Source organism: Phaenicophaeus curvirostris, unplaced genomic scaffold (assembly GCF_032191515.1).
Source record: "Phaenicophaeus curvirostris isolate KB17595 unplaced genomic scaffold, BPBGC_Pcur_1.0 scaffold_44, whole genome shotgun sequence".
NCBI classification, from domain to species: Eukaryota; Metazoa; Chordata; class Aves; order Cuculiformes; family Cuculidae; genus Phaenicophaeus; species Phaenicophaeus curvirostris.
In genome coordinates, this window is record NW_027206667.1 from 1 (window position 1) to 134,795 (window position 134,795).

At 59.5% G+C, this 134,795-nt stretch overlaps 9 protein-coding genes across 12 annotated transcripts in view; 8 read left to right on the forward strand and 1 right to left on the reverse strand.

Annotated features, from left to right (window-relative positions):
* Positions 1-521: 521 nt before the first annotated feature.
* On the forward strand, positions 522-32,745 carry LOC138733875 (collagen alpha-2(XI) chain-like; the record flags this gene model as incomplete). The annotated part of the gene is made up of 43 exons (XM_069881384.1): positions 522-575; positions 1,201-1,246; positions 1,363-1,416; positions 1,544-1,588; positions 2,438-2,491; positions 3,263-3,370; positions 4,263-4,316; positions 4,632-4,685; positions 6,271-6,315; positions 6,917-6,970; positions 7,736-7,780; positions 8,464-8,517; positions 8,620-8,673; positions 9,855-9,908; positions 13,158-13,265; positions 13,991-14,080; positions 15,141-15,194; positions 16,390-16,497; positions 17,451-17,558; positions 17,637-17,690; positions 17,813-17,866; positions 18,859-18,966; positions 19,996-20,049; positions 20,137-20,190; positions 20,301-20,354; positions 23,432-23,485; positions 23,556-23,663; positions 24,386-24,439; positions 24,549-24,602; positions 24,854-24,907; positions 24,998-25,051; positions 25,161-25,268; positions 25,445-25,498; positions 25,579-25,632; positions 25,725-25,832; positions 26,640-26,693; positions 26,836-26,871; positions 26,956-27,009; positions 27,965-28,226; positions 28,311-28,423; positions 29,897-29,965; positions 30,604-30,837; positions 32,361-32,745. Coding segments are annotated over 43 exons (3,292 nt in total), but the record flags the coding sequence as incomplete, so codon positions are not given.
* Positions 32,746-59,310: 26,565 nt separating this feature from the next.
* On the reverse strand, positions 59,311-61,487 carry LOC138733871 (H-2 class II histocompatibility antigen, A-Q alpha chain-like). The gene is made up of 4 exons (XM_069881381.1): positions 61,292-61,487; positions 60,538-60,795; positions 59,918-60,199; positions 59,311-59,820 (listed from the first exon to the last, which is right to left on the reverse strand). The coding sequence occupies exons 1-4, from the start codon at positions 61,362-61,364 to the stop codon at positions 59,666-59,668; spliced, it is 768 nt and encodes a 255-aa protein (XP_069737482.1). The 5' UTR covers positions 61,365-61,487; the 3' UTR covers positions 59,311-59,665.
* Positions 61,488-61,527: 40 nt separating this feature from the next.
* Positions 61,528-67,986, forward strand: LOC138733870 (class II histocompatibility antigen, B-L beta chain-like). 2 transcript variants are annotated; one of them, XM_069881380.1, is made up of 5 exons: positions 61,528-61,782; positions 65,169-65,438; positions 66,637-66,918; positions 66,995-67,101; positions 67,843-67,986. In XM_069881380.1, exons 1-5 carry the CDS (start codon positions 61,566-61,568, stop codon positions 67,849-67,851), a joined length of 885 nt encoding a protein of 294 aa, XP_069737481.1. In that variant the 5' UTR covers positions 61,528-61,565; the 3' UTR covers positions 67,852-67,986. The 2 variants fall into 2 exon arrangements, with proteins under 2 accessions (XP_069737481.1, XP_069737480.1); XM_069881379.1 differs by lacking the exon at positions 61,528-61,782 and adding an exon at positions 63,794-63,983.
* A 6,634-nt stretch (positions 67,987-74,620) lies between these two features.
* Positions 74,621-79,293, forward strand: LOC138733903 (class II histocompatibility antigen, B-L beta chain-like). Its single transcript, XM_069881421.1, has 5 exons — positions 74,621-74,851; positions 76,326-76,595; positions 77,794-78,075; positions 78,153-78,259; positions 79,162-79,293. Exons 1-5 carry the CDS (start codon positions 74,635-74,637, stop codon positions 79,168-79,170), a joined length of 885 nt encoding a protein of 294 aa, XP_069737522.1. The 5' UTR covers positions 74,621-74,634; the 3' UTR covers positions 79,171-79,293.
* Positions 79,294-85,855: 6,562 nt separating this feature from the next.
* LOC138733906 (class II histocompatibility antigen, B-L beta chain-like) lies at positions 85,856-89,517 on the forward strand. The gene is made up of 5 exons (XM_069881424.1): positions 85,856-86,124; positions 86,584-86,853; positions 87,639-87,920; positions 87,997-88,103; positions 89,489-89,517. Exons 1-5 carry the CDS (start codon positions 85,908-85,910, stop codon positions 89,495-89,497), a joined length of 885 nt encoding a protein of 294 aa, XP_069737525.1. The 5' UTR covers positions 85,856-85,907; the 3' UTR covers positions 89,498-89,517.
* A 6,017-nt stretch (positions 89,518-95,534) lies between these two features.
* LOC138733905 (class II histocompatibility antigen, B-L beta chain-like) lies at positions 95,535-100,655 on the forward strand. The gene is made up of 5 exons (XM_069881423.1): positions 95,535-95,796; positions 97,649-97,918; positions 98,750-99,031; positions 99,108-99,214; positions 100,628-100,655. The coding sequence occupies exons 1-5, from the start codon at positions 95,580-95,582 to the stop codon at positions 100,634-100,636; spliced, it is 885 nt and encodes a 294-aa protein (XP_069737524.1). The 5' UTR covers positions 95,535-95,579; the 3' UTR covers positions 100,637-100,655.
* A 7,009-nt stretch (positions 100,656-107,664) lies between these two features.
* Positions 107,665-112,953, forward strand: LOC138733904 (class II histocompatibility antigen, B-L beta chain-like). The gene is made up of 5 exons (XM_069881422.1): positions 107,665-107,933; positions 110,036-110,305; positions 111,504-111,785; positions 111,862-111,968; positions 112,872-112,953. The coding sequence occupies exons 1-5, from the start codon at positions 107,717-107,719 to the stop codon at positions 112,878-112,880; spliced, it is 885 nt and encodes a 294-aa protein (XP_069737523.1). The 5' UTR covers positions 107,665-107,716; the 3' UTR covers positions 112,881-112,953.
* Positions 112,954-117,368: 4,415 nt separating this feature from the next.
* LOC138733892 (class II histocompatibility antigen, B-L beta chain-like) lies at positions 117,369-126,275 on the forward strand. Of its 3 annotated transcripts, none has more exons than XM_069881407.1 (5): positions 117,369-117,637; positions 122,834-123,103; positions 124,302-124,583; positions 124,660-124,766; positions 126,144-126,275. In XM_069881407.1, exons 1-5 carry the CDS (start codon positions 117,421-117,423, stop codon positions 126,150-126,152), a joined length of 885 nt encoding a protein of 294 aa, XP_069737508.1. In that variant the 5' UTR covers positions 117,369-117,420; the 3' UTR covers positions 126,153-126,275. The 3 variants fall into 3 exon arrangements, with proteins under 3 accessions (XP_069737508.1, XP_069737507.1, XP_069737509.1); XM_069881406.1 differs by lacking the exon at positions 117,369-117,637 and adding an exon at positions 121,663-121,891; XM_069881408.1 differs by lacking the exons at positions 117,369-117,637; positions 124,660-124,766; positions 126,144-126,275 and adding an exon at positions 121,663-121,891 and having other exon boundaries at positions 123,295-124,394.
* Positions 126,276-133,308: 7,033 nt separating this feature from the next.
* LOC138733884 (class II histocompatibility antigen, B-L beta chain-like) overlaps positions 133,309-134,795 on the forward strand; it is a 5,121-nt gene continuing 3,634 nt past the window's right edge. The window contains exon 1 of the mRNA XM_069881394.1: positions 133,309-133,577. Coding sequence (XP_069737495.1) covers positions 133,361-133,577 — 217 coding nt within the window. The 5' untranslated portion in view covers positions 133,309-133,360. The remainder of the gene's footprint in view (positions 133,578-134,795) is intronic.

The following is a 134,795-nucleotide window of genomic DNA, read 5'->3' on the forward strand; positions in this document are numbered from 1 at the left end:
AATTTTGGGGGGCTGGGGGGGTTAGGACCCCAGTTTTGAGGAGTGAGGGGGCTGAGGGGGCTGGGACCCCAGTTTTGGGGAGTGGGGTGTGGGGGACTGGGGTGGTTGGGACTCCAGTTTTGGGGTGTGGGTGGTACTGGGGGGGCTGGGACCCCAGTTTTGGGGTGCAGGGAGGGTCTGTGACCCCAGTTTTGGGGGGTGGGGGGGCTGGGGGGGCTAGAACCCCAGTTTTGAGGATTGAGGGGGCTGGGGTGTCTGGGACCCCAATTTTGGGGTGTGGGGGGGCTGGGACTCCAGTTTTGGGATGCGGGGAGACTGGGGGGGCACAGGGGGGCTGGGACCCCAGTTTTTGAGGTGGGGGGGCTGGGACCCCAGTTTTGGGGTGTGGGAGGTTGGGGAGTCATAGGGGGGCTGGGACCCCAGTTTTGGGGTGTGGGTGTGCTGGGACCCCAGTTTTGGGGTGCGGAGGGGGGTGATGGGGGGGTCTCACCCTGACCCTCCCCCCCCCACCCCTTTTCCAGGGACCCCAAGGGAAACCGGGGCTGCCTGGAGTGCCCGGAGCTGACGGCCCCCCCGTGAGTCACCCCTGTACCCCAATGTCCCCTCCATGTCCCCCTGTCCCCCCATGTCCCCATGTGCCCCCGTCCCATGTCCCCCTGTCCCCAATGTCCCCCTTGTTCCCCTTCTCCATGTCCCCATGTCTCCATGTCCACCTGTCCCCATGTCCCCTTGTCCCCCCGTCCCCCTGCTCCTCTGTCCCCCCGTCCCCCTGTCCCCCCAAGTCCCCTTGTCCCCCTTGTCCCCCTTGTCCCCCTTGTCCCCCTGTCCCCATGTCCCCCTGTCCCCAATGTCCCCATGTCCCAATGTCCCCCTTGTCCCCCTTGTCCCCCCGTCCCCATGTCCCCCATGTCCCCCATGTCCCCCTGTCCCCCCTGTCCCCCTGTCCCTATGTCCCATGTCCCCTTGTCCCCCCTGTCCCCTCGTCCCCCTGTCCCCATATCCACATGTCCCCCCATGTCCCCCTGTCCCCAATGTCCCCCTGTCCCCCTGTCCCCTGCCCTGTCCCCCTTGTCCCCTTGTCCCCTGTCCCCTTGTCCCCATATCCCCATATCTCCATGTCCCCCCTGTCCCCCATATCCCCATGTCCCCGTGTCCCCATATCCACATGTCCCCCTGTCCCCAATGTCCCTCTGTCCCCAGGGCCCACCCCGGCAAGGAGGGTCCCCCTGGCACCAAAGGCCACCAGGTAATCACCACCCCCCCCCAAATCCGGACTCACCCCACTTTTTGGGGTCCCCCCCACCCTCCACTTTTGGGGGGGTCCCTTGGGGTCCCCTCACTGTCCCCCCCCTCTCTCCACAGGGTCCCGCTGGTCCCCAAGGTCCCCTCGGGTACCCGGGTCCCCGCGGTGAAAAGGTGAGTTTTGGGGTGCGGGGGGGGGGGGAAGGGGGGGGGTCATTGGATGCCCCCTTTCCTATTTTGGGGTGAAATCCAGTGGATTTGGGGCTGTGACATCACGGGGACCCCAATTTTTGCTCTGCAGGGCGTGGACGGCATCCGGGGGCTCAAGGGACACAAGGGAGAGAAGGTGGGGGGGGCCCCAAAAATAGAGGGGGGGGGGCGCTGGAGGGGGTCCCTAATATTCCCCCCCCCCCCAAGATCTGGGACCCCCTAGACATGGGGGGGGGACATGGGGGGGCTGGGGGTGTCCCCAGTGTCCCCCCACTCCAAGATATGGGACCCCTGGGCCTGGGGGGTCACATGGGGGGGGTCATGGGGGGTCCCCAATGTCCCCCCAGCACAAGATCTGGGACCCCCCCATGGGTCTAGGGGGGGGACATGGGGGGCTGGGGTGGGGGGTCCCGTGGGGTGGGGGGGGGGGGTCCCCAATGTCCCCCCACCCCAAAAACCTGGACCCCAGTCCTGGGGGGGGACACATGGGGACATTGGGAGGGGACATTGGGGGGACATGGGGGGCTGGGGGGGGGTCCCATGTCGTCCCCCCCCCCCAATATCTGAGACCCCCTGGGTCTGGGGGGGGACATGGGGGGGGTCCCATGGGGCTGGGGGGGGGTCCCATGTCGTCCCCCCCCCCCAATATCTGAGACCCCCTGGGTCTGGGGGGGGACATGGGGGGGGCTGGGGGTGTCCCCAGTGTCGCCCCCACCCCAATATCTGGGACCCCCTGGGTTTTGGGGGGCAACATGCATGGCTGAGGGGTCCCATGGGGCTGGGGGGGGGTCCCCAATGTCCCCCCCCACCCCCCCGAAGATCTGAGACCCCCCTAGGTCTGGGGGGGGGGGGCACATGGGGACATTGTGGGGGGGACACCGAGGGGTGTGGTGGGCTGGGGGTGTTTGGGGGGACATGTGGGGCTGGGGGGGGGGGTGTCCCTGTGCCCCCCCCCCTCATCATCCACCCCCCCACCCCCCCCCAGGGCGAGGAAGGGTTCCCCGGCCTCAAGGGCGACGCTGGCCTCAAGGGAGAGAGGGTATGGGGGGGGCCCATGATGTGACCCCCCCCCAGGGATGGGGGGACAGGGGGGCTGGGGGGGAAAGGGGGTACATGGGGGGCTGGGGGGGGGGGGGCATGGGAGGTTGGGGGGAAAAGGGGGGACATGGGGGGCTGAGGGGGGGGGCATGGGAGTTTGGGGGGACACGGGGGGGTCATGGGGGGCTGGGGAGGGGGGTACATGGGGGGAAAATGGGGGGCTGAGGGGGGGCACGGGGGGGCTGGGGGGGCAGGGGGGACACATTGGGGGGACATGGGAGGGACTCTGGGGGCTGGGGGGCAGGGGGACACATTGGGGGGACATGGGGGGGACTCTGGGGTCTGGGGGGGCAGGGGGACACACTGAGGGGACACTGGGGGGCAGGGGGGGCTGTAGAGGGGCCAGGAGGACATTGGGGGGGACATGGGGGTCTGGGGGGACATTAGGGAGGCATGAGGGGACATGGGGGGACATGGGGGTCTGGGGGGGGACATGGGGGGGCCTGGGGGTCTGGGGGGGGACTCTGGGGGGACATGGGGGGACATGGAGGTCTGGGGGGACATTGGGGGGACACGAGGGGAGATGGGGATCTAGGGGGACACTGAGGGGATATGGGGGGGACCTGGGGTTCTGGGGGGACACTGGGGGGATATGGGGGGACAGGGAGGTCTGGGGGGGATCCTGGGGGGACATGGGGGGACCTGGGGGTGTGTGGGGGGGGGGCACAGGGGGGTCCCAGGTCGGGGACTCAGGGTGTCCCCGTGTCCCCAGGGCGAGGTTGGGGTCCCCGGTGCCCGCGGCGAGGACGGCCCCGAAGGCCCCAAGGGACGGACGGGACCCATGGGGGACCCCGGGCCCCTGGGGGCGGCGGGAGAGAAGGTGAGGGGGGGTGTCCCCACGTCCCCCTGTCCCCATGTCCCCCTGTCCCCATGTCCCTCCATATCCCCATGTCCCCCACGTCCCCATGTCCCATGTCCCCCACGTCCCCATATCCCCATGTCCATGTCCCCGTATCCCCATGTCCCCGTATCCCCATGTCCCCCTGTCCCCATGTCCCATGTCCCCATGTCCCTCCATGTCCCCATGTCCCCATATCCCCATGTCCCCATATCCCTCCATGTCCCCATGTCCCATGTCCCCATATCCCCATGTCCCCCTGTCCCCATGTCCCATGTGTCCATGTCCCCATGTCCCTCTGTCCCATGTCCCATGTCCCCATATCCCCATGTCCCTCCATGTCCCCATGTCCCCATGTCCCCATGTCCCCCTGTCCCCATGTCCCATGTGTCCATGTCCCCATGTCCCATGTCCCCATATCCCCATGTCCCCATGTCCCTCCATGTCCCCATGTCCCCATGTCCCCCTGTCCCCCTGTCCCCTGTCCCCATGTCCCATGTCCCCATATCCCCCTGTCCCCATGTCCCCCTGTCCCCATGTCCCATGTGTCCATGTCCCCATGTCCCTCTGTCCCCATGTCCCCCTGTCCCCATGTGTCCATGTCCCATGTGTCCATGTCCCCATGTCCCCATGTCCCCATGTCCCCATGTCCCCATGTCCTATGTGTTCATGTCCCCATGTCCCTCTGTCCCCCTGTCCCCATATCCCCCTGTCCCCATGTCCCCCTGTCCTCATATCCCCCTGTCCCCCATGTCTCCCTGTCCCCATATCCCCCTGTCCCCCTGTCCCCCCTGTCCCCCTGTCCCTCCATATCCCCCTGTCCCCACGTCCCTCTGTCCCCATGTCCCCAGTGTCCTTCTGTCTCTTTCCTCAGGGGAAACTCGGGGTTCCAGGTCTACCCGGTTACCCAGGTCGCCAGGGACCTAAGGTGAGTGGGGCCGCTGTGGGGCTGCCCCCCAAGTGTTCTATGGGGCTGCCCCCCAAGTGCTCTGTGGGGCTGCCCCCCATGTTCTCTGTGGGGCTGCCCCCCAAGTGCCTCTATGGGGCTGCCCCCCATGTTCTCTATGGGGCTGCCCCCCAAGTGCTCTGTGGGGCTGCCCCCCATGTTCTCTATGGGGCTGCCCCCCAAGTGCTCTATGGGGCTGCCCCCCAAGTGTTCTATGGGGCTGCCCCCCATGTTCTCTATGGGGCTGCCCCCCAAGTGCTCTGTGGGGCTGCCCCCCAACTCCTCTCCCCCCCCCAGGGCTCACAGGGTTTCCCTGGATTCCCCGGCACCAACGGCGAGAAGGGGGCGCGGGTGAGACCCCCAGTTCCCCCCAGTTACCTCCCAATTCCCCCCAGTTCCCCCCAGCTCCCCCATTGCTCCCCAGTTCCCCCCCAGTTCCCCCCCATTGCCTCCCAGTTCGCCCAGTTCTCCCTATTAACCCCCAGGTCCCCCATTGCCCCCCAGTTCCCCCAGTTCCCCCCAGTGCCCCCCCCCACACCAGTTCCCCCATAGCCTCCCAGTTCCCCCAGTTGCCTCTCAGTTCCCCCCTGTTCCCCCCCGTTCCCTCCAGTGCCCCCAGCTCCTCCGTTGCCTCCCAGTTCTCCCCAGTACCCCCCAGTTCCCCCTGTTCCCCCAGTTTCCCCCAGCTCCCCCATTGCCTCCCAGTTCCCCCAGTTGCCTCCCATTGCCCCCCAGTTTCCCCTCCCAGTTGCCTCCCAATTCCCACCTGCTTCCCCCCCCACCCCAGTTACCCCAGTGCCTCCCAGTGCCTCCCATTGACCCCCAGTTTCACCTCCCAGTTCCCCCCAGTGCCCCCCAGTACCTCCCAGTGCCTCCCATTGACCCCCAGTTTCCCCTCCCAGTTCCCTCCAGTGCCCCCCAGTACCTCCCAGTGCCTCCCATTGACCCCTGGTTCCCCCCCCAGTTCCCCCCAGTGCCCCCCAGTACCTCCCAGTGCCTCCCATTGCCCCCCAGTTTCCCCTCCCAGTTGCCCCCCAATCTCCACCTGGTTACCCCCCACCCCAGTTGCCCCAGTTCCCCCCAGTGCCCCCCATTACCCCCTAGTTCCCCCAGTTCTCCTCATGGCCCCCCAGTACCTCCCATTACCCCCCAGTTCCCCCAGTGCCTCCCATTGCCCCCCAGCTTCCCCTCCCAGTTGCCCCCCAGTTCCCCCCCCACTTCCCCTAGTGCCTCCCAGTTCCCCCCAGTTGCCCCCCCAATACCCCTCCCAGTGCCTCCCAGTTCCCCCCAGTTGCCCCCCCAGTTCCCCTCCCACTGACTCCCAGTTCCCCCCAGGGCCTCCTAGTTCCCCCAGTGCCCCCCCAATACCCCTCCCAGTGCCTCCCAGTTCCCCCCAGTGCCTCCCAGTTCCCCGAGTGCCCCCCCAATACCACTACCAGCTCCCCCCAGTGCCTCCCAGTTCCCCCAGTTGCCCCCCCAGTTCCCCTCCCAGTGACTCCCAGTTCCCCCCAGTGCTTCCCAGTTCCCCCAGTGCCCCCCCAATACCCCTCCCAGTGACTCCCAGTTCCCCCCAGTGCCTCCCAGTTCCCCCAGTGCCCCCCAATACCCCTCCCAGTGACTCCCAGTTCCCCCCAGTGCCCCCCCAATACCACTCCCAGTTCCCCCCAGTGCCTCCCAGTTCCCCCAGTTGCCCCCCAATACCCCTCCCAGTGACTCCCAGTTCCCCCAGTGCCTCCCAGTTCCCCCCAGTGCCCCCACAATCCCCCTCCCAGCTCCCCCCAGTGCCCCCATTACCCCCCAGTTCTCCCCAGTGCCCCCCAGTGCCTCCCATTACCCCCCAATTCCCCTCCCACTGACTCCCAGTTCCCCCCAGTTTGGGGGTGCCCCCCCCAATATCTCCCCTCCCCACTTTGACCCACCCCCCCATTTCTTTCAGGGCCCCTCGGGCACCTCAGGGCGCAGGGGGGAGCGCGGCCCCACGGTGAGACCCCCCCCCCAAACTGGGGACCCCCTCAAAAAACTGGGGACCCCCCCAAAATGGGTCGGGGGTACTGGGGGGGGGCATGGGGGGGGCACTAGGAGGGGAATTGGGGTCACTGGGGGGTGAACTGGGAGGGAAACTGGGGGGCAATGGGGTGGGGGGGCACTTGGGGGGGTCAGAAATGGGGCGGGGACAGAGGGGACTCCCCCAAACTGGGAGCCCCCCCACTCAAGGACCCCCCCCAAATGGACTAGGGGGGGCACTGGGAGAGGAATTGGGGTCACTGGGGGGTGAACTGGGAGGGAAACTGGGGGGCAATGGGGTGGGGGGGCACTTGGGGGGGTCAGAAATGGGGGGGGGACAGAGGGGACTCCCCCAAACTGGACCCCCCCCACCAAGGACCCCCCTAAAATGGGTTGGGGGGGCACTGGGAGGGGGATTGCGGGTACTGGGAGGTGAACTGGAGGGAACTGGGGAGGGGAAACTGGGAGAACTGGGGGGGTAGAATGGGGGGGCAGAATGGGGGGGTATTTTTGGGGTACAGGGGGGGCTCATGACCCCCCCCCCCATAAACCCCTCCCCCCCTTTTCTCTTCCCGCAGGGGCCCAGGGGGCAGCGAGGACCAAGAGGAGCAACTGGGAAGGGGGGGGCAAAGGTGAGTGGGGGGACTGGGAGCACTGGGAGCACTGGGAGGGGGCACTGGGGGACAATTGGGGGGGCACTGGGGGGCAGTGGGGGGGGCTGAGAGGAAACTGGAGGGTACTGGGAGGCACTGGGGGGCAGTTGGGGGGGTACTGGGAGGCACTGGGGGGGAACTGGGGTGGGCTGGGGGGGACTGAGAGGGAACTGGAGGGTACTGGGAGGCACTGGGGGGCAGTTGGGGGGGTACTGGGAGGCACTGGGGGGGAACTGGAGGGTACTGGGAGGTACTGGGGGTCATTGGGGCAATTGAGGGGGCACTGGGGGAAGTAGGGGGGGCACTGGGGGGGAACTGGAGGATACTGGAGGGTACTGGGAGGCACTGGGAGGCACTGGGGCAATTGGGGGGGGCACTGGGGAGCAGTTGGGGGGCACTGGGGGGGACTGAGAGGAAACTGGAGCATACTGAGAGGCGCTGGGGGACACTGGGGGGCACTGGGGGGACTGAGAGGAAACTGGAGGGTACTGGGAGGCACTGGGGGGCAGTTGGGGGGGTACTGGGAGGCACTGGGGGGACTGAGAGGGAACTGGAGGGCACTGGGAGGCACTGGGGGACACTGGGGGGGCACTGGGAGGTGCTGGGGGGGCACTGGGAAAATTGGGGGGGGCACTGGGAGGCACTGGGGGGGGCACTGGGAAGAAACTGGAGGGTACTGGGAGGTACTGGGAGGCACTAGGGGTCACACTTGGGGGGTCACCCCCACTTTTTCCCCCCCCCCAGGGCACCTCGGGCAGCGACGGCCCCCCCGGCCCCCCCGGCGAGAGGGTGAGGGGGGCACTGGGATTTGGGGGGGCAGAGGGGATTTTGGGGTGCAGGGGGGGGGCCTAACCCTCATTTGGGGGGTCCCAGCCTGGATTTTGGGGTGCAGGGGGTGTCCCAGCCTGGATTTTGGGGTGCAGGGAGGGGTCCCAGCCCTAATCTGGGGGTTCCCAGCTTGGGTTTTGGGGTGCAGGGGGGTCCCCATGCCTCATTTGGGGGGGTCCCAGCTTGGATTTTGGGGTGCTGGGGAGTCCCAGGTTGGATTTTGGGGTGCAGAGGGTCCCCAGCCCTCATTTGGGGTGTCCTAACCTGGATTTTGGGGTGCGGGGCGTGTCCCAGGTTGGATCTTGGGGTGTGTGTGGGGGTCCCAGCCCTCATTTAAGGGGCCACAGATTGGATTTTGGGGTGCCAGGGTGTCCCGATCCTCATTTTGGGGGTCCCAGCTTGTATTTTGGGGTGCGAGGGGTACCCATCCCTCATTAAGGGGGTCCCAGCCTGGATTTTGGGGTGCGGGGGGTACCCATCCCTCATTTAGGGGGTCCCAGCCTGGATTTTGGGGTGCGAGAGAGGTCCCAGGTTGGATTTAGGAGTGCGGGGGGGGGGTCCCAGGTTGGATTTTGGGGTGTGGGGGGCGTCCCAGGTTGGATTTTGGGGTGCAGGAGGGGGTCCCCTAACCTCCCCCACCTCAGGGCGTGCCGGGACCCCAAGGACCCAACGGCTTCCCTGGACCTAAAGGCCCCCCCGTAAGTATTGGGGTGCCCCCTCCCCAAACAGGGGTGCCCCCCCCCACCAAGGGCCCCCCCAAACACACCCCCGACCCCCCCTTTTTTTGCATCCCCCCGCAGGGCCCCCCCGGCAAAGACGGGGTCCCCGGGCACCCAGGGCAGCGTGGAGACGTCGTGAGTGACCCCCCTGAACCCCAAAACTCTGAACCCCCAAACCTTGAACCCCTAAGCCCCCTGCACCCCAAAATCCTGAACTCCCAAACCCTGAAACCCAAATCCTGAACCCCCCTGAACCCCCAAACTCTGAACCCCCAGACCCTGAACCCCTAAACCCCCTGCATCCCAAACCCTGAACCCCAAAGCCCTGGACCCCCAAAGCCCGAACCCCAAGCCCTTGAACCCCAAACCTTGAGCCTCAAACCCTGAACCCCCAAACCCTGAACCCCTAAACCCCCTACATCCCAAACCCTGAACCCCAAAGCCCCCTGCACCCCAAAACCTTGAACCCCAAACCTTGAACCTCAAACCCTGAACCCCCAAAGCCTGAACCCCAAAGCCTGAACCCCTAAACCCCCCACACCCCAAACCTTGAACCCCCAAACCCTGAACCCCCAAATCCTGAACCCCAACCCCCCCAACCCTGAACCCCAAAGCGTGAACCCCAAAACCTTGAACCCCAAACCCTGAACCCCAAAGCCTAAACCCCCAATCCTTGAACCCCAAAACCTGAACCCTCAAAGCCTGAACCCCTAAACCCCCTGCACCCCAAAACCCTGAACCCCAAACCCTGAACCCCAAAGCCTAAACCCCCAATCATTGAACCCCAATCTCTGAACCCCAAAACCCTGAACCCCAAAACCCTGAACCCCAAACTCTGAACAGCAAACCCAGAACTGCAAAGCCTGAACCCCCAAACCCTGAACCTCAAACTCTGAACCCCCAAACCCCTCAACCCTGAACCCTCAAACCCTAAAACCCCAACTCCTGAACCCCCAAATCCTGAAACCCCAAAACCTCAAACCCCTGAACCCCAACCCCTCAAACTCTAAAACCCCAAACCCTGAACCCCCAAACCCTGAACCCCAAACCCTGAACCCGCAAATCCCTAAACCTTAAACCTCGAACCCCAAACCCTAAACTCCAAACCCCTGAACCCCAAAACCCTGAACCCCCAAATCCCAAAACTCCAAACCCTGAACCCAACTCCCCTGAACCCCCCAAATTTGGGGGTGAGTCCCCCCAAAATGTGCCCCCCCCCATTCCTCCCCAGTTCTTTCCCCACCCAGTGCCCCCCCGTGACCTCCCAGTTCCCCCCAGTTCCTCCCAGTCCCCCCAGTTTCCCTTTCTCCCCCCAGGGTTTCCAAGGCAAAGCCGGCCCCCCCGGCCCCCCCGGCGTGGTGGGGGCCCAGGTAAGGGGGGGCACTGGGAGGCACTGGGGAGACTGGTTTGGGGGGGCACTGGGTGGGGGGGGCACTGGGAGGCACTGGGGAGACTGGTTTGGGGGGGCACTGGGTGGGGGGGGGCACTGGGAGGCACTGGGGAGACTGGTTTGGGGGGCACTGGGGTCACTGGTGTCCCTGGTGTGGGGGTCACTGGTGTGACTGGTGTGGGGGGTCACTGGGGTGACTGGTTTGGGGGTGACTGGTGTGACTGGGGTGACTGGTGTGACTGGTGTGGGGATCACTCGTGTGACTGGTGTGATTGGTTTGGGGGTCACTGGGGCAACTGGTGTGTCTGGTTCGGGGGTCACTGGTGTGACTGGTTTGAGGGTCACTGGTGTGACTGGTGTCCCCAGTGTGGGGGTCACTGGTGTTCCTGTTTCGGGGGTCACTGGTGTAACTGGTGTGACTGGTTTGTGGGTCACTGGTGTGACTGGTGTGATTGGTTTGGGGGTCACTGGGGCAACTGGTGTGTCTGGTTCGGGGGTCACTGGTGTGACTGGTTTGAGGGTCACTGGTGTGACTGGTGTCCCCAGTGTGGGGGTCACTGGTGTTCCTGTTTCGGGGGTCACTGGTGTAACTGGTGTGACTGGTTTGTGGGTCACTGGTGTGACTGGTTTGGGGGTCACTGGGGCAACTGGTGTGACTGGTTTGGGGGTCACTGGTGTCACTGATGTCCCTGTTTCAGGGGTCACTGGTGTGACTGGTGTTACTGGTTTGGGCTTACTGGGGTCACTGGTGTCCCTGGCGTGGGGGGTCACTGGTGTGACTGGTTTGGGTGTCACTGGGGTCACTGGTGTGCCTGTTTCAGGGGTCACTGGTGTGACTGGTTTGGGGGTCACTGGTATCCCTGGTATGGGGGTCACTGGTGTAACTGGTGTCCCTGGTTTGTGTGTAACTGGTGTGACTGGTTTGTTGGTTACTGGTGTAACTGGTTTGAGGGTCACTGGTGTGACTAGTGTCCCCAGTGTGGGGGTCACTGGCGTGACTGGTGTGGGGGTCACTGGTGTGACTGGTATGACTGGTTTGAGGGTCACTGGGGCAACTGGTGTGTCTGGTTCGGGGGTCACTGGTGTGACTGGTTTGAGGGTCACTGGGGTGACTGGTGTCCCCAGTCTGGGGCTCACTGGTGTTCCTGTTTCGGGGGTCACTGGTGTAACTGGTGTGACTGGTTTGTGGGTCACTGGTGTGACTGGTTTGGGGATCACTGGGGCAACTGGTGTGACTGGTGTGGGGGTCACTGGTGTGACTGGTTTGGGGGTCACTGGTGTCACTGATGTCCCTGTTTCAGGGGTCACTGGTGTAACTGGTGTGACTGGTTTGTGGGTCACTGGTGTTACTGGTTTGGGCTTACTGGGGTCACTGGTGTCCCTGGTGTGGGGGTCACTGGTGTGACTGGTTTGGGGGTCACTGGGGTCACTACTGTGCCCATTTTGGGAGTCACTGGTGTGACTGGTTTGTGGGTAACTGGTGTGACTGGTTTTTGGTTACTGGTGTGACTGGTTTGGGGGTCACTGGGGTCACTGGTGTGCCTGTTTCAGGGGTCACTGGTGTGACTAGTGTGACTGGTTTGGGGGTCACTGTTATCCCTGGTATGGGGGTCACTGGTGTAACTGGTGTCCCTGGTTTGTGTGTAACTGGTGTGACTGGTTTGTTGGTTACTGGTGCAACTGGTTTGGGGGTCACTGATGTCACTGATGTCCCTGTTTCAGGGGTCACTGGTGTGACTGGTGTTACTGGTTTGGGGTTACTGGGGTCACTGGTGTCCTTGGTTTGGAGGTCACTGGTGTCCCTGGTGTGGGGGTCACTGGGGTGACTGGTTTGGGTGCTACTGGTGTGACTGGTGTGTCTGTTTTGGGGGTCACTGGTGTGACTGGTTTGGGGCTCATTGGTGTTACTGGTGTGGGGGTCACTGGTGTGACTGGTGTCCCCAGTGTGGGGGTCACTGGTGTGACTGGTGTTACTGGTGTGGGGGTCACTGGGGTGACTGGTATGGGGTTCACTAGCATGACTGGTGTCCCCGGTGTGGGGTTCACTGGTGTGACTGGTGTGACTGGTTTGGGGTCACTGGTGTGACTGGTGTTCCCGGTGCAGGGTTCACTGGTGTGACTGGTTTGGGGGTCACTGGTGTCCCTGGTGTGGGGGTCACTGGTGTAACTGGAGTCCCTGGTTTGTGGGTAACTGGTGTGACTGGTTTGTTGGTTACTGGTGTGACTGGTTTGGGGGTCACTGGTGTGACTGGATTGGGGGTCACTGAGGTCACTGGTGTGACTGGTGAGACTGGTTTGGGGTTACTGGGGTCACTGGTGTCCCTGGTGTGGGGGTCACTGGTGTGACTAGTGTGACTGGTTTGAGGGTCACTGGGGCAACAGGTGTGTCTGGTTTGGGGGTCACTGGTGTGACTGGTGTGGGGGTCATTGGTGTGACTGGTGTGACTGGTGTGGGGGTCACTGGTGTAACTGGTTTGGGGATCACTGAGGTCACTGGTGTGACTGGTTTGGGGGTCACTTGTGTGACTGGTGTGGGGGTCACTGGTGTAACTGGTTTGAGGGTCACGGGTGTGTCTGGTTTGGGGGTCACTGGTGTGACTGGTGTGAGGGTCACTGGTGTGACTGGAGTGACTGGTTTGTGGGTCACTGGTGTAACTGGTTTGGGGGTCACTGGTGTAACTGGTGTGATTAGTGTGGGGGTCACTGGTGTGACTGGTTTGAGGGTCACTGGTGTGACTTGTGTCCCCAGTGTGGGGTTCACTGGTGTGACTGGTGCGACTGGTTCGGGGGTCACTGGCGTCACTGGTTCGGGGGTCACTGGGATCACTAGTTTGTGGGTTGCTGGTGTCACTGGTTTTGGGGGACACCGGGGTTACTGGTGTGGGGGTCACTGGTGTGACTGGTGTGACTGGTTTGGGGGTCACTGGTGGGACTGGTGTGACTGGTTTGGGGGTCACTGGTGGGACTGGTGTGACTGGTTTTACTGGTGTGGGGGTCACTGGGGTCCCTGGTGTCCCTGGTATGGGGGTCCCTGATGTGACTGGTGTTACTGGGGTGGGGGTGACTGGGGTGACTGGGGTGACTGGTGTGGGGATCACTGGTGTGACTGGTGTGACTGGTTTGAGGGTCACTGGTGTGACTGGTGACCGTGGTTCGGGGGTCACTGGGGTGACTGGTGTGACTGGTGTGGGGGGTCACTGGTGTGACTGGTGTCACTGGTGTGTCCCAGGGCGCTGCGGGCGAGTCGGGGCCTCGGGGCGAGCGGGGGCACCCGGGCCCCCCCGGACCCCCCGGCGAGCAGGGGCTGCCGGGCCCCAGCGGAGGGGGGGGCTCCAAGGTGGGTTTGGGGGGTCCCAGCCTGGGTTTGGGGTGCAGGGAGGGTCTCAGACCTCATTTGGGGGGGTCCCAGCCAGGATTTGGGGTGCAGGGAGGGTCTCAGACCTCATTTGAGGGGGTCCCAGCCCTGATTTTGGGGTGCAGGGGAGTCCCAGCCCTCATTTGGGGGGTCCCAGCCTGGGTTTGGGGGGGTCCCGGCACAGATTTGGAGGTGGGGGGGTGTCCCAGCCCTGATTTTGGGGTGCAAGGGGGGGCCCGAGCCTTCATTTGGGGGGATCTCACCCTGGATTTGGGGTGCAGGGGGATCCCAGCTCTCATTTAGGGGCCCCCAGAACAGATATGGGAGGTCTCAGCCCTGATTTTGGGGTGCAGGGGGGGGCCCAGCCCTCATCTGAGGGGGTGCCAGCACAGATTTGGGGGGTCCCAGCCCTGATTTTGGGGTGCAGGGTGGTCCCAGACCTCATCTTGGGTGGGTCTCACCCTGATTTTGGGGTGCAGGGGAGATCCCAGCTCTCATCTGGGGGTCCCAGCAAAGATTTGGGGGGGGTCCCAGCCCTGATTTTGGGGTCCAGGGGGGTCCCAGCTCTCATTTGGGGGGGTCCCAGCCCTGATTTTGGGGTGCAGGGGGGGGTCTAAGGCCCCATTTGGGGGTTCCCAGCCCGGATTTGGGGTGGGGGGGTTCCAGGCTGTATTTTGGGGTGCTGACCCCCCCCCCTTTGTCTCTAGGGTGACCCCGGCCCCCCCGGCCCCCCCGGCAAGGATGGACCCGCAGGACTTCGGGGGTTCCCGGGGGAGCGGGGGCTGCCGGGCACCCCGGTGAGTGACCCCCCAAAAACTGAACCCCAAAACCCTGAACCCCCAAACCCCCAACCTCAAAACCCCCCCAACCCCCCTGAACCCCCAAAACCCTCTGCCCCCCCGAACCCTGAAATCCTCCTGGACTCCCCTGACCCCCTAACCCCCCTGAACCCCCAAATCCCTCTGACCCCCCAAACCTCCCTGAACCCCAAACCCTCTGAACCCCCAAACCCATCTGACTCCCCATAACCCCCTAAACCCTTCTGACCCCCCAATCACTCTGAGCCCCCCAAACCCCACCCCCAAACCCCCTGACACCCCAAAACCCTGAACCCCCAAACCCCTTTGACCTCCCAAACCTCCCTGAACCCCAAAAACCCTCTGACCTCCCCAAACCCTGAGACCCTCCCGAACTCCCCTGACCCCCCAACCCGCCTGAACCCCCAAACCTCCTTGACCCCCCAAACCCTTCTGACCCCCCTGAACCCACAAAACCCCTCTGACCCCCCCAATCCTTCTGAGCCCCCCAAAACCCACCTCCCAAACCCCTTTGACCCCCCAAACCCCCTCGAACCCCAAAACTCCTCTGACCCCCCTGAACCCTGAAACCCTCCCAAACTCCCCTGAACCCCCAAACCTCCTTAACCCCCCCAACCACCCTGACCCCCTGAACCCCCTGACCCCCCAAACCTCCCTGAACCCCCCAAACCGCCCTGAACCCCCAAATCCCTCTGACCCCCCAAACCCCCCCAACACCCCCAATCCCTCTGAACCCCCCAAAACCCACCCCCAAACACCCTGACTCCCCCAAACCCCCTCAACCCCAAAGCCCCCGAACCCCGAAACCCTCCCAAACTCCTCTGACCTCCCAAACCCCTGAACCCCCAAACTCCTTTGACCCCCCAAACCCCCTGAACCCCAAAAAACCTCTGACACCCCTGAACCCTGAAACCCCCTGACCCCCATAATCCCTCTGAACCCCCCGACCCCCTCAAACCCCTCTGACCCCCCAAACCTCCCTGAACCCCCCAAACCCTCTGACCCCCCCGAACTCCCCCTGAACCCCAAAATCCCCCAGGGCGGCCCCGGACTGAAGGGCAACGAGGGCCCCGCGGGACCCCCCGGACCAGCGGTGAGTGACCACCCCCCCCCCCCAGTGCTCCCAGTAACCCCCAGTGCCTCCCCATCCCCCTCCCAGTAACCCCCAGTGCCCCTCCGTCCCCCTCCCAGTGCTCCCAGTAACCCCCAGTGCCCCCCATCAACCTCCCAGTAACCCCCCAATGCCCCCCCTATCCCCCTCCCAGTGCTCCCAGTAGCACCCCCATCCTGATCCCAGTTCTCCCAGTGCACCCCCATCCCTATCCCAGTGATCCCAGTGCCCCCCCCATTGCGATCCCAGTTCTCCCAGTCCTCCCAGTGCACCCCCATCCTGATCCCAGTGCTCCCAGTGCCCTCCCATCTCAATCCCAGTGCTCCCAGTATCCCCCTATCCCCATCCCAGTGCTCCCAGTGCCCCCCCATTTCCATCCCAGTGCTCCCAGTGCCCCCCCATCTCAATCCCAGTGCTCCCAGTATCCCCCTATCCCCATCCCAGTGCCCCCAGTGTCCCCCCATCCCAATCCCAGTGCTCCCATCACTCCCACCTTGTGATCCCAGTGTTCCCAGTGCCCCCCATCCTGATCCCAGTACTCCCAGTGCCCCCCCATTTCCATCCCAGTGCTCCCAGTGCCCTCCCATCTCAATCCCAGTGCTCCCAGTATCCCCCTATCCCCATCCCAGTGCTCCCAGTGCCCTCCCATCTCAATCCCAGTGCTCCCAGTATCCCCCTATCCCCATCCCAGTGCTCCCAGTGCCCTCCCATCTCAATCCCAGTGCTCCCAGTATCCCCCTATCCCCATCCCAGTGCCCCCAGTGCCCCCCCATCTCAATCCCAGTGCTCCCATCACCCCCACCTTGTGATCCCAGTGTTCCCAGTGCCCCCCATCCTGATCCCAGTGCTCCCAGTGCCCTCCCATCTCCATCCCAGTGCTCCCAGTATCCCCCTATCCCCATCCCAGTGCCCCCAGTGTCCCCCCATCCCAATCCCAGTGCTCCCATCACCCCCACCTTGTGATCCCAGTGTTCCCAGTGCCCCCCATCCTGATCCCAGTACTCCCAGTGCCCCCCCATTTCCATCCCAGTGCTCCCAGTGCCCTCCCATTTCCATCCCAGTGCTCCCAGTATCCCCCTATCCCCATCCCAGTGGCCCCCAATCTGCATCCCAGTGCTCCCAGTGCCCCCCCCATCCCATTCCCAGTGCTCCCAGTGACCCCCCCCTGTCCCCCCAGGGCTCCCCTGGCGAGCGAGGAGGCCCCGGGCTCGGTGGCCCCGTTGGGCCCCCAGGACGACCAGGACCCCAGGGGCCACCGGGCCCCGCGGGGGAGAAGGGAGTTCCCGTGAGTGGGGGGGGCACCTGGGGACCCACCTGGGACATCGTGATGGGGTCCCACCTGAGGAGATGGGGTCCCACCTGGGGACATCGTGATGGGGTCCCACCTGGGGATGTTGCATTGGGGTCCCACCTGGAGAGAGGGGAACCCACCTGGGGGCATCACGATGGGGTCCCACCTGGGGAGATGGTGATGGGGTCCCACCAGGGGACATCATGATGTGGTCCCACCTGGGGAGATGGGGTCTCACCTGGGGACATCGTGATGGGGTCCCACCTGGGGAGATTGGGTCCCACCTGGGATATCGTGATGGGATCCTACCTGGGGACATGGGGTCCCACCTGGGGATGTTGCATTGGAGTCCCACCTGGGGAGATGGGGACACACCTGGGGAGAGGGGAACACACCTGGGGACATCACGATGGGGTCCCACCTGGGGAGATGGTGATGGGGTCCCACCTGGGAAGATGGGGTCCCACCTGGAGATGTCATGATGGGGTCCCACCTGAGGAGATGGAGACACATCTGGGGCGATGGGGTCCCACCTGGGGACATTGCTATGGGGTCCCACCTGGGGAGATGGGGTCCCACCTGGGGATATCGCAATGGGGTCTCACCTGGGGAGAAGGGGACCCACCTGGGGACATCACGATGGGGACCCACCTGGGGAGATGGGGTCCCACCTGGGATATTGTGACGGGGTCCCACCTGGGGAGATGGGGACACACCTGGGGAGATGGGGTCCCACCTGGGGATGTCATTTTGGGGCCCCTCTTGGGGATGTTGTGTGGGGGTCTCACCTGGGACATCGTGATGGGGTCCTACCTGGGGACGTTGTGATGGGGTCCCACCAGGGGACGTCGTGATGGAGTCCCACCAGGGGATATCGCAATAAGTTCTCACCTGGTGATGTCATTTTGGGGTCCCACCTGCCCCCTCACCCCGTTCCCACTTTCCAGGGCGAGAAGGGTCCCGGAGGTCCCGCCGGCCGCGACGGCCTCCAGGGTCCCGTGGGGCTCCCTGGTCCGGCAGGTCCTCCTGGTGGCCCCGGTGAGGACGGTGACAAGGTGAGATGTCCCCTCCCAACCCCCCCGTGTCCCCGTGCCCCCCAACCCTGGGGCTGAGCCCCCCGATTGTCCCCCCAGGGCGAGGTGGGAGAACCTGGACAGAAGGGGACCAAGGGCAACAAGGGCGAGCACGTGAGTGTCCCCTCCCCATGTCCCCTCCCCGTGTCCCCTCCCCGTGTCCCCGCCACGAGGATCCCCACCAAGGGTCCCCAGCGTCCACCCCCTGTCCTCGCTGACCCTTTCCTCTCTCCCAGGGTCCTCCTGGACCTCCTGGACCCATCGGGTCGGTTGGACAACCTGGAGCTGCAGTGAGTGACCCGGGGTGGGACGAGGGTGGGACCGGGATGGTGGGTCCGTGGTGGGACCAGGACTTGGGACAAGAACGTGGGACCATGTTGAGGGGACGATGGTGTTGGAAACATGACTTGGGACCATGATGTTGAGATGTGATGGGACCACAAAGTTGGGACCGTGATTATGGGACCATGACAGGATGATGATGTTGAGATGTGATGGAACCATGATGATGGGACCATGATGTTGAGATATGATGGAACCATGATGATGGGACCATAATGTTGAGATGTGATGGAACCATGGTGGTGGGACCATGATTACGGGACCATGATGGGGCCAAGACATTGACATATGATGAGGCCATGAAGTTGGAACCATGGTGGGACCATGATGTTGAGATCTGATGGAACCATGATAGTGGGACCATGGTGGGACCATGACTTGGGACCATGACGCTGGGACCATGACACTGGGACCAGAACGTGGGACCACTTTGAGGGGATGAAGCTGTTGGAAACATGACTTGGGACCATCATGGTGGGACAATGACGTTGGGACTCTGACATTGGGACCATGATGGGACCATGACGTTGAGATGTGATGGAACCATCATGGAACCATGAGTTTGAGATGTGATGGAACCATGATGATGGGACCATGAGGTTGAGATATGATGGAACCATGATGATGGGACCATGATGTTGAGATATGATGGAACCATGGTGGGACCATGATGTTAAGATATGATGGAACCATGATGATGGGACCATGAGGTTGAGATATGATGGAACCATGAGGTTGAGATATGATGGAACCATGATGATGGGACCATGAGGTTGAGATATGATGGAACCATGATGATGGGACCATGAGGTTGAGATATGGTGGAACCATGATGATGGGACCATGATGTTGAGATGTGATGGAACCCTGATGATGGGACCACGATGGGACCCTGGTGGTGGGTCCCTGGTGGTGTCCCCGACGAGGTGTTTGTCCCCAGGGTGTGGACGGGGCTCCGGGGGCTCGAGGGCCCCAAGGCAGCTTTGGAGCCAAGGGGGACGAGGGGACGCGCGGCTTCAACGGGGCCCCCGGCCCCATCGGCCTGCAGGTCAGCCCTGCCCCACGGCCGCTCACGCTGCCCCACAGCTGCCCCACAGCGACCCCCGTGGCCCCTGCTGACCCACAGCTGCCCCACGGCCACCCCACCCTGCCCCACAGCTGCCCCACATCCCCCCGTGACCCACATCCCCCCTGCCCCACAACTGCCCCACATCCCCCTCCTACCCCACATCCCCTCTTCTGCCCCACATCCCCCTGACCCACAGCTGCCCCACATCCCCCTTCTGCCCCACAACTCCCCGTACCCCACAACACCCCCAGCCCCACATCCCCCTTTCTGCCCCACATCCCCCCTTCTGCCCCACATCCCCCTTTCTGCCCCACATCCCCCCCGCCCCACATCCCCCACCAGCCCCACATCCCCCCTTCTGCCCCACATCCCCCCTCCTGCCCCACATCCCCCTTTCTGCCCCACATCCCCCCCGCCCCACATCCCCCACCAGCCCCACATCCCCCCTTCTGTCCCACATCCCCCTTTCTGCCCCACATCCCCCTGCCCCACAGCTGCCCCATATCCCCCTTCTGCCCCACATCCCCCCCTTCTGCCCCACATCACCCCCTGTCCCACATCCCCCTTTCTGCCCCACAACTGCCCCACATCCCCCCTTCTGCCCCACATCCCCCCTTCTGCCCCACATCCCCCTCCTGCCCCACAACCCCCCCTGCCCCACATCCCCCCTTCTGCCCCACATCCACCCTTCTGCCCCACATCCCCCCTGCCCCACATCCCCCCTCCTGCCCCACATCCCCCCTTCTGCCCCACATCCCCCCTTCTGCCCCACATCCCCCTCCTGCCCCACAACCCCCCCTGCCCCACATCCCCCCTTCTGCCCCACATCCACCCTTCTGCCCCACATCCCCCCTGCCCCACATCCCCCCTCCTGCCCCACAACCCCCCTTCTGCCCCACATCCCCCTTTCTGCCCCACATACCCTGCCCCACATCCCCCTTTCTGCCCCACATCTCCCCTTCCGCCCCACATCCCCCTTCTGCCCCACATCCCCCTGTCCCCCCGCAGGGTTTGCCGGGCCCAGCAGGCGAGAAGGGCGAGACGGGCGACGTTGGCCCCATGGTGAGTGTCCCATCCCCCCCATCCTGCCCCACGGCTCCGGGATGGAGCCCCCCCACATCGGCCTCACCCTCCTCTTCCTCCCCACAGGGACCCCCCGGGCCTCCCGGCCCCCGCGGACCCGCAGGAGCCTCCGGAGCTGATGTGAGTGACCCCCAAACCCCACCCTGTTATATGGGATGAGGAGTGACTCCGGATTCCTCCATCCCATTTATATGGGACAAGGAGTGACTCCTGTTCCACCGATCCCACAGGGACCTCAAGGACCCCCCGGAGGTGTTGGGAATCTGGGACCTCCTGGAGAGAAGGTAAAGTCCCCCACACTGGGATTCGCTCCTAATCCATCGGGATTCACTCCCCATCCATCATCCACTGGGATTTGCTCCTCATCCATTGGGATTCACTCCCCAGACATCAGGATTCACTCCCTTTCCACTGGGATTCACTCCCCACACAGTGGGAATCACTCCCCATCTGCTGGAATTTGCTCCCCATCCATTTGGATTCATTCTCCATACACTGGAATTCGCTCCCTATCCACTGGGATTCACTCCCCCACATCCACTGGGATTTGCTCCCCACACATTTGGAGTCACTCCCCATCCATTAGGATTCACTCCCCATCCATTGGGATTCACTCCCCATCCATCGGGATTCACTCCCTTTCCATTGGGATTGACTCCCCATCCATTGGGATTTGCTTCCTTTCCATCGGGATTGACTCCCCATCCATCGGGATTCACTCCCTTTCCATTGGGATTCACTCCCCATCCATAGGGACGCTCTCCATCCATTGGGATTCAGTCTCCATCCATTGGGATTCACTCCCCAGATATCAGGATTCACTCCCTTTCCATTGGGATTGACTCCCCATCCATTGGGATTCTGTCCCTGACATTGGGATTCACTTCCCACACATTGGGATTCACTCACCCTACTTTGGGATTCACTCCCAATCCGCTGAAAATTGCTCCCCATCCATCGGGATTCACTCCCCAAACATAAGGATTCACTCCCTCTCCATCGGGATTGACTCCCCATCCATTGGGGTTCAGTCTCCATTCATCAGGATTCCCTCCCCACACACTGGGGTTCACTCCCTGTCCGTCGGGATTTGCTCCCTGACATTTGGATTCACTTCCCATCCATTGGGATTCACTCCCCAGACATAAGGATTCACTCCCTTTCCATTGGGATTGACTCCCCATCCATCGGGATTCGCTCCCTTTCCATCGGGATTGACTCCCCATCCATCGGGATTCGCTCCCTTTCCATCGGGATTGACTCCCCATCCATCGGGATTCACTCTCCATCCATTGGGATTCAGTCTCCATTCATCGGGATTCCCTCCCCACACACTGGGCTTCACTCCCTGTCCGTTGGGATTTGCTCCCTGACATTTGGATTCACTCCCCATCCCTTGGGATTTGCTCCCCATCCATCGGGATTCACTTTCCATCCATCAGGATTCGCTCCCCATCCATCGGGATTCACTCCCCAGACATAAGGATTCACTCCCTTTCCATTGGGATTGACTCCCCATCCATCGGGATTCACTCCCCATCCATTGGGATTCACTCTCCATCCATAGGGATTCAGTCTCCATTCATCAGGATTCACTCCCCACACACTGGGGTTCACTCCCTGTCTGTCGGGATTTGCTCCCTGACATTTGGATTCACTTCCCATCCATTGGGATTCACCCCCCAGACATAAGGATTCACTCCCTTTCCATTGGCATTGACTCCCCATCCATCGGGATTCGCTCCCTTTCCATTGGGATTGACTCCCCATCCATCGGGATTCGCTCCCTTTCCATTGGGATTGACTCCCCATCGGTTTGGATTCACTCTCCATCCATTGGGATTCAGTCTCCATTCATCGGGATTCACTCCCCAGACATAAGGATTCACTCCCTTTTCATTGGGATTGACTCCTCATCCATTGGGATTCACCCTCCATCCATTGGGATTCAGTCTCCATTCATCAGGATTCCCTCCCCACACACTGGGGTTCACTCCCTGTCCGTTGGGATTTGCTCCCTGACATTGGGATTCGCTCCCCATCCATTGGGATTCGCTCCCCATCCATTGGGATTTGCTCCCCATCCCTTGGGATTCGCTCCCCATCCATCGGGATTCACTTTCCATCCATCGGGATTCGCTCCCCATCCATCGGGATTCACTCCCCAGACATAAGGATTCACTCCCTTTCCGTTGGGATTGACTCCCCATCCATCGGGATTCACTCTCCATCCATCGGGATTCCCTTTCCATCCATCGGGATTCGCTCCCCATCCATCGGGATTCACTCCCCAGACATAAGGATTCACTCCCTTTCCATCGGGATTGACTCCCCATCCATCGGGATTGACTCCCCATCCATCGGGATTCACTCTCCATCCATCGGGATTCCCTTTCCATCCATCGGGATTCGCTCCCCATCCATCGGGATTCACTCCCCAGACATAAGGATTCACTCCCTTTCCATCGGGATTGACTCCCCATCCATCGGGATTCACTCCCCATCCATCGGGATTCACTCCCCAGACATAAGGATTCACTCCCTTTCCATTGGGATTGACTCCCCATCCATCGGGATTCGCTCCCTTTCCATCGGGATTGACTCCCCATCCATCGGGATTCACTCTCCATCCATTGGGATTCAGTCTCCATTCATCGGGATTCACTCCCCACACACTGGGGTTCACTCCCTGTCTGTTGGGATTTGCTCCCTGACATTTGGATTCACTCCCCATCCATTGGGATTCACTCCCCATCCATTGGGATTTGCTCCCCATCCCTTGGGATTCGCTCCCCATCCATCGGGATTCACTTTCCATCCATCGGGATTCGCTCCCCATCCATCGGGATTCACTCCCCAGACATAAGGATTCACTCCCTTTCCGTCGGGATTGACTCCCCATCCATCGGGATTCACTCCCCATCCATCGGGATTCACTCCCCAGACATAAGGATTCACTCCCTTTCCATTGGGATTGACTCCCCATCCATCGGGATTGACTCCCCATCCATCGGGATTCCCTTTCCATCCATCGGGATTCGCTCCCCATCCATCGGGATTCACTCCCCAGACATAAGGATTCACTCCCTTTCCATCGGGATTGACTCCCCATCCATCGGGATTGACTCCCCATCCATCGGGATTCACTCTCCATCCATTGGGATTCACTTTCCATCCATCGGGATTCACTTTCCATCCATTGGGATTCGCTCCCCATCCATTGGGATTCACTCCCCATTCATCGAGATTGACTCCCCACACACTGGGATTCACTCCTTGACATTGGGATTCACTCCCCGTCCATCGGGATTCGCTCCGTGTCCATTGGGATTCACTTGACCCCTTTCTGCTCCCATTTTAGGGTGATCCCGGTGAATCCGGAGTGCCGGGAATCCAAGGGGAGCCGGGAGTGAAGGTGAGTGCGGGCAGGGCCTCCCGTTTCCCACATCCCCCGGCTCCGACGCTGATCCCACCGCGCTCCGCAGGGACCACGAGGAGAGCGAGGAGAGAAGGGAGAGGCCGGAGCAGCCGGAGAAGCCGGACCTCCCGGGGGGAAAGGACCTCCCGGAGATGACGGACCCAAAGGGAACCCCGTGAGTGGAGTGAATCCCACGGGATGTGGGGGTCACGGAGAGGGAGCAGGGAGCGTTCACGCCAGGAAGGGTTGGGATGTGGGGAACACGGAGAAGGAGGATTCGCTCCAGGAAGGTTTTGGATGTGGGGGATAGGGAGAGGGAGCAGGGAGCATTTACACCAGGAAGGTCTGGAATTCAGGGAATATGGAAAGGGTTCTCACCAGGAAGGTTTGGGATGTTGGGAACTTGGAGAGGGAGCAGGGAGTGTTCACACCAGGATGGTTTGGGATTTGGGGAACATGGAAAGGGTTCTCACCAGGAAGGTTTGGGATCTCTTGGGATGCAGGGAACATGGAGAGAACTTTCTCCAGGAGGATTTAGAGTCCCTTGGGATTTGGGAACATGAGGAGGGAGCAGGGAGCATTCACACCAGGATGGTTTGGGATTCCGGAACACGGAGAGGGAAGATTTGCTCCAGGAAGGTTTGGGATGTGGGGAACATGGAGAGGAAGCAGGGAGCGTTCACACTAGGAAGGTTTGGGATTTGGGGAACACAGAGATGGTTCAGAACAGGAATGTTTGGGATCTCTTGGGATGCAGGGAACATGGAGAGGACTCAATCCAGGAGGATTTAGAGTCCCCTGGGATCTGGGAACACGAGGAGGGAGCAGGGAGTGTTCACAGCAGGATGGCTTGAGGTCCTGTTGGCATCCCCTCCGGCTACCGACTCTCTTTCCCAGGGTCCCGTTGGCTTTCCAGGCGATCCCGGCCCTCCGGGTGAAATGGGCCCCAGGGTGAGTGTCGCATCCCGGCCTTTCCAGGCTTCTCCCACCTGCTGGAGCTTGGAGAACAGGTCTGGAATTCGGGGTCCTCCTGCTGATCCAGGTTTTCCCTTCCCAACAGGGCCAGGACGGTGCCAAAGGCGAGCGGGGTGAGGACGGTGAACCCGGAGAGCCGGTGAGTGTCCCATTCCGGAACGTCCTCCCTTCTGGGTTGGGATGTCTCCACCAGATCCCACCACGACGTTTGGAACTGGGTCCACCTCACCACTTCGGGAATGTTGGTGGAGTGGGATCTGGTCCCCCTGGTCCTGGGATGTTCCCATCCCTCCTGGTGCTTCTCGTGTGGAACGGGATCCTCCTTCTCGTCTTCTCCATCCCGTTTCTGGGATGAGGCTCTCCTGACTCCATTCTCTTCTCCTCCCGAAGGGTTCTCCGGGTCCAACAGGAGAGAACGGTCCTCCTGGTCCCCTTGGGAAGAGGGTGAGTGCCGGATGAGCCCGGCTGGAGCTGGGACACATCCCCTGCTTCCCACCTGGATGTCCCTCACCTCCCTGTTCCTCTTCTCCGCAGGGTCCGGCCGGTTCTCCTGGCCCCGAGGGACGTCAAGGCGAGAAGGGTGCGAAGGTGAGCAGCTTGGTGACCCCTCCGTGCCGGAGTCTCCACTGGGAGATGGTTCCAAGCTCCGTGTGCCGACGGATAGGATGGATCTCACCACCTTCTGCTGTCTCCACAGGGAGAATCAGGCGCTGTGGGTGCTCCTGGCAAGACGGGTCCCGTGGGACCTCAAGGTCTTCCTGGGAAGCCGGGTCCCGATGGTCTCCGAGGTCTTCCCGGCTCCGTGGTGAGTGCTGGCAGCGGTGATGGGATATTGGGATCCTGATTGGGATGAAAGCATGGGAGGGGGTCCCCTGGCACGGGATGGAGGGGATTGAGGGTCTGACTGGGATCCATCCCCATCCCCGTGGTCCATACGGAGCCACCCGGCACCGATTCCGGACTCTCCGTGTCTTCTCGTAGGGAGAACAAGGCAAACCCGGCACCACGGGCCAGGCTGGGCCACCAGGACCAGTGGTGAGCTTGCCCTCCTCTCCCTCGCTCCGGGTCTCCCTCTTTCTCCTCCCTCCATCCCATGTTTCCGTGTCCTTCCGTAGGGTCCTCCAGGTCTTCCCGGCCTCAAAGGCGACACCGGTGCCAAAGGAGAGAAGGTGAGGCTCCCCCATCCCGAATCCCAGGAGGCTCATCCCTATGGATCCTCCGGGATCCCACCACGACGCTGAGATCCGGTTGTGTCTCCCAGGGCCATCCCGGACTCATCGGGCTGATCGGACCCACCGGAGAGCAGGGGGAGAAGGGAGAGCGAGGACTTCCCGGCCCCCAGGGCTCCGCGGGGCAGAAGGGAGAAACCGTGAGTGCGGAAACTTGGGAATGTGGGAGACTAAAGGGGGAAAGAATGGAATTTGGAGGGATCCTTGCAGGTGGGAACCCTAAAAACAGGGAAAAGGATGGGATTTGGGGGGATCCGTGCAGGTGGAGACCCTAAAACCAGAAGAGAGTGGGATTGGGGGGAATTCATGATGTGGGAACCCTAGAAGAAGGGAAAGGGATGGGATTTTAGGGGGTCCATGCGGGTGGGAACCCTAAAAATAGGGAAGAAGATGGGATTTGGGGGCATCCGTGCAAGTGGGGACCTTAAAACCAGGGAAGAGGATGGGATTGAGGGGAACCCTTGATGTGGGAACCCTGAAAGGAGGGAAGAGAGTGGGATTTGGGGGGATCTGTGCAGGTGGAGACCCTAAAATCAGGGAAGAGGGTGGGATTCTGGGGGATCCATGCAGGTGGAGACCCTAAAATCAGGGAAGAGGGTGGGATTTGGGAGTATTCGTGCAGGTGGAGATCATAGAAGGAGGGAAGGGGATGGGATTCAGTGGAATCCATGATGTGGGAACTCCAGCAGGAGGGAAGAGGATGGGATTCTGGGGGATCCATGCAGGCGAGGACCCTAAAAACACGGAGAGGTTGGGATTTGGTGGATCCATGGAGGTGGGAACCATAAAAGGATGGAAGAGGATGGCATTCTGGGGGATCCATGCAGGTGGAGACCCTAAAAAGAGGGAGTGAGGGAAAACTTGAGGGTCTCTAGGAGCATGGAGGTAGGAATGGGGCTGTTCCTGGATTTCCTCGCTCCAGTTTCTGCTCCCCTCCCACCCCGCAGGGAATCCCTGGTGCTACCGGACCCATCGGCCCCGCTGGTCCCCCTGGACTTCCCGTGAGTGCCCCTCGTGTCCCACCAACTCTGAGTCCTCCTGCTTTCTCCCCACCTCTCATCCTTGCTCCTGAGATCCCAGTTTCCCTCCCCGTCTTCCCTCCAATCCGGCCCCGCTCACGACATCCCTGGTTTTCCTCCGCAGGGCCCGGCAGGTCCCAAAGGAGCCAAGGGAGCCATGGTAAGCATGGAGCTGGATCCCTCACCCCACCACCACCTCTGATCCTTCCCAAAACCAACATCCATGAGTTTCTTCTCCCTCTAGGGCCAAGCGGGACCCAAAGGAGAACGAGGACCCCCGGGACCTCCAGGACACCCGGTGAGCGGCTCCAGAGTGGGGCTGGGGAGGGATGTGGGATGCAGGAACAACCCCTCTGGAGGGTGAAGAACATCCAGGAACGGATGAAGAGGGAGATCTCCCATCTCCAGGGCTGAACATGGAGCAGGGAAGGGATGTGGGATGCAGGAACAGCCCCTCTGGAGGGTGAAGAACATCCAGGAATGGATGTGGAGGGAGATCTTCCATCTCCAGGGCTGAGCCAGGAGCAGGGAAGGGATGTGGGATGCAGGAACAGCCCCTCTGTAGGATAAAGGACACCAAGGAATGGATGAAAAGGGGAGGTCTCCAATCTCCAAAGTTGAGCATGGAGCAGGGAAGGGACTTGGGATGCAGGAACAATCTCTCCGTAGGGTGAAGGACACCTGGGAATGGATGTGGAGGGGGATCTCCCACCTCCAGGGCTGAGCAAGGAGCAGGGAAGGGATGTGGGATGCAGGAACAATCCATCCATAGGATTAAGAACATCCAGGAATGGATGAAGAGGGAGATCTCCCATCTCCAGGGCTGAGCATGGAACAAGGAAGGGACTTGGGATGCAGGAACAGCCCCTCTGTAGGGTGAGGAACATCCAGGAATGGATGAAGAGGGAGGTTTGCCATCTCCAGAGCTGAGTGTGGGACCAGGGAAAGGATGTGGGATTCAGGAACAGCCCCTCCGGAGGGTGAAGGACACCTGGGAATAGATGTGGAGGGGGATCTCCTACCTCCAGGGCTGAGCAAGGAGCAGGGAAGGGATGCAGGATGCAGGAACAATCCATCCATAGGATTAAGAACATCCAGGAATGGATGAAGAGGGAGGTTTCCCATCTCCAGAGCTGAGTGTGGGACCAGGGAAGGGATGTGGGATTCAGGAACAGCCCCTCCATAGGGTGAAGAACATCCAGGAATGGATGCGAGGGGGGGTCTCCAAGGCTGACCATGCTGTTCCTTCCCAGGGTCCCCCCGGCGAGGTGATCCAGCCGCTGCCAATCCAGCTTCCCAAGAAAAGCAAACGTTCCATCGACGCCAGCCGGCTGGTGGAGGAGGAGGAGGGCGAGGAGGGCGAGCGAGCGGCTGCTGACGGTGTCGAGGAGATCTTCGGCTCCCTCAGCTCCCTCAAGCAGGAGATCGAGGGCTTGAGGAGACCCATGGGAACGAGGGATAACCCTGCCCGGACCTGCCAGGACCTGCAGCTCAGCCGCCCGGGGCTGCCGGACGGTGAGCGGTGCCGGAGCTGGGGAAGTAGGAGGAGGAGAAGGTCAAATCCTGCTCCTGGTGCTGATCCCTCTGCTCCCCGCGCAGGAGATTATTGGATCGACCCCAACCAGGGATGCGCGCGAGATGCTTTCCGGGTCTTCTGCAACTTCACGGCGGGAGGAGAGACCTGTGTGTTCCCCAACAAGGACATCCAGGAGGTGAGTTGGGTTGGGATGTGGATCTGCTGGAGGAAGAAGGATCTAGAGAGGGATCGGGACAGGCTGGATCCATGGATGGAGGGCAGGAAGGGTCTAGAGAGTGATCAAGGCAGGCTGGATCCATGGATGGAGGGCAGGAAGGATCTAGAGAGGGATCAAGGCAGGCTGGATCCATGGATGGAGGGCAGGAAGGATCTAGAGAGGGATCAAGGCAGGCTGGATCCATGGATGGAGGGCAGGAAGGATCTAGAGAGGGATCAAGGCAGGCTGGATCCATGGATGGAGGGCAGGAAGGATCTAGAGAGGGATCAAGGCAGGCTGGATCCATGGATGGAGGGCAGGAAGGATCTAGAGAGGGATCAGGACAGGCTGGATCCATGGATGGAGGGCAGGAAGGATCTAGAGAGGGATCAGGCCAGGCTGGATCCATGGCTGGAGGGCAGGAAGGATCTAGAGAGGGATCAGGACAGGCTGGATCCATGGCTGCGGCCAACGCGACGGGGTTCAAGCAGGCCAAGCGTCCTCTCCTGGGCCACCACAACCCCAGGGAACACTCCAGGCTTGAGGAAGGGTGGCTGGAAAAGGCAGGAAAGACCCTGGGCTGTTGGGATAAACATGATCCAGCAGTGGCCTGGGGTCACCATGGGGTGTCCAGCAGGCACAGGGATGGGATCGTCCCCTGGGGAGGCCGCACCTCGAACTCTGGGGTCAGTTTTGGGCTCCTCACTCCAAGAGGGACCTGGAGGGGCTGGAGCACGTCCGGAGAAGGGGATGGAGACCCTGGGAAGGGACGTGGTTTGGGAGTGACCTCGGGTCAAGAGTTGGATTGGATCTGGAAGGACTTTTCCAACCCAACCCACTCCAACATTCCCTGGTTCCAAGAGGGAGCTGGAGGGGCTGGAGAGAGTGCGGAGAAGGGACCGGAGCTGGGAGGGGTGTGGAGAGGCCGGGAAGGGTCTGAGGGATCTGAGGGGGCTTTGGTGTGAAGAAGAGGAGCTGAGGGGAGACCTCGTCGCTCTCTGCAGCTGGCGGGGAGGAGGTTGGAGCGAGGTGGGTGCTGGTCTCTTCTCCCAAGGAACAAGGGATGGGACGAGAGGGACCGTCCTCCAGTTGGGCGAGCGGAGGGTTGGGTTGGATAGGAGGAATAATTCCTTCAAGGAAAGAGTTGTCAAGCCCTGGAAGAGGCTTCCCAAAGCGGTGGTGGTGTCCCCATCCCTGGAAAGGTTTAAAACCCATGGAGATGCGATGCCTACAGACGTGGTTTAGTGGTGGCCTTGGCAGCGTTGGGTTTGAGGTTGGACTCGATGATCCTTGAGATCTTTTCCAACCTCAACGTTTCCATGGTTGAAGAGGGAACAGCTCAACATTGAGGGTCCCGGAGCCACCTCGGGAAGCAGGATGATTGGATTGGCCGTGAGAAGACAGCAGCGTGGCCCGCGCTGGCCTCGCTCACGGTGACCTCTCCTCTTCCAGGTGAAGATGTCGGCATGGGAGAAGGAGAAGCCACGGCGATGGTTCAGTCAGTTCCGGATGGGCAGCAGGGTAAGGATGCTGGGTGGTGTCTGAAGGACTTCAACCTCCTCTTCCAGCATGGATCTGGTCTGGGAACACGTCCCACATGAGCTCCCGGCAGGTTCCCCGGCTCCCTGCTCCCTCCAGGAGGTCCCAATCCTCTTCCATTTCTACTTCTGGTGCGTCTCGCGCTGTTGGCCAATGTTGACGCATCTTCTGATGAAGAAGAGTCCAGAGAAGAGCAACGAAGCTGGGGAGGGGGCTGGAGAAGGAGAGGAGCAGCTGAGAGAGCTGGGGGGGTTCAGCCTGGAGAAGAGGAGGCTGAGGGGAGACCTCGTTGCTCTCTCCAACTCCCTGAGAGGAGGTTGTGGAGAGGAGGGAGCTGGGCTCTTCTCCCAAGGGACAGGGGACAGGACGAGAGGGAATGGCCTCAAGCTCCACCAGGGGAGAGTCAGGCTGGACATCAGGAAAAAATTCTTCATGGAAAGTGTCATTGGGAGCTGGAGCAGGGAGGGGGTTGAGTCCCCTTCCCTGGAGGGGTTTAAGGGACGGGTGGACGAGGCGCTGAGGGACACGGGTCAGTGATCGATGGGGATGGTTGGACTCGATGATCCTGGGGGTCTCTTCCAACCTGGTGATTCTATGATTCTATGATCCTTCTCCTGTAGTTTTCCTACATGGACTCGGAGGGCCAAGCCCTCGGCGTGGTGCAGTTGACCTTCCTGCGGCTCCTCAGCGTCTCCGCTCGCCAGAACTTCACCTACCGCTGCCACAGCTCCGTGGGCTGGCACAGCGCCGGCTCCGGTGACCACCGGCACGCCCTGCGCCTCCTGGCAGCCAACGACGAGGAGCTCAGCTACGACTCCAGCCCCTACATCCGAGCCGTGACTGACGGCTGCGCGGTGAGTGGAGAGGGATCATCGTGAAAGGTCAAACGAACCTGGTCACCTTCCATGACAAGGTGACTCGCCTACTGGATGAGGGAAAGGCTGCGGGTGGAGTCTCTTGGACTTCAGGAAAGCCTTTGACATGGTTTCTCACAGCGTTTTGCTTCGGAAACTCTAGTCTGGACAGGTAAACGCTCTCCTGGGTGGAAAACTGGTTGGCTGGAGGGCCCAGAGAGTGGTGGGAGATGGAGTTAACTCCAGCTGGAGACCAGTGACAAGTGGTGTCCCCAGGGCTCAGTGCTGGGTCCAGCCCTGTTCAATGTCTTTATCAATGACCTGGATGAAGGCATCGAGTGCACCCTGAGCAAGTTTGAGGATGACACTAAGCTGGGTGGAAGCTGGATCTGCTGGAGGGTCGGGAGGCTCCAAAGGGATCGGAACAGGCTGGACCGCTGGGCTGAGTCCAACGGCATGAGGTTTAATGAGGCACTTGGGGCAAAACAACCCCATGAAGCTCCAGATTAGAAGTCTGTCTAGAAAGCTGCCTGGAGGAGAAGACCTGGGGGTGTTGGTTGAACATGAGCCAGCAGGGGCCCAGGTGGCCAAGAAGGCCAATGGCATCTTGGCTTGGATCAGACACGGTGTGACCAGCAGGGCCAGGGAGGTTCTTCTCCCTCTGGCCTCGGCCCTGGTGAGACCGCTCCTCGAATCCTGTGTTCAGTTCTGGGCCCCTCACCACAAGAAGGATGTTGAGGCTCTGGAGCGAGTCCAGAGAAGAGCAACGAAGCTGGTGAAGGGGCTGGAGAAGAAGAGGAGCGGCTGAGAGAGCTGGGGGTGTTTATCCTGGAGAAGAGGAGGCTGAGGGGAGACCTCATTGCTCTCTGCAACTACCTGAAAGGAGGTTGTGGAGAGGAGGGAGCTGGGCTCTTCTCCCAAGGGACAGGGGACAGGACGAGAGGGAATGGCCTCAAGCTCCACCAGGGGAGCCTCAGGATGGACATTAGGATGAAACATTTCACAGGGAGGGTCGTTGGGAGCTGGAACAGGGAGGGAGTTGAGTCTCCTTCCCTGGAGGGGTTTAAGGGACGGGTGGACGAGGTGCTGAGGGACACGGGTTAGTGATTGATGGGGATGGTTGGACTCAATGATCCGGAGGGTCCTTTCCAACCTGGTGATTCTGTGATTCTGTGATTCTGTGAAGGGAGAGGGTTGGAAGTGGAAGCAGGATCCATGGGGAGAGGGGTGGAAGTGGAAGAAGGATCCGTAGAGAAAGGGATGGAAATGGAAGCAAGATTCCCGGAGAAAGGGATGGAAGTGGACGCAGGATCCATGGGGAGAGGGATGGAAGAGGAAGCAGGATCCGTTGAGCTGGAGAAAGCAGGAGGAACAGGGATGGGTGGCAGCACAAAGTCACAAGGAGGGAAGAAGCCCTGGCAGGCTCCGGGGTTGAGGGGTGTGAGAACTGGGAGAACTGGGAGGACCCTTTCCTGCTGAAGATCCAGCGGTGGCTCCGGGTAACCGTGTCTCCCGCTCCGCAGGCGCGACACGGCTCCGGCCGGACAGTGCTGGAGGTCAACACCCCCCGGGTGGAGCAGCTCCCGCTGCTGGACGTCCTCGTCTCCGACTTCGGGGAGCCCGGCCAGCGCTTCGGCTTCGAGGTGGGCCCCGTCTGCTTCCTCGGGTAGCGTCACCTTCCATCCCCACCTCCTCGCATCCCCCTCCACGGCTTCGGTGCGGAGAAGCAGTAGGATCCAACCTCCTCCTCCTCGTGCCAAACCCATCCATGTGCTCCGGGCTCACCGAGCTTCCACGTGGACCAGGATCTGGAGAGGCATCAAGACTTTGAGCCAAGCTACAGAGAGAGGCAATGAGGAAAAGCGGTACCAGATCTACCTCCATGTCTCCTTCCCAATCCCAGCTCTGTTTTCCATGCTCCCAGCACTCCAAGGAACCCCTTGGAGCTCCAAGGATCCCTTTGGAGTTCTAAGGAAACTCTTGGTGCTCCAAGAAACGCCTTGATGCTCCAAGGAACTTCTTGTGGCTTCAAGGAACCTCTTGATGCTCCAAGAAACACTTTGTTGCTCCAAGGAACCTCTTGATGCTCCAAGGAACTTCTTGTTGCTCCAAGGAATCTCTTGTTGCTCCAAGAAACCTCTTGATGCTCCAAGGAATCTCTTGTTGCTCCAAGAAACCTCTTGATGCTCCAAGAAACACTTTCTTGCTCCAAGGAACCTCTTGGTGCTCCAAGGAACCTCTTGATGCTCCAAGGAATCTCTTGTTGCTCCAAGAAACCTCTTGATGCTCCAAGAAACACTTTCTTGCTCCAAGGAACCTCTTGTTCCAAGGAACCTCTTGTTGCTTCAAGGAACCTTTTTGCTCCAAGAAACCCTTTGTTGTTCCAAGGAAACCTTCGTTGCTCCAACAAACCTATTGAAGTTCCAAGAAACACTTTGTTGCTCCAAGGAACCTCTTGTATCCCTCTTCCCACACGGATTTGCTCCCTTACTCTGCTAATTAGGGCTAATTAACTCAAAACGAAGCTTCTCCATCCCATCAAGGTGCTCTTCCCCATCCCATCAAGATGCTCTTCTCCATCCCATCAAGGTGCTCTTCCCCATCCCATCAAGATGCTCTTCCAAGGGATTCCAGTCCCTTCCTGCCTGGATCCAAGAGCTGGAGCAGCCCTGTGACTCCGTTACTCTGCTAATTAAGGCTAATTAACTCATAACGAAGCTTCCCCATCCCATCAAGGTGCTCTTCCCGGGAGATCCTGATCCCTGGATCTGGCCTATGGATCCATCCCCGCAAAAGATGCCTCCAAAAAGCCATGAGGAAGCGAGGAGGAAGCAAGGAGGAAGCCAGGAGGAAGCCAGGAGGAAACAAGGAGGAAGCCAGGAGGAAGGACGTTGTTTTTATTGTGTTTGTAATGTTTTAAATTAATTTTATTATTTAAAAGAGAGGAAACGACCATCAAACCCAACCCCGAGGTGGGATTTTCCTCCCACGCAAGCGGATTTCCTCCCGTCCAGGCGCTGGGGGAGGGAAAAAAGGGATAAAAAAACAATAAAAAAGGGAAAAAAGCAATAAAAATATAAATATTTTTGCCGCTCACCCGTCACAAAAAGTGGAGAAAGGGGCAGCGGGCTCCGCTTTTTAGTTTTGATAAGAAACGAAGCGAAGCGACGCTCTGGAGCGGAGCCTCAGGAACGATTCAAATGGAAAGATTAAAGTTGTATTTTAATAAATCACCTCGAATTTTGCTGCTTTTTGGGGTCGATTATTGGTTTTTCCGGTTGAATTTCGCTCTTTCTCGGTGGCGTCGCCTGGACTGGGAGAGGCTCCTCCTGCAGGGCTGAGGGGGGCCCAACCGGGCCAAATGGGGCCAAGGGGAGGAGGGACAAACTGGGCTCAACTGGATCAAACTGGGCCAAGCTGGGCTGGGCCAAACCGAGCTGAACTGGGCCAAGCCAAGTCTGATCCAGCTGAGGTGAACTGGGCCCAACTGGGCCAAACTGGGCCAAGCTGAGTCTGGACAAGCTGAGCTGAACTGGGCCAAGCTGAGCTGGGCCAAGCCGAGTCTGATCAAGCTGAGCTGAACTGGGCCAAACTGAGCTCAACAGGGTCAAACTGGGCCAAGCTGAACTGGCCAAACTGAGCTGAACTGGGCCAAGCTGAGTCTGATCAAGTTGAGCTGAACTGGGCCAAACTGGGCCAAGCTGAGCTGGGCCAAACTGAGCCAAGATGAAGCTGGTCAAGTCGAGCTGAACTGGGCCAAGCTGGGCTGAACTGGGCCAAACTGGGCCAAGCGGAGTCTGACCAAGCTGGGCTGAACTGGGTCGAGGTGAATTGGGCCAAACTGAGCAGGTCTAACTGTGCTGAACTGGGCCAAACCCAGTCTGCCCAAGCTGAGCTCAACTGGCCAGACTGGGCCAAACCAAGTCTGATCCAGCTGAGGTGAACTGGGCCCAGCTGGGCCAAGCTGAGTCTGATCAAGCTGAGCTGAACTGGGCCAAACTGAGCTCAACAGGGTCAAACTGGGCCAAGCTGAACTGGCCAAACTGAGCTGAACTGGGCCAAGCTGAGTCTGATCAAGCTGAGCTGAACTGGGCCCAACTGGGCCAAGCTGAGCTGGGCCAAACTGAGCCAAGCTGAATCTGGTCAAGCTGGGCTGAACTGGGCCAAACCGAGTCTGCAAAAGATGAGCCAAACTGGATCAAGCTGAGCTGAACTGGGCCAAGGAGAACTGGGCCAAGCTGAATCTGGTGAAGCTGAGCTGAACTGGGTCAAACTGGACCAAGATGAGTCTGACCAAACTGAGCTGGCTGAGCCGAGACTGATCAAGCTGAGCTGAGCTGGGCCAAGCTGAGTTAAGCTGGGCCAAACTGGGCCAAGCTGAATCTGATCAAGCTGAGCTGAACTGGGCCAAACTGAGCTCAACAGGGTCAAACTGGGCCAAGCTGAACTGGCCAAACTGAGCTGAACTGGGCCAAGCTGAGTCTGATCAAGCTGAGCTGAACTGGGCCCAACTGGGCCAAGCTGAGCTGGGCCAAACTGAGCCAAGATGAATCTGGTCAAGCTGAGCTGAACTGGGCCAAACTGAGTCTGCACAAGATGAGCCAAACTGGATCAAGCTGAGCTGAACTGGGCCAAGGAGAACTGGGCCAAGCTGAATCTGGTGAAGTTGAGCTGAACTGGGCCAAGCTGAGCTGAACTGGGTCAAACTGGGCCAAGCTGAGCTGAACTGGGCCAAGCAACTGAATCTGATCAAGTTGAGCTGAACTGGGCCCAGATGGGCCAAGCTGAACTGGGCCAAGCTGAGTCTGGTCAAACTGAGCTGAACTGGGCCAAACTGGGCCAAGTTGAGCTGGGCCAAACTGAGCCAAGATGAAGCTGGTCAAGTCGAGCTGAACTGGGCCAAGCTGGGCTGAACTGGGTCGAACTGGACCAAGCTGAATCTGGTGAAGCTGAGCTGAACTGGGCCAAGCTGAGTTGAACTGGGTCGAACTGGGCCAAGCTGAGTCTGATCAAGCTGGGCTGAACTGGGTCAAGGTGAATTGGGCCAAACTGAGCAGGTCAGACTGAGCTGAACTGGGCCAAACCCAGTGTGCCCAAGCTGAGCTCAACTGGCCAGACTGGGCCAAGTCGAGTCTGATCAAGCTGGGCTGAACTGGGCCAAACTGAGCTCAACAGGGTCAAACTGGGCCAAGCTGAACTGGCCAAACTGAGCTGAACTGGGCCAAGCTGAGTCTGATCAAGTTGAGCTGAACTGGGCCAAACTGGGCCAAGCTGAGCTGAACTGGGCCAAGGAGAACTGGGCCAAGCTGAATCTGGTGAAGTTGAGCTGAACTGGGCCAAGCTGGGCTGAACTGGGTCAAACTGGGCCAAGCTGAGTCTGATCAAGCTGAGCTGAACTGGGCCAAACTGGTCCAAGTTGAGCTGGGCCAAACTGAGCCAAGATGAATCTGGTGAAGCTGAGCTGAACTGGGCCAAACCGAGTCTGCACAAGATGAGCCAAACTGGATCAAGCTGAGCTGAACTGGGCCAAGCTGAGCTCAACAGGGTCAAAGTGGGCCAAGCTGAGCTGGGCCAAACTGAGCCAAGATGAATCTGGTCAAGCCGAGCTGAACTGGGCCAAACCGAGTCTGCACAAGATGAGCCAAACTGGATCAAGCTGAGCTGAACTGGGCCAAGGAGAACTGGGCCAAGCTGAATCTGGTGAAGCTGAGCTGAACTGGGCCAAGCTGAGCTGAACTGGGCCAAACTGAGCTCAACAGGGTCAAACTGGGCCAAACTGAGCTGGCCGATTCTGGTGAAGCTGAGCTGAACTGGGCCAAACTGGGCCAAGTGGAGTCTGATCAAGCTGAGCTGAACTGGGCCAAACTGGGCTAAGCTGAACTGGGCCAAACTGGGCTAAGCTGAACCGAGCCAAACTGGGCCAAACTGGGCTAAGCTGAACTGGGCCCAGTTTAGCCGAGCAGGTTCTGGCGGGATCCCCGGGTGGATGTTCCGGGCTGAGGTCCAGGAGACGTGGGAAGAGGGTCCGGAGAGGGGGGAGACGCCTCGTCCCTGGAGACGTTCGAGGTCCGGCTGGTTGGGGCTCTGAGCGACCTGATCCAGCTGGAGATGATTCTTCCGCCCCAGTGCTCCCAGTGCTCCTCCCAGTGCCCCCCAGTGCCCCCCATCCCAGTACCCCTTAATTCCCCCCCAGCTCTCCCAGTTCCCCCAATTCCTCCTCCCCAGTTTCCCCAGTGCCCCCCGCCCCAGTATCCCACTAAGTCCCCCCAGTCCCTCCCAGCTCCCCGACTTCCTCCCCCAGTGCTCCCAGTTCCTCCTCCCCAGTTCCCCCCAGTGCCCCCGACCCCATTTGCCCTCCCAGTCCCTCCTCCAGTTCCCCCCAGTTCCCCCAGTTCCTCCCCCAGTTCTCCCAATTCCTCCTCCCCAGTTCCTCCCAGTTCCCCCATCCCAGTACCCCCTAATTCCCCCCCAGTTCCTCCAATTCCTCCCTCCAGTGCTCCTCCCAGTTCCTCCCAGTGCCCCCCCCGTGGTTCCCTAATTCCCCTCCAATTCCTCTCCAACTCCCCCCCCCAGTTCCCCCAATTCCTCCCCCCAGTTCCCCCAGTGCCCCCCAGTATCCCCCTAATTCCCCCCAGTTCCCCCAATTCCTCCCCCCAGTTCACTCCAGTGCCCCCCAGTACCTCCCAGTTCCCCCAGTGCCCCCCTAATTCCCCCCAGTTCGGCCAATTCAAGCTGATTTGAACTGGGCCAAACTGGGCCAAGCTGAGTCTGGTCAAACTGAAGGGAACTGGGCCAAACTGACCTGAACTGGGTCAAGGAGAATTGGGCCAAGCTGAGCTGAACTGGGCCCAACTGGGCCAAGCTGAACTGGGCTAAGCTGAGTCTGATCAAGCTGAGCTGAACTGGGCCAAACTGGGCCAAGCTGAGCTGAACTGGGCCAAGTGGAATCTGATCAAACTGAAGGGAACTGGGCCAAACTGAGCAGGTCAAGCTGAGCTGAACTGGGTCAAACTGGGCAGGTCAAACTGAGCTGAACTGGGCTAAGCTGAGTCTGATCAAGTTGAGCTGAACTGGGCCAAACTGGGCCAAGCTGAGCTGGGCCAAACTGAGTCTGGTCAAACTGAAGGGAACTGGGCCAAACTGAGCAAGTCAAGCTGGGCTAAACTGGGTCAAGCTGAGCTGAACTGGGCCAAACTGAGCTCAACAGGGTCAAACTGAGCTGAACTGGGCCAAGTCGAGTCTGATCAAGTTGAGCTGAACTGGGTCAAACTGGGCCAAGCTGAGTCTGAGCAAGTTGAGTTGAACTGGACCAAACTGAGTCTGGTCAAGCTGGGCTGAACTGGGCCAAACTGAGCTCAACAGGGTCAAACTGGGCCAAGCTGAACTGGCCAAACTGAGCTGAACTGGGCTAAGCTGAGTCTGGTCAAACTGAGCTGAACTGGGCCAAACCGAGTCTGCACAAGATGAGCCAAACTGGATCAAGCTGAGCTGAACTGGGCCAAACTGGGCCAATCTGAGCTGAACTGGGCCAAGGAGAACTGGACCAAGCCGAATCTGGTGAAGCTGAGCTGAACTGGGCCAAACCCAGTCTGCCCAAGCTGAGTTCAACTGGCCAAACTGGGCCAAGCCGAGTCTGATCAAGCTGAGCTGAACTGGGCGAAACTGAGCTCAACAGGGTCAAACAGGGCCAAGCTGAACTGGGCCAAACTGAGCCAAGATGAATCTGGTCAAGCTGAGCTGAACTGGGCCAAACTGAGTCTGCACAAGATGAGCCAAACTGGATCAAGCTGAGCTGAACTGGGCCAAGGAGAACTGGGCCAAGCTGAATCTGGTGAAGTTGAGCTGAACTGGGCCAAGCTGAGCTGAACTGGGTCAAACTGGGCCAAGCTGAGCTGAACTGGGCCAAGCAACTGAATCTGATCAAGTTGAGCTGAACTGGGCCCAGATGGGCCAAGCTGAACTGGGCCAAGCTGAGTCTGGTCAAACTGAGCTGAACTGGGCCAAACTGGGCCAAGTTGAGCTGGGCCAAACTGAGCCAAGATGAAGCTGGTCAAGCCGAGCTGAACTGGGCCAAGCTGGGCTGAACTGGGTCGAACTGGACCAAGCTGAATCTGGTGAAGCTGAGCTGAACTGGGCCAAGCTGAGTTGAACTGGGTCGAACTGGGCCAAGCTGAGTCTGATCAAGCTGGGCTGAACTGGGTCAAGGTGAATTGGGCCAAACTGAGCAGGTCTGACTGTGCTGAACTGGGCCAAACCCAGTCTGCCCAAGCTGAGCTCAACTGGCCAAACTGAGCCAAGCCGAGTCTGATCAAGCTGAGCTGAACTGGGCCAAACTGGGCCAAACTGAACTGGGCCAAGCTGGGTCAAACTGGGCCAAGCTGAACTGGCCAAACTGAGCTGAACTGGGCTATGCTGAGTCTGATCAAGTTGAGCTGAACTGGGCCCCACTGGGCCAAGCTGAGCTGAACTGGGCCAGGCTGAGCTGAACTGGGTCAAACTGGGCCAATCTGAGTCTGATCAAGCTGAGCTGAACTGGGCCAAGCTGGGCCAAGTTGAGCTGGGCCAAACTGAGCGAAGATGAATCTGGTGAAGCTGAGCTGAACTGGGCCAAACCGAGTCTGCACAAGATGAGCCAAACTGGGTCAAGCTGAGCTGAACTGGGCCAAGGAGAACTGGGCCAAGCTGAATCTGGTGAAGCAGAGCTGAACTGGGCCAAGCTGGGCTGAACTGGCCAAACTGGGCCAAGCCAAGTCTGATCAAGCTGAGCTGAACTGGGCCAAACTGGGCCAAGCTGGGTCGGATCAAGCTGAGCTGAACTGGGCCAAACTGAGCTCAACAGGGTCAAACTGGGCCAAGCTGAACTGGCCAAACTGAGCTGAACTGGGCCAAGGTGAGTCTGGTCAAGCTGAGCTGAACTGGGCCCAACTGGGCCAAGCTGAACTGGGCTAAGCTGAATCTGATCAAGCTGAGCTGAACTGGGCCAAACTGAGCTCAACAGGGTCAAACTGGGCCAAGCCGAACTGGCCAAACTGAGCTGAACTGGGCTAAGCTGAGTCTGATCAAGTTGAGCTGAACTGGGCCAAACTGGGCCAAGCTGAGCTGGGCCAAACTGAGCCAAGATGAACCTGATCAAGCTGAGCTGAACTGGGCCAAACTGGGCTAAGATGAACCGAGCCAAACTGGGCCAAACTGGGCTAAGCTGAACTGGGCCAAACTGGGCCAAACTGGGCCAAGCTGAACTGGGCCCAGTTGAGCCGAGCAGGTTCTGGTGGGATCCCAGGGTGGATGCTCCGGGCTGAGGTCCAGGAGACGTGGGAAGAGGGTCCGGAGAGGGGGGAGACGCCTCGTCCCTGGAGACGTTCGAGGTCCGGCTGGTTGGGGCTCTGAGCGACCTGATCCAGCTGGAGATGATTCTTCCGCCCCAGTGCTCCCAGTGCTCCTCCCAGTGCCCCCCAGTGCCCCCCATCCCAGTACCCCTTAATGCCCCCCAGCTCTCCCAGTTCCCCCAATTCCTCCTCCCCAGTTTCCCCAGTGTCCCCCACCCCAGTATCCCCCTAAGTCCCCCCAGTCCCTCCCAGCTCCCCCACTTCCTCCCCCAGTTACCTCAATTCCTCCTCCCCAGTTGCCCCCAGTGCCCCCGACCCCATTTGCCCTCCCAGTCCCTCCTCCAGTTCCCCCAGTTCCTCCCCCAGTTCTCCCAATTCCTCCTCCCCAGTTCCTCCCAGTTCCCCCATCCCAGTACCCCCTAATTCCCCCCCAGTTCCTCCAATTCCTCCCTCCAGTGCTCCTCCCAGTTCCTCCCAGTGTCCCCCCCGTGGTTCCCTAATTCCCCTCCAATTCCTCTCCAACTCCCCCCCCAGTTCCCCCAATTCCTCCCCCCAGTACCCTCCCAGTTCCCCCAGTATCCCCCTAATTCCCCCCAGTTCGGCCAATTCAAGCTGATTTGAACTGGGCCCAACTGGGCCAAGCTGAGTCTGGTCAAACTGAAGGGAACTGGGCCAAACTGACCTGAACTGGGTCAAGGAGAATTGGGCCAAGCGGAGCTGAACTGGGCCCAACTGGGCCAAGCTGAACTGGGCTAAGCTGAGTCTGGTCAAACTGAGCTGAACTGGGCCAAGCCGAGTCTGACCAAGCTGAGCTGAACTGGGCCAAACTGAGCTCAACAGGGTCAAACTGGGCCAAGCTGAACTGGCCAAACTGAGCTGAACTGGGCTAAGCTGAGTCTGATCAAGCTGAGCTGAACTGGGCCAAACTGGGCCAAGCTGAGCTGGGCCAAACTGAGCCAAGCTGAATCTGATCAAGCTGAGCTCAACTGGGCCAAACTGAGCTCAACAGGGTCAAACAGGGCCAAGCTGAACTGGGCCAAGCTGAGTCTGCACAAGATGAGCCAAACTGGATCAAGCTGAGCTGAACTGGGCCAAGGAGAACTGGACCAAGCTGAATCTGGTGAGGCTGAGCTGAACTGGGCCAAACTGGGCCAAGCTGGGTCGGATCAAGCTGAGCTGAACTGGGCCAAACTGGGCCAAGCTGGGTCGGATCAAGCTGAGCTGAACTGGGCCAAGTCAAGCCTGACCAAGTTGAGCTGAACTGGGCCAAACTGAGCTCAACAGGGTCAAACTGGGCCAAGCTGAACTGGCCAAACTGAGCTGAACTGGGCCAAACTGAGCTGGCTGAGCCGAGACTGATCAAGCTGAGCTGAGCTGGGCCAAGCTGAGCTGAACTGGGCCAAACTGGGCCAAGCTGAGCTGAACTGGGCCAAACTGGGCCAAGCTGAATCTGGTCAAGCCGAGCTGAACTGGGCCAAACTGGGCCAAGCTGAGCTGAACTGGGCCAAACTGGGCCAAGCTGAACTGGGCCAAACTGAGCCAAGATGAATCTGGTCAAGCCGAGCTGAACTGGGCCAAACTGGGCCAAGCTGAGCTGAACTGGGCCAAACTGGGCCAAGCTGAACTGGCCAAACTGAGGTGAACTGGGCCAAGCTGAGTCTGATCAAGTTGAGCTGAACTGGGCCAAACTGGGCCAAGCTGAGCTGGGCCAAACTGAGCCAAGATGGATCTGGTCAAGCTGAGCTGAACTGGGCCAAACCGAGTCTGCACAAGATGAGCCAAACTGGATCAAGCTGAGCTGAACTGGGCCCAACTGGGCTAAACTGAGCTGAACTGGGCCAAGCTGAGTCTGATCAAGCTGAGCTGAACTGGGCCAAACTGAGTCTGCACAAGATGAGCCAAACTGGATCAAGCTGAGCTGAACTGGGCCAAGGAGAACTGGGCCAAGCTGAATCTGGTGAAGGTGAGCTGAACTGGGCCAAGCTGGGCTGAATTGGGTCAAACTGGACCAAGATGAGTCTGACCAAATGAGCTGAACTGGGCCAAACTGAGCTGGCTGAGCCGAGACTGATCAAGCTGAGCTGAGCTGGGCCAAGCTGAGTTAAGCTGGGCCAAACTGGGCCAAGCTGAGCTGAACTGGGCCAAACTGGGCCAAGCTGAATCTGATCAAGCTGAGCTGAACTGGGCCAAACTGAGCTCAACAGGGTCAAACTGGGCCAAGCTGAACTGGCCAAACTGAGCTGAACTGGGCTAAGCTGAGTCTGATCAAGTTGAGCTGAACTGGGCCAAACCGAGTCTGCACAAGATGAGCCAAACTGGATCAAGCTGAGCTGAACTGGGCCCAACTGGGCCAAGCTGAGCTGAACTGGGCCAAGGAGAACTGGACCAAGCTGAATCTGGTGAGGCTGAGCTGAACTGGGCCAAGCTGAGTCTGACCAAGCTGAGCTGAACTGGGTCAAACTGGGCTAAGTTGAGTCTGGTCAAGCTGAGCTGAACTGGGCCAAACTGAGCCAAGATGAATCTGGTCAAGCTGAGCTGAAATGGGCCCAACCGAGTCTGCACAAGATGAGCCAAACTGGATCAAGCTGAGCTGAACTGGGCCAAGGAGAACTGGGCCAAGCTGAATCTGGTGAAGTTGAGCTGAACTGGGCCAAGCTGGGCTGAACTGGGCCAGGCAACCGAGTCTGATCAAGCTGAGCTCAGCAGGCCAAGCTGAGTTGAACTGGGCCAAACTGAGCTCAACAGGGTCAAACTGGGCCAAACTGAGCTGGCTGAGCTGAACTGGGTCAAACTGGGCCAAGCTGAGTCTGGTCAAGCTGAGCTGAACTGGACCAAGTCAAGCCTGACCAAGCTGAGCTGAACTGGGCCAAACTGAGCTCAACAGGGTCAAACTGGGCCAAGCTGAACTGGCCAAACTGAGCTGAACTGGGCTAAGCTGGGTCTGATCAAGTTGAGCTGAACTGGGCCAAACCGAGTCTGCACAAGATGAGCCAAACTGGATCAAGCTGAGCTGAACTGGGCCAAGGAGGACTGGACCAAGCTGAATCTGGTGAAGCTGAGCTGAACTGGGCCAAGCTGAGCTGAACTGGGTCAAACTGGGCCAAGCTGAGTCTGATCAAGCTGAGCTGAACTGGGCCAAACCGAGTCTGCACAAGATGAGCCAAACTGGATCAAGCTGAGCTGGACTGGGCCCAACTGGGCCAAGCTGAGCTGAACTGGGCCAAACTGAGCTGGCTGAGCTGAGTCTGGTGAAGCTGAGCTGAACTGGGCCAAACTGGACCAAGCGGAGTCTGATCAAGCTGGGCTGAACTGGGTCGAGGTGAATTGGGCCAAACTGAGCAGGTCTGACTGTGCTGAACTGGGCCAAACCCAGTCTGCCCAAGCTGAGCTCAACTGGCCAGACTGGGCCAAGCCGAGTCTGATCAAGCTGAGCTGAACTGGGCCAAACCGAGTCTGCACAAGATGAGCCAAACTGGATCAAGCTGAGCTGAACTGGGCCAAGGAGAACTGGACCGAGCTGAATCTGGTGAGGCTGAGCTGAACTGGGCCAAACTGGGCCAAGCTGAGTCTGATCAAGCTGAGCTGAACTGGGCCAAGCTGGGCCAAGCTGAGTCTGATCAAGCTGAGCTGAACTGGGCCAAGTCGAGTCTGATCAAGTTGAGCTGAACTGGGCCAAACTGGGCCAAGTGGAATCTGATCAAACTGAAGGGAACTGGGCCAAACTGAGCAGGTCAAGCTGAGCTGAACTGGGCCAAGCTGAGTCTGATCAAGTTGAGCTGAACTGGGCCAAACCGAGTCTGCACAAGATGAGCCAAACTGGATCAAGCTGAGCTGAACTGGGCCCCACTGGGCCAAGCTGAGCTGAACTGGGCCAAGGAGAACTGGGCCAAGCTGAATCTGGTGAAGCTGAGCTGAACTGGGCCAAGCTGGGCTCAACTGGCCAAACTGGGCCAAGCGGAGTCTGATCAAGCTGGGCTGAACTGGGCCAAACTGGGCTAAGCTGAACTGGGCCAAACTGGGCCACGCTGAGTCTGATCAAGCTGAGCTGAACTGGGCCAAACTGGGCTAAGCTGAACTGGGCCCAGTTGAGCCGAGCAGGTTCTGGTGGGATCCCAGGGTGGATGCTCCGGGCTGAGGTCCAGGAGACACGGGAAGAGGTTCCGGAGAAGGGGGAGACGCCCCGTCCCTGGAGACGTTCGAGGTCCGGCTGGTTGGGGCTCTGAGCGACCTGATCCAGCTGGAGATGATTCTTCCGCCCCAGTGCTCCCAGTGCTCCTCCCAGTGCCCCCCAGTGCCCCCCAGTGCCCCCCATCCCAGTACCCGTTAATCCCCCCCATCTCTCCCAGTGCTCCCAGTTCCTCCTCCCCAGTTCCCCCCAGTGCCCCCGACCCCATTTGCCCTCCCAGTCCCTCCTCCAGTTCCCCCCAGTTCCCCCAGTTCCTCCCCCAGTTCTCCCAATTCCTCCTCCCCAGTTCCTCCCAGTTCCCCCATCCCAGTACCCCCTAATTCCCCCCCAGTTCCTCCAATTCCTCCCTCCAGTGCTCCTCCCAGTTCCTCCCAGTGCCCCCCCCGTGGTTCCCTAATTCCCCTCCAATTCCTCTCCAACTCCCCCCCCCAGTTCCCCCAATTCCTCCCCCCAGTTCCCCCAGTGCCCCCCAGTATCCCCCTAATTCCCCCCAGTTCCCCCAATTCCTCCCCCCAGTTCACTCCAGTGCCCCCCAGTACCTCCCAGTTCCCCCAGTGCCCCCCTAATTCCCCCCAGTTCGGCCAATTCAAGCTGATTTGAACTGGGCCAAACTGGGCCAAGCTGAGTCTGGTCAAACTGAAGGGAACTGGGCCAAACTGACCTGAACTGGGTCAAGGAGAATTGGGCCAAGCTGAGCTGAACTGGGCCCAACTGGGCCAAGCTGAACTGGGCTAAGCTGAGTCTGATCAAGCTGAGCTGAACTGGGCCAAACTGGGCCAAGCTGAGCTGAACTGGGCCAAGTGGAATCTGATCAAACTGAAGGGAACTGGGCCAAACTGAGCAGGTCAAGCTGAGCTGAACTGGGTCAAACTGGGCAGGTCAAACTGAGCTGAACTGGGCTAAGCTGAGTCTGATCAAGTTGAGCTGAACTGGGCCAAACTGGGCCAAGCTGAGCTGGGCCAAACTGAGTCTGGTCAAACTGAAGGGAACTGGGCCAAACTGAGCAAGTCAAGCTGGGCTAAACTGGGTCAAGCTGAGCTGAACTGGGCCAAACTGAGCTCAACAGGGTCAAACTGAGCTGAACTGGGCCAAGTCGAGTCTGATCAAGTTGAGCTGAACTGGGTCAAACTGGGCCAAGCTGAGTCTGAGCAAGTTGAGTTGAACTGGACCAAACTGAGTCTGGTCAAGCTGGGCTGAACTGGGCCAAACTGAGCTCAACAGGGTCAAACTGGGCCAAGCTGAACTGGCCAAACTGAGCTGAACTGGGCTAAGCTGAGTCTGGTCAAACTGAGCTGAACTGGGCCAAACCGAGTCTGCACAAGATGAGCCAAACTGGATCAAGCTGAGCTGAACTGGGCCAAACTGGGCCAATCTGAGCTGAACTGGGCCAAGGAGAACTGGACCAAGCCGAATCTGGTGAAGCTGAGCTGAACTGGGCCAAACCCAGTCTGCCCAAGCTGAGTTCAACTGGCCAAACTGGGCCAAGCCGAGTCTGATCAAGCTGAGCTGAACTGGGCGAAACTGAGCTCAACAGGGTCAAACAGGGCCAAGCTGAACTGGGCCAAACTGAGCCAAGATGAATCTGGTCAAGCTGAGCTGAACTGGGCCAAACTGAGTCTGCACAAGATGAGCCAAACTGGATCAAGCTGAGCTGAACTGGGCCAAGGAGAACTGGGCCAAGCTGAATCTGGTGAAGTTGAGCTGAACTGGGCCAAGCTGAGCTGAACTGGGTCAAACTGGGCCAAGCTGAGCTGAACTGGGCCAAGCAACTGAATCTGATCAAGTTGAGCTGAACTGGGCCCAGATGGGCCAAGCTGAACTGGGCCAAGCTGAGTCTGGTCAAACTGAGCTGAACTGGGCCAAACTGGGCCAAGTTGAGCTGGGCCAAACTGAGCCAAGATGAAGCTGGTCAAGCCGAGCTGAACTGGGCCAAGCTGGGCTGAACTGGGTCGAACTGGACCAAGCTGAATCTGGTGAAGCTGAGCTGAACTGGGCCAAGCTGAGTTGAACTGGGTCGAACTGGGCCAAGCTGAGTCTGATCAAGCTGGGCTGAACTGGGTCAAGGTGAATTGGGCCAAACTGAGCAGGTCTGACTGTGCTGAACTGGGCCAAACCCAGTCTGCCCAAGCTGAGCTCAACTGGCCAAACTGAGCCAAGCCGAGTCTGATCAAGCTGAGCTGAACTGGGCCAAACTGGGCCAAACTGAACTGGGCCAAGCTGGGTCAAACTGGGCCAAGCTGAACTGGCCAAACTGAGCTGAACTGGGCTATGCTGAGTCTGATCAAGTTGAGCTGAACTGGGCCCCACTGGGCCAAGCTGAGCTGAACTGGGCCAGGCTGAGCTGAACTGGGTCAAACTGGGCCAATCTGAGTCTGATCAAGCTGAGCTGAACTGGGCCAAGCTGGGCCAAGTTGAGCTGGGCCAAACTGAGCGAAGATGAATCTGGTGAAGCTGAGCTGAACTGGGCCAAACCGAGTCTGCACAAGATGAGCCAAACTGGGTCAAGCTGAGCTGAACTGGGCCAAGGAGAACTGGGCCAAGCTGAATCTGGTGAAGCAGAGCTGAACTGGGCCAAGCTGGGCTGAACTGGCCAAACTGGGCCAAGCCAAGTCTGATCAAGCTGAGCTGAACTGGGCCAAACTGGGCCAAGCTGGGTCGGATCAAGCTGAGCTGAACTGGGCCAAACTGAGCTCAACAGGGTCAAACTGGGCCAAGCTGAACTGGCCAAACTGAGCTGAACTGGGCCAAGGTGAGTCTGGTCAAGCTGAGCTGAACTGGGCCCAACTGGGCCAAGCTGAACTGGGCTAAGCTGAATCTGATCAAGCTGAGCTGAACTGGGCCAAACTGAGCTCAACAGGGTCAAACTGGGCCAAGCCGAACTGGCCAAACTGAGCTGAACTGGGCTAAGCTGAGTCTGATCAAGTTGAGCTGAACTGGGCCAAACTGGGCCAAGCTGAGCTGGGCCAAACTGAGCCAAGATGAACCTGATCAAGCTGAGCTGAACTGGGCCAAACTGGGCTAAGATGAACCGAGCCAAACTGGGCCAAACTGGGCTAAGCTGAACTGGGCCAAACTGGGCCAAACTGGGCCAAGCTGAACTGGGCCCAGTTGAGCCGAGCAGGTTCTGGTGGGATCCCAGGGTGGATGCTCCGGGCTGAGGTCCAGGAGACGTGGGAAGAGGGTCCGGAGAGGGGGGAGACGCCTCGTCCCTGGAGACGTTCGAGGTCCGGCTGGTTGGGGCTCTGAGCGACCTGATCCAGCTGGAGATGATTCTTCCGCCCCAGTGCTCCCAGTGCTCCTCCCAGTGCCCCCCAGTGCCCCCCATCCCAGTACCCCTTAATGCCCCCCAGCTCTCCCAGTTCCCCCAATTCCTCCTCCCCAGTTTCCCCAGTGTCCCCCACCCCAGTATCCCCCTAAGTCCCCCCAGTCCCTCCCAGCTCCCCCACTTCCTCCCCCAGTTACCTCAATTCCTCCTCCCCAGTTGCCCCCAGTGCCCCCGACCCCATTTGCCCTCCCAGTCCCTCCTCCAGTTCCCCCAGTTCCTCCCCCAGTTCTCCCAATTCCTCCTCCCCAGTTCCTCCCAGTTCCCCCATCCCAGTACCCCCTAATTCCCCCCCAGTTCCTCCAATTCCTCCCTCCAGTGCTCCTCCCAGTTCCTCCCAGTGTCCCCCCCGTGGTTCCCTAATTCCCCTCCAATTCCTCTCCAACTCCCCCCCCAGTTCCCCCAATTCCTCCCCCCAGTACCCTCCCAGTTCCCCCAGTATCCCCCTAATTCCCCCCAGTTCGGCCAATTCAAGCTGATTTGAACTGGGCCCAACTGGGCCAAGCTGAGTCTGGTCAAACTGAAGGGAACTGGGCCAAACTGACCTGAACTGGGTCAAGGAGAATTGGGCCAAGCGGAGCTGAACTGGGCCCAACTGGGCCAAGCTGAACTGGGCTAAGCTGAGTCTGGTCAAACTGAGCTGAACTGGGCCAAGCCGAGTCTGACCAAGCTGAGCTGAACTGGGCCAAACTGAGCTCAACAGGGTCAAACTGGGCCAAGCTGAACTGGCCAAACTGAGCTGAACTGGGCTAAGCTGAGTCTGATCAAGCTGAGCTGAACTGGGCCAAACTGGGCCAAGCTGAGCTGGGCCAAACTGAGCCAAGCTGAATCTGATCAAGCTGAGCTCAACTGGGCCAAACTGAGCTCAACAGGGTCAAACAGGGCCAAGCTGAACTGGGCCAAGCTGAGTCTGCACAAGATGAGCCAAACTGGATCAAGCTGAGCTGAACTGGGCCAAGGAGAACTGGACCAAGCTGAATCTGGTGAGGCTGAGCTGAACTGGGCCAAACTGGGCCAAGCTGGGTCGGATCAAGCTGAGCTGAACTGGGCCAAACTGGGCCAAGCTGGGTCGGATCAAGCTGAGCTGAACTGGGCCAAGTCAAGCCTGACCAAGTTGAGCTGAACTGGGCCAAACTGAGCTCAACAGGGTCAAACTGGGCCAAGCTGAACTGGCCAAACTGAGCTGAACTGGGCCAAACTGAGCTGGCTGAGCCGAGACTGATCAAGCTGAGCTGAGCTGGGCCAAGCTGAGCTGAACTGGGCCAAACTGGGCCAAGCTGAGCTGAACTGGGCCAAACTGGGCCAAGCTGAATCTGGTCAAGCCGAGCTGAACTGGGCCAAACTGGGCCAAGCTGAGCTGAACTGGGCCAAACTGGGCCAAGCTGAACTGGGCCAAACTGAGCCAAGATGAATCTGGTCAAGCCGAGCTGAACTGGGCCAAACTGGGCCAAGCTGAGCTGAACTGGGCCAAACTGGGCCAAGCTGAACTGGCCAAACTGAGGTGAACTGGGCCAAGCTGAGTCTGATCAAGTTGAGCTGAACTGGGCCAAACTGGGCCAAGCTGAGCTGGGCCAAACTGAGCCAAGATGGATCTGGTCAAGCTGAGCTGAACTGGGCCAAACCGAGTCTGCACAAGATGAGCCAAACTGGATCAAGCTGAGCTGAACTGGGCCCAACTGGGCTAAACTGAGCTGAACTGGGCCAAGCTGAGTCTGATCAAGCTGAGCTGAACTGGGCCAAACTGAGTCTGCACAAGATGAGCCAAACTGGATCAAGCTGAGCTGAACTGGGCCAAGGAGAACTGGGCCAAGCTGAATCTGGTGAAGGTGAGCTGAACTGGGCCAAGCTGGGCTGAATTGGGTCAAACTGGACCAAGATGAGTCTGACCAAATGAGCTGAACTGGGCCAAACTGAGCTGGCTGAGCCGAGACTGATCAAGCTGAGCTGAGCTGGGCCAAGCTGAGTTAAGCTGGGCCAAACTGGGCCAAGCTGAGCTGAACTGGGCCAAACTGGGCCAAGCTGAATCTGATCAAGCTGAGCTGAACTGGGCCAAACTGAGCTCAACAGGGTCAAACTGGGCCAAGCTGAACTGGCCAAACTGAGCTGAACTGGGCTAAGCTGAGTCTGATCAAGTTGAGCTGAACTGGGCCAAACCGAGTCTGCACAAGATGAGCCAAACTGGATCAAGCTGAGCTGAACTGGGCCCAACTGGGCCAAGCTGAGCTGAACTGGGCCAAGGAGAACTGGACCAAGCTGAATCTGGTGAGGCTGAGCTGAACTGGGCCAAGCTGAGTCTGACCAAGCTGAGCTGAACTGGGTCAAACTGGGCTAAGTTGAGTCTGGTCAAGCTGAGCTGAACTGGGCCAAACTGAGCCAAGATGAATCTGGTCAAGCTGAGCTGAAATGGGCCCAACCGAGTCTGCACAAGATGAGCCAAACTGGATCAAGCTGAGCTGAACTGGGCCAAGGAGAACTGGGCCAAGCTGAATCTGGTGAAGTTGAGCTGAACTGGGCCAAGCTGGGCTGAACTGGGCCAGGCAACCGAGTCTGATCAAGCTGAGCTCAGCAGGCCAAGCTGAGTTGAACTGGGCCAAACTGAGCTCAACAGGGTCAAACTGGGCCAAACTGAGCTGGCTGAGCTGAACTGGGTCAAACTGGGCCAAGCTGAGTCTGGTCAAGCTGAGCTGAACTGGACCAAGTCAAGCCTGACCAAGCTGAGCTGAACTGGGCCAAACTGAGCTCAACAGGGTCAAACTGGGCCAAGCTGAACTGGCCAAACTGAGCTGAACTGGGCTAAGCTGGGTCTGATCAAGTTGAGCTGAACTGGGCCAAACCGAGTCTGCACAAGATGAGCCAAACTGGATCAAGCTGAGCTGAACTGGGCCAAGGAGGACTGGACCAAGCTGAATCTGGTGAAGCTGAGCTGAACTGGGCCAAGCTGAGCTGAACTGGGTCAAACTGGGCCAAGCTGAGTCTGATCAAGCTGAGCTGAACTGGGCCAAACCGAGTCTGCACAAGATGAGCCAAACTGGATCAAGCTGAGCTGGACTGGGCCCAACTGGGCCAAGCTGAGCTGAACTGGGCCAAACTGAGCTGGCTGAGCTGAGTCTGGTGAAGCTGAGCTGAACTGGGCCAAACTGGACCAAGCGGAGTCTGATCAAGCTGGGCTGAACTGGGTCGAGGTGAATTGGGCCAAACTGAGCAGGTCTGACTGTGCTGAACTGGGCCAAACCCAGTCTGCCCAAGCTGAGCTCAACTGGCCAGACTGGGCCAAGCCGAGTCTGATCAAGCTGAGCTGAACTGGGCCAAACCGAGTCTGCACAAGATGAGCCAAACTGGATCAAGCTGAGCTGAACTGGGCCAAGGAGAACTGGACCGAGCTGAATCTGGTGAGGCTGAGCTGAACTGGGCCAAACTGGGCCAAGCTGAGTCTGATCAAGCTGAGCTGAACTGGGCCAAGCTGGGCCAAGCTGAGTCTGATCAAGCTGAGCTGAACTGGGCCAAGTCGAGTCTGATCAAGTTGAGCTGAACTGGGCCAAACTGGGCCAAGTGGAATCTGATCAAACTGAAGGGAACTGGGCCAAACTGAGCAGGTCAAGCTGAGCTGAACTGGGCCAAGCTGAGTCTGATCAAGTTGAGCTGAACTGGGCCAAACCGAGTCTGCACAAGATGAGCCAAACTGGATCAAGCTGAGCTGAACTGGGCCCCACTGGGCCAAGCTGAGCTGAACTGGGCCAAGGAGAACTGGGCCAAGCTGAATCTGGTGAAGCTGAGCTGAACTGGGCCAAGCTGGGCTCAACTGGCCAAACTGGGCCAAGCGGAGTCTGATCAAGCTGGGCTGAACTGGGCCAAACTGGGCTAAGCTGAACTGGGCCAAACTGGGCCACGCTGAGTCTGATCAAGCTGAGCTGAACTGGGCCAAACTGGGCTAAGCTGAACTGGGCCCAGTTGAGCCGAGCAGGTTCTGGTGGGATCCCAGGGTGGATGCTCCGGGCTGAGGTCCAGGAGACACGGGAAGAGGTTCCGGAGAAGGGGGAGACGCCCCGTCCCTGGAGACGTTCGAGGTCCGGCTGGTTGGGGCTCTGAGCGACCTGATCCAGCTGGAGATGATTCTTCCGCCCCAGTGCTCCCAGTGCTCCTCCCAGTGCCCCCCAGTGCCCCCCAGTGCCCCCCATCCCAGTACCCGTTAATCCCCCCCATCTCTCCCAGTGCTCCCAGTTCCTCCTCCCCAGTTCCCCCCAGTGCCCCCGACCCCATTTGCCCTCCCAGTCCCTCCTCCAGTTCCCCCCAGTTCCCCCAGTTCCTCCCCCAGTTCTCCCAATTCCTCCTCCCCAGTTCCTCCCAGTTCCCCCATCCCAGTACCCCCTAATTCCCCCCCAGTTCCTCCAATTCCTCCCTCCAGTGCTCCTCCCAGTTCCTCCCAGTGCCCCCCCCGTGGTTCCCTAATTCCCCTCCAATTCCTCTCCAACTCCCCCCCCAGTTCCCCCAATTCCTCCCCCCAGTACCCTCCCAGTTCCCCCAGTATCCCCCTAATTCCCCCCAGTTCGGCCAATTCAAGCTGATTTGAACTGGGCCCAACTGGGCCAAGCTGAGTCTGGTCAAACTGAAGGGAACTGGGCCAAACTGACCTGAACTGGGTCAAGGAGAATTGGGCCAAGCGGAGCTGAACTGGGCCCAACTGGGCCAAGCTGAACTGGGCTAAGCTGAGTCTGGTCAAACTGAGCTGAACTGGGCCAAGCCGAGTCTGACCAAGCTGAGCTGAACTGGGCCAAACTGAGCTCAACAGGGTCAAACTGGGCCAAGCTGAACTGGCCAAACTGAGCTGAACTGGGCCAAGCTGAGTCTGGTCAAGTTGAGCTGAACTGGGCCAAACTGGGCCAAGTTGAGCTGGTCCAAACTGAGCCAAGATGAATCTGGTCAAGGTGAGCTGAACTGGGCCAAACCGAGTCTGCGCAAGATGAGCCAAACTGGATCAAGCTGAGCTGAACTGGGCCAAGGAGAACTGGGCCAAGCTGAATCTGGTCAAGCTGAGCTGAACTGGGCCAAGCTGAGCTGAACTGGGTCAAACTGGGCCAAGCTGAGCTGAACTGGGCCAAGCAACTGAATCTGATCAAGTTGAGCTGAACTGGGCCCAGATGGGCCAAGCTGAACTGGGCCAAGCTGAGTCTGGTCAAACTGAGCTGAACTGGGCCAAACTGGGCCAAGTTGAGCTGGGCCAAACTGAGCCAAGATGAAGCTGGTCAAGTCGAGCTGAACTGGGCCAAGCTGGGCTGAACTGGGTCGAACTGGACCAAGCTGAATCTGGTGAAGCTGAGCTGAACTGGGCCAAGCTGAGTTGAACTGGGTCGAACTGGGCCAAGCTGAGTCTGATCAAGCTGGGCTGAACTGGGTCAAGGTGAATTGGGCCAAACTGAGCAGGTCTGACTGTGCTGAACTGGGCCAAACCCAGTCTGCCCAAGCTGAGCTCAACTGGCCAGACTGAGCCAAGATGAATCTGGTCAAGCTGGGCTGAACTGGGCCAAACTGAGTCTGCACAAGATGAGCCAAACTGGATCAAGCTGAGCTGAACTGGGCCCAACTGGGCCAAGCTGAGCTGAACTGGGCCAAGGAGAACTGGACCAAGCTGAATCTGGTGAAGCTGAGGTGAACTGGGTCAAACTGGGCCACGCTGAGTCTGATCAAGCTGAGCTGAACAGGGCCAAACTGGGCTAAGCTGAACCGAGCCAAACTGGGCCAAACTGGGCTAAGCTGAACTGGGCCCAGTAGAGCCGAGCAGGTTCTGGCGGGATCCCCGGGTGGATGTTCCGGGCTGAGGTCCAGGAGACGCGGGAAGAGGTTCTGGAGAGGGGGGAGACGCCTCATCCCTGGAGACGTTCGAGGTCCGGCTGGTTGGGGCTCTGAGCGACCTGATCCGGCTGGAGATGATTCTTCCGCCCCAGTGCTCCCAGTGCTCCTCCCAGTGCCCCCCAGTGCCCCCCATCCCAGTACCCCTTAATCCCCCCCAGCTCTCCCAGTTCCCCCAATTCCTCCTCCCCAGTTTCCCCAGTGCCCCCCACCCCAGTATCCCACTAAGTCCCCCCAGTCCCTCCCAGCTCCCCCACTTCCTCCCCCAGTGCTCCCAGCTCCTCCTCCCCAGTTCCTCCCAGTTCCCCCATCCCAGTACCCCCTAATTCCCCCCCAGTTCCTCTAATTCCTCCCTCCAGTGCTCCTCCCAGTTCCTCCCAGTGCCCCCCCCCGTGGTTCCCTAATTCCCCTCCAATTCCTCTCCAACTCCCCCCCCAGTTCCCCCAATTCCTCCCCCCAGTTCCCCCAGTGCCCCCCAGTATCCCCCTAATTCCCCCCAGTTCCCCCAATTCCTCCCCGCTAGTTCACTCCAGTGCCCCCAGTACCTCCCAGTTTCCCCAGTGCCCCCCCACTATCCCTCTAATTCCCCCCCAGTTCCCCCAATTCCTCCCTCCAGTTCACCCCAGTGCCCCCCCAGTTCCTCTGTTCCCCCCCAGTTCCCACAATTCCTCTCCCCTAGTTCACCCCAGTGCCCCCCAGTACCCCTCCAGTTCCCTCCCAGTGCCCCCCCAGTTCCCCTGATTCCCTCCCAGCTCCTCCAATTCCTCTCCCCCAGTTCACCCCAGTGCCTCCCCAGTGACCCCTAGTTCCCCCCAGTCCCCCCCCAGTTCCCCAGTTCCCCCATTTCCTCCCTCCCAGTTCACTCCAGTGCCCCCCCAATACCCTCCCAGTTCCTCCCAGTGTACCCCCCAGTGCTTCACTAATTCCCCCCCAGTTCCCCCCCATTCCTCCCCCCTAGTTCACTCCAGTGCCCCCCAGTACCTCCCAGTTTCCCCAGTGCCCCCCCATCCCTCTAATTCCCCCCCAGTTCCCCCAATTCCTCCCTCCAGTTCACCCCAGTGCCCCCCAGTACCCCTCCAGTTCCCTCCCAGTACCCCCCCAGTTCCCCTGTTCGCCCCCTAGCTCCCCCAATTCCTCCCTCCCAGTTCACTCCAGTGGCCCCCAATACCCTCCCAGTTCCTCCCAGTGCCCTCATCCCAGTACCCCCTAATTCCCCTCCAGTTCCCCCAATTCCTCCTCCCAGTTCCCCCAGTGTCCCCCATCCCAGTGCCCCCCTAACTTCCTCCCAGTTCTCCCAATTCCTCCCCCCAAGTCCCTCCCAGTGCCCCCCCAGTACCCTCCCAGTCCCTCCCAGTGCTCCCCACTCCAGTATCCCCCTAACTCCCCCCCAGTTCCCTCCCAGTGGCCCCCCCAGTACCCCCCAGTTCCCCCCCCCCGCAGGCCACGGGGATTTCCAGCCACGCCAGCGTTTCGGGGAAACTGGGCGCTCCCTGCCCCCCAGTAACCCCAGTCCAACCAGTCACTGGGCGGCACTGGGCCGCGTCACCCGTCTCCGGCAGAGTCCGAGCAGCGGAGCTCACGGGGTTCAACCAGGAGCCCCCCCCCAATCCCAGTGCCCCCCCAGTGCTCCCCATTGCCCCCCTCCCAGTTCCATCCCAGTTCCCCCACTGCCCCCCAATTCCTCCCCTGTTCCCCCAGTATCCACCAATTCTCCCCCCAGCTCCCCCCAGTCCCCCCCAATAACCCTCCAGTTCCCCCCAGTGCCCCCCAATTCCCTCCCAATTCCCCCCAGTACCCCTCAATTTCCCCCCGATTTCCCCCAGTGCCCCCCAATTCCCCCCCAGTTCCTCCCAGTACCCCTCAATTTCCCCCCACAATTCCCCCCAGTACCCCTCAATTTCCCCCCCGATTTCCCCCGGTGCCCCCCAATTCCCTCCCAGTTCCCCCCCAGTGCCCCCCAGTTCCCCCCAGTACCCCTCAATTTCCTCCAAGTGCCCCCCAGTTCCCCCCAGTACCCCTCAATTTCCCCCCAGTGCCCCCCAGTACCCCTCAATTTCCTCCAAGTGCCCCTCAGTTCCTCCCAGTACCCCTCAATTTCCTCCAAGTGCCCCCCAGTTCCCCCCAGTACCCCTCAATTTCCCCCCAGTGCCCCCCAGTACCCCTCAATTTCGCCCCAAGTCCCTCCCAGTTCCCCCCAGTACCCCTCAATTTCCTCCAAGTGCCCCCCAGTTCCCCCCAGTACCCCTCAATTTCCCCCCAGTGCCCCCCAGTACCCCTCAATTTCCTCCAAGTGCCCCTCAGTTCCTCCCAGTACCCCTCAATTTCCTCCAAGTGCCCCCCAGTTCCTCCTAGTACCCCTCAATTCCCCCCAGTGCCCCCCAGTTCCCCCCAGTACCCCTCAATTTCCCCCCAGTGCCCCCAATTCCTCCTCAGTTTCCCCCAGTGCCCCAATAATTCCCCCCAGTTCCCCCCAGTACCCCTCAATTTCCTCCAAGTGCCCCCCAGTTCCTCCTAGTACCCCTCAATTCCCCCCAGTGCCCCCCAGTTCCCCCCAGTACCCCTCAATTTCCCCCCAGTGCCCCCAATTCCTTCTCAGTTTCCCCCAGTGCCCCAATAATTCCCCCCAGTTCCCCCCAGTATCCCTCAATTTCCCTCCAGCGACCACCAGTTCCCCCCAGTGCCCCTCAATTTCCCTCCAGTGACCCCCAGTTCCCCCCAGTTCGCCTCAATTTCCCCCCAGTGCCCCCAATTCCTTCTCAGTTCCCCCCAGTGCCCCTCAATTTCCCTCCAGTGACCCCCAGTTCCCCCCAGTTCGCCTCAATTTCCCCCCAGTGCCCCCAATTCCTCCTCAGTTTCCCCCAGTGCCCCAATAATTCCCCCCAGTTCCCCCCAGTACCCCTCAATTTCCTCCAAGTGCCCCCCAGTTCCTCCTAGTACCCCTCAATTCCCCCCAGTGCCCCCCAGTTCCCCCCAGTACCCCTCAATTTCCCCCCAGTGCCCCCAATTCCTTCTCAGTTTCCCCCAGTGCCCCAATAATTCCCCCCAGTTCCCCCCAGTATCCCTCAATTTCCCTCCAGCGACCACCAGTTCCCCCCAGTGCCCCTCAATTTCCCTCCAGTGACCCCCAGTTCCCCCCAGTTCGCCTCAATTTCCCCCCAGTGCCCCCAATTCCTTCTCAGTTCCCCCCAGTGCCCCTCAATTTCCCTCCAGTGACCCCCAGTTCCCCCCAGTTCGCCTCAATTTCCCCCCAGTGCCCCCAATTCCTCCTCAGTTTCCCCCAGTGCCCCAATAATTCCCCCCAGTTCCCCCCAGTACCCCTCAATTTCCTCCAAGTGCCCCCCAGTTCCTCCTAGTACCCCTCAATTCCCCCCAGTGCCCCCCAGTTCCCCCCAGTACCCCTCAATTTCCCCCCAGTGCCCCCAATTCCTTCTCAGTTTCCCCCAGTGCCCCAATAATTCCCCCCAGTTCCCCCCAGTATCCCTCAATTTCCCTCCAGCGACCACCAGTTCCCCCCAGTGCCCCTCAATTTCCCTCCAGTGACCCCCAGTTCCCCCCAGTTCGCCTCAATTTCCCCCCAGTGCCCCCAATTCTTCCCCAGTTTCCCCCAGTGCCCCAATAATTCCCCCCAGTTCCCCCCAGTACCCCTCAATTTCCCCCCAGTGCCCCCCAGTTCCTTCCAGTACCCCTCAATTTCCCCCCCCCCCCCAATTCCCTCCCAGTTTCCCCAGTTCCCCGTGTTGCTGTTTGTCCCTGGTAACTGGTGACACCACAGCCCGGCTTGGGGGGGGGGGCAGAAATGACACTTTCTCTTGGGAACCCCCTGGCACCGTTCCTGGGAGGCACTGGGGGGGACTGGGAGCACTGGGAGGCACTGGGAGGGGGGGAGGATTGGGGGTGAAACTGGAGGGGCACTGGGAGGGAACTGGGGGGAGGGGAATGAGGGAGAATTGGGGGGCACTGGGGAGAACTGGGGGGGAACTCGGGGTACTGAGGAGAACTGGGGGGGGAATTGAGGGATACTGGGGGGAACTGGGGAGGAATTGGGGGGCACTGGGGAGAACTGGGGGGGAATTGAGGGATACTGGGGGGGAATTGAGTTGGCACTGGGGTGAACTGGGGGGGAATTGGGGGGAACTGGGGGGAACTGGGGGGGAACTGGGGGACACTGGGGGGAACTGGGGAGGAATTGGGGGGTTCTAGGGAGAACTGGGGGGTACTGGGGGGGAATTTGGGGATACTGGGGAGACCTGGGGGGGAATTGAGGTGGCACTGGGGTGAACTGGGGGGGAATTGAGGGGAACCAGGGGGGGGAATGGGGGACACTGGGGGAACAGGGGGGGAATTGGGGGGTACTGGGGAGACCTGGGGGGAAATTTGGGACACTGGAGGAACTGGGGGGGAACTGGGGGACACTGGAGGAACTGGGGGGGGAACTGAGGGAGCACTGGGGGGGGCTGGGTGGAACTGGGGAATACTGGGAGGAGCTGGAGGGGAAATTTGGGGGGCACTGGGAGGGAAATGGGGAAATTTGGGGACACTGAGGGGAACTGGTGGGGAAACTGGGTCGGGTGGGACAAGAGGGGACACTGGGGTTGGGGGGGATGCAGAGGGGCCACTGGACTGGGGGGACTGGGAGGACTGGGACTCTTCAATGTCCTCAGAACCGTGCGAGGGAAGCACACGCCTGGTGTCCCCTTCCCCCACCCCGGGTTTCACATCCTCTTCGGCTCTCACCACCCGCTCTCTGGCTCGGCCGCATCTTCTCCTTCCGCTTCCTCACCCAGAGCTGCCGCCGTGGCCGCCCCTCCTGCTCCCAGGAGGATTTTGCTCCTCACCCTCCTCACCCTCTCACCTCCACACGGCGATGGCGCTTGGTTTGTGTCCTTATCTCAACCCAGGAGGACTTTGCTTCTCACTCTCCTCACCCTCTCAGCTCCACATAGCATGGTGATGGTTCTTGGGTTGGTTGGTGCCCTTACCCCAACCCAGGAGGACTTTGCTCCTCATCCTCTCAGCTCCACACACAACGCTGATGGCCCTTGAGTTGTTTTGTGTCCTTATCTCAACCCTGGAGGGATTTGCTCCTCATCTTCCTCATCCTCTCAGCTCCACACGCTGCGGCGATGGCCCTTGGGCTGACTGGTGTCCTTATCTCAACCCTGGAGGACTTTTCTCCTTATCCTCCCACCTCCAGACACTGCGGCGATGGCCCTTGGGTTGGTTTGTGTCCTTATCTCAACCCTGGAGGGATTCGCTCCTCACCCTCCTCATCCTCTCACCTCCACACATCATGGTGATGGTTCTTGGGTTGGTTGGTGCCCTTATCTCAACCCTGGAGGGATTCGCTCCTCACCCTCCTCATCCTCTCACCTCCACACATCATGGTGATGGTTCTTGGGTTGGTTGGTGTCCTTATCTCAACCCAAGAGGGTGGAAAACTCACACGCATGGGTCTGGGCATGTCCTGGTTTGAGCTGCTACTGGGAGAACTGGTTTGCCTTGAGGAGAAGATGAGGCTTTGCTCCCACCCTCCCCCAACGACTGGTCCCCATGGACCACGAGCCCTGGCAACCATGGTCCTCTCACTACGGCCATGTGCCGATGGGCTCCACCGTCCCCAGCAGCACCTTCTTCTTCTTCTCCAGGGTTGCTGAGATCAAGGAGATCCCACAGGGACCTGAGCTCACCCTACTCCTTCTTCTGGAAGCTGGAGCTCTGCCCCACACCTCCCACCCCATGGATCCCTCAAGATATCACAGAGGCTTTTGGAGAACAGTGAGGAACACACAACAGCGTCAACCCAACCCACTTTATTGTGGAGCCAAAGCAGCAGAGCAGGGCAGAGAGGGCAGGACCGGGCGCCGTGGGGCAGGTATGGGGCAGGACACAGCCCCCTCGTCCTCATGGAGAACCCTTGGACCAGGAGGAGTTGCCACGTCCCCAGCTGGAGGTGACCAGAGGGCCAAGGGTTGTGGGTAGGAAAGCACCAGCGTGGTGGCACTGGGACCAGTACAGGATGGGGTGGGAGATGGAGACGCTGAGAAGGTGGGTGAGGGATTTGGGGTGGTGGGATGAGTAGATCCTGCCATGAGATGAGAGCTGAGGGCGCTGAGAAGAGGTGGGAGACCCCCCCCGTGGGGCTCTGCCCCCTCACAAGGGGTCGCGTTGGGTGCGGGCGCTCCTCATCTTCATGGCCTTGATGATGAGGATGGTGCCCACGGCGATGCCGATGATGCCCACGGCCAGGCCCAGCGCGCACACCACGGTCTCGGTGGTCTCGGAAACGGGGAGAGGCACCTGAAGTTCTGCAGAAGGTTGAGGTGAGGGGTGAGAAGAAGGAGTGAGGGTGGCCAGGAGAGGGGACATGGCCACTCGGTGGCCTGGCCAAGGTCTTCTCCTCACCCCAATGCCGGCGCAAGGGGGTGGGGAGCCCCCAGTGCTCCACGCGGCAGTCGTAGGACTCCCCGCGGGTGGGGATGAAGGTCAGGTAGGAGAACTTGCGGAAGCTGTGGTCATCCCGCGGGTAGAAGACGGTCTCGAAGACGCCGTCCTTCACCTCCTGCCCGTTCTTCAGCCACGTGATGGAGACGACGGACGGCCAGAACTTGTCCACATAGCAGATGAGGACGTTGGGGTCGCCCAGCTCCACGTGGTGCTTGGAGAACACCGTCACCTCAGGTGGCACTGGGGACAGTCGCAAGAGGGCAGGGTCAGAGATTGCTGAGAGCTGGGGCTTGAGAAGAACCATGGGATGGGTAGGGTTGGGTTGGGTTGGGTTGGGTCGAGTTGGGTTGGGTTGGGTTGGGTTGGAAGGGACCCCAAAGCCCATCCAGATCTACCCCATGCCAGGGGCAGGGAGCTTGAGATTATGGAATGGATTGAGTTGGAAGTGACCTCAAAGCCTACACAGATCCAACCTCCTCCCATGGGCAGAGACACCTCAAGTTCCCCGAGCCCCATCCAACCTGACCTTGAGCACCTCCCCGCCCCACGTCCTTCGAGAAGAAGAGCCTGGTGGTTACCGATGGTTCCCTGAGAGCGGTTGGACCTTTCGATCATGATCTCCAGGTTGTGTTTGCCGATGGCCGCGTTCTGCAGAGCCCCCTGAGCCTCAAAGCTGGTGACCTCCCCGAACTCGGGCAGGCGCCACACGGTCTCCTGCTTCTCCAGGTCCACGTGGAAGATCTCGTCGGCGTTGAACGCCTGCTGGTACTCGCCAGCCTCCTGCTGCGGCGACTCCAGCCGCTGCTGGAACTCAGCTTGGTGGATGGTGTTCCCCACTGCCACGAGACCCCAGACCACGGTAGCCATGGGGAAGGACCACGTGGTCCCACCTTGGCCCCTAGACCCACAGCACCCGTGGGTCCAGATCTCTGGGTCCTACCTCAGCCCCCAGACCCACAGCACCCACGGGTCCAGGTCTCCAGATCCCACTTCAGCCCCCAGACCCACAGCACTCATGGGTCCAGGACCCCCAAAAGACCTCGGAACCAGAGCAGCCATGGTTCTAGGACTTCCAACAGACCCAGACCCACAGCACCCATGGGTCTAGGACCTCCAAGAGACCCCAGACCCACAACACCCATGTCTCCAGAGTCCCCAGATGTGAATTTGCCCCCAGACCCAGAGCACCTATGGTTCTAGGACCCCCAAAACACCCCAGATCCACAGTGCCCATGGGTCCAGGGTCCCCGGGTGCAACCTTTGCCCCCAGACCCAAGACACCCACGATTCCAGGACCCCCTGTACCCGCTTGGCCCTGATCCCCGCGCCGACCTTTCTTGCCCCCCGCGCCCTGCAGGCTCAGCCACAGCAGCAGCGCCAGCGCCAGGTCCCATCCTGCGGCCATCGCCTCGGTGTCGCGGCTCTGCGGGCGAGGGCTGCGGGTCGGGGTCCCCCCGGCGGGGGACGGGGCCCCCCAAACTGTGGGCCAATGGCAGGGAGCCCCGAGGGCGCCTCAGCTGTTCCCAGGCAGAGCCCCGGCCCAGAGCACCCTGAGGAGCAGACAGACGGACGGCCGCGCGCCCGCGCCTCTGCCTGGAGACGAGTGATGCTGCCCAGCTGCGCTGCGCACTGGGCCGCGCTGGGACTGCCAGTGGCGCCACTGGGCAGCACTGGGGCAGAGTGCGGCTGGCTCGGGGGTGCCGGCACCTCTGCCTTCTGTGCCGGGAGCACCATGGGGGCTGCTGGCGTGCTGGGAGCTGGGGCCGTGCTGGTGGCACTGGTGGCGCTGGGAGCCCACGGGGCTGCCGGCGAGGAGAGCCGAGGTGAGCTCAGCCCCACGGCGTGGGGAGGTGCTGGGCGCTGCCGGGGGGCCGGAGCCCAAGCCCGGCTTGGGGGGCCGCGAGGGCGAGCCAGGGGGAGAGGGGGTGGCATGGGGAAAGGGGGTCCCCGGGCTGGAGCCTAGGGAAGGGATGGATCTGGAGGGAAGGGATGGGGCTAGGGGGAAGGGATTGACCTGGAGGGAAGGGATGGAGCTAGAAGGAAGGGATGGAGATAGGGGGTAGGGATGGAGAGAGGAGGTAGGGATGGAGGTAGAGGGAAGGGAAGGAGCTAGAGGGAAGGGCTGGACCCAGAGGGAAGGGATGGAGCCAGGGGGAAGTGACAGACCCAGAGGGAAGGAATGGAGCTAGGGGGAAGGGATGGAGTTAGGGGGAAAGGATGGAACTAGGAGGCAGGGATGGACTAAGAGGGAAGAGATGGAGCTAGAGGGACGGAATGGACCTGGAGGGAAGGGATGGATCCGGAAGGAAGGGATGGAGCTAGAGGGAAGGGATGGACCTGGAGGGAAGAGATAGAACTAGGGGGAAAGGGTGGATCTAGGGGGAAGGGATGGACCTGGAGCGAATGGATTCTCCTGGAGGGAAGTGTTGGATACAGAGAGAAGGGATGGAACCAGAGGGAAGGGATGGACCTGCAGGGGTGAGATGGAGCTAGGGCGAAGGGATGGAGCTAGGGGGAAGGGTGGGGTCGGAGGGAAGAGATGGATCCAGAGGGACGGGATGGACCCAGAGGGAAGGGTTGGAGCCAGAGGGAAGGGATGGATTGAAAATGAATTTATGGATCCAGAGGGAAGGGATGGATTGAAAGGGAAGCTATGGATCCAGAGGGAATTATAGGATCTAGAAGGGAGAGATGGACCCAGAGGGAAGTGAAGAATCCCAGCATTCCAGCCTGTTCAGATCCCTTTGGAGACTCAAAATCCACCAGGAGATCGGCAACTCTTCCCAGCTTAGTGTCCTCTGCAAAGTCGCTGAGGGTGCCCTGGATGCCTTCATCCAGGTCATTGATAAAGGTGTTGAAAGGGGAAGGGATGGATCCAGAGGGAAGGGATGGATCCAGAGGGAAGGGATGGATCCAGATGGAAGGGATGAACCTAGAGGGAAGGGATGGACCTAGAGGGAAATGATAAGATGGGAGGAAAGAGATGGGCCCCGATGCAAGTGTTAGACCCAGAGGGAAGGCTTGGATCCAGACAGGATGGATTGAATGAGATGGAATTTTAGAATCACCAGGTTGGAAAAGGCCTCTTGGATTATCGACTCCAACCATTCCTGGCAGCCACTAAACCTCAGCACCTTGTCCACCCATCCCTTAAACACCTCCAGGAAACTCAACCCCCTCCCTGGGCAGCCTGTTCCAGTCCCCAATGACCCTTTACATGAAAAAAATTTCCTAATATCCAGCCTGAATGAATGGATCCAGAGGGCAGGGATGGACACAGAGGGAAGGGATGGAGCAAGAGGGAAGGGATGGACCCAGAGGGATTGAAAGGGAAGTTATGGATTCAGAGGGAATTAGCAAATCTAGAGGGGAGAGATTGACCCAGAGGGAAGTGTTGGATGCCAGCGTTCCAGCCTGTTCAGATCTCTTTAGAGACTCAAAACCCTCCAGGAGACTGACAGCTCCTCCCAGCTTAGTGCCCTCTGCAAAGTCCCTGAGGGTGCCCTGGATGCCTTCCTCCAGGTCATTGATAAAGATGTTGAAAAGGGAAGGGATGGATCCTGAGGGCAGGGATGGACCCAGAGGGAAGGGATGGATCCAGAGGGCAGTGGTGCATTCAGGGGAAGAGATGCCCCCAGAGGAGAAGGACGGGGCAGCTGGGGCAGGAGAAGCTCTCCAAGCTGTGGGCCAATGGCAGGGAGCCCCGAGGGCGCCTCAGCTGTTCCCAGGCAGAGCCCCGGCCCAGAGCACCCTGAGGAGCAGACAGACGGCCGGCCGCGCGCCCGCGCCTCTGCCTGGAGACGAGTGATGCTGCCCAGCTGCGCTGCGCACTGGGCCGCGCTGGGACTGCCAGTGGCGCCACCGGGCAGCACTGGGGCAGAGTGCGGCTGGCTCGGGGGTGCCGGCACCTCTGCCTTCTGTGCCGGGAGCACCATGGGGGCTGCTGGCGTGCTGGGAGCTGGGGCCGTGCTGGTGGCACTGGTGGCGCTGGGAGCCCACGGGGCTGCCGGCGAGGAGAGCAGAGGTGAGCTCAGCCCCACGGCGTGGGGAGGTGCTGGGTGCTGCCGGGGGGCCGGAGCCCAACCCCGGCTTGGGGGGCCACGAGGGCGAGCCAGGGGGAGAGGGGGTGGCATGGGGAAAGGGGGTCCCCGGGCATGAGCCTGGGGAAGGGATAGAGCTGGAGGGAAGGGATGGAGCTAGGGGGAAGGGATGGATCCAGAGGGAAGGGATGGAGCTGGAGGGAAGGGATGGACCTGGAGGGAAGGGATGGAGCTAGAGGGAATGGATGGAGATGGGGGTAGGGATGGAGACAGGTGGTAGGGATGGAGGTAGAGGGAAGGGAAGGAGCTAGAGGGAAGGGCTGGATCCAGAGGGAAGGGATGGAGCCAGGGGGAAGTGACAGATCTAGAGGGAAGGAATGGAGTTAGGGGGAAGGGACGGAACTAGGAGGCAGGGATGGACTAAGCGGGAAGGGATGGAGCTAGAGGGAAGGGATGAACCTGGAGGGAAGGGATGGGTCCATAGGGAAGGGATTGAGCTAGAGGGAAGGGATGGACCTGGAGGGAAGAGATAGAACTAGGGGGAAAGGATGGATCCAGGGGGAAAGGATGGAGCCAGAGGGAAGGGATGGATCCAGAGGGGAGGGATGGACCTAGAGGGCAGGGATGGATCCAGGGGGAAGGGATGGATCCAGAGGGCCGTGGTGCATCCAGTGGAAGAGATGCCCCCAGAGGAGAAGGACGGGGCAGCTGGGGCAGGAGAAGCTCTCCAAGCTGTGGGCCAATGGCAGGGAGCCCTGAGGGCGCCTCAGCTGTTCCCAGGCAGAGCCCTGGGGGGAAGGGATGGAGTTAGGGGGAAGTGATGGGCCTAGGGGGAAGGGGTGGAGCTAGAAGGAAGGGCTGGATCCAGAGGGAAGGGATGGAGCTAGGGGAAGGGATGGAGCTTGGGGGAAGGGATGGAATTAGGGGGAAGGGATGAAGCTGGGGGGAAGGGATGGACCTGGAAGGAATGTATGGGGCTAGGGGGAAGGGGTGGAGCTAGAGGGAAGGGATGGATCCAGAGGGAAGGTATGCACCTAGATTTTGGGAGTGGATCCAGAGGGAAGGGATGGATTTGAAAGGGGGTCCCCGGGCCTCCTCCCACCTGCCCCATCGCTGGGCCCTGGAGGGGGAAGGGGCAGCGGCTCCTCACCCCAGCTCTGCGCCAACAGGCTTCTTCCAGGACCAGTTTAAAGCCGACTGCTACTTCACCAACGGCACCGAGCGGGTGAGGTTTGTGTACAGACGCATCTACAACCGGGAGCAGTTCGTGCACTTCGACAGCGATGTGGGGGTCTTCGTGGCCGACACCCCCCTGGGCGAGCCTGATGCCAAATACTGGAACAGCCAGGAGGACTTCCTGGAACGTGTACGGGCTGCAGTGGACACGTTCTGCCGACACAACTACAAGGTGGCTTCCTCTTTCACCGTGGATCGTCGAGGTGAGCGCGTGGCAGCCCCTCTCCGGGGGTCGGGCACGAGCCAAGCCCCTGGGCGCAGGAGGGCAGCGCGTGTCCGTGCCGCGCTCGCGCAGAGCCCCCGCGCCCTTCCCCGAGGCCCCCAGCCCCACCACGGCCGCGGCTGGACGGGACCCCCAGGGCTCCTCCAGTCCAGATCCCGGCCCTGCCCACAGCCCAGTCTCCAGCCCAAACCTCCCCTGGCCCAGCCGCAGGGGGTTCCTCTCATCCCATCGCTTGTTCCTGGCGAGAAGAGACCCACCCGCTGGACGAGGACGGGGCTGGGTGGTGGCCACAGGGTTTCGGCTTGGACGGCAGCACAACTTTCTTCCCCAGAAGGGCTCTCAGGCCCTGGAACGGCTGCGCAGGGAGGTGGTGGAGTCCCCATCCCTGGAGGGGTTCCCAAGCCGGGCAGATGAAGTGCTCGGAGATCTGGGTTAGCAGTGGCCGCATCCAGTTGGCCTTGAGGGTCTCCAAGGTCCGTCCCAACCTAGCAATTCAATATTTTCTGGTCTCTCGTACCTGGAGAGCTCGTACTGGTTGGGTTTGAAGGTCTCCAAAGTCTTTCCCAACCTCGTGATTCAATGCTTTCTGGTTCCTCTTTGCTGTAAAGCTTCTCCAGGCTGAGCTTGAGGGTTTCCAAGGTCTTTCCCCACATTGTGATTCAATGGTTTCTCGCTCCTGGAGAGCTCCAGGTGGCCTTGAGGATCTCCAAGCTCTTTCCCAACGTCGCGATTCAATGCTTTCTGATTCCTCGTACATGGAGAGCTCCAACTGGGCTTCAGGGTCTCCAAGGTCTTTCCCAAATTAATGATTCAATGCTTTCCAGTCCCTCTAACCTGGAGAGCTCTGGTTGGCCTTGAGGGTCTCCAAGGTCTTTCCCAACCTAGCAATTCATTGTTTTCTGGTTCCTCACACCTGGACAGTCATTCCAGTTGGGCTCGAGGGTCTCCAAGGTCCTTCCCAGCCTCGCCATTCCATGCTTTCTCGCCCCTGGAGAGCTCCGGCTGGGCTTGAGAGTGTCGGAGCCCTCTCCCAGCAGCGCCTCTGTGCTCTCTGCCTCCCGGCCTGCCCCGCGAGCCCCCGGCCCCCTGTCTGGGGAGCAGAGGGCGAGCCCTGGTCCAGGCTGGGTGGCCCCTGGGCTCTGGCAGCCCCGGGGCAGCTCTCTGGCGCTCTCCCCCAGTGCAGCCCCAGGTGGAAATCCACCCCGTGCAGTCGGGCTCCCTGCCCCAGACCGACAGGCTGGTTTGTGCCGTGATGGATTTCTACCCCGCCGAGATCGAGGTGAAGTGGTTCAAGAACGGGCACGAGGAGGTGGAGGGCGTGGTGTCCACGGACGTGATGCAGAACGGAGACTGGACCTACCAGGTGCTGGTGATGCTGGAAACCATCCCACAGCATGGGGAGACCTACACGTGCCAGGTGGAGCACGCCAGCCTGCAGCGCCCCGTCACCCAGGCGTGGGGTAAGAGCCTGGGCTGGGGGCAGGGGGAGTGGGACGGGGCCCCCCGAGCCCTGAGCCCCTGCTCTCGGCCCCGCAGAGCTGCAGGCGGACGGCGCCAGGAGCAAGATGCTGACAGGGGTGGGGGGCTTCGTGCTGGGCTTCGTCTTCCTGGCACTGGGGCTCGTCCTTTACGGCCGCAACAAGGTCAGCGGGGGAATGGTGGGGGGCACCGGGGGTTTGGAGGGTCATTGGGGTCTGGGAGGTCATTGGGGTTTCGGGGGTCATTGAGATTTGGAGGGAGCTGGGGTCTGAGGGGATCATTGTGGTCCAGGGGGCCATTGGGCTTTGGGGTGTCATTGGGGTCTAGGGAGTCATCGGGGTTTCAGGGGACGTGGGTCTTTGGGGGATCATTAGAGTCTGGGGAGAGCTGAGATTTTTGGGGTTACTTTGGGGCCTGGGAGTCCTGGGATGTAGGGGGGTCATTGTGGTCAGGGGGGCTGGGGTTTGGGGGTCATAGGGTTTGGGGGTCTGGGGTCTGGTGGGGATGTGGGGATTTGAGCTCTGGGTGTGTCACTGGGATCCAGGGGACTTGGTGCTTTGGGGGATCATTGGGCTCTGGGTGGTCATTGGGATCAAGGGGCGTCATGGGACCTGGGAGAACTAGGGATTTGGGGGGATCAGCAGGGTCTAGGGAGGTCATTGGGGTCTGGGGGGACCTGGGGCCATGGAGCACCTTGGGTTTTGGGGACCTGAGGACTGGGGAACCTTGGGACCTACAGGGACTCGGCGTTTGCAGAGTCCATGGGGTTTGGTGGGATTTGGGGTTTGGGGATCCTTCAGGTTTGGGGGCAATTGGGTTTTGGTGTGTCCCTGGGTCTTGGGGGTCTCTGGGGTCCCTGGGGTTTGGGGTCCCTGCCCCCCTCATCTCCTCCCTTTCCCCCCCAGAGCTCCTGAAGGAACCCCAGCTCCTGCGCAGCCGCTCCAGCGCCATCCGTGCCCCCCAGCCCCCTGACCCCCGCCTGCCCCACTGCGGGATCCCCCCAGCCCCCCCGCTGCTGCCTCGATGCTTGATAAACACTGAGAGCTGCACTGGGGGCTTCACTGCAACCTCGCTGGGGACACTGGGAGGCACTGGGAGGGAGATGTGGAGACTGGGAGGCACTGGGAGCTGAGGTGGGGAGACTGGGAGGCACTGGGATCCAGCTGTGGGTGCAGCTCACGTCTCCCCATCCCCTCGCCCAACTGGAGGACGGTCCCTCTCGTCCCATCCCTTGTTCCTTGGGAGGAGAGACCAGCACCCACCTCGCTCCAACCTCCTCCCCGCCAGCTGCAGAGAGTGACGAGGTCTCCCCTCAGCTCCTCTTCTCCACACCAAAGCCCCCTCAGACCCCTCACACCCTTCCCGGCCTCTCCACACCCCTCCCAGCTCTGGTCCTTCTCCGCACGCTCTCCAGCCCCTCCAGGTCCCTCTTGGAACCAGGGAACGTTGGAATGGGTTGGGTTGGAAAAGTCCTTCCAGATCCAATCCAACTCTTGAGCCGACGTCACTCCCAAACCACGTCCCTTCCCAGGGTCTCCATCCCCTTCTCCGGACGCTCTCCAGCCCCTCCAGGTCCCTCTTGGAGTGAGGAGCCCAAAACTGACCCCAGGGTTCCAGGTGCGGCCTCCCCAGGGGACGATCCCATCCCTGTGCCTGCTGGACACCCCATGGTGACCCCAGCCAGGATGCTGGTGGCCACCTGGGCCTCCGGGGCCACTGCTGGATCCTGTTGGGCCGCTGTCGACCAGCGCCCCAGGGCCTTTTCCTACCAGAAGGGATGGGAATGAAGGAGGGGAGGCCCTGGCCCAGGAAGCCAGAGAAACCCGGGCTGCCCCATCCCTGGAGGGGTTCAGGCTGGAGGAGCTTTGGAGTCCCTGATCCAGTGGGAGTTGTCCCTGCCCATGGCCGGGGAGGATCGGGATGGGCTTGGAGGTCCCTTCCAACCCAAACCATCCCATGATCTCCATCACCATCAGCATTAGCACCACCACGAGTCAAACTAGATGAGCTTTGAGGTCTCTCACAATCCAAACCATTCCACAATTCCATGATCTCCATCACCATCAGCATTAGCACCACCAGGATTGGACCTGGATGGGCTTTGAGATCCCTTCCAGCCCAACCCATCCCATGCTGGGAGTTGTGGGAAGCCAGCATCCCTCACCCAGCCTGGGCACCGCGGGGCCGTCATCTCCATCAGCCGTGGGCAGCGAGACCAGAGCTGGGACTGAAGAGATTTCCCATCTATAAATTTTCCAACATTCTTTTCCTTCCCAAGGACTGATTTTCCTGTTATTATCGTAGAGTCATAGAGTCACAGAATCCTAGAATGGTTTGGGTTGGGGGAGACCTTAAAGCTCATCCAGTCGCAGCCCTCTGGCCCTGGGCAGGGACACCTCCCACTGGATCAGGGGCTCCAATCCCCCATCCAACCTGGCCTGGAACCCCTCCAGGGATGGGGCTGATGCAACCTTCCGGGCCAACCTGTTCCAGTTCCTCCCCATCCTCATGGTGAAGAGATTTCTCCTTATGTCCAGTCGAACTCTGCCCCTCTCCAGTTTATCCCCATTGTCCCTTGTCCTGTCACCCCAAGCCTTTGGGAACAGCCCCTCCCCAGCTCTCTTGGAGCCCCTTCAGGCACTGGAAGCTGCTCTAAGGTCTCCTCGGAGCCTTCTCTTCTGAAGGCTGAACAACCCCAACTCTCTCAGCCTCTCCTCGTATGCTCCAGCCCTCGGTTCATCCTTGTTGCCTCCTCTGGACCCGTTCCTGCTGCTCTATCTCCTTCTCATCTTGAGGGTTCCAGAAGTGGAGACAACACTCCAGATGAGGTCTCACCCGAGTGGAGCCGAGGGGACAATCCCCTCCCTCGCCCTGCTGGCCGCGCGGCTTCTGATGCAGCCCAGGACGCGCTTGGATTCTGGGCTGCGAGCACACGTTGCTGGCTCAGGTTGAAGTTCTCCTCCCCCAGCACCCCAAGTCCTCCTCCTCATGCTGTTCTCCATCCCATCATCCCCCATCGTGTACTGAAGTCGGGGATTGCCCCGACCCAGGTGTAGGACCCTGCACTTGGCACTGTTGAAGCTCATGGGGTTCTCCCAGCCCCACTTCTCCAGCCTGTCGAGGTCCCTCGGGATGATCCCGTCCTTCAGGTGTGGCAACTGCCCCACCCAGCTCGCTGTGACCTCCAAACTTGCTGAGAGGGCCCTCGATCTCGCTGTCTGCGTCACTGCTGAAGATATTCAACAGCACCGATCCCAGTACGGACCCCTGAGGGACACCACTGGTCACCATCCTCCATCTGGACTTGAAGCCATTGACCACTACGCTTCGAACACAACCATCCAACCACTTTCTTCTCCCCTGAACCATCCACCCATCAAATCCATCTCCCTCCAGTTCAGAGAGAAGGATGCTGGGGGGGACCATGTCAGAGGCTTTACAGAAGCCCAGGTAGATCCCATCCATCGGTTCAGCCGTGTCCACTGCTGAGGTTACCCACTAAGCTGGTCATACAGGACCTTCACTTCCCTCACCAAGTTCAGCTCCAGCTGTGCCGTGGCCTTCCTGGCTCCATCCCTACACAACCGGGCAGCGTCCTGAGGAACATCCCAGGTTCCCCGTCCCTGCTTGTCCTGCCCGTGCGGCTCCCTCTTCTTCTTGAGTTTAACCAGCGGGTCTCGACTCAGACACGCCGGTCTCTTCCCTTCCCTGCTTGATTTCCTACAGATGGGGACTGAGCGCTCTTGTGTTGCACGGAAACCATCTTCCAGCTCTGTTCTGCTCCCTTGTCTTGGAGGACGTCATCCCAGGGGATCCTACTGAGTAATTCCTTGACCAGCTGGGAGTCTGCTTTCCTGAAATGGTGTCCTGACTCTGCTCCTCACCTGTCCCACATCCTAGCCGCTCAGGTGAAAGATGCTAGCATCTCAGGAGAAAGTAATCCCCATGTTCCGGAAAAAAAGCCGGCAGGGAAGAAAACCAGCTTGGTTGAACAGAGAGATCTTGAGTGATATCAAGAAGAAGAGAAATGTTTATGGGCTCTGGAAGAGGGGACAGGCCTCTGGACTACAGGAGGGAGGTGAGATTGTGTAGGGAAAAAATCAGAAGGGCTAAGGCTCAGCTAGAAATCAGATTGGCAAAGTCTGTGAAAGATAACAAAAAATCTTTCTATAAATATATAAATAATAAAAAGAGGACTAGGGAGACCATACAGTCCCTATTGGACACAGAAGGAACAACAGTGACAGGGGATGAGGAAAAGGCTGAGGTACTTAATGTCTTCTTTGCCTCAGTCTTTAATTGTAAAGAGAGTCGTTCCGTCTGTGTACAAACCCAGGAGCTAGAGGAGCCAAATGAGGCTCCCGTGATCCAAGAGGAGGTGGTCAGAGCCTTGCTAGCCCGACTAGACACCCACAAGTCTATGGGGCCGGACGGGATTCACCCAAGGGCATTGAAGGAGCTGGCGGGTGTGCTGGCCAAACCCCTTTCCATCATCTTCCAGCAGTCCTGGAAGACTGGGGAAGTCCCACTGGACTGGAGGCTGATGTTGTGCCCATCTACAAGAAGGGTCACAGGGAGGATCCAGGGAACTCCAGGCCTGTCAGTCTGACCTCAGTGCCAGGGAAAGTCATGGAGCACGTGATCTTGAGTGCGATCATGAAGCTCATGCAAGAGAACCGGGCGATCAGGCCCAGTCCACACAGGGTCACAAAAGGCAGGTCTTGCCAGACTAACCTGATCGCCTTCTATGACAAAGTGACTCGGCTGCTGGATGAGGGAAAGGCTGTGGATGGATCTTCCTGGACTTCAGTAAAGCCTTTGTCACAGTTTCTCCCAGCATTCTGCTTCGGAAACTGTCACCTCTGGCCTGGACAGGCGCACACTCTCCTGGGTGGAAAACTGGTTGGCTGGAGGGCCCAGAGAGTGGTGGGAGATGGAGTTAACTCCAGCTGGAGGCCAGTGACAAGTGGGGTTCTCCAGGGCTCAGTGCTGGGTCCAGCCCTGTTCAATGTCTTTATCAATGACCTGGATGAAGGCACCGAGTGCACCCTTAGCAAGTTTTCAGACAACACTAAGCTGGGTGGAAGATGGATCTGCTGGAGGGTCGGGAGGCTCCAAAGGGATCTGAACAGGCTGGATCCATGGGCAGAGTCCAATGGCATGAGGTTTAACAAGGCCAAATGCCAGGTCCTGCACTTGGGGCACAACAACCCTGAGCAGCTACAGACTAGGAGAAGTCTGTCTAGAAAGCTGCCTGGAGGAGAGGGACCTGGGGGTGTTGGTTGACAGCGACTGAACATGAGCCAGCAGGGGCCCAGGTGGCCAAGAAGGCTAATGGCATCTTGGCTTGGATCAGAAACGGCGTGACCAGCAGGTCCAGGGAGGTTCTTCTCCCTCTGGACTCGGCACTGGGGAGACCGCTCCTCGAATCCTGTGTTCAGTTCTGGGCCCCTCACCACAAGAAGGATGTTGAGGCTCTGGAGAGAGTCCAGAGAAGAGCAACGAAGCTGGTGACGGGGCTGGAGAAGAAGAGGAGCAGCTGAGAGAGCTGGAGGTGTTTAGCCTGGAGAAGAGGAGGCTGAGGGGAGACCTCATTGCTCTCTGCAACTCCCTGAGAGGAGATTGTGGAGAGGAGGGTGCTGGGCTCTTCTCCCAAGGGACAGGGGACAGGACGAGAGGGAATGGCCTCAAGCTCCACCAGGGGAGGTTTAGGCTGGACATTAGGAAAAAATTCTTCACAGAAAGGGTCATTGGGCACTGGAACAGGCTGCCCAGGGAGGGGGTTGAGTCCCCTTCCCTGGAGGGGTTTAAGGGACTGGTGGACGAGGTGCTAAGGGACATGGTTTAGTCTTTGATAGGAATGGTTGGACTCGATGATCCGGTGGGTCACTTCCAACCTGGTTATTCTATGATTCTATGATTCTATCCCTCTGGACCTTGAACTCCACCAGTGCCTGATCCCTGCAGCCCAGGCTGCCACCGATCCTAATGTCGCTGGTCAGTTCGCTCGTATTGGTGACCACCAGGTCCAGTTTTGCATCTCCTCGGGTGGGGGTCTCTATCAGCTGCACTAAGAAGTTACCCTCAATGCACTCCAGGAGTCTCCTGGATTGCCCCCAGCTTGCCGGGATACTTTTCCAGCAGATGTCGGGGTGGTTGAAGTCCCAGAGTAGGATCACAGAATCACAGAATCACTAGGTAGAAAGGACCCTCTGGATCATCGAGTCCAACCATTCCCATCAATCACTAACCCATGTCCCTCAGCACCTCATCCACCCGTCCCTTAAACTCCTCCAGGAAGGTGACTCAACCCCCTCTCTGGGCAGCCTCTGCCAGTGCCTGAAGACCTTTTCCATGAAATGCTTTGCGCTAATGTTCAGCTTGAAGGGGTGGACCCAGAGGGAAGGGATGGACCCAGAGGGAAGGGATAGATGCAGAGGGCAGGGATGGATCCAGAGGGCAGGCATGGATCCAGAGGGATGGGATGGATTGAAAGGGAAGTTATGGACCCAGAAGGAATTATAGGATCTAGAATGGAGAGATTGACCCAGAGGGAAGTGGTGGATGCCAGCGTTGCAGCCTGTTCAGATCCCTTTGGAGACTCAAAACCCACCAGGAGATTGACAGCTCCTCCCAGCTTAGTGTCCTCTGCAAAGTCGCTGAGGGTGCCCGGGATGCCTTCATCCAGGTCATTGATAAAGATGTTGAAAAGGGAAGGGATGGATCCAGAGGGAAGGGATGGACCCAGAGCGAAGGGAGGGACCTAGAGGGATGAGATGGAGCTAGGGCAAAGGGATGGAGCCAGGGGGAAGAGATGGACCCAGAGGGAAGGGATTGACCCAGAGGGAAGGGATGGACCTAGAGGGAAGGGATGGACCTAGAGGGAAATGATAAGATGGGAGGAAAGAGATGGGTCCCGATGCAAGTGTTAGACCCAGAGGGAAGGCTTGGATCCAGACAGGATGGACTGAACGAGACAGAATGATAGTATCGCCAGGTTGGAAAAGGCCTCTTGGATCATCGACTCCAACCATTCCTGTCGGCCACTAAACCTCAGCACCTCATCCACCCATCCCTTAAACACCTCCAGGAAACTCAACCCCCTCCCTGGGCAGCCTGTTCCAGTGCCCAATGACCCTTGCCATGAAAAAATTTTCCTAATATCCAGCCTGAATGGATGGATCCAGAGGGCAGGGATGGACACAGAGGGCAGGGATGGAGCCAGAGGGAAGGGATGGACCCAGAGGGAAGGGATGGATCCAGAGGGCAGGGATGGATCCAGAGGGCAGTGGTGGATCCAGAGGGAAGGGATGGACCCAGAAGGAAGGGATGGACCCAGAGGGAAGGGATGGACGCAGAGGGAAGGGATGGATCCAGAGGGAAGGGCTGGATCTAGAGGGAAGGGCTGGATCCAGAGGGCAGGGATGGACACAGAGGGCAGGGATGGAGCCAGAGGGAAGGGATGGACCCAGAGGGAAGGGATGGATCCAGAGGGCAGTGGTGCATCCAGGGGAAGAGATGCCCCCAGAGGAGAAGGACGGGGCAGCTGGGGCAGGAGAAGCTCTCCAAGCTGTGGGCCAATGGCAGGGAGCCCCGAGGGCGCCTCAGCTGTTCCCAGGCAGAGCCCCGGCCCAGAGCACCCTGAGGAGCAGACAGACGGCCGGCCGCGCGCCCGCGCCTCTGCCTGGAGACGAGTGATGCTGCCCAGCTGCGCTGCGCACTGGGCCGCGCTGGGACTGCCAGTGGCGCCACTGGGCAGCACTGGGGCAGAGTGCGGCTGGCTCGGGGGTGCCGGCACCTCTGCCTTCTGTGCCGGGAGCACCATGGGGGCTGCTGGCGTGCTGGGAGCTGGGGCCGTGCTGGTGGCACTGGTGGCGCTGGGAGCCCACGGGGCTGCCGGCGAGGAGACCCGAGGTGAGCTCAGCCCCACGGCGTGGGGAGGTGCTGGGCGCTGCCGGGGGGCCGGAGCCCAACCCCGGCTTGGGGGGCCGCGAGGGCGAGCCGGGGGGAGAGGGGGTGGCATGGGGAAAGGGGGTCCCCGGGCATGACCCTGGGGAAGGGCTGGATCCAGAGGGAAGGGATGGAGCTATAGGGAAAGGATGGAGCTAGGGGTAAGGGATGGAGACAAGGGAATGGATGGAGCTAGAGGGAATGGATGGAGACAGGGGTAGGGATGGAGACAGGTGGTAGGGATGGAGGTAGAGGGAAGGGAAGGAGCTAGAGGGAAGGGATGGATCCAGAGGGAAGGGATGGAGCCAGGAAGAAGTGACAGACCTAAAGGGAAGGAATGGAGCTAGGGGGAAGGGATTGGCCTAGAGGGAAGGGATTTATGAAGAGGGAAGGGATGGACCTAGAGGGAACAGAAGGATCTGAGGAAAGGGATGTGTCCAGAGGAAATAGATGGACCCAGAGAAAAGGAATGGAATGAAAGGGAAGGGATGGATTGAAAGGGAAGGGATGGATTGAAAGGGAAGTAATGGATGCAGAGGAAGTAATGGATCTAGGAGGGAGAGATGGACCCAGAGGGAAGTGGTGGATCCCAGCGTTCCAGCCTGTTCAGATCCCTTTGGAGACTCAAAACCCTCCAGGAGATGGACAGCTCCTCCCAGCTTAGTGTCCTCTGCAAAGTCGCTGAGGGTGCCCTGGATGCCTTCATCCAGGTCATTGATAAAGATGTTGAAAAGGGAAGGGATGGATCCAGAGGGAGGGGATGGACCCAGAGGGAGGGGATGGACCCAGACGGCAGTGGTGTTTCCAGAGGGCAGTGGTGGTTCCAGAGGGAAGGGATGGATCCAGAGGGTAGGGATGGATCCAGAGGGCAGGGATGGATCCAGAGGGAAGGGATGGACCCAGAAGGAAGGGATGGATCCAGAGGGCAGTGGTGCATCCAAGGGAAGAGATGCCCCCAGAGGAGGAGGACGGGGCAGCTGGGGCAGGAGAAGCTCTCCAAGCTGTGGGCCAATGGCAGGGAGCCCCGAGGGCGCCTCGGCTGTTCCCAGGAAGAGCCCTGGGGGAAAGGGATTGAGTTAGGGGGAAGTGATGGGCCTAGGGGGAAGGGGTGGAGCTAGAAGGAAGGGCTGGATCCAGAGGGAAGGGATGGAGCTAGGGGAAGGGATGGAGCTTGGGGGAAGGGATGGAGTTAGGGGGAAAGGATGAAGCTGGGGGGAAGGGAGGGACCTGGAAGGAATGTATGGGGCTAGGGGGAAGGGGTGGATCCAGAGGGAAGGGATGGATCCAGAGGGAAGGTATGTACCAAGATTTTGGGAGTGGATCCAGAGGGAAGGGATGGATTTGAAAGGGGGTCCCCGGGCCTCCTCCCACCTGCCCCATCGCTGGGCGCTGGAGGGGGAAGGGGCAGCGGCTCCTCACCCCAGCTCTGCTCCAACAGGCTTCTTCCAGGCCTATTTTAAATCCGACTGCTACTTCACCAACGGCACCGAGCGGGTGAGGTTTGTGCACAGATACATCTACAACCGGGAGCAGTTCATGCACTTCGACAGCGATGTGGGGGTCTACGTGGCCGACACCCCCCTGGGCGAGCCCCAAGCCAAATACTTCAACAGCCAGGAGGATTACCTGCAGTATTTACGGGCTGCAGTGGACACGTTCTGCCGACACAACTACGAGGTGTATTCCTCTTACACCGTGGATCGTCGAGGTGAGCGCGTGGCAGCCCCTCTCCGGGGGTCGGGCACGAGCCAAGCCCCCGGGCGCAGGAGGGCAGCGCGTGTCCGTGCCGCGCTCGCGCAGAGCCCCCGCGCCCTTCCCCGAGGCCCCCAGCCCCACCACGGCCGCGGCTGGACGGGACCCCCAGGGCTCCTCCAGTCCAGCTCCCGGCACTGCCCACATCCCAGTCTCCAGCCCAAACCTCCCCTGGCCCAGCCGCAGGGGGTTCCTCTCATCCCATCACTTGTTCCTGGCGAGAAGAGACCGACACGCTGGACGAGGACGGGGCTGGGTGGTGGCCACAGGGGTTCGGCTTGGACGGCAGCACAACTTTCTTCCCCAGAAGGGCTCTCAGGCCCTGGAACAGCTGCGCAGGGAGGTGGTGGAGTCCCCATCCCTGGAGGGGTTCCCAAGCCGGGCAGATGAAGTGCTCGCAGATCTGGGTTAGCAGTGGCCGCGTCCAGTTGGCCTTGAGGGTCTCCAAGGTCCTTCCCAAATTAACGATTCAATATTTCCTGGTCTCTCGTACCTGGAGAGCTCGTACCGGTTAGGTTTAAAGGTCTCCAAGGTCCTTTCCAACCTCGTGATTCAATGCTTTCTGGTTCCTCTTTGCTGAAAACCTTCTCCTGGCTGAGCTTGAGGGTTTCCAAGGTCTTTCCCAACATTGTGATTCAATGGTTTCTCGCCCCTGGAGAGCTCCAGTTGGCCTTGAGGATCTCCAAGTTCTTTCCCAACCTCGCAATTCAATGCTTTCTGATTCCTCGTACATGGAGAGCTCCAACTGGGCTTCAGGGTCTCCAAGGTCTTTCCCAAATTAGTGATTCAATGCTTTCCAGTCCCTCTAACCTGGAGAGCTCTGGTTGGCCTTGAGGGTCTCCAAGGTCTTTCCCAACCTCACAATTCATTGCTTTCTGGTTCCTCACACCTGGACAGTCATTCCATTTGGGCTCGAGGGTCTCCAAGGTCCTTCCCAGCCTCGCCATTCCATGCTTTCTCGCCCCTGGAGAGCTCCGGCTGGGCTTGAGGGTGTCGGAGCCCTCTCCCAGCAGCGCCTCTGTGCTCTCTGCCTCCCAGCCTGCCCCGCGAGCCCCCGGCCCCCTGTCTGGGGAGCAGAGGGCGAGCCCTGGTCCAGGCTGGGTGGCCCCTGGGCTCTGGCAGCCCCGGGGCAGCTCTCTGGCGCTCTCCCCCAGTGCAGCCCCAGGTGGAAATCCACCCCGTGCAGTCGGGCTCCCTGCCCCAGCCCGACAGGCTGGTTTGTGCCGTGACGGATTTCTACCCCGCCGAGATCGAGGTGAAGTGGTTCAAGAACGGGCACGAGGAGGTGGAGGGCGTGGTGTCCACGGACGTGATGCAGAACGGAGACTGGACCTACCAGGTGCTGGTGATGCTGGAAAGCATCCCGCAGCGCGGGGACACCTACACGTGCCAGGTGGAGCACGCCAGCCTGCAGCGCCCCGTCACCCAGGCGTGGGGTAAGAGCCTGGGCTGGGGGCAGGGGGAGTGGGACGGGGGCCCTCTGAGCCCTGAGCCCCTGCTCTCGGCCCCGCAGAGCTGCAGGCGGACGGCGCCAGGAGCAAGATGCTGACGGGGGTGGGGGGCTTCGTGCTGGGCTTCGTCTTCCTGGCGCTGGGGCTCGTCCTCTACGGCCGCAACAAGGTCAGCGGGGTGATGGTTGGGGGGGGGGCGGGGGGTTTAGGGGGTCATTGGGATCTTTGGGGGGCTGGGGTTAGGGGGATTATTGGGGTAGGGTGTTGGCTGAGGTCTGAGGCTTCATTGGGGTTTGGGGGATCATTGGGGTCTAGAGGGACCTGGGGTCTGAGGTGGTCATTGGGTTTTGGGGGGGTTCATGGTTATGGGGGGTTATTGGGGTCTGGGGGATCAGGGGTTTCAGGGGTCATTGGGATCTGGAGGGAGCTGGGGTCTGAGGGGATCATTGTTGTCCGGGGGGCCATTGGGCTTTGGGGTGTCATTGGGGTCTAGGGAGTCATCGGGGTTTCAGGGGACCTGGGGCTTTGGGGGATCATTAGAGTCTGGGGAGAGCTGAGATTTTTGGGGTGACTTTGGGGCCTGGGAGTCCTGGGATGTAGGGGGGTCATTGTGGTCGGGGGGGCTGGGGTTTGGGGGTCATAGGGTTTGGGGGGTCTGGGGTCTGGTGGGGATGTGGGGATTTGAGCTCTGGGTGTGTCATTGGGATCCAGGGGACCTGGTGCTTTGGGGGATCATTGGGCTCTGGGGGGTCATTGGGATCTGGGGACGTCACGGGACCTGGGGTGACTTGAGATTTGGGGGGATCAGCAGGGTCTAGGGAGGTCATTGGGGTCTGGGGGGACCTGGGGCCGTGGAGTATGTTGGCTTTTGGGGATCTGAAGACTGGGGATCCTTGGGATCTGCAGGGACTTGGCATTTGCAGGGTCCCTGGGGTTTGGTGGGACTTGGGGTTTGGGGATCCTTCAGGTTTGGGGGCAATTGGGTTTTGGTGTGTCCCTGGGTCTTGGGGGTCTCTGGGGTCCCGGGGGTTTGGAGTCCCCGCCCCCCTCATCTCCTCCCTTTCCCCCCAGAGCTCCTGAAGGAACCCCAGCTCCTGCGCAGCCGCTCCAGCACCGTCCGTGCCCCCCAGCCCCCCGACCCCCGCCTGCCCCACTGCGGGCTCCCCCCAGCCCCCCCGCTGCTGCCTCGATGCTTGATAAACACTGAGAGCTGCACTGGGGGCTTCACTGCAACCTCGCTGGGGACACTGGGAGGCACTGGGAGGGAGATGGGGAGACTGGGAGGCACTGGGAGCTGAGCTGGGCAGACTGGGAGGCACTGGGATCCAGCTGTGGGTGCAGCTCACGTCTCCCCATCCCGTCGCCCAACTGGAGGACAGTCCCTCTCATCCCATCCCTTGTTCCTTGGGAGGAGAGACCAGCACCCACCTCACTCCAACCTCCTCCCTGTCAGCTGCAGAGAGCGACGAGGTCTCCCCTCAGCTCCTCTTCTCCACACCAAAGCCCCCTCAGACCCCTCACACCCTTCCCGGCCTCTCCACACCCCTCCCAGCTCCAGTCCCTTCTCCGCACGCTCTCCAGCCCCTCCAGGTCCCTCTTGGAACCAGGGAACGTTGGAATGGGTTGGGTTGGAAAAGTCCTTCCAGATCCAATCCAACTCTTGACCCGAGGTCACTCCCAAACCACCTCCCTTCCCAGGGTCTCCATCCCCTTCTCCGGACGCACTCCAGCCCCTCCAGGTCCCTCTTGGAGTGAGGAGCCCAAAACTGACCCCAGGGTTCCAGGTGCGGCCTCCCCAGGGGATGATCCCATCCCTGTGCCTGCTGGACACCCCATGGTGACCCCAGCCAGGATGCTGGTGGCCACCTGGGCCTCCGGGGCCACTGCTGGATCCTGTTGGGCCGCTGTCGACCAGCGCCCCAGGGCCTTTTCCTACCAGAAGGGATGGGAATGAAGGAGGGGAGGCCCTGGCCCAGGAAGCCAGAGAAACCCGGGCTGCCCCATCCCTGGAGGGGTTCAGGCTGGAGGAGCTTTGGAGCCCCTGATCCAGTGGGAGTTGTCCCTGCCCATGGCCGGGGGAGGATCGGGATGGGCTTGGAGGTCCCTTCCAACCCAAACCATTCCACGTTCTCCATCACCTCCAACATTAGCACCACCACGAGTCAAACTAGATGAGCTTTGAGGTCTCTCACAATCCAAACCATTCCACAATTCCATGATCTCCATCACCATCAGCATTAGCACCACCAGGATTGGACCTGGATGGGCTTTGAGATCCCTTCCAACCCAACCCATCCCATGCTGGGAGTTCTGGGAAGCCAGCATCCCTCACCCAGCCTGGGCACCGCGGGGCCGTCATCTCCATCAGCCGTGGGCAGCGAGACCAGAGCTGGGACTGGAGAGATTTCCCATCTATAGATTTTCCAACATTCTTTTCCTTCCCAAGGACTGATTTTCATGTTATTATCGTACAGTCATAGAGTCACGGAATCGTAGAATGGTTTGGGTTGGGGGAGACCTTAAAGCTCATCCAGTCGCAGCCCTGTGGCCCTGGGCAGGGACACCTCCCACTGGATCAGGGGCTCCAATCCCCCATCCAACCTGGCCTTGAACCCCTCCAGGGATGGGGCAGATGCAACCTTCCGGGGCAACCTGTTCCAGGGCCTCCCCATCCTCATGGTGAAGAGATTTCTCGTTATGTCCAGTCAAACTCTGCCCCTCTCCAGTTTATCCCCATTGTCCCTTGTCCTGTCACCCCAAGCCTTTGGGAACAGCCCCTCCCCAGCTCTCTTGGAGCCCTTTCACGCACTGGAAGCTGATCTAAGGTCTCCTCGGAGCCTTCTCTTCTCCAGGCTGAACAACCCCAACTCTCTCAGCCTCTCCTCGTATGCTCCAGCCCTCGGTTCATCCTTGTAGCCTCCTCTGGACCCGTTCCTGCTGCTCCATCTCCTTCTCATCTTGAGGGTTCCAGAAGTGGAGACAACACTCCAGATGAGGTCTCACCCAAGTGGAGCCGAGGGGATAATCCCCTCCCTCGCCCTGCTGGCCCCGCAGCTTCTGATGCAGCCCAAGACGCGCTTGGATTCTGGGCTGTGAGCACACATTGCTGGCTCAGGTTGAGGTTCTCCTCCCCCAACACCCCAAGTCCTCCTCCTCATGCTGTTCTCCATCTCATCATCCCCCATCGTGTACTGAAGTCGGGGATTGCCCCGACCCAGGTGTAGGACCCTGCACTTGGCCCTGTTGGGCCTCATGAGGTTCTCCCAGTCCCACTTCTCCAGCCTGTCCAGGTCCCTCGGGATGATCCCGTCCTTCAGTTGTGGCAACTGCACACTCAGCTCACTGTGACCTCCAAACTTGCTGAGAGGGCCCTCGATCTCGCTGTTTGCGTCACTGCTGAAGATATTCAACAGCACCGATCCCAGTACGGACCCCTCAGGGCCACCACTGGTCACCATCCTCCATCTGGACTTGAAGCCATTGACCACTACGCTTCGAACACGACCCTCCAACCACTTTCTTATCCCCTGAACCATCCACCCATCAAATCCATCTCTCTCCTGTTTAGAGAGAAGGATGCTGGGGGGGACCATGTCAGAGGCTTTACAGAAGCCCAGGTAGATCCCATCCATCGGTTGAGCCGTGTCCACTGCTGAGGTCACCCACTAAGCTGGTCATACGGGACCTTCCCCTGGTGAAGCCGTGCTGGCTGCCGTTAATCACCTCCCTGTCCTCCATGGGCTTGAGCAGAGCTTCTAGGAGCATCTGTCCCACGATCTCCCCAGGCACAGGGGGGAGGCTGGCAGGTCAGTGATCCCCTGACTTGCGTTCCCTTTTTAACAACAGGCACGACTTTACCCTTCTTCCAGTCCCCAGGGACTTCTCCCACCTGCCGTGACTTTTCAGATATCACGGAGAGTGGCTGGGCAACCACATCTGCCAGTCCCCTCAGGACTCCGGGGTGCAGCTCCTCAGCTCCCATAGACTTATAAATGTTCGGGTTCCTCAGCTGGTCACGAACCTGGTCCTCCTCTCCAGTGGGAGAGGGTTTATCCCCCTGGTCACCATCCTGCTGTCCCATGACGCGGGAGGGGAGAGGAGAGCGGTTATCAGGGAAGACAGAGCAGAAACGTTGTTAAGTCCCTCAGCCTTCTCCTCGTCTGCTGAGCCGTGATCACCGTTTCCAACCATCAGTGGGATATGTTCTCTTTGACCTTCCTCTTTTGGTGGATGGACCTGTAGAAGCTCTTCTCGTTGGTCTTCCCTTCCCTCGCCAAGTTCAGCTCCAGCTGTGCCGTGGCCTTCCTGGCTCCATCCCTACACAACCGGGCAGCGTCCTGAGGAACATCCCAGGTTCCCCGTCCCTGCTTGTCCTGCCCGTGCGGCTCCCTCTTCTTCTTGAGTTTAACCAGCGGGTCTCGACTCAGACACGCCGGTCTCTTCCCTTCCCTGCTTGATTTCCTACAGACGGGGACTGAGCGCTCTTGTGTTGCACGGAAACCATCTTCCAGCTCTGTTCTGCTCCCTTGTCTTGGAGGACGTCATCCCAGGGGATCCTACTGAGTAATTCCTTGACCAGCTGGGAGTCTGCTTTCCTGAAATGGTGTCCTGACTCTGCTCCTCACCTGTCCCACATCCTAGCAGCTCAGGAGAAAAATCCTAGCAGCTCAGGAGAAAGCCATCTCCATGTTCCGGAAAAAAAGCCGGCAGGGGAGAAAGCCAGCTTGGTTGAACAGAGAGATCTTGAGTGATATCAAGAAGAAGAGAAATGTTTATGGGCTCTGGAAGAGGGGACAGGCCTCTTGGGTGGACTACAGGAGGGAGGTGAGATTGTGCAGAGAAAAAATCAGAAGGGCTAAGGCTCAACTAGAAATCAGATTGGCCAAGTCTGTGAAAGATAACAAAAAATCCTTCTATAAATATATAAATAATAAAAGGAGGACTAGGGAGATCATCCAGTCCCTATTGGACGCAGAAGGAACAACAGTGACAGGGGATGAGGAAAAGGCTGAGGTACTTAATGCCTTCTTTGCCTCAGTATTTAATTGTAAAGAAAGTCGTTCTGTCTTTGTACAAACCCAGGAGCTAGAGGAGCAGAATGAGGCTCCCGTGATCCAAGAGGAGGTGGTCAGAGCCTTGCCAGCCCGACTAGACACCCACAAGTCTATGGGGCCAGATGGGATTCACCCAAGGGTATTGAAGGAGCTGGCGGGTGTGCTGGCCAAACCCCTTTCCATCATCTTCCAACAGTCCTGGAAGACTGGGGAAGTCCCACTGGACTGGAGGCTGATCTTGAGTGCTGTCATGAAGCTCATCCAAGAGAACCGGGTGATCAGGCCCAGTCAACACGGGGTCACAAAAGGCAGGTCTTGCCAGACTAACCTGATCGCCTTCTATGACAAAGTGACTCGGCTGCTGGATGAGGGAAAGGCTGTGGATGGATCTTCCTGGACTTCAGTAAAGCCTTTGACAGTTTCTCCCAGCATTCTGCTTCGGAAACTGTCACCTCTGGGCTGGACAGGCGCACACTCTCCTGGGTGGAAAACTGGTTGGCTGGAGGGCCCAGAGAGTGATGGGAAATGGAGTTAACTCCAGCTGGAGACCAGTGACAAGTGGGGTTCCCCAGGGCTCAGTACTGGGTCCAGCCCTGTTCAATGTCTTTATCAATGACCTGGATGAAGGCACCGAGTGCACCCTGAGCAAGTTTTCAGACAACACTAAGCTGGGTGGAAGATGGATCTGCTGGAGGGTCGGGAGGCTCCAAAGGGATCTGAACAGGCTGGATCCATGGGCAGAGTCCAATGGGATGAGGTTTAATAAGGCCAAATGCCGGGTCCTGCACTTGGGGCACAACAACCCTGTGCAGCTCCAGACTAGGAGAAGTCTGTCTAGAAAGCTGCCTGGAGGAGAGGGACCTGGGGGGGTTGGTTGACAGCCGACTGAACATGAGCCAGCAGGGGCCCAGGTGGCCAAGAAGGCCAATGGCATCTTGGCTTGGATCACAAACGGCGTGACCAGCAGGTCCAGGGACGGGTGGACGAGGTGCTGAGGGACATGGTTTAGTCTTTGATAGGAATGGTTGGACTCGATGATCCGGTGGGTCTCTTCCAACCTGGTTATTCTATGATTCGATGATTCTATCCCTCTGGACCTTCAACTCCACCAGTGCCCGATCCCTGCAGCCCAGGCTGCCACCGATCCTAATGTCGCAGGTCAGTTCGCTCGTATTGGTGACCACCAGGTCCAGTTTTGCATCTCCTCGGGTGGGGGTCTCTACCAGCTGCACTAAGAAGTGACCCTCAATGCACTCCAGGAGTCTCCTGGATTGCCCCCAGCTTGCCGGGATACTTTTCCAGCAGATGTCGGGGTGGTTGAAGTCCCAGAGTAGGATCACAGAATCCCAGAATCACTAGGTAGAAAGGACCCTCTGGATCATCGAGTCCAACCATTCCCATCAATCACTAACCCATGTCCCTCAGCACCTCGTCCACCCGTCCCTTAAACCGCTCCGGGAAGGTGACTCAACCCCCTCCCTGGGCAGCCTCTGCCAGTGCCCGAAGACCTTTTCCATGAGATGCTTTTCGCTAATGTTCAGCTTGAAGGGATGGACCCAGAGGGAAGGGATGGACCCAGAGGGAAGGGATAGATGCAGAAGGCAGGGATGGATCCAGAGGGCAGGCATGGATCCAGAGGGATGGGATGGAATGAAAGGGAAGTTATGGACCCAGAAGGAATTATAGGATCTAGAATGGAGAGATTGACCCAGAGGGAAGTGGTGGATGCCAGCGTTGCAGCCTGTTCAGATCCCTTTGGAGACTCAAAACCCACCAGGAGATTGACAGCTCCTCCCAGCTTAGTGTCCTCGGCAAAGTCGCTGAGGGTGCCCTGGATGCCTTCATCCAGGTCATTGATAAAGATGTTGAAAAGGGAAGGGATGGATCCAGAGGGAAGGGATGGACCTAGAGGGAAGGGATGGATCCAGAGGGAAGGGATGGATCCAGAGGGAAGGGATGGAACCAGAGGGAAGGGATGGACCTAGAGGGATGAGATGGAGCTAGGGCAAAGGGATGGAGCCAGGGGGAAGAGATGGACCCAGAGGGAAGGGATGGACCCAGAGGGAAGGGATGGACCTAGAGGGAAGGGATGGACCTAGAGGGAAATGATAAGATGGGAGGAAAGAGATGGGTCCCGATGCAAGTGTTAGACCCAGAGGGAAGGCTTGGATCCAGACAGGATGGACAGAACGAGACAGAATGATAGAATCACCAGGTTGGAAAAGGCCTCTTGGATCATCGACTCCAACCATTCCTGTTGGCCACTAAACCTCAGCACCTCGTCCACCCATCCCTTAAACACCTCCAGGAAACTCAACCCCCTCCCTGGGCAGCCTGTTCCAGTGCCCAATGACCCTTTCCATGAAAAAATTTTCCTAATATCCAGCCTGAATGGATGGATCCAGAGGGCAGGGATGGAGACAGAGGGAAAGGATGGACCCAGAGGGAAGGGATGGATCCAGAGGGCAGGGATGGATCCAGAGGGAAGGGATGGATCCAGAGGGAAGGGATGGACGCAGAGGGAAGGGATGGACGCAGAGGGAAGGGATGGATCCAGAGGGCAGTGGTGCATCCAGGGGAAGAGATGCCCCCAGAGGAGGAGGACGGGGCAGCTGGGGCAGGAGAAGCTCTCCAAGCTGTGGGCCAATGGCAGGGAGCCCCGAGGGCGCCTCAGCTGTTCCCAGGCAGAGCCCCGGCCCAGAGCACCCTGAGGAGCAGACAGACGGACGGCCGCGCGCCCGCGCCTCTGCCTGGAGACGAGTGATGCTGCCCAGCTGCGCTGCGCACTGGGCCGCGCTGGGACTGCCAGTGGCGCCACTGGGCAGCACTGGGGCAGAGTGCGGCTGGCTCGGGGGTGCCGGCACCTCTGCCTTCTGTGCCGGGAGCACCATGGGGGCTGCTGGCGTGCTGGGAGCTGGGGCCGTGCTGGTGGCACTGGTGGCGCTGGGAGCCCACGGGGCTGCCGGCGAGGAGAGCCGAGGTGAGCTCAGCCCCACGGCGTGGGGAGGTGCTGGGCGCTGCCGGGGGGCCGGAGCCCAACCCCGGCTTGGGGGGCCGCGAAGGCGAGCCAAGGGGGAGAGGGGGTGGCATGGGGAAAGGGGGTCCCCGGGCATGACCCTGGGGAAGGGATGGATCCAGAGGGAAGGGATGGAGCTAGGGGGAAGGGATGGAGTTAGGGGGAAGGGTAGGAGCTGGGGGGAAGTGATGGAGCAACGGGAAGGGATGCACCTGGAGGGAATGGATGGGGCTAGGGGGAAGGGGTGGAGCTAGAGGGAAGGGCTTGATACAGAGGGAAGGTATGTACCTAGATTTTGGGAGCAGATCCAGAGGGAAGGGATGGATATGAAAGGGGGTCCCCGGGCCTCCTCCCACCTGCCCCATCGCTGGGCGCTGGAGGGGGAAGGGGCAGCGGCTCCTCACCCCAGCTCTGCTCCAACAGGATTCTTCCAGCACCAGCTGAAATCCGAGTGCTACTTCACCAATGGCACCGAGCAGGTGAGGTTTGTGGAGAGATACATCTACAACCGGGAGCAGCTCATGCACTTCGACAGCGATGTGGGGGTCTTCGTGGCCGACACCCCCCTGGGCGAGCCTTCAGCCAAATCCTGGAACAGCCAGGAGGACAAACTGCAGTATAAACGGGCTGCAGTGGACAGGTTCTGCCGACACAACTACGAGGTGGCAAAGGATTCTGTTGTGGATCGTCGAGGTGAGTGTGTGGCAGCCCCTCTCTGGGGGTCGGGCACGAGCCAAGCCCCCGGGCGCAGGAGGGCAGCGCGTGTCCGTGCCGCGCTTCTGCAGAGCCCCCGCGCCCCTCCCCGAGACCCCAGCCCCACCACGGCCGCGGCTGGACGGGACCCCCAGGGCTCCTCCAGTCCAGCTCCCGGCCATGTCCAGTTGTCCTTGAGGGTCTCCAAATCCTTCCCAACCTAGCGATTCAATATTTTCTTGTCTCTCAAACCTGGAGAACTCCAGTGGCTTGAGGGTCTCCAGGGTCTTTTCCAAACACACAATTCAATTCTTTCTTTTTCTTTGTACTTGGACAGCTCCAGTTGGCCTTGAGGATCTCCAAGCTCTTTCCCAACCTCGCGATTCAATGCTTTCTGATTCCTCGTACATGGAGAGCTCCAACTGGGCTTCAGGGTCTCCAACGTCTTTCCCAAATTAGTGATTCAATGCTTTCCAGTCCCTCTAACCTGGAGAGCTCTGGTTGGCCTTGAGGGTCTCCAAGGTCTTTCCCAACCTCGCAATTCATTGCTTTCTGGTTCCTCATACCTGGACAGTCATTCCATTTGGGCTCGAGGGTCTCCAAGGTCCTTCCCAGCCTCGCCATTCGGAGCCCTCTCCCAGCAGCGCCTCTGTGCTCTCTGCCTCCCGGCCTGCCCCGCGAGCCCCCGGCCCCCTGTCTGGGGAGCAGAGGGCGAGCCCTGGTCCAGGCTGGGTGGCCCCTGGGCTCTGGCAGCCCCGGGGCAGCTCTCTGGCGCTCTCCCCCAGTGCAGCCCCAGGTGGAAATCCACCCCGTGCAGTCGGGCTCCCTGCCCCAGCCCGACAGGCTGGTTTGTGCCGTGACGGATTTCTACCCCGCCGAGATCGAGGTGAAGTGGTTCAAGAACGGGCACGAGGAGGTGGAGGGCGTGGTGTCCACGGACGTGATGCAGAACGGAGACTGGACCTACCAGGTGCTGGTGATGCTGGAAACCATCCCGCAGCGCGGGGACACCTACACGTGCCAGGTGGAGCACGCCAGCCTGCAGCGCCCCGTCACCCAGGCGTGGGGTAAGAGCCTGGGCTGGGGGCAGGGGGAGTGGGACGGGGCCCCCCGAGCCCTGAGCCCCTGCTCTCGGCCCCGCAGAGCTGAAGGCGGACGGCGCCAGGAGCAAGATGCTGACGGGGGTGGGGGGCTTCGTGCTGGGCTTCGTCTTCCTGGCGCTGGGGCTCGTCCTCTACGGCCGCAACAAGGTCAGTGGGGGGATGGTGGGGGAGGGGGGGGTTGGGAGGGTCATTGGGGTCTGGGAGATCATTGGGGTCTGGGGTTTCATTGGGGTTTAGGGGATCATTGGGTTCTGTGGGGGACCTGGGATTTCAGGGGTCTTTGGGGTCTGGGGCTTTGAGGGGTCGGGGGGGTCTGGGGTTTGGTGGGGATGTGGGGATTGTGGGGCCTTTGAGTTCTTGGGGCTCACTGGGTTTTGGGGCTCATTGAGGTCTGGGGGATCATTAGGATCTGGGCGGACCTGGGATTCGGGAGGGGGTCTTTGGGGTATGGGAGTCCTGGCGTTTGGGGGTTCATTGGGGTCTTGGGAGTTATTGGGGTCTGGGAGGACCTGGACTTTGGAGGATCATTGCAGTCTGGGGGGTCATTTCATTCTGGGGGTTCATTGGGGTCTGGGGGCATCATTAGGGTCTGTGGGGATCTGGGTCTTTGGGAAGTCATTAGGGTCTGGGAGATCATTGGGTCCTGGGGAGGCGTGGGGTTTGGGGGGTCATTGTGATCTGGGGTTCTCTTTGGTTTTGGGGTCCCTGGAGTCTGGGGGTCCCTAGGATTTAAAGGGATCTGGGACATTGGGTGTTTCTAGGGTTTCGGGATCCTTGGGGTTTGGTGGGACTTGGGTATCCTTCAGGTTTGCGGGCACATGGGGTTTCGGGGATCCCTGGGGTTTGAGTCCCTGAGTTTCAATTCAGTCCCTGGGGTTTGTGAAGGTCCCTCAGGTCTCTGGGGGTTCCAGGACCTCGAGAGATCCCAAGGGCTGGTGGAGACCTAGGGACTGGGGGTCCATGAGGTCTGGGGGGATCTGGGGTTTGAGGGGTTCCTGGTGTTTGGGGGCACTTGGGGTTTGGGGATCTCTGGGGTCTGGAGTGTCCTTGGGGTTGGAGGGTCTCTGGGATTTGGGGGCGGGGGGGAAACGTTGGGTTCGGGGGGTCCTGGGTTTGGGTGTCCCTGGGGTTTGTATTAGTCCCTGGTCTTTGCAGAGTCCATAGTGTTCATGGTGCTCCCTGGAGTCTTGGGGTCCCTGGGTCTGGAGGTCATTGGGGTCTGGGGGTGACCTGCAGTCTGGAGGGAACCTGGGGTTTGGGTGGATCTTTGCGGTCTGTGGGTGTTGTTGGTGTCTGGGGTTTTGGGGTCTCTTTGGTTTTGGTGTGCCTGGAGTCTGGGGGTCCTGAGGGTTTAAGGGATCTGGGGCAATGGGTGTTTCTAGGGTTTCAGGATCCTTGGGATCTATGGGGACCTGGGGTTTGCAGGGTCCATGGGGTTTGGTGGGATTTGGGGTTTGGGGGTCTCTGGATTGTGGTGGTTCCCTGGGGTTTGGGGTCTCTGCCCCCCTCATCTCCTCCCTTTCCCCCCCCAGAGCTCCTGAAGGAACCCCAGCTCCTGCGCAGCTGCTCCAGCGCCGTCTGTGCCCCCCAGCCCCCCGACCCCCACCTGCCCCACTGCGGGCTCCCCCCAGCCCCCCCGCTGCTGCCTCGATGCTTGATAAACACTGAGAGCTGCACTGGGGGCTTCACTGCAACCTCGCTGGGGACACTGGGAGGCACTGGGAGCTGAGCTGGGCAGACTGGGAGGCACTGGGATCCAGCTGTGGGTGCAGCTCACGTCTCCCCATCCCCTCGCCCAACTGGAGGACGGTCCCTCTCGTCCCATCCCTTGTTCCTTGGGAGAAGAGACCAGCACCCACCTCGATCCAACCTCCTCCCCACCAGCTGCAGAGAGCGACGAGGTCTCCCCTCAGCTCCTCTTCTCCACACCAAAGCCCCCTCAGACCCCTCACACCCTTCCCGGACTCTCCACACCCCTCCCAGCTCCGGTCCCTTCTCCGCACGCTCTCCAGCCCCTCCAGGTCCCTCTTGGAACCAGGGAACGTTGGAATGGGTTGGGTTGGAAAAGTCCTTCCAGATCCAATCCAACTCTTGACCCGAGGTCACTCCCAAACCACGTCCCTTCCCAGGGTCTCCATCCCCTTCTCCGCATGCGCTCCAGCCCCTCCAGGTCCCTCTTGGAGTGAGGAGCCCAAAACTGACCCCAGGGTTCCAGGTGCGGCCTCCCCAGGGGATGATCCCATCCCTGTGCCTGCTGGATGCCCCATGGTGACCCCAGCTAGGATGCTGGTGGCCACCTGGGCCTCCGGGGCCACTGCTGGATACTGTTGGGCCGCTGTCGACCAGCGCCCCAGGGCCTTTTCCTACCAGAAGGGATGGGAATGAGGAGGGGAGGCCCTGGCCCAGGAAGCCAGAGAAACCCTGGCTGCCCCATCCCTGGAGGGGTTCAGCCTGGAGGAGCTTTGGAGCCCCTGATCCAGTGGGAGTTGTTCCTGCCCATGGCCGGGGGAGGATCGGGGTGGGCTTGGAGGTCCCTTCCACCCCAAACCATCCCATGATCTCCATCACCATCAGCATTAGCACCACCACGAGTCAAACTAGATGAGCTTTGAGGTCTCTCACAATCCAAACCATTCCACAATTCCATGATCTCCATCACCATCAGCATTAGCACCACCAGGACTGGACCTGGATGGGCTTTGAGATCCCTTCCAACCCAACCCATCCCATGCTGGGAGTTCTGGGAAGCCAGCATCCCTCACCCAGCCTGGGCACCGCGGGGCCGTCATCTCCATCAGCCGTGGGCAGCGAGACCAGAGCTGGGACTGGAGAGATTTCCCATCTATAAATTTTCCAACATTCTTTTCCTTCCCAAGGACTGATATTCATGTTATTATCGTAGAGTGATAGAGTCACGGAGTCATAGAATGGTTTGGGTTGGGGGAGACCTTAAAGCTCATCCAGTCGCAGCCCTCTGGCCCTGGGCAGGGACACCTCCCACTGGATCAGGGGCTCCAATCCCCCATCCAACCTGGCCTGGAACCCCTCCAGGGATGGGGCAGATGCAACCTTCCGGGGCAAACTGTTCCAGTTCCTCCCCATCCTCATGGTGAAGAGATTTCTCCTTATGTCCAGTCGAACTCTGCCCCTCTCCAGTTTATCCCCATTGTCCCTTGTCCTGTCACCCCAAGCCTTTGGGAACAGCCCCTCCCCAGCTCTCTTGGAGCCCCTTCAGGCACTGGAAGCTGCTCTAAGGTCTCCTCGGAGCCTTCTCTTCTCCACGCTGAACAACCCCAACTCTCTCAGCCTCTCCTCGTATGCTCCAGCCCTCGGTTCATCCTTGTTGCCTCCTCTGGACCCGTTCCTACTGTTCCATCTCCTCATGTTGAGGGTTCCAGAAGTGGAGAAAACACTCCAGATGAGGTCTCACCAGAGTGGAGCCGAGGGGACAATCCCCTCCCTCGCCCTGCTGGCCGCGCGGCTTCTGATGCAGCCCAGGACGCGCTTGGATTCTGGGCTGCGAGCACACGTTGCCCGCTCAGGTTGAGGTTCTCCTCCCCCAGCACCCCAAGTCCTCCTCCTCATGCTGTTCTCCATCCCATCATCCCCCATTGTGTACTGAAGTCGGGGATTGCCCCGACCCAGGTGTAGGACCCTGCACTTGGCCCTGTTGAACCTCATGAAGTTCTGCCAGCCCCACTTCTCCAGCCTGTCCAGGTCCCTCGGGATGATCCCGTCCTTCAGGTGTGGCAACTGCCCCACCCAGCTCGCTGTGACCTCCAAACTTGCTGAGAGGGCCCTCGATCTCGCTGTCTGCGTCACTGCTGAAGATATTCAACAGCACCGATCCCAGTACGGACCCCTGAGGGACACCACTGGTCACCATCCTCCATCTGGACTCGAAGCCATTGACCACTACGCTTCGAACACAACCCTCCAACCACTTTCTTCTCCCCTGAACCATCCACCCATCAAATCCATCTCCCTCCAGTTCAGAGAGAAGGATGCTGGGGGGGACCATGTCAGAGGCTTTACAGAAGCCCAGGTAGATCCCATCCATCGGTTCAGCCGTGTCCACTGCTGAGGTCACCCACTAAGCTGGTCATACGGGACCTTCACTTCCCTCGCCAAGTTCAGCTCCAGCTGTGCCGTGGCCTTCCTGGCTCCATCCCTACACAACCGGGCAGCGTCCTGAGGAACATCCCAGGTTCCCCGTCCCTGCTTGTCCTGCCCGTGCAGCTCCCTCTTCTTCTTGAGTTTAACCAGTGGGTCTCGACTCAGACACGCCGGTCTCTTCCCTTCCCTGCTTGATTTCCTACAGATGGGGACTGAGCGCTCTTGTGTTGCACGGAAACCATCTTCCAGCTCTGTTCTGCTCCCTTGTCTTGGAGGACCTTGTCCCAGGGGATCCTACTGAGTAATTCCTTGACCAGCTGGGAGTCTGCTTTCCTGAAATGGTGTCCTGACTATGCTCCTCACCTGTCCCATATCCTAGCAGCTCAGGAGAAAAATCCTAGCATCTCAGGAGAAAGCCATCCCATGTTCCGGAAAAAAAGCCGGCAGGGGAGAAAGCCAGCTTGGTTGAACAGAGAGATCTTGAGTGATATCAAGAAGAAGAGAAACGTTTATGGGCTCTGGAAGAGGGGACAGGCCTCTTGGGTGGACTACAGGAGGGAGGTGAGATTGTGTAGAGAAAAATCAGAAGGGCTAAGGCTCAACTAGAAATCAGATTGGCCAAGTCTGTGAAAGATAACAAAAAATCCTTCTATAAATATATAAATAATCAAAGGAGGACTAGGGAGACCATCCAGTCCCTATTGGACGCAGAAGGAACAACAGTGACAGGGGATGAGGAAAAGGCTGAGGTACTTGATGCCTTCTTTGCCTCAGTCTTTAGTTGTAAGGAGGGTCGTTCCGTCTGTGCACAAACCCAGGAGCTAGAGGAGCATAATGAGGCTCCCGTGATCCAAGAGGAGGTGGTCAGAGCCTTGCTAGCCTGACTAGACACCCACAAGTCTATGGGGCCAGATGGGATTCACCCTAGGGTACTGAAGGAGCTGGCGGGTGTGCTGGCCAAACCCCTTTCCATCATCTTCCAACAGTCCTGGAAGACTGGGGAAGTCCCACTGGACTGGAGGCTGATGTTGTGCCCGTCTACAAGAAGGGTCGCAGGGAGGATCCAGGGAACTCCAGGCCTGTCAGTCTGACCTCAGTGCCAGGGAAAGTCATGGAGCAGGAGATCTTGAGTGCTATCATGAAGCACATGCAAGAGAACCGGGTGATCAGGCCCAGTCCACACGGGGTCACAAAAGGCAGGTCTTGCCAAACTAACCTGATCGCCTTCTATGACAAAGTGACTCGGCTGCTGGATGAGGGAAAGGCTGTGAATGAATCTTCCTGGACTTCAGTAAAGCCTTTGACACAGTTTCTCCCAGCCTTCTGCTTCGGAAACTGTCACCTCTGGGCTGGCCAGGCGCACACTCTCCTGGGTGGAAAACTGGTTGGCTGGAGGGCCCAGAGAGTGGTGGGAGATGGAGTTAACTCCAGCTGGAGGCCAGTGACAAGTGGGGTTCCCCAGGGCTCAGTGCTGGGTCCAGCCCTGTTCAATGTCTTTATCAATGACCTGGATGAAGGCATCGAGTGCACCCTGAGCAAGTTTTCAGACAACACTAAGCTGGGTGGAAGATGGATCTGCTGGAGGGTCGGGAGGCTCCAAAGGGATCTGAACAGGCTGGATCCATGGGCAGAGTCCAATGGCATGAGGTTTAACAAGGCCAAATGCCGGGTCCTGCACTTGGGGCACAACAACCCTGAGCAGCTACAGACTAGGAGAAGTCTGTCTAGAAAGCTGCCTGGAGGAGAGGGACCTGGGGGTGTTGGTTGACAGCGACTGAACGTGAGCCAGCAGTGGCCCAGGTGGCCAAGAAGGCTAATGGCATCTTGGCTTGGATCATAAACGGCGTGACCAGCAGGTCCAGGGAGGTTCTTCTCCCTCTGGACTCGGCACTGGGGAGACCGCTCCTCGAATCCTGTGTTCAGTTCTGGGCCCCTCACCACAAGAAGGATGTTGAGGCTCTGGAGAGAGTCCAGAGAAGAGCAACGAAGCTGGTGACGGGGCTGGAGAAGAAGAGGAGCAGCTGAGAGAGCTGGGGGTGTTTAGCCTGGAGAAGAGGAGGCTGAGGGGAGACCTCATTGCTCTCTGCAACTCCCTGAGAGGAGATGGTGGAGAGGAGGGTGCTGGGCTCGTCTCCCAAGGGACAGGGGACAGGACGAGAGGGAATGGCCTCAAGCTCCACCAGGGGAGGTTTAGGCTGGACATTAGGAAAAAATTCTTCACAGAAAGGGTCATTGGGCACTGGCAGAGGCTGCCCAGGGAGGGGGTTGAGTCCCCTTCCCTGGAGGGGTTTAAGGGACAGGTGGACGAGGTGCTAAGGGACATGGTTTAGTCTTTGATAGGAATGGTTGGACTCGATGATCCAGTGGGTCTCTTCCAACCTGGTTATTCTATGATTCTATGATTCTATCCCTCTGGACCTTGAACTCCACCAGTGCCCAATCCCTGCAGCCCAGGCTGCCACCGATCCTAATGTCGCTGGTCAGTTCGCTCGTATTGGTGACCACCAGGTCCAGTTTTGCATCTCCTCGGGTGGGGGTCTCTATCAGCTGCACTAAGAAGTTACCCTCAATGCACTCCAGGAGTCTCCTGGATTGCCCCCAGCTTGCCGGGATACTTTTCCAGCAGATGTCGGGGTGGTTGAAGTCCCAGAGTAGGATCACAGAATCACAGAATCACTAGGTAGAAAGGACCCTCTGGATCATCGAGTCCAACCATTCCCATCAATCACTGACCCATGTCCCTTAGCACCTCGTCCACCCGTCCCTTAAACCGCTCCGGGAAGGTGACTCAACCCCCTCCCTGGGCAGCCTCTGCCAGTGCCCGAAGACCTTTTCCATGAAATGCTTTTCGCTAATGTTCAGCTTGAAGGGATGGACCCAGAGGGAAGGGATGGACCCAGAGGGAAGGGATGAACTCAGAGGGAAGGGATAGATGCAGAGGGCAGGGATGGATCCAGAGGGCAGGCATGGATCCAGAGGGATGGGATGGATTGAAAGGGAAGTTATGGACCCAGAAGGAATTATAGGATCTAGAATGGAGAGATTGACCCAGAGGGAAGTGGTGGATCCCAGCGTTGCAGCCTGTTCAGATCCCTTTGGAGACTCAAAACCCACCAGGAGATTGACAGCTCCTCCCAGCTTAGTGTCCTCTGCAAAGTCGCTGAGGGTGCCCGGGATGCCTTCATCCAGGTCATTGATAAAGATGTTGAAAAGGGAAGGGATGGATCCAGAGGGAAGGGATGGATCCAGAGGGAAGGGATGGACCCACAGGGAAAGGATGGACCTAGAGGGAAGGATCCCGAGGGCAGTGGTGCATCCAGGGGAAGAGATGCCCCCAGAGGAGGAGGACGGGGCAGCTGGGGCAGGAGAAGCTCTCCAAGCTGTGGGCCAATGGCAGGGAGCCCCGAGGGCGCCTCAGGTGTTCCCAGGCAGAGCCCCGGCCCAGAGCACCCTGAGGAGCAGACAGACGGACGGCCGCGCGCCCGCGCCTCTGCCTGGAGACGAGTGATGCTGCCCAGCTGCGCTGCGCACTGGGCCGCGCTGGGACTGCCAGTGGCGCCACCGGGCAGCACTGGGGCAGAGTGCGGCTGGCTCGGGGGTGCCGGCACCTCTGCCTTCTGTGCCGGGAGCACCATGGGGGCTGCTGGCGTGCTGGGAGCTGGGGCCGTGCTGGTGGCACTGGTGGCGCTGGGAGCCCACGGGGCTGCCGGCGAGGAGAGCCGAGGTGAGCTCAGCCCCACGGCGTGGGGAGGTGCTGGGCGCTGCCGGGGGGCCGGAGCCCAAGCCCGGCTTGGGGGGCCGCGAGGGCGAGCCAGGGGGAGAGGGGGTGGCATGGGGAAAGGGGGTCCCCGGGCATGACCCTGGGGAAGGGATGGATCCAGAGGGAAGGGATAGACCTGGAGCGAATGGATTGTTCTGGAGGGAAGTGTTGGATACAGAGAGAAGGGATGGAAGCAGAGGGAAGGGATGGACCTACAGGGGTGAGATGGAGCTAGGGCGAAGGGATGGAGCTAGTGGGAAGGGTGGGGTCTGAGGGAAGAGATGGATCCAGAGGGACGGGATGGACCCAGAGGGAAGGGTTGGAGCCAGAGGGAAGGGATGGATTGAAAATGAATTTATGGATCCAGAGGGAAGTGATGGATTGAAAGGGAAGCTATGGATCCAGAGGGAATTACAGGATCTAGAGGGGAGAGATTGACCCCAAGGGAAGTGATGGATCCCAGCGTTCCAGCCTGTTCAGATCTCTTTGGAGACTCAAAATCCACCAGGAGATCGGCAGCTCCTCCCAGCTTAGTGTCCTCTGCAAAGTTGCTGAGGGTGCCCTGGATGCCTTCATCCAGGTCATTGATAAAGGTGTTGAAAAGGGAAGGGATGGACCCAGAGGGAAGGGATGGACCCAGAGGGAAGGGATGGATCCAGAGGGAAGGGATGGACCCAGAGGGCAGGGATGGATCCAGGGGGAAGGGATGGATCCAGAGGGAAGGGATGAACCTAGAGGGAAGGTATGGATCCAAAGGGAAGGGATGGACCTAGAGGGAAGGGATGGACCTAGAGGGAAATGATAAGATGGGAGGAAAGAGATGGGCCCCGGTGCAAGTGTTAGACCCAGAGGGAAGGCTTGGATCCAGACAGGATGGATTGAATGAGACGGAATGATAGAATCACCAGGTTGGAAAAAGCCCCTTGGATCATCGAGTCCAACCATCCCTGTCGGCCACTAAACCTCAGCACCTCGTCCACCCATCCCTTAAACACCTCCAGGAAACTCAACCCCCTCCCTGGGCAGCCTGTTCCAGTGCCCAATGACCCTTTCCATGAAAAAAATTTCCTAATATCCAACCTGAATGGATGGATCCAGAGGAAAGGGATGGACCCAGAGGGAAGGGATGGATCCAGAAGGAAGGGATGCATCCAGAGGGATTGAAAGGGAAGTTATGGATTCAGAGGTAATTATAGAATCTAGAATGGAGAGATGGACCCAGAGGGAAGTGGAATATCCCAGCGTTCCAGCCTGTTCAGATCCCTTTGGAGACTCAAAATCCACCAGGAGATTGACAGCTCCTCCCAGCTTAGTGTCCTCTGCAAAGTCACTGAGGGTGCCCTGGATGCCTTCATCCAGGTCATTGATAAAGATGTTGAAAAGGGAAGGGATGGATCCAGAGGGAAGGGATGGATCCAGGGGGAAGGGAAGGACCCAGAGGGAAGGGATGGATCCAGAGGGAAGGGATGGAGCTAGGGGGAAGGGATGGAGCTTGGGGGAAGGGATGCACCTGGAGGGAATGGATGGAGCTAGGGGGAAAGGATGGAGTTAGGGGGAAGGGATGGAGCTAGGGGGAAGGGATGGAGCTTGGGGGAAGGGATGCACCTGGTGGGAATGGATGGGGCTAGGGGGAAGGGATGAAGCTAGAGGGAAGGGCTGGATCCAGAGGGAAGGTGTGTACCTAGATTTTGGGAGTGGATCCAGAGGGAAGGGATGGATATGAAAGGGGGTCCCCGGGCCTCCTCCCACCTGCCCCATCGCTGGGCGCTGGAGGGGGAAGGGGCAGCGGCTCCTCACCCCAGCTCTGCACCAACAGGATTCTTCCAGCACCAGGGTAAAGCCGACTGCTACTTCACCAACGGCACCGAGCGGGTGAGGTTTGTGCAGAGATACATCTACAACCGGGAGCAGCTCCTGCACTTCGACAGCGATGTGGGGGTCTTCGTGGCCGACACCCACCTGGGAGAGCATGATGCCAAATACTGGAACAGCCAGGAGGACATCCTGCAGTATTTACGGGGTCAGGTGGACACGTTCTGCCACAATAACTACAAGGCATGGAATCCTTTCACCATGGATCGTCGAGGTGAGCGCGTGGGAGCCCCTCTCTGGGGGTCGGGCACGAGCCAAGCCCCCGGGCGCAGGAGGGCAGCGCGTGTCCGTGCCGCGCTTCTGCAGAGCCCCCGCGCCCCTCCCCGAGACCCCAGCCCCACCACGGCCGCGGCTGGACGGGACCCCCAGGGCTCCTCCAGTCCAGCTCCCGGCCATGTCCAGTTGTCCTTGAGGGTCTCCAAATCCTTCCCAACCTAGCGATTCAATATTTTCTCGTCTCTCAAACCTGGAGAACTCCAGTGGCTTGAGGGTCTCCAGGGTCTTTTCCAAACACACAATTCAATTCTTTCTTTTTCTTTGTACTTGGACAGCTCCAGTTGGCCTTGAGGATCTCCAAGCTCTTTCCCAACCTCGCAATTCAATGCTTTCTGATTCCTCGTACATGGAGAGCTCCAACTGGGCTTCAGGGTCTCCAAGGTCGTTCCCAAATTAGTGATTCAATGCTTTCCAGTCCCTCTAACCTGGAGAGCTCTGGTTGGCCTTGAGGGTCTCCAAGGTCTTTCCCAACCTCGCCATTCATTGCTTTCTGGTTCCTCATACCTGGACAGTCATTCCATTTGGGCTCGAGGGTCTCCAAGGTCCTTCCCAGCCTCGCCATTCCATGCTTTCTCGCCCCTGGAGAGCTCCGGCTGGGCTTGAGGGTGTCGGAGCCGTCTCCCAGCAGCGCCTCTGTGCTCTCTGCCTCCCAGCCTGCCCCGCGAGCCCCCGGCCCCCTGTCTGGGGAGCAGAGGGCGAGCCCTGGTCCAGGCTGGGTGGCCCCTGGGCTCTGGCAGCCCCGGGGCAGCTCTCTGGCGCTCTCCCCCAGTGCAGCCCCAGGTGGAAATCCACCCCGTGCAGTCGGGCTCCCTGCCCCAGCCCGACAGGCTGGTTTGTGCCGTGACGGATTTCTACCCCGCCGAGATCGAGGTGAAGTGGTTCAAGAACGGGCAGGAGGAGGTGGAGGGCGTGGTGTCCACGGATGTGATGCAGAACGGAGACTGGACCTACCAGGTGCTGGTGATGCTGGAAACCATCCCACAGCACGGGGACACCTACACGTGCCAGGTGGAGCACGCCAGCCTGCAGCGCCCCGTCACCCAGGCGTGGGGTAAGAGCCTGGGCTGGGGGCAGGGGGAGTGGGACGGGGCCCCCCGAGCCCTGAGCCCCTGCTCTCGGCCCCGCAGAGCTGCAGGCGGACGGCGCCAGGAGCAAGATGCTGACGGGGGTGGGGGGCTTGGTGCTGGGCTTCGTCTTCCTGGCGCTGGGGCTCGTCCTCTACGGCCGCAACAAGGTCAGTGGGGGACAGGGGGACAGTGGGCTGGGGCTCAGTGGGGTCTGGTTGTCATTGGGGTCTGGGGTTTCATTGGGGTTTAGGGAGTCATTGGGTTCTGTGGAGGACCTGGGATTTCAGGGGTCTTTGGGATCTGGGGCTTTGAGGGGTCTGGGGGGCCCGGGGTTTGGTGGGGATGTGGGGATTGGGGGACCTTTGAGTTCTTGGGGCTCACTGGGTTTTGGGGGCATCTGGGGGTCATTGAGGTCTGGGGGATCATTGGGTTCTGGGGGGACCTGGGATTTGAGAGGGGGTCTTTGGGGTATGGGAGTGCTGGGGTTTGGGGGTTCATTGGGGTCTTGGGGGTTATTGGGGTCTGGGAGGACCTGGAGTTTGGAGGATCATTGTGGTCTGGGGATGTCATTAGGGCCTTGGGGGGATCTGGGGTTTTGGGGAGTCATTGGAGTCTGGGGGCGTCATTAGGGTCTGTGGGGACCTGGGTCTTTGGGGAGTCATTAGGGTCTGGGAGATCATTGGGTCCTGGGGAGGCCTGGGGCTTTGGGGGGGGGGGGTCATTGTGATCTGGGGTTCTCTTTGGTTTTGGGGTCCCTGGAGTCTGGGGGTCCCTAGGATTTAAAGGGATCTGGGACATTGGGTGTTTCTAGGGTTTCGGGATCCTTGGGGTTTGGTGGGACTTGGGTATCCTTCAGGTTTGCGGGCAAATGGGGTTTGGGGTATCCCTGGGGTTTGAGTCCCTGAGTTTCAATTCAGTCCCTGGGGTTTGGGAAGGTCCCTCAGGTCTCTGGGGGTTCCAGGACCTCGAGAGATCCCAAGGGCTGGTGGAGACCTAGGGACTGGGGGTCCATGAGGTCTGGGGGGATCTGGGGTTTGAGGGGTTCCTGGTGTTTGGGGGCACTTGGGGTTTGGGGATCTCTGGGGTCTGGAGTGTCCTTGGGGTTGGAGGGTCTCTGGGATTTGGGGGCGGGGGGGAAACGTGGGGTTCGGGGGGTCCTGGGTTTGGGTGTCCCTGGGGTTTGTATCAGTCCCTGGGGTTTGTATCAGTCCCTGGTCTTTGCAGAGTCCATAGTGTTCATGGTGCTCCCTGGAGTCTTGGGGTCACTGGGTCTGGAGGTCATTGGGGTCTGTGACCTGCGGTCTGGAGGGAACCTGGGGTTTGGGTGGGTCTTTGCGGTCTGTGGGTGTTGTTGGTGTCTGGGGTTTTGGGGTCTCTTTGGTTTTGGGGTGCCTGGAGTCTGGGGGTCACGAGGGTTTAAGGGATCTGGGGCAATGGGTGTTTCTAGGGTTTCAGGATCCTTGGGATCTACGGGGACCTGGGGCTTGCAGGGTCCATGGGATTTGGGGGTCTCTGGATTGTGGTGGTTCCCTGGGGTTTGAGGTCCCTGCCCCCCTCATCTCCTCCCTTTCCCCCCCCAGAGCTCCTGAAGGAACCCCAGCTCCTGCATAGCCGCTCCAGCGCCGTCCGTGCCCCCCAGCCCCCCGACCCCCGCCTGCCCCACTGCGGGCTCCCCCCAGCCCCCCCGCTGCTGCCTCGATGCTTGATAAACACTGAGAGCTGCACTGGGGGCTTCACTGCAACCTCGCTGGGGAGACTGGGAGGCACTGGGAGGGAGATGGGGAGACTGGGAGGCACTGGGAGCCGAGCTGGGCAGACTGGGAGGCACTGGGATCCAGCTGTGGGTGCAGCTCACGTCTCCCCCTCCCCTCGCCCAACTGGAGGACGGTCCCTCTCGTCCCATCCCTTGTTCCTTGGGAGAAGAGACCAGCACCCACCTCGCTCCAACCTCCTCCCCGCCAGCTGCAGAGAGCGACGAGGTCTCCCCTCAGCTCCTCTTCTCCACACCAAAGCCCCCTCAGATCCCTCACACCCTTCCCGGCCTCTCCACACCCCTCCCAGCTCCGGTCCCTTCTCCGCACTCTCTCCAGCCCCTCCAGGTCCCTCTTGGAACCAGGGAACGTTGGAATGGGTTGGGTTGGAAAAGTCCTTCCAGATCCAATCCAACTCTTGAGCCGAGGTCACTCCCAAACCACGTCCCTTCCCAGGGTCTCCATCCCCTTCTCCGGACGCTCTCCAGCCCCTCCAGGTCCCTCTTGGAGTGAGGAGCCCAAAACTGACCCCAGGGTTCCAGGTGCGGCCTCCCCAGGGGACGATCCCATCCCTGTGCCTGCTGGACACCCCATGGTGACCCCAGCCAGGATGCTGGTGGCCACCTGGGCCTCCGGGGCCACTGCTGGATCCTGTTGGGCCGCTGTCGACCAGCGCCCCAGGGCCTTTTCCTACCAGAAGGGATGGGAATGAAGGAGGGGAGGCCCTGGCCCAGGAAGCCAGAGAAACCCGGGCTGTCCCATCCCTGGAGGGCTTCAGGCTGGAGGAGCTTTGGAGCCCCCGATCCAGTGGGAGTTGTCCCTGCCCATGGCCGGGGGAGGATCGGGATGGGCTTGGAGGTCCCTTCCACCCCAAACCATCCCATGATCTCCATCACCATCAGTATTAGCACCACCATGAGTCAAACTAGATGAGCTTTGAGGTCTCTCACAATCCAAACCATTCCACAATTCCATGATCTCCATCGCCATCAGCATTAGCACCACCAGGATTGGGCCTGGATGGGCTTTGAGGTCCCTTCCAGCCCAACCCATCCCATACTGGGAGTTGTGGGAAGCCAGCATCCCTCACCCAGCCTGGGCACCGCGGGGCCGTCATCTCCATCAGCCGTGGGCAGCGAGACCAGAGCTGGGACTGAAGAGATTTCCCATCTATAAATTTTCCAACATTCTTTTCCTTCCCAAGGACTGATTTTCGTGTTATTATCGTAGAGTGATAGAGTCACAGAATCCTAGAATGGTTTGGGTTGTGGGAGACCTTAAAGCTCATCCAGTCGCAGCCCTCTGGCCCTGGGCAGGGACACCTCCCACTGGATCAGGGGCTCCAATCCCCCATCCAACCTGGCCTGGAACCCCTCCAGGGATGGGGCAGATGCAACCTTCCGGGGCAACCTGTTCCAGTTCCTCCCCATCCTCATGGTGAAGAGATTTCTCCTTATGTCCAGTTGAACTCTGCCCCTCTCCAGTTTATCCCCATTGTCCCTTGTCCTGTCACCCCAAGCCTTTGGGAACAGCCCCTCCCCAGCTCTCTTGGAGCCCCTTCAGGCACTGGAAGCTGCTCTAAGGTCTCCTCGGAGCCTTCTCTTCTCCAGGCTGAACAACCCCAACTCTCTCAGCCTCTCCTCGTATGCTCCAGCCCTCGGTTCATCCTTGTAGCCTCCTCTGGACCCGTTCCTGCTGCTCCATCTCCTTCTCATCTTGAGGGTTCCAGAAGTGGAGACAACACTCCAGATGAGGTCTCACCAGAGTGGAGCCGAGGGGACAATCCGCTCCCTCGCCCTGCTGGCAGCGAGGCTTCTGATGCAGCCCAGGTCGCGCTTGGATTCTGGGCTATGAGCACACGTTGCCGGCTCACGTTGTTCTTCTCCTCCCCCAGCACCCCAAGTCCTCCTCCTCATGCTGTTCTCCATCCCATCATCCCCCATCATGTACTGAAGTCGGGGATTGCCCCGACCCAGGTGTAGGACCCTGCACTTGGCCCTGTTGGACCTCATGAGGTTCTCCCAGCCCCACTTCTCCAGCCTGTCCAGGTCCCTCGGGATGATCCCATCCTTCAGGTGTGGCAACTGCCCCACTCAGCTCGCTGTCACCTCCAAACTTGCTGAGAGGGCCCTCGATCTCGCTGTCTGCGTCACTGCTGAAGATATTCAACAGCACCGATCCCAGTACGGACCCCTGAGGGACACCACTGGTCACCATCCTCCATCTGGACTTGAAGCCATTGACCACTACGCTTCGAACACGACCATCCAACCAGGTTCTTCTCCACTGAACCATCCACCCATCAAATCCATCTCTCTCCAGTTTAGAGAGAAGGATGCTGGGGGGGACCATGTCAGAGGCTTTACAGAAGCCCAGGTAGATCCCATCCATCGGATCACCCGTGTCCACTGCTGAGGTCACCCACTAAGCTGGTCATACGGGACCTTCCCTGGTGAAGCCGTGCTGGCTGCCGTTAATCACCTCCCTGTCCTCCATGGGCTTGAGCAGAGCTTCTAGGAGCATCTGTCCCACGATCTCCCCAGGCACAGGGGGGAGGCTGGCAGGTCAGTGATCCCCTGACTTGCGTTCCCTTTTTAACAACAGGCACGACGTTCCCCTTCTTCCAGTCCCCAGGGACTTCTCCCACCTGCCGTGACTTTTCAAATATCACGGAGAGTGGCTGGGCAACCACATCTGCCAGTCCCCTAAGGGCTCCGGGGTGCAGCTCCTCAGCTCCCATAGACTTATAAATGTTTGGGTTCCTCAGCTGGTCACGAACCTGATCGTCCTCTACAGTGGGAGAGGGTTTATCCCCCTGGTCACCATCCTGCTGTCCCATGACGCGGGATGGGAGAGGAGAGCGGTTATCAGCGAAGAGTGAGCAGAAACGTTGTTAAGTCCCTCAGCCTTCTCCTCGTCTGCTGACCCGTGATCACCGTTTCCAACCATCAGTGGGATAGGTTCTCTTTGACCTTCCTCTTTTGGTGGATGGACCTGTAGAAGCTCTTCTCGTTGGTCTTCCCTTCCCTCGCCAAGTTCAGCTCCAGCTGTGCCGTGGCCTTCCTGGCTCCATCCCTACACAACCGGGCAGCGTCCTGAGGAACATCCCAGGTTCCCCGTCCCTGCTTGTCCTGCCCTTGCGGCTCCCTCTTCTTCTTGAGTTTAACCAGCGGGTCTCGACTCAGACACGCCGGTCTCTTCCCTTCCCTGCTTGATTTCCTACAGACGGGGACTGAGCGCTCTTGTGTTGCACGGAAACCATCTTCCAGCTCTGTTCTGCTCCCTTGTCTTGGAGGACCTTGTCCCAGGGGATCCTACTGAGTAATTCCTTGACCAGCTGGGAGTCTGCTTTCCTGAAATGGTGTCCTGACTATACTCCTCACCTGTCCCATATCCTAGCAGCTCAGGAGAAAAATCCTAGCAGCTCAGGAGAAAGCCATCCCCATGTTCTGGAAAAAAAGCTGGTAGGGGAGAAAGCCAGCTTGGTTGAACAGAGAGATCTTGAGTGATATCAAGAAGAAGAGAAATGTTTATGGGCTCTGGAAGAGGGGACAGGCCTCTTGGGTGGACTACAGGAGGGAGGTGAGATTGTGCAGAGAAAAAATCAGAAGGGCTAAGGCTCAACTAGAAATCAGATTGGCCAAGTCTGTGAAAGATAACAAAAAATCCTTCTATAAATATATAAATAATAAAAGGAGGACTAGGGAGACCATACAGTCCCTATTGGACGCAGAAGGAACAACAGTGACAGGGGATGAGGAAAAGGCTGAGGTACTTAATGCCTTCTTTGCCTCAGTCTTTAATTGTAAAGAAAGTCGTTCCGTCTGTGCACAAACCCAGGAGCTAGAGGAGCCAAATGAGGCTCCCGTGATCCAAGAGGAGGTGGTCAGAGCCTTGCCAGCCCGACTAGACACCCACAAGTCTATGGGGCCAGATGGGATTCACCCAAGGGTATTGAAGGAGCTGGCGGGTGTGCTGGCCAAACCCCTTTCCATCATCTTCCAGCAGTCCTGGAAGACTGGGGAAGTCCCACTGGACTGGAGGCTGATGCTGTGCCCATCTACAAGAAGGGTCGCAAGGAGGATCCAGGGAACTCCAGGCCTGTCAGTCTGACCTCAGTGCCAGGGAAAGTCATGGAGCAGGTGATCTTGAGTGTGATCATGAAGCTCATGCAAGAGAACCGGGGGATCAGGCCCAGTCAACACGGGGTCACAAAAGGCAGGTCTTGACAGACTAACCTGATCACCTTCTATGACAAAGTGACTCGGCTGCTGGATGAGGGAAAGGCTGTGGATGGATCTTCCTGGACTTTAGTAAAGCCTTTGACACAGTTTCACACAGCATTCTGCTTCGGAAACTGTCACCTCTGGCCTGGAGAGGCGCACGCTCTCCTGGGTGGAAAACTGGTTGGCTGGAGGGCCCAGAGAGTGGTGGGAAATGGAGTTAACTCCAGCTGGAGGCCAGTGACAAGTGGGGTTCTCCAGGGCTCAGTGCTGGGTCCAGCCCTGTTCAATGTCTTTATCAATGACCTGGATGAAGGCACCGAGTGCACCCTGAGCAAGTTTGCAAATGACACTAAGCTGGGTGGAAGTGTCGATCTGCTGGAGGGTCGGGAGGCTCCAAAGGGATCTGAACAGGCTGGACCGCTGGGCTGAGACCAATGGGATGAGGTTTAATAAGGCCAAATGCCGGGTCCTGCCCTTGGGGCACAAAAACCCTGAGCAGCTCCAGACTAGGACAAGTCTGTCTAGAAAGCTGCCTGGAGGAGAGGGACCTGGGGGTGTTGGTTGACAGCGACTGAACATGAGTTCAGTCATTGCTCTCTCCAACTCCCTGAGAGGAGGTTGTGGAGAGGAGGGAGCTGGGCTCGTCTCCCAAGGGACAGGGGACAGGACGAGAGGGAATGGCCTCAAGCTCCACCGGGGGAGATTTAGGCTGGACATTAGGAAAAAATTTTCACAGAAAGGGTCATTGGGCACTGGCAGAGTGTGCCCAGGGAGGGGGTTGAGTCCCCTTCCCTGGAGGGGTTTAAGGTATGGGTGGATGAGGTGCTGAGGGACATGGTTTAGTGTTTGATAGGAATGGTTGGACTCGATGATCCGGTGGGTCTCTTCCAACCTGGTTATTCTATGATTCTAGGACTCTATCCCTCTGGACCTTGAACTCCACCAGTGCCCGATCCCTGCAGCCCAGGCTGCCACCGATCCTAATGTCACTGGTCAGTTCGCTCGTATTGGTGACCACCAGGTCCAGTTTTGCATCTCCTCGGGTCGGGGTCTCTACCAGCTGCACTAAGAAGTTACCCTCAATGCACTCCAGGAGTCTCCTGGATTGCCCCCAGCTTGCCGGGATACTTTTCCAGCAGATGTCAGGGTGGTTGAAGTCCCAGGGGAGGATCACAGAATCACAGAATCACTAGGTAGAAAGGACCCTCTGGATCATCGAGTCCAACCATTCCCATCAATCACTAACCCATGTCCCTTAGCACCTCGTCCACCCGTCCCTTAAACCGCTCCGGGAAGGTGACTCAACCCCCTCCCTGGGCAGCCTCTGCCAGTGCCCGAAGACCTTTTCCATGAAATGCTTTTCGCTAATGTTCAGCTTGAAGGGGTGGACCCAGAGGGAAGGGATGGACCCAGAGGGAAGGGATAGATGCAGAGGGCAGGGATGGATCCAGAGGGCAGGCATGGATCCAGAGGGATGGGATGGATTGAAAGGGAAGTTATGGACCCAGAAGGAATTATAGGATCTAGAATGGAGAGATTGACCCAGAGGGAAGTGGTGGATGCCAGCGTTGCAGCCTGTTCAGATCCCTTTGGAGACTCAAAACCCACCAGGAGATTGACAGCTCCTCCCAGCTTAGTGTCCTCTGCAAAGTCGCTGAGGGTGCCCTGGATGCCTTCCTCCAGGTCATTGATAAAGATGTTGAAAAGGGAAGGGATGGATCCAGAGGGAAGGGATGGACCCAGAGGGAAGGGAGGGACCTAGAGGGATGAGATGGAGCTAGGGCAAAGGGATGGAGCCAGGGGGAAGAGATGGTCCCAGAGGGAAGGGATGGACCCAGAGGGAAGGGATGGACCTAGAGGGAAGGGATGGACCTAGAGGGAAATGATAAGATGGGAGGAAAGAGATGGGTCCCGATGCAAGTGTTAGACCCAGAGGGAAGGCTTGGATCCAGACAGGATGGACTGAACGAGACAGAAAGATAGTATCTCCAGGTTGGAAAAGGCCTCTTGGATCATCGACTCCAACCATTCCTGTCGGCCACTAAACCTCAGCACCTCGTCCACCCATCCCTTAAACACCTCCAGGAAACTCAACCCCCTCCCTGGGCAGCCTGTTCCAGTGCCCAATAACCCTTGCCATGAAAAAATTTTCCTAATATCCAGCCTGAATGGATGGATCCAGAGGGCAGGGATGGAGCCAGAGGGAAGGGATGGACCCAGAGGGAAGGGATGGATCCAGAGGGAAGGGATGGATCCAGAGGGCAGTGGTGGATCCAGAGGGAAGGGATGGACCCAGAAGGAAGGGATGGACCCAGAGGGAAGGGATGGACCCAGAGGGAAGGGATGGACGCAGAGGGAAGGGATGGATCCAGAGGGAAGGGATGGATCTAGAGGGAAGGGCTGGATCCAGAGGGCAGGGATGGACCCAGAGGGCAGGGATGGACCCAGAGGGCAGGGATGGACCCAGAGGGAAGGGATGGATCCAGAGGGCAGTGGTGCATCCAGGGGAAGAGATGCCCCCAGAGGAGGAGGACGGGGCAGCTGGGGCAGGAGAAGCTCTCCAAGCTGTGGGCCAATGGCAGGGAGCCCCGAGGGCACCTCAGCTGTTCCCAGGCAGAGCCCCGGCCCAGAGCACCCTGAGGAGCAGACAGACGGACGGCCGCGCGCCCGCGCCTCTGCCTGGAGACGAGTGATGCTGCCCAGCTGCGCTGCGCACTGGGCCGCGCTGGGACTGCCAGTGGCGCCACTGGGCAGCACTGGGGCAGAGTGCGGCTGGCTCGGGGGTGCCGGCACCTCTGCCTTCTGTGCCGGGAGCACCATGGGGGCTGCTGGCGTGCTGGGAGCTGGGGCCGTGCTGGTGGCACTGGTGGCGCTGGGAGCCCACGGGGCTGCCGGCGAGGAGAGCCGAGGTGAGCTCAGCCCCACGGCGTGGGGAGGTGCTGGGCGCTGCCGGGGGGCCGGAGCCCAAGCCCGGCTTGGGGGGCCGCGAGGGCGAGCCAGGGGGAGAGGGGGTGGCATGGGGAAAGGGGGTCCCCGGGCATGAGTCTGGGGATGAGTTGGGAGGGACCTGGAGGGAAGAGATAGAACTAGGGGGAAAGGATGGATCCAGGGGGAAGGGATGGATCTGGGGAGAATGGATTGTCCTAGAGGGAAGTGCTGGATCCAGAGGAAAGGGATGGAACCAGAGGGAAGAGATGGACATGGAGGGATGATATGGAGTTATGGGGAGGGGATGGATCCAGAGGGTAGGGATGGAGCCAGACAGGAGTGACAGACTTAGAGGGAAGGGATGGAGTTAGGGGGAAGGGCTGGATCCAGAGGGAAGAGATGGACTCATAGGACGTAATGGACCCAGAGGGTAATGGCGAGTCCAGAGGGGAGGGATGGATCCAGAGGGTAGGGATGGAGCTAGGGGGAAGGGATGCACCTGGAGGGAAGGGATGGAGCTAGAGGGAAGGGATGTGTCCGAAGGGAAGTGATGAACCTAGATTTTGGGAGTGGATCCAGAGCAAGGGTGTGCATCCAGAGGGAAGGGAGGGATTTGAAGGAAGGGATGGATCCAGAGGGACATGGACGATCAGGAGAGTCAAGGCTGGGTGAACCTCATGAGGTCCAAGGAGGCCAAGGGCGAGGTCCTGCACTGGGCCAGGGCAATGGAAGCCCAAGGCCAGGCTGGGTGGAGGATGGATCGGGATCAGCCCTGAGGAGAAGGACTTGGGGTGCTGGGGGAGGAGAAGCTCCCCACGAGGCAGCAGAGTGGGCTCCCAGCCCAGAACCCCCCGTGTCCCGGGCTGCATCCAAAGCCGGGGGAGCAGCAGGAGGGAGGGGATTCTGCCCCTCTGCTGGCTCTGGAGAGACCCGACCTGGAGCCAGAGTCCAGCTCTGGAGCCCTCAGCACGGGGAGGACACGGAGCTGTTGGGGCGAGGCCAGAGGGGCCACGGGGATGATGCGAGGGCTTGAGAGAGTTGGGGTTCTCCTGACTTGTTGAGGAGCTTCCAGTACAGAAAGGGGCTCCGGGAAAGCTGGGGAGGGGCTCTGGGTCAGGGAGTGCAGGGATGGGATGAGGGGAATGGTTTTCAGCTTGAAGAGGGGAAATTGAGATGAGATCTTAGGGAGAAATGATTTGCTGTGAGGGTGGGGAGGCCCTGGCCCAGGTTGCCCAGAGCAGGGGTGGCTGCCCCATCCCTGGAGGGCTCAAGACCAGGCTGGATGGGGCTTGGAGCCCCTGATCCAGTGGGATTTGCCCCTGCCCATGGCAGCAGTTGGAAGGGGATGGGCTTTGAGGTCCCTTCCAGCCCAAACCGTTCCGTGATCTCCATCCCCATCAGCATCAGCAGCACCGTGACGGGTACGACCATCATCTCCATCTCTGTCACTATGAACGGTCCGACCACCCTCGTCACTATTGTCACTAGTGACACCGAGAGTGGGATTGGGGGCGTCTCAGTGAGTTTGTCAGCGACACCAGAGTGTGTGGGATGGTGGGAACAGTGGGAGAAGGGATGGATCGAGAGAGAAGGGCTGGATGGAGAGAGAAGGGATGGAATGAGAGGGAAGGGAAGGATCCAGAGGGAAGGGATGGATTGAAAGGGAAGTTTTGGATCCGGGGGGAAGCGATGGATTGAAAGGGAAGTTATGGATCCACAGGGAATTATAGGATCTAAAGAGGAGAGATTGACCTTGAGGGAAGTGGTGGATCCCAGTGTTCCAGCCTGTTCAGATGCCTTTGGAGACTCAAAACCCCCCAGGGGATCGACAGCTCCTCCCAGCTTAGTGTCCTCTGCAAAGTCGCTGAGGGTGTCCTGGATGCCTTCATCCAGGTCATTGATAAAGATGTTGAAAAGGGAAGGGATGGATGCAGAGGGCAGGGATGGACCCAGAGGGAAGGGATGGATGCAGAGGGAAGGGATGGATTTGAAAGGGGGTCCCCAGGCATCCTCCCACCTGCCGCATCGCTGGGCGCTGGAGGGGAAGGGGCAGCAGCTCCTCACCCCAGCTCTGCACCAACAGGATTCTTCCAGGATTATTTTAAAGCCGAGTGCTACTTCACCAACGGCACCGAGCGGGTGAGGTATGTGGAGAGATGCATCTACAACGGGGTACAGGACGTGCACTTCGACAGCGATGTGGGGGTCTACGTGGCCGACACCCCCCTGGGCGAGCCTGATGCCGAATACTGGAACAGCCAGGAGGACATCCTGGAAGATGCACGGGCTGCAGTGGACACGTTCTGCCGACACAACTACGAGGTGGCTTCCAATTGTGAAATGAAGAGGAAGGGTGAGCGCGTGGCAGCCCCTCTGCGGGGGTCGGGCACGAGCCAAGCCCCCGGGCGCAGGAGGGCAGCGCGTGTCCGTGCCGCGCTCGCGCAGAGCCCCCGCGCCCTTCCCCGAGGCCCCCAGCCCCACCACGGCCGCGGCTGGACGGGACCCCCAGGGCTCCTCCAGTCCAGCTCCCGGCCCTGCCCACAGCCCAGTCTCCAGCCCAAACCTCCCCTGGCCCAGCCGCAGGGGGTTCCTCTCATCCCATCGCTTCTTCCTGGCGAGAAGAGACCCACCCGCTGGACGAGGACGGGGCTGGGTGGTGGCCACAGGGGTTCGGCTTGGACGGCAGCACAACTTTCTTCCCCAGAAGGGCTCTCAGGCCCTGGAACGGCTGCGCAGGGAGGTGGTGGAGTCCCCATCCCTGGAGGGGTTCCCAAGCCGGGCAGATGAAGTGCTCGGAGATCTGGGTTAGCAGTGGCCGCGTCCAGTTGGCCTTGAGGGTCTCCAAGGTCCTTCCCAACCTAGCGATTCAATATTTTCTGGTCTCTCGTACCTGGAGAGCTCGTACTGGTTGGGTTTGAAGGTCTCCAAAGTCCTTCCCAACCTCGTGATTCAATGCTTTCTGGTTCCTCTTTGCTGTAAAGCTTCTCCAGGCTGAGCTTGAGGGTTTCCAAGGTCTTTCCCCACATTGTGATTCAATGGTTTCTCACTCCTGGAGAGCTCCAGGTGGCCTTGAGGATTTCCAAACTCTTTCCCAACCTTGCGATTCAATGCTTTCTGATTCCTCGTACATGGAGAGCTCCAACTGGGCTTCAGGGTCTCCAACGTCTTTCCCAAATTATTGATTCAATGATTTCCAGTCCCTCTAACCTGGAGAGCTCTGGTTGGCCTTGAGGGTCTCCAAGGTCTTTCCCAACCTAGCAATTCATTGCTGTCTGGTTCCTCATACCTGGACAGTCATTCCAGTTGGGCTTGAGGGTCTCCAAGGTCCTTCCCAGCCTCACCATTCCATGCTTTCTCGCCCCTGGAGAGCTCCGGCTCGTCTTGAGGGTGTCGGAGCCTTCTCCCAGCAGCGCCTCTGTGCTCTCTGCCTCCCAGCCTGCCCCGCGAGCCCCCGGCCCCCTGTCTGGGGAGCAGAGGGCGAGCCCTGGTCCAGGCTGGGTGGCCCCTGGGCTCTGGCAGCCCCGGGGCAGCTCTCTGGCGCTCTCCCCCAGTGCAGCCCCAGGTGGAAATCCACCCCGTGCAGTCGGGCTCCCTGCCCCAGACCGACAGGCTGGTTTGTGCTGTGACGGATTTCTACCCCGCCGAGATCGAGGTGAAGTGGTTCAAGAACGGGCAGGAGGAGGTGGAGGGCGTGGTGTCCACGGACGTGATGCAGAACGGAGACTGGACCTACCAGGTGCTGGTGATGCTGGAAACCATCCCACAGCACGGGGACACCTACACGTGCCAGGTGGAGCACGCCAGCCTGCAGCGCCCCGTCACCCAGGCGTGGGGTAAGAGCCTGGGCTGGGGGCAGGGGGAGTGGGACGGGGCCCCCCGAGCCCTGAGCCCCTGCTCTCGGCCCCGCAGAGCTGCAGGCGGACGGCGCCAGGAGCAAGATGCTGACGGGGCTGGGGGGCTTCGTGCTGGGCTTCGTCTTCCTGGCGCTGGGGCTCGTCCTCTACGGCCGCAACAAGGTCAGCGGGGGGATGGTTGGGGGGGGGCGGGGGGTTTAGGGGGTCATTGGGATCTTTGGGGGGCTGGGGTTAGGGGGATTATTGGGGTAGGGTGTTGGCTGAGGTCTGAGGCTTCATTGGGGTTTGGGGGATCATTGGGGTCTAGAGGGACCTGGGGTCTGAGGTGGTCATTGGGTTTTGGGGGGGTTCATGGTTATGGGGGGTTATTGGGGTCTGGGTGATCAGGGGTTTCAGGGGTCATTGGGATCTGGAGGGAGCTGGGGTCTGAGGGGATCATTGTGGTCCGGGGGGCCATTGGGCTTTGGGGTGTCATTGGGGTCTAGGGAGTCATTGGGGTTTCAGGGGATGTGGGTCTTTGGGGGATCATTAGAGTCTGGGGAGAGCTGAGATTTTTGGGGTGACTTTGGGGCCTGGGAGTCCTGGGATGTAGGGGGGTCATTGTGGTCAGGGGGGCTGGGGTTTGGGGGTCATAGGGTTTGGGGGGTCTGGGGTCTGGTGGGGATGTGGGGATTTGAGCTCTGGGTGTGTCACTGGGATCCAGGGGACCTGGTGCTTTGGGGGATCATTGGGCTCTGGGGGGTCATTGGGATCTGGGGACGTCACGGGACCTGGGGTGACTTGAGATTTGGGGGGATCAGCAGGGTCTAGGGAGGTCATTGGGGTCTGGGGGGACCTGGGGCCGTGGAGCACGTTGGCTTTTGGGGATCTGAAGACTGGGGATCCTTGGGATCTACAGACACTTGGCATTTGCAGGGTCCCTGGGGTTTGGTGGGACTTGGGGTTTGGGGATCCTTCAGGTTTGGGGGCAATTGGGTTTTGGTGTGTCCCTGGGTCTTGGGGGTCTCTGGGGTCCCTGGGGTTTGGGGTCCCTGCCCCCCTCATCTCCTCCCTTTCCCCCCCCAGAGCTCCTGAAGGAACCCCAGCTCCTGCGCAGCCGCTCCAGCACCGTCCGTGCCCCCCCAACCCCCCGACCCCCGCCTGCCCCACTGCGGGCTCCCCCCAGCCCCCCCGCTGCTGCCTCGATGCTTGATAAACACTGAGAACTGCACTGGGGGCTTCACTGCAACCTCGCTGGGACACTGGGAGGCACTGGGAGGGAGATGGGGAGACTGGGAGGCACTGGGAGGGAGATGGGGAGACTGGGAGGCACTGGGAGCCGAGCTGGGCAGACTGGGAGGCACTGGGGTCCACCTGTGGGTGCAGCTCACGTCTCCCCCTCCCCTCTCCCAACTGGAGGACAGTCCCTCTCGTCCCATCCCTTGTTCCTTGGGAGAAGAGACCAGCACCCACCTCGCTCCAACCTCCTCCCCGCCAGCTGCAGAGAGCAACGAGGTCTCCCCTCAGCTCCTCTTCTCCACACCAAAGCCCCCTCAGATCCCTCACACCCTTCCCAGCCTCTCCACACCCCTCCCAGCTCCGGTCCCTTCTCCGCACGCTCTCCAGCCCCTCCAGGTCCCTCTTGGAACCAGGGAACGTTGGAATGGGTTGGGTTGGAAAAGTCCTTCCAGTTCCAATCCAACTCTTGACCCGAGGTCACTCCCAAACCACGGCCCTTCCCAGGGTCTCCATCCCCTTCTCTGGACGCTCTCCAGCCCCTCCAGGTCCCTCTTGGAGTGAGGAGCCCAAAACTGACCCCAGGGTTCCAGGTGCGGCCTCCCCAGGGGACGATCCCATCCCTGTGCCTGCTGGACACCCCATGGTGACCCCAGCCAGGATGCTGGTGGCCACCTGGGCCTCCGGGGCCACTGCTGGATCCTGTTGGGCCGCTGTCGACCAGCGCCCCAGGGCCTTTTCCCACCAGAAGGGATGGGAATGAAGGAGGGGAGGCCCTGGACCAGGAAGCCAGAGAAACCCTGGCTGCCCCATCCCTGGAGGGGTTCATGCTGGAGGAGCTTTGGAGCCCCTGATCCAGTGGGAGTTGTCCCTGCCCATGGCCGGGGGAGGATCGGGATGGGCTTGGAGGTCCCTTCCAACCCAAACCATTCCATGATCTCCATCACCATCAGCATTAGCACCACCACGAGTCAAACTAGATGAGCTTTGAGGTCTCTCACAATCCAAACCATTCCACAATTCCATGATCTCCATCGCCATCAGCATTAGCACCACCAGGATTGGACCTGGATGGGCTTTGAGGTCCCTTCCAGCCCAACCCATCCCATACTGGGAGTTGTGGGAAGCCAGCATCCCTCACCCAGCCTGGGCACCGCGGGGCCGTCATCTCCATCAGCCGTGGGCAGCGAGACCAGAGCTGGGACTGAAGAGATTTCCCATCTATAAATTTTCCAACATTCTTTTCCTTCCCAAGGACTGATTTTTGTGTTATTATCGTAGAGTCATAGAGTCACAGAATCATAGAATGGTTTGGGCTAGCGGAGACCTTAAAACTCATCCAGTCGCAGCCCTCTGGCCCTGGGCAGGGACACCTCCCACTGGATCAGGGGCTCCAATCCCCCATCCAACCTGGCCTTGAACCCCTCCAGGGATGGGGCAGATGCAACCTTCCGGGGCAACCTGTTCCAGGGCCTCCCCATCCTCATGGTGAAGAGATTTCTCCTTATCTCCAGTCGAACTCTGCCCCTCTCCAGTTTATCCCCATTGTCCCTTGTCCTGTCACCCCAAGCCTTTGGGAACAGCCCCTCCCCAGCTCTCTTGGAGCCCCTTCAGGCACTGGAAGCTGCTCTAAGGTCTCCTCGGAGCCTTCTCTTCTCCAGGCTGAACAACCCCAACTCTCTCAGCCTGTGAAAGATGACAAAAAATCCTTCTATAAATATAGAAATAATAAAAGGAGGACTAGGGAGACCATACAGTCCCTATTGGACGCAGAGGGAGCAATAGTTGCAGCTGGAGGCCAGTGACAAGTGGTGTCCCCAGGGCTCAGTGCTGGGTCCAGCCCTGTTCAATGTCTTTATCAATGACCTGGATGAAGGCATCGAGTGCACCCTTAGCAAGTTTGGGGATGACACTGAGCTGGGTGGAAGCGTGGATCTGCTGGAGGGTCGGGAGGCTCTGCAAAGGGATCTGAACTGGCTGGACCACTGGGCTGAGTCCAACGGCATGAGGTTTAACAAGGCCAAATGCCGGGTCCTGCACTTGGGGCACAACAACCCTGAGCAGTGCTACAAACTGGGAGAAGTCTGTCTAGAAAGCTGCCTGGAGGAGAGGGACCTGGGGGTGTTGGTTGACAGCGACTGAACATGAGCCAGCAGTGGCCCAGGTGGCCCAGAAGGCCAATGGCATCTTGGCTTGGATCAGAAACGGCGTGACCAGCAGGTTCAGGGAGGTTCTTCTCCCTCTGGACTCGGCACTGGGGGGACCGCTCCTCGAATCCTGTGTTCAGTTCTGGGCCCCTCACCACAAGAAGGATGTTGAGGCTCTGGAGCGAGTCCAGACAAGAGAAACGAAGCTGGTGAGGGGACTGGAGAACAACAGGAGCGGCTGAGAGAGCTGGGGGTGTTTATCCTGGAGAAGAGGAGGCTGAGGGGAGACCTCATTGCTCTCTACAACTACCTGAAAGGAGGTTGTGGACAGGAGGGAGCTGGCCTCTTCTCCCAAGTGACAGGGGACAGAACAAGAGGGAATGGCCTCAAGCTCGGCCAGGGGAGGTTTAGGCTGGACATTAGGAAAAAATTCTTCACAGAAAGGGTCATTGGGCAGTGGCAGAGGCTGCCCTGGGAGGGGGTTGAGTCACCTTCCCTGGAGGGGTTTAAGGGACCGGTGGACGAGTTGCTAAGGGACATGGGTTAGTGTTTGATAGGAATGGTTGGACTCAATGATCCAGAGGGTCTCTTCCAACCTGGTTATTCTATGATTCTAGGATTCTATCCCTCTGGACCTTGAACTCCACCAGTGCCCAATCCCTGCAGCCCAGGCTGCCACCGAACCTAATGTCACTGGTCAGTTCGCTTGTATTGGTGACCACCAGGTCCAGTTTTGCATCTCCTCAGGTCGGGGTCTCTATCAGCTGCGCTAAGAAGTGACCCTCAATGCACTCCAGGAGTCTCCTGGATTGCCCACAGCTTGCCGGGATGCTTTTCCATCAGATGTTGGGGTGGTTGAAGTCCCAGAGTAGGATCACAGAATGACAGAATCACAGAATCAGTAGGTAGAAAGGACCCTCTGGATCATCGAGTCCAACCATACCCATCAATCACTGACCCATGTCCCTCAGCACCTCGTCCACCCGTCCCTTAAACCCCTCCAGGAAGGTGACTCAACCCCCTCCCTGGGCAGCCTCTGCCAGGGCCCAAAGACCCTTTCCATGAGATGCTTTTCCCTAATGTCCAGCCTGAAGGGATGGACCCAGAGGGAAGGGATGGACCCAGAGGGCAGGGATGGATCCAGAGGGAAGGGATGGATCCAGAGGGAAGGGATGGACCTAGAGGGAAATGATAAGATGGGAGGAATGAGATGGGCCCCTGTGCAAGTGTTAGACCCAGAGGGAAGGCTTGGATCCAGACAGGATGGATTGAATGAGATGGAATGATAGAATCACCAGGTTGGAAAAGACCTCTTGGATCATTGACTCCAACCATTCCTGTCGGCCACTAAACCTCAGCACCTCGTCCACCCATCCCTTAAACACCTCCAGGAAACTCAACCCCCTCCCTGGGCAGCCTGTTCCAGTGCCCCATGACCCTTTCCATCAAGAAATTTTCCTAATATCCAGCCTGAATGGACGGCCCCAAAGGGAAGGGATGGACCCAGAGGGAAGTGATGAATCCAGAGGGAAGGGAAGGACCCAGAGGGAAGGGATGGATCCAGGGGGAAGTTATGGATCCAGAGGGAAGGGATGGATTGAAAGGGAAGTTATGGATGCAGGGGGAATTATAGGATCTAGAAGGGAGAGATGGACCCAGAGCAAAGTGCTGGATCCCAGCGTTCCAGCCTGTTCATATCTCTTTGGAGACTCAAAACCCTCCAGGAGATCGACAGCTCCTCCCAGCTTAGTGTCCTCTGCAATGTCGCTGAGGGTGCCCTGGATGCCTTCATCCAGGTCATTGATAAAGATGTTGAAAAGGAAAGGGATGGATCCAGAGGGAAGGGATGGATCCAGAGGGAAGGGATGGACCCAGAGCGCAGGGATGCATCAAGAGGGAAGGGATGGACCCAGAGGGCAGGGATGGATCCAGAGGGAAGGGATGCATCCAGAGGGCAGGGATGGATCCAGAGGGAGGGGATGGATCCAGAGGGAAGGGATGGACCCAGAGGGAAGGGATGGACCCAGAGGGCAGGGATGGATCCCGAGGGCAGTGGTGCATCCAGGGGAAGAGATGCCCCCAAAGGAGGAGGACGGGGCAGCTGGGGCAGGAGAAGCTCTCCAAGCTGTGGGCCAATGGCAGGGAGCCCCGAGGGCGCCTCAGCTGTTCCCAGGCAGAGCCCCGGCCCAGAGCACCCTGAGGAGCAGACAGACGGACGGCCGCGCGCCCGCGCCTCTGCCTGGAGACGAGTGATGCTGCCCAGCTGCGCTGCGCACTGGGCCGCGCTGGGACTGCCAGTGGCGCCACTGGGCAGCACTGGGGCAGAGTGCGGCTGGCTCGGGGGTGCCGGCACCTCTGCCTTCTGTGCCGGGAGCACCATGGGGGCTGCTGGCGTGCTGGGAGCTGGGGCCGTGCTGGTGGCACTGGTGGCGCTGGGAGCCCACGGGGCTGCCGGCGACGAGACCCGAGGTGAGCTCAGCCCCATGGCGTGGGGAGGTGCTGGGCGCTGCCGGGGGGCTGGAGCCCAACCCCGGCTTGGGGGGCCGTGAGGGCGAGCCAGGGGGAGAGGGGGTGGCATGGGGAAAGGGGGTCCCCGGGCATGACCCTGGGGAAGGGATGGAGCTGGAGGGAAGGGATGGAGCTAGGGGGAAGGGATTGACCTGGAGGGAAGGGATGGAGCTGGAAGGAAGGGATGGAGATAGGGGGTAGTGATGGAGACAGGAGATAGGGATGGAGGTAGAGGGAAGGGAAGGAGCTAGAGGGAAGGGCTGGACCCAGAGGGAAGGGATGGAGCCAGGGGGAAGTGACAGACCTAGAGGGAAGGAATGGAGCTAGGGGGAAGAGATGGAGTTAGGGCGAAAGGATGGAACTAGGAGGCAGGGATGGACTAAGAGGGAAGAGATGGAGCTAGAGCGAGGGGATGGACCTGGAGGGAAGGGATGGTTCCGGAGGGAAGGGATGGAGCTAGAGGGAAGGGATGGACCTGGAGGGAAGAGATAGAACTAGGGGGAAAGGGTGGATCCAGGGGGAAGGGATGGACCTGGAGCGAATGGATTCTCCTGGAGGGAAGTGTTGGATACAGAGAGAAGGGATGGAACCAGAGAGAAGGGATGGACCTACAGGGGTGAGATGGAGCTAGGGCGAAGGGATGGAGCTAGGGGGAAGGGTGGGGTCTGAGGGAAGAGATGGATCCAGAGGGACGAGATGGACCCAGAGGGAAGGGTTGGAGCCAGAGGGAAGGGATGGATTGAAAATGAAGTTATGGATCCAGAGGGAAGGGATGGATTGAAAGGGAAGCTATGGATCCAGAGGGAATTACAGGATCTAGAGGGGAGAGATTGACCCCAAGGGAAGTGATGGATCCCAGCGTTCCAGCCTGTTCAGATCTCTTTGGAGACTCAAAATCCACCAGGAGATCGGCAGCTCCTCCCAGCTTAGTGTCCTCTGCAAAGTCACTGAGGGTGCCCTGGATGCCTTCATCCAGGTCATTGATAAAGATGTTGAAAGGGGAAGGGATGGATCCAGAGGGAAAGGATGGATCCAGAGGGAAGGGATGGATCCAGAGGGAAGGGATGGATCCAGAGGGAAGGGATGAACCTAGAGGGAAGGGTTGGATCCAGAGGGAAGGGATGAACCGAGAGGGAAGGGATGGACCTAGAGGGAAATGATAAGATGGGAGGAAAGAGATGGGCCCCGATGCAAGTGTTAGACCCAGAGGGAAGGCTTGGATCCAGACAGGATGGATTGAATGAGAATGAATGATAGAATCACCAGGTTGGAAAAGGCCTTTTGGATCATCGAGTCCAACCATTCCTGTCGGCCACTAAACCTCAGCACCTCGTCCACCCATCCCTTAAACACCTCCAGGAAACTCAACCCCCTCCCTGGGCAGCCTGTCCCAGTGCCCAATGACCCTTGCCATGAAAAAAATTTCCTAATATCCAGCCTGAGTGGATGGATGCAGAGGGAAGGGATGGATCCAGAAGGAAGGGATGGATTCAGAGGGAAGGGATGGATCCAGAGGGATTGAAAGGGAAGTTATGGATCCAGAGGGAATTATAGAATCTGGAGGGGAGAGATGGACCCAGAAGGAAGTGGAAGATCCCAGCGTTCCAGCCTGTTCAGATCCCTTTGGAGACTCAAAACACCCCAGGAGATCGACAGTTCCTCCCAGCTTAGTGTCCTCTGCAAAGTCGCTGAGGGTGCCCGGGATGCCTTCATCCAGGTCATTGATAAAGATGTTGAAAAGGAAAGGGTTGGATCCAGAGGGAAGGGATGGACCCAGAGGGAAGGGATGGATCCAGAGGGAAGGGATGGATCCAGAGGGCAGGGATGGATCCAGAGGGCAGGGATGGACCCAGAGGGCAGGGATGGATCCAGAGGGCAGGGATGGACCCAGAGGGAAGGGATGGACCCAGAGGGCAGTGGTGCATCCAGGGGAAGAGATGCCCCCAGAGGAGGACAGGAGGGAAGTGAGATTGTGTAGGGAAAAAATCAGAAGGGCTAAGGCTCAGCTAGAAATTGGATTGGCCAAGTCAGTGAAAGATAACAAAAAATCTTTCTACAAATATATAAATAATAAAAGGCAGACTAGGGAGACCATACAGTCCCTATTGGACACAGAAGGGACAACAGTAACAGGGGATGAGGAAAAGGCTGAGGTACTTAATGCCTTCTTTGCCTCAGTCTTTAGTCGTAAGGAGGGTCGTTCCGTCTGTGTACTAACCCAGGAGCTAGAGGAGCATAATGAGGCTCCCGTGATCCAAGAGGAGGTGGTCAGAGCCTTGCTAGCCCGACTGGACAGTCACAAGTCTATGGGGCTGGACGGGATTCACCCTAGGGTACTGAAGGAGCTGGCGGATGTGCTGGCCAAACCCCTTTCCATCATCTTCCAACAGTCCTGGAAGACTGGGGAAGTCCCACTGGACTGGAGGCTGATGTTGTGCCCATCTACAAAAAGGGCCGCAGGGAGGACCCAGGAAACTACAGGCCTGTCAGTCTGACCTCAGTGCCAGGGAAAGTCATGGAACAGGTGATCTTGAGTGCGGTCATGAAGCACATGCAAGAGAACCGGGTGATCAGGCCCAGTCAACATGGGTTCACAAAAGGCAGGTCTTGCCAGACTAACCTGATCGCCTTCTATGACAAAGTGACCCGGCTACTGGATGAGGGAAAGGCTGTGGATGTGGTCTTCCTGGACTTCAGCAAAGCCTTTGACACAGTTTCTCACAGCATTCTGCTTGAGAAACTGTCAGCCTCTGGCCTGGACAGGCACACACTCTCCTGGGTGGAAAACTGGTTGGATGGCCGGGCCCAGAGAGTGGTGGGAAATGGTGTGAAATCCAGCTGGAGGCCAGTGACAAGTGGGGTTCCCCAGGGCTCAGTGCTGGGTCCAGCCCTGTTCAATGTCTTCATCAATGATCTGGATGAAGGCATCGAGTGCACCCTGAGCAAGTTTGGGGACGACACTAAGCTGGGTGGAAGTGTCGATCTGCTGGAGGGTCGGGAGGCTCTGCAAAGGGATCTGAACAGGCTGGACCGCTGGGCAGAGTCCAACGGCATGAGGTTTAACAAGGCCAAATGCCGGGTCCTGCACTTGGGGCACAACAACCCTATGCAGTGCTACAGACTGGGAGAAGTCTGTCTAGAAAGCTGCCTGGAGGAGAGGGACCTAGGGGTGTTGGTTGACACCCGACTGAATATGAGCCAGCAGTGTGCCCAGGTGGCCAAGAAGGCCAATGGCATCTTGGCTTGTATCAGAAACGGCGTGACCAGCAGGTCCAGGGAGGTTATCCTCCCTCTGTACTCGGCACTGGTGAGACCGCTCCTTGAATACTGTGTTCAGTTCTGGGCCCCTCACCACAAGAAGGATGTTGAGGCTCTGGAGAGAGTCCAGAGGAGAGCAACAAAGCTGGTGAAAGGGCTGGAGAACAGGCCTTATGAGGAGCGGCTGAGAGAGCTGGGGTTGTTTAGCCTGGAGAAGAGGAGGCTGAGGGGTGACCTCATTGCTCTCTACAACTACCTGAAAGGACGTTGTAGAGAGGAGGGTGCTGGCCTCTTCTCCCAAGTGACAGGGGACAGGACAAGAGGGAATGGCTTCAAGCTCCGCCAGGGGAGGTTTAGGCTAGACGTTAGGAAAAAATTCTTTACAGAAAGGGTCATTGGGCACTGGAACAGGCTGCCCAGGGAGGTGGTTGAGTCACCATCCCTGGAGGCGTTTAAGGCACGGGTGGACGAGGTGCTGAGGGATATGGTTTAGTGTTTGGTAGGAACGGTTGGACTCGGTGATCCGGTGGGTCTCTTCCAACCTGGTTATTCTGTGTGTGTGATTCTGCGTGTGAGGAGGACGGGGCAGCTGGGGCAGGAGAAGCTCTCCAAGCTGTGGGCCAATGGCAGGGAGCCCCGAGGGCGCCTCAGCTGTTCCCAGGCAGAGCCCCGGCCCAGAGCACCCTGAGGAGCAGACAGACAGACGGCTGCGCGCCCGCGCCTCTGCCTGGAGACGAGTGATGCTGCCCAGCTGCGCTGCGCACTGGGCCGCGCTGGGACTGCCAGTGGCGCCACTGGGCAGCACTGGGGCAGAGTGCGGCTGGCTCGGGGGTGCCGGCACCTCTGCCTTCTGTGCCGGGAGCACCATGGGGGCTGCTGGCGTGCTGGGAGCTGGGGCCGTGCTGGTGGCACTGGTGGCGCTGGGAGCCCACGGGGCTGCCGGCGAGGAGAGCCGAGGTGAGCTCAGCCCCACGGCGTGGGGAGGTGCTGGGCGCTGCCGGGGGGCCGGAGCCCAACCCCGGCTTGGGGGGCCGCGAGGGCGAGCCAGGGGGAGAGGGGGTGGCATGGGGAAAGGGGGTCCCCGGGCATGAGCCTGGGGAAGGGCTGGATCCAGAGGGAAGGGATGGAGCTAGGGGGAAGGGATGGAGCTGGAGGGAATTGATGGAGCCTTGGGGAAGGGATTGACCTGGAGGGAAGGGATGGAGCTAGAAGGAAGGGATGGAGATAGGGGGTAGGGATGGAGACAGGAGGTAGGGATGGAGGTAGAGGGAAGGGAAGGAGCTAGAGGGAAGGGCTGGATCCAGAGGGAAGGGATGGAGCCAGGGGGAAGTGACAGACCTAGAGGGCAGGGATGGATCCAGGGGGAAGGGATGGATCCAGAGGGCAGGGATGGACCCAGAGGGCAGGGATGGACCCAGAGGGCAGGGATGGATCCAGAGGGCAGTGGTGCATCCAGGGGAAGAGATGCCCCCAGAGGAGAAGGACGGGGCAGCTGGGGCAGGAGAAGCTCTCCAAGCTGTGGGCCAATGGCAGGGAGCCCCGAGGGCGCCTCAGCTGTTCCCAGGCAGAGCCCTGGGGGGAAGGGATGGAGTTAGGGGGAAGTGATGGGCCTAGGGGGAAGGGGTGGAGCTAGAAGGAAGGGCTGGATCCAGAGGGAAGGGATGGAGCTAGGGGAAGGGATGGAGCTTGGGGGAAGGGATGGAGTTAGGGGGAAGGGATGAAGCTGGGGGGAAGGGATGGATCTGGAAGGAATGTATGGGGCTAGGGGGAAGGGATGGATCCAGAGGGAAGGGATGGATCCAGAGGGAAGGTCTGTACCAAGATTTTGGGAGTGGATCCAGAGGGAAGGGATGGATTTGAAAGGGGCAGCGGCTCCTCACCCCAGCTCTGCTCCAACAGGATTCTTCGAGCACCAGCAGAAATCCGACTGCTACTTCACCAACGGCACCGAGCGGGTGAGGTTAGTGCAGAGATACATCTACAACCGGGAGCAGCTCGTGCACTTCGACAGCGATGTGGGGGTCTTCGTGGCCGACACCCCCCTGGGCGAGCCTGTTGCCAAACAGTTCAACAGCCAGGAGGATTTCCTGCAGTATTTACGGGCTGCAGTGGACACGTTCTGCCGACACAACTACGAGGCGTGGACTCCTTTCACCGTGGATCGTCGAGGTGAGCGCGTGGCAGCCCCTCTCCGGGGGTCGGGCACGAGCCAAGCCCCCGGGCGCAGGAGGGCAGCGCGTGTCCGTGCCGCGCTCGCGCAGAGCCCCCGCGCCCTTCCCCGAGGCCCCCAGCCCCACCACGGCCGCGGCTGGACGGGACCCCCAGGGCTCCTCCAGTCCAGCTCCCGGCCCTGCCCACAGCCCAGTCTCCAGCCCAAACCTCCCCTGGCCCAGCCGCAGGGGGTTCCTCTCATCCCATCGCTTGTTCCTGGCGAGAAGAGACCGACCCGCTGGACGAGGACGGGGCTGGGTGGTGGCCACAGGGCTTCGGCTTGGACGGCAGCACAACTTTCTTCCCCAGAAGGGCTCTCAGGCCCTGGAACGGCTGCGCAGGGAGGTGGTGGAGTCCCCATCCCTGGAGGGGTTCCCAAGCCGGGCAGATGAAGTGCTCGGAGATCTGGGTTAGCAGTGGCCGCGTCCAGTTGGCCTTGAGGGTCTCCAAGGTCCTTCCCAACCTAGCGATTCAATATTTTCTGGTCTCTCGAACCTAGAGAGCTTGTACTGGTTGGGTTTGAAGGTCTCCAAAGTCCTTCCCAACCTCGTGATTCACTGCTTTCTGGTTCCTCTTTGCTGTAAAGCTTCTCCAGGCTGAGCTTGAGGGTTTCCAAGGTCTTTCCCCACATTGTGATTCAATGGTTTCTCGCTCCTGGAGAGCTCCAGGTGGCCTTGAGGATTTCCAAACTCTTTCCCAACCTTGCGATTCAATGCTTTCTGATTCTTCGTACATGGAGAGCTCCAACTGGGCTTCAGGGTCTCCAACGTCTTTCCCAAATTATTGATTCAATGATTTCCAGTCCCTCTAACCTGGAGAGCTCTGGTTGGCCTTGAGGGTCTCCAAGGTCTTTCCCAACCTCGCAATTCATTGCTGTCTGGTTCCTCATACCTGGACAGTCATTCCATTTGGGCTTGAGGGTCTCCAAGGTCCTTCCCAGCCTCGCCATTCCATGCTTTCTCGCCCCTGGAGAGCTCCGGCTCGTCTTGAGGGTGTCGGAGCCCTCTCCCAGCAGCGCCTCTGTGCTCTCTGCCTCCCGGCCTGCCCCGCGAGCCCCCGGCCCCCTGTCTGGGGAGCAGAGGGCGAGCCCTGGTCCAGGCTGGGTGGCCCCTGGGCTCTGGCAGCCCCGGGGCAGCTCTCTGGCGCTCTCCCCCAGTGCAGCCCCAGGTGGAAATCCACCCCGTGCAGTCGGGCTCCCTGCCCCAGCCCGACAGGCTGGTTTGTGCCGTGACGGATTTCTACCCCGCCGAGATCGAGGTGAAGTGGTTCAAGAACGGGCAGGAGGAGGTGGAGGGCGTGGTGTCCACGGACGTGATGCAGAACGGAGACTGGACCTACCAGGTGCTGGTGATGCTGGAAACCATCCCACAGCATGGGGAGACCTACACGTGCCAGGTGGAGCACGCCAGCCTGCAGCGCCCCGTCACCCAGGCGTGGGGTAAGAGCCTGGGCTGGGGGCAGGGGGAGTGGGACGGGGCCCCCCGAGCCCTGAGCCCCTGCTCTCGGCCCCGCAGAGCTGCAGGCGGACGGCGCCAGGAGCAAGATGCTGACGGGGGTGGGGGGCTTCGTGCTGGGCTTCGTCTTCCTGGCGCTGGGGCTCGTCCTCTACGGTCGCAACAAGGTCAGCGGGGGACAGGGGGACAGTGGGCTGGGGCTCAGTGGGGTCTGGGTGTCATTGGGGTCTGGGGTTTCATTGGGGTTTAGGGGGTCATTGGGTTCTGTGGAGGACCTGGGATTTCAGGGGTCTTTGGGATCTGGGGCTTTGAGGGATCTGGGGGGCCCGGGGTTTGGTGGGGATGTGGGGATTGGGGGGCCTTGGAGTTCTTGGGGCTCACTGGGTTTTGGGGCTCATTGAGGTCTTGGGGATCATTGGGATCTGGGGGGACCTGGGATTCGGGAGGGGGTCTTTGGGGTATGGGAGTCCTGGGGTTTGGGGGTTCATTGGGGTCTTGGGAGTTATTGGGGTCTGGGAGGACCTGGACTTTGGAGGATCATTGCAGTCTGGGGTGTCATTTCATTCTGGGGGTTCATTGGGGTCTGGGGGCATCATTAGGGTCTGTGGGTATCTGGGTCTTTGGGGAGTCATTAGGGTCTGGGAGATCATTGGGTCCTGGGGAGGCGTGGGGTTTGGGGGGTCATTGTGATCTGGGGTTCTCTTTGGTTTTGGGGTCCCTGGAGTCTGGGGGTCCCTAGGATTTAAAGGGATCTGGGACATTGGGTGTTTCTAGGGTTTCGGGATCCTTGGGGTTTGGTGGGACTTGGGTATCCTTCAGGTTTGCGGGCACATGGGGTTTGGGGGTCTCTGGGGTTTGAGTCCCTGAGTTTCAATTCAGTCCCTGGGGTTTGGGAAGGTCCCTCAGGTCTCTAGGGGTTCCAGGACCTCGAGAGATCCCAAGGGCTGGTGGAGACCTAGGGACTGGGGGTCCATGAGGTCTGGGGGGATCTGGGGTTTGAGGGGTTCCTGGTGTTTGGGGGCACTTGGGGTTTGGGGATCTCTGGGGTCTGGAGTGTCCTTGGGGTTGGAGGGTCTCTGGGATTTGGGGGCGGGGGGGAAACGTTGGGTTCGGGGGGTCCTGGGTTTGGGTGTCCCTGGGGTTTGTATTAGTCCCTGGTCTTTGCAGAGTCCATAGTGTTCATGGTGCTCCCTGGAGTCTTGGGGTCCCTGGGTCTGGAGGTCATTGGGGTCTGGGGGTGACCTGCGGTCTGGAGGGAACCTGGGGTTTGGGTGGATCTTTGCGGTCTGTGGGTGTTGTTGGTGTCTGGGGTTTTGGGGTCTCTTTGGTTTTGGTGTGCCTGGAGTCTGGGGGTCCTGAGGCTTTAAGGGATCTGGGGCAATGGGTGTTTCTAGGGTTTCAGGATCCTTGGGATCTATGGGGACCTGGGGTTTGCAGGGTCCATGGGGTTTGGTGGGACTTGGGGTTTGGGGGTCTCTGGATTGTGGTGGTTCCCTGGGGTTTGGGGTCTCTGCCCCCCTCATCTCCTCCCTTTCCCCCCCCAGAGCTCCTGAAGGAACCCCAGCTCCTGCGCAGCCGCTCCAGCGCCGTCTGTGCCCCCCAGCCCCCCGACCCCCACCTGCCCCACTGCGGGCTCCCCCCAGCCCCCCCGCTGCTGCCTCGATGCTTGATAAACACTGAGAGCTGCACTGGGGGCTTCACTGCAACCTTGCTGGGGACACTGGGAGGCACTGGGAGGGAGATGGGGAGACTGGGAGGCACTGGGAGGGAGATGGGGAGACTGGGAGGCACTGGGAGCTGAGCTGGGCAGACTGGGAGGCTCTGGGAGCCAAGCTGGGCATACTGGGAGGCACTGGGAGCTGATGTGGGAAGACTGGGAGGCACTGGGAGCTGAGCTGGGCAGACTGGGAGGCACTGGGATCCAGCTGTGGGTGCAGCTCACGTCTCCCCCTCCCCTCGCCCAACTGGAGGACGGTCCCTCTCGTCCCATCCCTTGTTCCTTGGGAGAAGAGACCAGCACCCACCTCGCTCCAACCTCCTCCCTGCCAGCTGCAGAGAGCGACAAGGGCTCCCCTCAGCTCCTCTTCTCCACACCAAAGCCCCCTCAGACCCCTCACACCCTTCCCGGCCTCTCCACACCCCTCCCAGGTCCGGTCCCTTCTCCACACGTTCTCCAGCCCCTCCAGGTCCCTCTTGGAACCAGGGAACGTTGGAATGGGTTGGGTTGGAAAAGTCCTTCCAGATCCAATCCAACTCTTGACCCGAGGTCACTCCCAAACCACGGCCCTTCCCAGGGTCTCCATCCCCTTCTCCGGACGCTCTCCAGCTCCTCCAGGTCCCTCTTGGAGTGAGGAGCCCAAAACTGACCCCAAGGTTCCAGGTGCGGCCTCCCCAGGGGACGATCCCATCCCTGTGCCTGCTGGACACCCCATGGTGACCCCAGCCAGGATGCTGGTGGCCACCTGGGCCTCCGGGGCCACTGCTGGATCCTGTTGGGCTGCTGTCGACCAGTGCCCCAGGGCCTTTTCCTACCAGAAGGGATGGGAATGAAGGAGGGGAGGCCCTGGCCCAGGACGCCAGAGAAACCCGAGCTGCCCCATCCCTGGAGGGGTTCATGCTGGAGGAGCTTTGGAGACCCTGATCCAGTGGGAGGTGTCCCTGCCCATGGCCAGGGGAGGATCGGGATGGGCTTGGAGGTCCCTTCCAACCCAAACCATTCCACGTTCTCCATCACCATCAGTATTAGCACCACCACGAGTCAAACTAGATGAGTTTTGAGGTCTCTCACAATCCAAACCATTCCACAATTCCATGATCTCCATCGCCACCAGCATTAGCACCACCAGGATGGGACCTGGATGGGCTTTGAGGTCCCTTCCAGCCCAACCCATCCCATGCTGGGAGTTCTGGGAAGCCAGCATCCCTCACCCAGCCTGGGCACCGCGGGGCCGTCATCTCCATCAGCCGTGGGCAGCGAGACCAGAGCTGGGACTGGAGAGATTTCCCATCTATAGATTTTCCAACATTCTTTTCCTTCCCAAGGACTGATTTTCATGTTATTATTGTAGAGTCATAGAGTCACAGAATCATAGAATGGTTTGGGTTGGCGGAGACCTTAAAGCTCATCCAGTTGCAGCCCTCTGGCCCTGGGCAGGGACACCTCCCACTGGATCAGGGGCTCCAATCCCCCATCCAACCTGGCCTGGAACCCCTCCAGGGAAGGGGCAGATGCAACCTTCCGGGGCAACATGTTCCAGTTCCTCCCCATCCTCATGGTGAAGAGATTTCTCCTTATGTCCAGTCGAACTCTGCCCCTCTCCAGTTTATCCCCATTGTCCCTTGTCCTGTCACCCCAAGCCTTTGGGAACAGCCCCTCCCCAGCTCTCTTGGAGCCCCTTCAGGCACTGGAAGCTGCTCTAAGCTCTCCTCGGAGCCTTCTCTTCTCCAGGCAGAGAGAGTTGGGCTGCAACCCCAACTCTCTCAGCCTCTCCTCGTATGCTCCAGCCCTCGGTTCATCCTTGTTGCCTCCCCTGGACCCGTTCCTACTGCTCCATCTCCTTCTCATCTTGAGGGTTCCAGAAGTGGAGACAACACTCCAGATGAGGTCTCACCCGAGTGGAGCAGAGGGGACAATCCCCTCCCTCGCCCTGTTGGCCGCGTGGCTTCTGATGCAGCCCAGGACGCGCTTGGATTCTGGGCTGTGAGCACACGTTGCCAGCTCAGGTTGAGGTTCTCCTCCCCCAGCACCCCAAGTCCTCCTCCTCATGCTGTTCTCCATCCCATCATCCCCCGTCGTGTACTGAAGTCGGGGATTGCCCTGACCCAGGTGTAGGACCCTGCACTTGGCCCTGTTGAACCTCATGAGGTTCTCCCAGCCCCACTTCTCCAGCCTGTCCAGGTCCCTCGGGATGATCCTGTCCTTCAAGTGTGGCACCTGCCCCACTCAGCTTGCTGTGACCTCCAAACTTGCTGAGAGGGCCCTCGATCTCGCTGTCTGCGTCACTGCTGAAGATATTCAACAGCACCGATCCCAGTACGGACCCCTGAGGGACACCACTGGTCACCATCCTCCATCTGGACTTGAAGCCATTGACCACTACGCTTCGAACACGACCATCCAACCAGGTTCTTCTCCACTGAACCATCCACCCATCAAATCCATCTCTCTCCAGTTTAGAGAGAAGGATGCTGGGGGGGACCATGTCAGAGGCTTTACAGAAGCCCAGGTAGATCCCATCCATCGGATCACCCGTGTCCACTGCTGAGGTCACCCACTAAGCTGGTCATACGGGACCTTCCCTGGTGAAGCCGTGCTGGCTGCCGTTAATCACCTCCCTGTCCTCCATGGGCTTGAGCAGAGCTTCTAGGAGCATCTGTCCCACGATCTCCCCAGGCACAGGGGGGAGGCTGGCAGGTCAGTGATCCCCTGACTTGCGTTCCCTTTTTAACAACAGGCACGACGTTCCCCTTCTTCCAGTCCCCAGGGACTTCTCCCACCTGCCGTGACTTTTCAAATATCACGGAGAGTGGCTGGGCAACCACATCTGCCAGTCCCCTAAGGGCTCCGGGGTGCAGCTCCTCAGCTCCCATAGACTTATAAATGTTCGGGTTCCTCAGCTGGTCACGAACCTGATCGTCCTCTCCAGTGGGAGAGGGTTTATCCCCCTGGTCACCATCCTGCTGTCCCATGACGCGGGAGGGGAGAGGAGAGCGGTTATCAGCGAAGAGTGAGCAGAAACGTTGTTAAGTCCCTCAGCCTTCTCCTTGTCTGCTGAGCCGTGATCACCGTTTCCAACCATCAGTGGGATAGGTTCTCTTTGACCTTCCTCTTTTGGTGGATGGACCTGTAGAAGCTCTTCTCGTTGGTCTTCCCTTCCCTCGCCAAGTTCAGCTCCAGCTGTGCCGTGGCCTTCCTGGCTCCATCCCTACACAACCGGGCAGCGTCCTGAGGAACATCCCAGGTTCCCCATCCCTGCTTGTCCTGCCCGTGCGGCTACCTCTTCTTCTTGAGTTTAACCAGCGGGTCTCGACTCAGACACGCCGGTCTCTTCCCTTCCCTGCTTGATTTCCTACAGACGGGGACTGAGCGCTCTTGTGTTGCACGGAAACCATCTTCCAGCTCTGTTCTGCTCCCTTGTCTTGGAGGACGTCATCCCAGGGGATCCTACTGAGTAATTCCTTGACCAGCTGGGAGTCTGCTTTCCTGAAATGGTGTCCTGACTATACTCCTCACCTGTCCCACATCCTAGCAGCTCAGGAGAAAAGTCCTAGCAGCTCAGGAGAAAGCCATCCCATGTTCCGGAAAAAAAGCCGGCAGGGAAGAAAACCAGCTTGGTTGAACAGAGAGATCTTGAGTGATATCAAGAAGAACAGAAATGTTTATGGGCTCTGGAAGAGGGGACAGGCCTCTGGACTACAGGAGGGAGGTGAGATTGTGTAGAGAAAAAATCAGAAGGGCGAAGGCTCAACTAGAAATCAGATTGGCAAAGTCTGTGAAAGACAAAAAGAAAACTTTCTATAAATATATAAATAATAAAAGGAGGACTAGGGAGACCATCCAGTCCCTATTGGATGCAGAAGGAACAACAGTGACAGGGGATGAGGAAAAGGCTGAGGTACTTAATGCCTTCTTTGCCTCAGTCTTTAATTGTAAAGAAAGTCGTTCCGTCTGTGTACAAACCCAGGAGCTAGAGGAGCAGAATGAGGTTCCCGTGATCCAAGAGGAGGTGGTCAGAGCCTTGCCAGCCCGACTAGACACCCACAAGTCTATGGGGCTGGATGGGATTCACCCAAGGGTATTGAAGGAGCTGGCGGGTGTGCTGGCCAAACCCCTTTCCATCATCTTCCAACAGTCCTGGAAGACTGGGGAAGTCCCACTGGACTGGAGGCTGACGTTGTGCCCATCTACAAGAAGGGTCACAGGGAGGATCCAGGGAACTCCAGGCCTGTCAGTCTGACCTCAGGGCCAGGGAAAGTCATGGAGCAGGTGATCTTGAGTGCGATCATGAAGCTCATGCAAGAGAACCGGGTGATCAGGCCCAGTCAACACGGGGTCACAAAAGGCAGGTCTTGCCAAACTAACCTGATCGCCTTCTATGACAAAGTGACTCGGCTGCTGGATGAGGGAAAGGCTGTGGATGGATCTTCCTGGACTTCAGCAAAGCCTTTGACACAGTTTCTCACAGCATTCTGCTTCAGAAACTGTCACCTCTGGGCTGGACAGGCGCACACTCTCCTGGGTGGAAAACTGGTTGGCTGGCCGGGCCCAGAGAGTGGTGGGAAATGGAGTTAACTCCAGCTGGAGGCCAGTGACAAGTGGGGTTCCCCAGGGCTCAGTGCTGGGTCCAGCCCTGTTCAATGTCTTTATCAATGACGTGGATGAAGGCACCGAGTGCACCCTTAGCAAGTTTTCAGACAACACTAAGCTGGGTGGAAGCTGGATCTGCTGGAGGGTCGGGAGGCTCCAAAGGGATCTGAACAGGCTGGATCCATGGGCAGAGTCCAATGGGATGAGGTTTAACAAGGCCAAATGCCGGGTCCTGCCCTTGGGGCACAACAACCCTGAGCAGCTCCAGACCAGGAGAAGTCTGTCTGGAAAGCTGCCTGGAGGAGAGGGACCTGAGGGTGTTGGTTGACAGCGACTGAACATGAGCCAGCAGTGGCCCAGGTGGCCAAGAAGGCCAATGGCATCTTGGCTTGGATCACAAACGGCGTGACCAGCAGGTCCAGGGAGGTTCTTCTCCCTCTGGACTCGGCACTGGTGAGACTGCATCTTGAATCCTGTGTTCAGTTCTGGGCCCCTCACCACAAGAAGGATGTTGAGGCTCTGGAGCGAGTCCAGAGAAGAGCAACGAAGCTGGTGACGGGGCTGGAGAAGAAGAGGAGCAGCTGAGAGAGCTGGGGGTGTTTAGCCTGGAGAAGAGGAGGCTGAGGGGAGACCTCATTGCTCTCTGCAACTCCCTGAGAGGAGATTGTGGAGAGGAGGGTGCTGGGCTCGTCTCCCAAGGGACAGGGGACAGGACGAGAGGGAATGGCCTCAAGCTCCACCAGGGGAGGTTCAGGCTGGACATTAGGAAAAAATTCTTCACAGAAATGGTGATTGGGCACTGGCAGAGGCTGCCCAGGGAGGGGGTTGAGTCCCCTTCCCTGGAGGGGTTTAAGGGACTGGTGGACGAGGTGCTAAGGGACATGGTTTAGTCTTTGATAGGAATGGTTGGACTCGATGATCCGGTGGGTCTCTTCCAACCTGGTTATTCTATGATTCGATGATTCTATCCCTCTGGACCTTCAACTCCACCAGTGCCCGATCCCTGCAGCCCAGGCTGCCACCGATCCTAATGTCGCTGGTCAGTTCGCTCGTATTGGTGACCACCAGGTCCAGTTTTGCATCTCCTCGGGTCGGGGTCTCTACCAGCTGCGCTAAGAAGTTACCCTCAATGCACTCCAGGAGTCTCCTGGATTGCCCCCAGCTTGCCAGGATACTTTTCCAGCAGATGTCGGCGTGGCTGAAGTCCCAGAGTAGGATCACAGTATCACAGAATCACTAGGTAGAAAGGACCCTCTGGATCATCGAGTCCAACCATTCCCATCAATCACTAACGCATGTCCCTCAGCACCTCGTCCACCCGTCCCTTAAACTCCTCCAGGAAGGTGACTCAACCCCCTCCCTGGGCAGCCTCTGCCAGTGCCCGAAGACCTTTTCCATGAGATGCTTTTCGCTAATGTTCAGCTTGAAGGGATGGACCCAGAGGGAAGGGATGGACCCAGAGGGAAGGGATAGATGCAGAGGGCAGGGATGGATCCAGAGGGCAGGCATGGATCCAGAGGGATGGGATGGATTGAAAGGGAAGTTATGGACCCAGAAGGAATTATAGGATCTAGAATGGAGAGATTGACCCAGAGGGAAGTGGTGGATGCCAGCGTTGCAGCCTGTTCAGATCCCTTTGGAGACTCAAAACCCACCAGGAGATTGACAGCTCCTCCCAGCTTAGTGTCCTCTGCAAAGTCGCTGAGGGTGTCCTGGATGCCTTCATCCAGGTCATTGATAAAGATGTTGAAAAGGGAAGGGATGGATCCAGAGGGAAGGGATGGACCCAGAGGGAAGGGATGGACCTAGAGGGAAGGGATGGACCTAGAGGGAAATGATAAGATGGGAGGAAAGAGATGGGTCCCAATGCAAGTGTTAGACCCAGAGGGAAGGCTTGGATCCAGACAGGATGGATTGAATGAGAATGAATGATAGAATCACCAGGTTGGAAAAGGCCTCTTGGATCATCGAGTCCAACCATTCCTGGCGGCCACTAAACCTCAGCACCTCGTCCACCCATCCCTTAAACACCTCCAGGAAACTCAACCCCCTCCCTGGGCAGCCTGTTCCAGTGCCCAATGACCCTTTCCATGAAAAAATTTTCCTAATATCCAGCCTGAATGGATGGATCCAGAGGTCAGGGATGGACACAGAGGGAAAGGATGGATGCAGAGGGAAGGGATGGATCCAGAGGGCAGGGATGGACCCAGAGGGCAGGGATGGACCCAGAGGGAAGGGATGGATCCAGAGGGCAGTGGTGCATCCAGGGGAAGAGATGCCCCCAGAGGAGAAGGACGGGGCAGCTGGGGCAGGAGAAGCTCTCCAAGCTGTGGGCCAATGGCAGGGAGCCCCGAGGGCGCCTCAGCTGTTCCCAGGCAGAGCCCCGGCCCAGAGCACCCTGAGGAGCAGACAGACGGACGGCCGCGCGCCCGCGCCTCTGCCTGGAGACGAGTGATGCTGCCCAGCTGCGCTGCGCACTGGGCCGCGCTGGGACTGCCAGTGGCGCCACTGGGCAGCACTGGGGCAGAGTGCGGCTGGCTCGGGGGTGCCGGCACCTCTGCCTTCTGTGCCGGGAGCACCATGGGGGCTGCTGGCGTGCTGGGAGCTGGGGCCGTGCTGGTGGCACTGGTGGCGCTGGGAGCCCACGGGGCTGCCGGCGAGGAGAGCCGAGGTGAGCTCAGCCCCACGGCGTGGGGAGGTGCTGGGCGCTGCCGGGGGGCCGGAGCCCAAGCCCGGCTTGGGGGGCCGCGAGGGCGAGCCAGGGGGAGAGGGGGTGGCATGGGGAAAGGGGGTCCCCGGGCATGAGCCTGGGGATGAGTTGGGAGGGACCTGGAGGGAAGAGATAGAACTAGGGGGAAAGGATGGATCCAGGGGGAAGGGATGGATCTGGGGAGAATGGATTGTCCTAGAGGGAAGTGCTGGATCCAGAGGAAAGGGATGGAACCAGAGGGAAGAGATGGACATGGAGGGATGATATGGAGTTATGGGGAGGGGATGGATCCAGAGGGTAGGGATGGAGCCAGACAGGAGTGACAGACTTAGAGGGAAGGGATGGAGTTAGGGGGAAGGGCTGGATCCAGAGGGAAGAGATGGACTCATAGGACGTAATGGACCCAGAGGGTAATGGCGAGTCCAGAGGGGAGGGATGGATCCAGAGGGTAGGGATGGAGCTAGGGGGAAGGGATGCACCTGGAGGGAAGGGATGGAGCTAGAGGGAAGGGATGTGTCCGAAGGGAAGTGATGAACCTAGATTTTGGGAGTGGATCCAGAGCAAGGGTGTGCATCCAGAGGGAAGGGAGGGATTTGAAGGAAGGGATGGATCCAGAGGGACATGGACGATCAGGAGAGTCAAGGCTGGGTGAACCTCATGAGGTCCAAGGAGGCCAAGGGCGAGGTCCTGCACTGGGCCAGGGCAATGGAAGCCCAAGGCCAGGCTGGGTGGAGGATGGATCGGGATCAGCCCTGAGGAGAAGGACTTGGGGTGCTGGGGGAGGAGAAGCTCCCCACGAGGCAGCAGAGTGGGCTCCCAGCCCAGAACCCCCCGTGTCCCGGGCTGCATCCAAAGCCGGGGGAGCAGCAGGAGGGAGGGGATTCTGCCCCTCTGCTGGCTCTGGAGAGACCCGACCTGGAGCCCGAGTCCAGCTCTGGAGCCCTCAGCACGGGGAGGACACGGAGCTGTTGGGGCGAGGCCAGAGGGGCCACGGGGATGATGCGAGGGCTGGTGAGAGTTGGGGTTCTCCTGACTTGTTGAGGAGCTTCCAGTACAGAAAGGGGCTCCGGGAAAGCTGGGGAGGGGCTCTGGGTCAGGGAGTGCAGGGATGGGATGAGGGGAATGGTTTTCAGCTTGAAGAGGGGAAATTGAGATGAGATCTTAGGGAGAAATGATTTG

Bases quoted from the DNA above. Each gene is read 5' to 3' on its own strand.
- LOC138733871 (XM_069881381.1), bottom strand. From the start codon at position 61,364: ATGGCCGCAGGATGGGACCTGGCGCTGGCGCTGCTGCTGTGGCTGAGC. The intron at 60,796-61,291 runs GTCGGCGCGGGG...GTCTCGTGGCAG, and splicing joins GGGCGCGGGGGGCAAGAAAG to TGGGGAACACCATCCACCAA. The intron at 60,200-60,537 runs GTAACCACCAGG...GACTGTCCCCAG, and splicing joins CCGCTCTCAGGGAACCATCG to TGCCACCTGAGGTGACGGTG.
- LOC138733870 (XM_069881380.1), top strand. From the start codon at position 61,566: ATGCTGCCCAGCTGCGCTGCGCACTGGGCCGCGCTGGGACTGCCAGTG. The intron at 61,783-65,168 runs GTGAGCTCAGCC...CTGCGCCAACAG, and splicing joins TGCCGGCGAGGAGAGCCGAG to GCTTCTTCCAGGACCAGTTT. The intron at 66,919-66,994 runs GTAAGAGCCTGG...TCGGCCCCGCAG, and splicing joins CCCCGTCACCCAGGCGTGGG to AGCTGCAGGCGGACGGCGCC.
- LOC138733903 (XM_069881421.1), top strand. From the start codon at position 74,635: ATGCTGCCCAGCTGCGCTGCGCACTGGGCCGCGCTGGGACTGCCAGTG. The intron at 76,596-77,793 runs GTGAGCGCGTGG...GCTCTCCCCCAG, and splicing joins TTACACCGTGGATCGTCGAG to TGCAGCCCCAGGTGGAAATC. The intron at 78,076-78,152 runs GTAAGAGCCTGG...TCGGCCCCGCAG, and splicing joins CCCCGTCACCCAGGCGTGGG to AGCTGCAGGCGGACGGCGCC.
- LOC138733906 (XM_069881424.1), top strand. From the start codon at position 85,908: ATGCTGCCCAGCTGCGCTGCGCACTGGGCCGCGCTGGGACTGCCAGTG. The intron at 86,125-86,583 runs GTGAGCTCAGCC...CTGCTCCAACAG, and splicing joins TGCCGGCGAGGAGAGCCGAG to GATTCTTCCAGCACCAGCTG. The intron at 87,921-87,996 runs GTAAGAGCCTGG...TCGGCCCCGCAG, and splicing joins CCCCGTCACCCAGGCGTGGG to AGCTGAAGGCGGACGGCGCC.
- LOC138733905 (XM_069881423.1), top strand. From the start codon at position 95,580: ATGCTGCCCAGCTGCGCTGCGCACTGGGCCGCGCTGGGACTGCCAGTG. The intron at 97,919-98,749 runs GTGAGCGCGTGG...GCTCTCCCCCAG, and splicing joins TTTCACCATGGATCGTCGAG to TGCAGCCCCAGGTGGAAATC. The intron at 99,032-99,107 runs GTAAGAGCCTGG...TCGGCCCCGCAG, and splicing joins CCCCGTCACCCAGGCGTGGG to AGCTGCAGGCGGACGGCGCC.
- LOC138733904 (XM_069881422.1), top strand. From the start codon at position 107,717: ATGCTGCCCAGCTGCGCTGCGCACTGGGCCGCGCTGGGACTGCCAGTG. The intron at 107,934-110,035 runs GTGAGCTCAGCC...CTGCACCAACAG, and splicing joins TGCCGGCGAGGAGAGCCGAG to GATTCTTCCAGGATTATTTT. The intron at 110,306-111,503 runs GTGAGCGCGTGG...GCTCTCCCCCAG, and splicing joins TTGTGAAATGAAGAGGAAGG to TGCAGCCCCAGGTGGAAATC.
- LOC138733892 (XM_069881407.1), top strand. From the start codon at position 117,421: ATGCTGCCCAGCTGCGCTGCGCACTGGGCCGCGCTGGGACTGCCAGTG. The intron at 117,638-122,833 runs GTGAGCTCAGCC...CTGCTCCAACAG, and splicing joins TGCCGGCGACGAGACCCGAG to GATTCTTCGAGCACCAGCAG. The intron at 124,584-124,659 runs GTAAGAGCCTGG...TCGGCCCCGCAG, and splicing joins CCCCGTCACCCAGGCGTGGG to AGCTGCAGGCGGACGGCGCC.